A 139,553-nucleotide genomic window follows, 5' to 3' on the forward strand; every position below is an offset into this window, starting at 1 on the left:
TTACGAGTGCTTTCTTTAAGCTCAGTGACACTTGGCTTGGTCGTAATCAACTTGAAACATGACAGAGGATGATTGTTTTTATCAGTAACATCCTCAGCTTTAGGCTCAACATTGACAACATCTTGATACTGAGATATAATAAGACGTCACATGTTCATATGGTGTCTCGTCAGTTATTTCTTGTAGCTCAGTGTCACCTTTGTTAACAGGTGGATGTGGCTTGAATTGAGCCAGATGATCTGTGAGCGGGGCCGTACTGCAATATTTGGACCTAAACCGGTGCCTGGATGAAAAGGCTGTCCGAGAGGGGTTGAGAGGGGTCTGTGGTGGGTGTGGTGGGTGTGGCTTTGATTGGGTCTGAATATTCAGCATCTTTTCAACTTTTGATATGACTATAACTATAATGCTTCTGCGGGGAACAAAGGAAGACGGGAGGTATAAATAGAGAGGAACACAACAGGTGATTGAACTCAGGTGAACATAACGGGGACAGGTGAAACTCATGAACACAAATTACACATGAAGCTGCCAGAGACCAGAACGGGGGGAAAACAGGAAGTCAATACAAAATAAAGGTCCTCTGACAGGAAGTTCCAAGGGGACTCATGACACTTCCTGACTGAACGTCTGGTGGAGCAGATGTAAATTTATTGCTCTGTAGCACATTTCTGGGCTTAGTACTGAGCATAATATCAAGTTTGTACATAATGCTCTTGAAATATAAAGATGCTTTTTTACGAGTGCTTTCTTTAAGCTCAGTGACACTTGGCTTGGTCGTAATCAACTTGAAACATGACAGAGGATGATTGTTTTTATCAGTAACATCCTCAGCTTTAGGCTCAACATTGACAACATCTTGATACTGAGATATAATAAGACGTCACATGTTCATATGGTGTCTCATCAGTTATTTCTTGTAGCTCAGTGTCACCTTTGTTAACAGGTGGATGTGGCTTGAATTGAGCCAGATGATCTGTGAGCGGGGCCGTACTGCAATATTTGGACCTAAACCGGTGCCTGGATGAAAAGGCTGTCCGAGAGGGGTTGAGAGGGGTCTGTGGTGGGTGTGGTGGGTGTGGCTTTGATTGGGTCTGAATATTCAGCATCTTTTCAACTTTTGATATGACTATAACTATAATGCTTCTGCGGGGAACAAAGGAAGACGGGAGGTATAAATAGAGAGGAACACAACAGGTGATTGAACTCAGGTGAACATAACGGGGACAGGTGAAACTCATGAACACAAATTACACATGAAGCTGCCAGAGACCAGAACGGGGGGAAAACAGGAGTCAATAAATAATAAAGGTCCTCTGACAGGAAGTTCCAAGGGGACTCATGACACTTCCTGACTGAACGTCGTACTGCAATATTTGGACCTAAACCGGTGCCTGGATGAAAAGGCTGTCCGAGAGGGGTTGAGAGGGGTCTGTGGGTGTGTGACTTTGATTGGGTCTGAATATTCAGCATCTTTTCAACTTTTGATATGACTATAACTATAATGCTTCTGCGGGGAACAAAGGAAGACGGGAGGTATAAATAGAGAGGAACACAACAGGTGATTGAACTCAGGTGAACATAACGGGGACAGGTGAAACTCATGAACACAAATTACACATGAAGCTGCCAGAGACCAGAACGGGGGGAAAACAGGAAGTCAATACAAAATAAAGGTCCTCTGACAGGAAGTTCCAAGGGGACTCATGACACTTCCTGACTCAACGTCGTACTGCAATATTTGGACCTAAACCGGTTATATTTGTATGTATATGGTGTCTCATCAAGTCTGTCTTTCAGCTCATTGTCATATTCTTGTAGAATGGTCTGATGTGGCTGTAACTTCCATTCAGTCTGATCTGTGTGCTGGTCCTTTCCAGAGATGAGTGGAAATGTTGGAATTTCTCTAGCTTTCTGGGTCAGAATATTGGATAGAGGTTTATACCTGGACCTTAACCGGTCCCTGGTTGATGATGCTGTCCGAGGAGAGCCTTGCTTAATCTCAGTGGCACCTTTGTCGAGAGGGGTCTGAGGAGGCTTTGGCTGGGGCCACTGTTGAAGTTCCACAGACTGACTTTCCCATCCTTGGAAATTGCGATCAGTTTTCGCTGTGCCTCATCAAATGCTATGGCCATGCACCCTGTATAATGATCTGGTGTGACCTTAAACTACATGGTGGCCTGACCTGTTAGGCTGTCCCACACTTTCACCACACCACTCTGGCAAACAGAGACGACCTGTTTGAAAATGCTGTGGTAGAGTGCAGCACACAGGGGCTTGTTATGTGATATGTCAACATATTTTGAAAACAGTCTGTGCCTCTTCCCAAACAATGTCCTATGACTGAGTTAGCCAGGACCAGCACATTATTATTTCCACTGTAACACACACTGGAAACTGGGGCCTGTCTCATACAGTCCACTTGGAAGCTTTGCCGACACAGCCAGGAACAATCAGACCACACCCGCACATTCAGATCCTCAGACAGACTGATAAAAACTTTGTCGTAGTGATTATACATAATGTGGGTGACGGTTGTGACGTGTCCTTTTAAAACCTGCTCACGGGCTGTGGTTCTTCTATGAGGAAGCCACACCCGCAGTAATCCATCTCTACCTATTGTCCACAGGACTTTCAACTACTTCTCCATCAGAGCTACCAAATGTGATTTGTGTGTCACCATCAACAGCTATGTCAAACTGTGCACAACAAATACACTTATCTTGGTCGCCTGTCCCTGAAGCTCTGTGACTTGGACCAGATGGTGGGATGTGCGGAGAAGAACGGCACATCTTCGTCACCTTTGCAAAGGAACGAATGACATCATTACTATACCTTATTGAAAATCATATGAAACATTTTATTAGCATGATTAAGTCAGACTTGATCTAATGCTAAACATGAAAAAATGTTTATACATCCATTTAAATAATGTTAACGTACCAGGTTGGCTGGCATCTTCACACAACATGTTTTAATCTAGTGACATTCAAACAGACTACATGAACTCCATTGATCTAGCTACTATGCATTTTGACTTTAAGAAGTATTAAACAATAATGTGAAATACATGCCTGAATCCAGTTACAGTGACATCAGTGATTACAACTGAGGACTGTGAAATGTATTTAGTTTATAGCAGGACTATATGTAGTGGCACATACAATACTATCAAATTTATGCCAGAATCCATTTAAAGACACATCAGAGAAAAATTGAAAAAAAAACCATACTATTAGATACATGCCTGAATCCACTTTAAAAGACATCATTAATTAAAACTGAGGACTGTAACATGCCATTCTGTTAAAGCAGGGCTATGCATTTTGACCTTATGAACTGGTACACACAACACTAAGACAATACAAGGACTAAGCATTTTGGTGATTTTATAAACTGGATATATAATTTGATATATAATATTGGGAGATTCACAATATAAACAATAACGTGCGTGCGCGCACACACACACACACACACACCCAAAATAAATAATTGCTTTATTACTTTTCTATTAATTCATATAATTTCAATAATATTAAATTTAATAACTTTTCTAATACTGTCAAATACAGTAACTTACATGCCTAAATCCACAAAAGCACAAGTGACCTCTGCCCAGACAAAGACCACAAGTCCTGACCCCAACTCAAGACCACACACAGACTGTACAAAATGAAGAATAAGCTTGTAAGACACTAAACCAAAGATATACCAAATTTATATTCAAAAACAAACCAGAAAAGCAGTACTAAACCAGGTCTAAACCAGGACTGAACGAGGATTAACACTAGAACTATTGGACTGGAATGGCCACAGCTGTCATTATTTGCAAATAATCTCAATAAATTGATCTGTAACTTGTGAGGATTAGAAATAATAAACATCAGGGATTTAAAATCTAATGAACAGGAAAAAGTATTAGTAAATCCACAACCAAAGAAGTGCAGTATGATTTTGAATTAATTCAATACAATAAGTTATTCTATTAATTTCCTTGTAAATTAAAAAATATAATCTATTAAACATTAAAATGCATTCAAAATAATTTATGGAAACGTATCAAACTCAGATACAGCCCATTATAAGAAAATAACTTTTACATTCAATAATCTGTGGGGAAACTAATTTATAAAACAGGTCAGTTAGCAAATATATCATCTAAAATTCTTATCAGTATATCATGCTGTAACTACAGTAATAAAGTAGGGTACTGTCATTTAAATGGGAAAAGGAATCGGGCTGATGCGTCAGCGCATGAAAGACGCAGTGTAAGAAAAGTCTAGAAACAGCAGTTGCTAAGCAACGATGACGCGGGAAAATTACACGGACTGTAATGCATGAGGTCAATGACAGCTATGGCCAATGATAGAAATGCTCAGAGCTCTTTTATGCTTTGATATTGTAATAAAATAACAGTGTTAAAATAAATTATACATACACTTAGGACAATTTACGGGTAAATTATTACACTGCAAAATGTAAAAATGAGCAAAATGACTGTGTCCTTGGTAGTTCTAGTGTAAACACAACCGTTAGTTATAACACATCTAAACTCTAAACCAAACCAGAAAAAGCAGAACTAAATCAGGTCTAAATTTATATCAGCACTAAAATAAAGTTCAGAAGAAAATAATCCTACCTTCGTCCTGGGTTAGCGGGCTACGCCAAAGGCTCAAAGGTCCAAGGCAGAAGATGTCCCGAAACACAGATTTAACAGTAGACAAAAAACACCAAAAAAACAGTAAGTAATCCAAATGATCCGATGATCGCAGTCCAAGAAAAACCTCTGAAAATGCAGCTTGTAAACCCACAGAGTGAATATCAAACTCAAGAGTGTATCGCAGAGTGGCGGGGGGGGGGAGGGGTTTGTCTTCGCGCCGCTGTCTTTTATACAGGGAAAGAAAGGTCCACTCTGATAGGAACCATTTCAAATAAAGCCACGTCTCTCGACCAATCATCAATTTCAATTTGTCTTCGCGCCACTGCCAACCGGTGGGGGCGGGGGAATGATCTGAACAAAAGGCTTGCTAACATGCTAGTTAATAAATGCTAACGCCTTTAGCATATATTAGCTAACATGCTAGTTAATAAATTCTAAACGCCTTTAGCATATATCAGCTAACATGGTAGTTAATAAATGCTAACGTCTTTAGCATATATCAGCTAACATGGAAGTTAATAAATGCTAAGGTCTTTAGCATATATCAGCTAACATGGAAGTTATAAATGCTAACGTCTTTAGCATATATCAGCTAACATGGAAGTTAATAAATGCTAACGTCTTTAGCATATATCAGCTAACATGGAAGTTAATAAATGCTACACGCCTTTAGCATATATTAGCTAACATGCTAGTTAATAAATGCTAACGCCTTAGCATATATCAGCTAACATGGTAGTTAATAAATGCTAAAGTCTTTAGCATATATCAGCTAACATGGAAGTTAATAAATGCTAACGTCTTTAGCATATATCAGCTAACATGGAAGTAATAAATGCTAACGCCTTTAGCATATATCAGCTAACATATGGAGGGCATGATTCAGAGCAGAATTTAACATAATCAATCAGAGTCTTCCCAGTTGCTCAGCTCCTACTGGGCTGAGGCCGCTAATTCTACAGACATGCAAAGTAAATGCAAATAATCACTAACATAATCAGATAATTAAGTCTTTACTTCCCTGATTCTACTACAAGTTACTCTCTAATAGACTATACCCTCCGCCCCGGTCCATAAGGGAACGGTTTTGGAGCATTGAGAGGCTAGGATCTGCTGTGAGGGAGAGGAGTGACGCGATTGAACTTTGAAAAGAGAGACCAGAGACGGACTCCTGTAAGGTAAGAGAATTTTAATTTGGTTAAACTGAGTAGAGTCTCAGTGGGTCTAATTCGAACAAAACCATCCCCTGAGTGGAGTCTCAGGGAATTAGGGCCCAAACAAAACCGGTGCAGTGTCCCTGGGAGTTTCTGGCTCTCTGGAAGCCCCCGGGTGGTCCTGGGTCCTTCGGGTCACGCAAGCTGAGTAGAGTCTCACTGAATTGCGGTCTCATATCAGGCTGAGGGGTTGGTGATTACAAAACGGATCACTGACTAAAAATATCATTGACTTGACTTGAGTGCTGAAATTCAAACAAAAACCGAAAACTTGTGTGGCCTACGGGACACTGGGTCAAACATGTTCGGGTAAAACCGAGCAGGGCTTTCGGGAAATCAGAAACTTGGGATGAACCCGTGGTCTGTGGGAGACCCAAAGTAAACTAACCCCGTGGTCTGTGGGGGATCCGGAACAAAAAGGAGCCCCGGTGCGCGTCGATAGTGCTTTTGAGCATAACAAGAGAGAAATAATACGTGTAGGCCTACAATAATTATAATAACAATAAATAAATAATTAATAAATAAATGAGTAGCAGTGAGTAAAAACAAATAGTAACTGAATATATAAGAAAAAAAAAAAATAATAATAATAATAAAATGGGTAATAAGAACACTAAATTAGAAGAACTAGTCACCGGTGACAAAAAATTGATGCATCAAAAGGATCCTAAGAAATATAGAAAAACTAGAAAAATTGAAAAATAAATACGTTTTTTGGGGAAGTAACTGTGAGGACTGTAGAAACTTAGTGAAGGACATAAAAAGTAAGACTAAGGGAAATCAGAAGGATCAGAGAAAAGAAGGGCTGTTTGCAGCAGAAGATATGGTTGAAGTTTAACATGGTTAAAGAAAGTTTAGAGTGGACAGAGAGGGAGAGAGAGAAAGGAAAGAGAAATGAGACAGAAGCAAATAGAAAAACAGGTAAAAGCCTCTTCATCAACATTGTATTTAGGACAAACTGTTGAATTTACAGATGAACAAACTATGTCATGCTGTAGACCACCTCCTCATCCTAATAATCCACCACCGGCTTAGCTTCCTCCATACGCCCAGGGAGAAGAGGGTGCTGTCGGTGGGGCAACATCACCTCCCACAGCTCCTTCTGTTCCTGTGCCTCGGCCTCAACCTCCTTATGCAGAAGACAGTGAGGGAGTGCTGGCTTATTTTAACAGACTGAAAGATGTTTAACACTCACAGTGGAATACCAGTACCTGAAGGTGCTGCACAGAATGGGGATGGGCCTTATACACAGCAGTTAAAGAATGCCTTCTTTAATGGCTTCAAACCTGAAATTTCAGGATTTATTCGAAAGCATCAAATTGCCTGGTGAACTTGTGTCCTAACAGAGAGAAAGAATTATGCCGTGCATATGGCCACTGTTCTCCAACAAAGAGAAAAAGCACAAAAGAAAGTTAGAAAAACAGCTGAAGTGTTTTTCACTAACTATGATAATGAAATGGTTTCTGGGTGTTATTTCCAGGGGGACAAGCTTCGGCTTGATGGCCAGGGCAGGGGGCGGGGACGAGGTGGTGGCCGGAGACCTGGCAGACGGTAGTTAGTTGATCATGACTACTGCTACGTCTGTGGAAAAGCAGGACACTGGGCTAAGAGCTGCCCACAGAGAAAGACACGCCCTGAGCACCAGGAGGGAGGAGCAGGATACTCTGCATGACTAGACAGTTCTTAGTAATCCACCAGACAAACTCAGACTGACTACAAAAGAACACATTTCAGTGAAAGATGTAGGAGCAGCATGCAGACTACAACCTGAGGCTGCTGAAGGAATTAAACCAGTATTTGACTCATTACTAAAAGCAGGCATTATCAGAGATACCTAGAGCTCCACTGGTACCAGACCCACACACACCCTGCTGAATGACGTCAAGCCCAGCTCAAAGTGGTTCACTGTCATTGATGTGGCAAATGCATTTTTCTCTATTGAAGTTGACAAACAATGATAATTCTGATTTGCATTTGAGTTTTCGGGCAAAATATGGACTTGGACGTGGATTCCACAGGGTTATTGTGAGTCTCCTACCATCTTTTCCCAAGTAATGCCTGCTAACTTAGCTAAGTTTTAACCTCCTGCAAGAAGTCAAATACGTATTTGTATGTAAATGAAATTTTGATATGCTCTGAAACACAAGAACAATGCAAAACAAACACCATAGCTCTGCTTAAGTTTCTAGCAGAACAGGGACACAGAGTGAGTAAGAGCAAACTAGCTGTAAAAAAAACCAAAAAAAAAACCGGTTAGTTAGATACCTAGGTCATGACCTTTCACAGCAAGGGAGAGCTCTAGACTCAGGCAGAAAAGAAGCTATACTTAAAGCACCAAAACCACAAACTAAAAGACAGATGATGTTTTTCTTAAGTATGACAAACTTCTGCAGAGCATGGATACTAAACTATTCAGAGTTGTCTAGTGCATTGTTGAAATTGATTTATGACACACCTATGGCAATTTATGATAAAATAAAATGACTGAAATTGCAGAAAAAGCCTTTGATGGTCTTAAAAAGACCCTGACCAGCACCTCTGTTTTAGGACTGCCTAACTATGAAAACTGTTTTATGCAAACTGTAGATTGTAAAAATGGTCACATGACTTCAGTGCTGACAAAACAGGCCTATTGCTTATTATTCTGCCCAATTGGATCCAATAGCAATGCCTGTGTGTATTCAAGCTGTTATTGCAGCCTCCATGACAGTCCAAGCTTCAGCAAACATCATGTTCTTCCATCCTGACACTAAAGGTTCCACATGCAGTCTCTGTCCTGTTGTTGCAAAACAAGATTAGCATACATGTTACCAGCTAAACATCTATCCACTAGTGAGCGATGTACAACTTTTAATCCTGCTACATTAATGCCTATGGCTGAGGATGGTGGGCCATGACTGTATTGCTGAAACTGAGAATAGAGTGTTGCCCAGGGTTGACCAAACTGACACACCTTATAAAGATGCTGAAATGACAGTGTTTGTAGATGGATCTTGTAAAAAAAAAAAAAAAAAAAAAAACTCAGACTGATCTAATTCTACAGGAGATACTGTTGTAACCTTTAAAGATGCTTTTAAAGCTGAAATACTACCATCTCATTTATCATTGCAGGCTGAGGGACTTATTACCATAACAGAAACTTGTAAATTATGAGAAGTAAAAGTAGTTAATATCTACACTGACAGCAATTATGGATTTTCAACTGTACATGTGTTTGCTCAGCAGTGGAAGAACAGAGGAATGATTACATCATCTGGTAAGCCCATCACACACTAAGATCTTATTTTACAGCTGTTAGATGCTGTGCACCTACCTAAAAAGGTTGCTAATTGTAAGTGTGACACAAATGTGAGGAATAGACATGATTTCTTTTGGTAATTGTAAAGCTGACGAAGTTGCTAAATCAGTAGCACGGAAACCACTGCCTTTACAAGCTACAGTTTCAGTTGAACATCTTGATGAGCAGATACTTAAAGACATGCAGAACAATGAACCTTAGAAATGAAAAGACTCATGAGTAACAACAAAAACAAAAAGAAAAGAGTGTGAATTATGTGAAGATGAAAAGTAGTGTTACCTAAAAGTTTATTTAGATACGCAGCTGTACTGACGCATGCTAATGTGCATACGTCAGCAGGAGGGATGGTAGATTAGTAAACATAGTGTTTACAACATATGGTTTTACAAACTACCTAAAAAAATAATTAACAATGTGAAATATGTGTAAAAATAATCCACAGGGAGATATTGCGACAAGAAATAGTGGAAAGTTTCCACTACCTGAATATTCTTTCAACACATTTGCATGGATTTTATTGAACTAAATAACTATGAGGGAAAGAAATACTGTTTAGTGATCATTGATGCATTAACTAAATGGATTGAAGTGCTTCCAGCAAAGCATCCTGATGCACTAACAGCAGCTAAAACACTGACAACTACTATTATTCCCAGATTTGGAATTCCAGAGAAAATCTAATGGTACATATTTTGAAAACCAGGTAATTAAACATCTTACTGCAGTGTTATCATCCTCCTGAGCTAAAACCATTCATTAAGGATGATGCTCACATGACTGAGACCATTGTTGATTACATGGCAAAAATGTTGAATAATAAAAATGTTGTCAATGTATTAATGCACAACAGGAGGATCCTGAGCCTTTTGAGTCTTTGTAAAAATGATCAAGAGGAAGTATTGGTTTTCTCTGTGCTGGGAAGGACCTTACCAAGTACTGCAGTCTATACTCATGGTTGTGAGAATTGTTGAAAGACCTTCCTGGTACTGTCCTAAAGAGTACTGTCTGAGTAATTCTGTCAAACCAGCAGAGACTCACTCTAAACTCCAACTGAACCTGTGGTGAAGTCTGGCTACAAAGGGGGGTGGGACCAATAGGGACCACTCGTCTCAAACCAGTGAAGAAACCAACCACACCCAGGGGAATTAGGTGAGTGAGGAGTAGAGTGACCTGGGGAGAAGACTGCTCAGAGGTACATTTTGCCATGGAAGGTCCAATATATCGACCCTGGCACCCCTTTAAACTATTTTGTGGGGTGACACTGACAACAAGCATATTGACTGTCATATCACTTACCACAGTTATGTTGATTTTGTTTCTCTTTGAGAAGGGTTTGCAACAGCTGGAGAGCGCTACTAACTCCACTGAGATAAGACCTGGTATCTTTTCCTCCCTTGAGAAGGAATTGCTACAGCCAGGTAATGCCATGAACAACATCAAAACCAAACCTAGGACAAAGAGAGCTTCTGATGTGCCCACTTTTATCTTTTGGGCCAAAGAGACTCAAACGGCCCAGTTTGATTTTTGTAAAGTAGTAAACTGTGGTAATGTGTGACAGGAACAGCTAACATGAGCAGACAAGTATATTTATGTCACTAAAATATGGAGGTTACACTGATAAGACTTGATCCACACAATGATCCAACAGGCTTGAACTACACACTGCAGCTGTTTGCTTCCACCTGCCCTCCAGCCAGTAAACAATGTCTTTGCATTATTTGATGCCACCTATTCCTGCTCTTACTATACCTTTCTTTACACCTTATAGTACTAATTATACCTGATTTTGAGAAATTCCACTTCAGGGAGAAAGGTTGGTGATCTCCACTGGTGCAGCTCTACCACCAATGTGACCACTCCTGGGACAGGCTATGACCCTTCCTGGTTCACGGACCATGTTACTGCACGTGCTGACCTGTGGTGGTATTGTGGGGGAAACCAATTGAGACCAGTGCTCCCACCTGATTGGCAGGGAACCTGTGCTCTTATACAATTGGTGACGCCATTTTATGTGTTGCCACTGTCTGGTTCTTCCCTAGACAGCCCACACCGTGTGAAAAGAGACACTGCAGCAGCCGGCAGTTTTGATAACAGAGTATATATTGATGCCATCGGAGCACAGAGGAGTTCCCGACGAGTACAAAGCTAGAAACCAAGTTGCAGCAGGGTTGAATCTTTTCTGTTTTGGTGGTTAACCATTTATAAAATGTTGATTGGATAAATTATTTGTATTATAACCAGCAGAGATTCATTAATTACACTAGAGATGTTGTCAGAGGTTTAGCAGAGCAGTTAGGTAAAACTAGTCTTATGATCTGGCAGAACCGGATGGCATTGGACATGTTACTGGCTAAGGAGGGAGGTGTTTGTAAAATGTTTGGATCTGCCTGTTGTACCTTTATTCCTAACAACACTTCCCCAGATGGATCTGTCACTCGAGCTTTACAAGGACTCCAAGTCTTATCTGAGGAGCTCGCTGAGAATGCTGGTATTGACAACAACTTCACATCTTGGCTGGAGGGAATGTTTGGTAAATGGAGCTGGTCTGATCCAGTCCATACTCATCTCAATGGCTGTGATCACTGCTATTTTGGTTACCTGTGGTTGCTGCTGCATTCCATGTATTAGAGGCCTTTGTCAACGCCTTATTGATACAGCAATAACAAATAAATGTATCAGTCCATTTCACAGGATGACCAGGACCCTGAAACTCCTCCAGAGCCAGTGAAGGAAGACCTGACTGTGTCTTTTACCGACTATGATAAATTTGTCTTAACCTCTGAACTGTAAGGCACAAATGACTCCAACATTGGAAATTCCTACAGGAAGTGATGTTGTGATGACTGTTTGCCCATAAAGACAGAAAGTTATGACATTTATTTCTCACTTCTACAAGTTATATTTTAGCATGCTAATCATTTTAGATTTGTGATTGTGATCTTGTTTGATCATAGTTATGATTTATGATTTTACTGTTTTTCCTATAATAGTAATAATTCTCATCTTTCTGTGTGTTTTACCAGAATAATAATCATTAATGATCTGCTAAACATTTTCATATAGTAGTTATGCTAAGCATAAACAGGAGGGATGTGTTAGAGAAATTAAAATGTTTACCCTCCTGTGACCTGATCCACCTGACTTTAGTATAACTGAAACACTTCTGAATGGGGCCTATTGTGTATTGTGGAAATATAATTGTTGCTGGGGCCCAGATGTCTTTCTGTGAGAAATCCCCTCCCTTTTTGTTTCCATGAAAACTGATGTGTTAGGCTGCAAGCAGCCAGTGATCCTCATGCTGTACCAAGGTGCTGTGTGACTGTTACTCCTTGCAAGTAAAACTTCTATATAATCTTACCGAAGTTCGTCCTCTGAGTCTATTTGTTAAAAGAATTTACCTAACATCAAGGTTTTTGGATATGTTACATATTTTGTTTTTCCGTATCCATGTTCAGAAGTTGAAACTGTTATATATCCAACAGTAACAATGCAAATGTCGACATTGTTGAGGCTGGAAAAAAAAGAGATTTGCATTTTGTTAGACTAATGCTGTCTTGATTGTTTTTTGAGGAAACTCAGACTGAGTGTCCTCGTATGTGACATCATTTTTTTTTCAAGAAGTGCTTCATGTTCAAAGATAGTATCTCCTTATTATATTTATTTATTCACCTAAACCTAAATAGGTACAAGAAATCTAAAATGCAAACCAAAGCTCAGGTCTTAGGAGGATATTCTTAAACCCTTTATTCTCATTCAATAGTTAACCCTCCATCCTGGATGTGCTCGGTTATATTTCCTCACACCTAGTGTCCTAAGGAACCTTTCTCTCAGATACTCCTCACCAACATCCTTGAGAACCCTGTGTCCCTTTGTGCCAGACTATACTAGGTCAGGAATAACATAAACATCAGATATGATTTTGAAAACACATGAGCTCCTTGGTGAAGTCTGTGAACTAACCTAAAAATGAAAACCTATGAATACAAGTAAAAATCAAGAATACAGTAAGAGATAATAAAAATCACAATCAGTAAGAATAATCAATCTGACCACATCAATAGTACAAATACAGAAAGGTTTAAATGTAACTCGTCACAAATGGTCATCGAAATTTAGCAATGCTGTTCTTGCACAGACATCCCTGAGTTTAAAGCTAAGCAAAGTCAGAGGGAATAATACTCACATATTTGAAAAGTGAAAATCACTGGTAACTGTTTACATGTCAGACACACTGCGGACTCACAATAGAAACAGCTTCCCAATCAGAATCAGAACCATGAATTTTCTTGCTTCTGTCTGAACAGCTGCATGTTCAGAATAGACAGCGTAGCCAACATGAGCAGTACCAGTGTCAGAATCACTGAAAGCTGAACCATCTGTAAAAAGAATGAGGTCAGGATTGGTTAGTGGGGTTTCTATGAGGTCGGATTGTGGTGAGCAGACCTGTTGGAGGGAAGCAGCACAGTTTTGAGCCTCCCCACCATCTGGAGTTGGAAGGAGAGTTGCAGGATTCAAAACAGAACGTTTCACTGTGATGTTAGGCATGTCAAGAAGAACAGTGTTGTATCTTAGCCACCTAGCAGTGGACAGGTTCGAGGATTTCTGTTCTAACAGGATACGTGAAACTGCATGTGGAACTAAAAGAGTGAGATCAGAATATCCCACAATGTCATGTGATGCTCCAACTGCCTTTTCTGCTGCTGCTACAGCCCGAAGACGGCGAGGGAGACCAGCAGCAACAGGACCCAGTTGAGATGAAAATTAAGCCACAGGCCTGAGTTTTCCACTATGCTGCTGTAAAAGTACAGCAGCATAGAGACCTCCCCTGCAGAGACTTCCCCTCTACAGTAATCACATGACCAAGGAAAATCACTTCACGCTGCACAAACAAGTTTACACAAAGCTGTACAGCATCATTCACTACTTGTAGATCTTGTACAAAACGCCATTCAGAAGGCTTATCTGCATCTCTGACCTTTTCCACTGGAAAAAGGGGAGTGCAACAAGGACTGTTATCACATGGCACAATGATACCTGCTTGCTTGGTCTGAATGAAGACTTTGGTGTTATCATGACTGGTTCACAGTTCTTCATAAGGCCTACATCATATTTATGTTTTGCCCAGACTGTATCCAGCACTGTCTGCAGTGCAGGAGTTGAAGCAAACTCAGTATCAGACATTAGTTTGTGACAAGATGTGTGTCTGTGAGATTCAGGTACCAAAGCATCTGTGTGTGTGGTGTGCACAACAGAAGTATAAGAGTTTCTGTAAGCTTTCACTGGAAATGAATACATCACATCAAGATCTGTATCAACAGTTCTCCAATCATATACAGATAAACAGCATGTAACAAAAGGGCCCAAATCTCTCCACTCATCAGGTTTAGATTTGGATAGAGAGATGTGTGGAACTGAGTTAGAAGCTTCTGTTTTCTCTATCGCTCTGGGTGAAACGTTTCAACCTAAAAAACTAGAAGTCCAGTTGCCGTGACTCAGCTTCTAGGTAACATCACCTGGAAGACTGAGAATCTTCACAGATTTAAGATTGTAACCCAATCTTAAATCTTAATATCTGAGAGATTAATACCCTTTTTTCAAAGTGTACTTTTTGAAAAAATGCATTTTAAAGAGCAACTCTTGTCTTTTGAAAAGAAAATGCTTTAATTTGAAAATTATTTTCATATGGAATACCATATATAATTGTTGAAAGCGTGACAGTTGCCTTTATTTAAGGGGAAACAGGCTCAGGTAACCCTGAACAGACATGTGGGCTGTTTGCTGTAATCCCTCACCCAGGTAGTCATGTTTTATTGTGAAATAAGGGTTGAATTCATTTAGTCAGCCCTGATTTACACAGCATCAAATATTTCCTGAACTATTTACAGGTGCCCGTACATGATGCATGCGCTGTTGTGCTGGTTGCGTGTGTTCAAAAAAACTGAAGGATTTTGGGGTTTATTTGTTAATAGTCTACATGACGAGAGACAAAATCAGGACCATTATAAACCATCCTACTGGAAAGTGTCTTTATTTTATTTTACAACAATGCACATGATGGCGCTATAGCCTTACTAAAAATGTGTAGCCTTTGGTGAGTGACAGTGACTATTATGATTACAGTAGTGATAGAAGTACAAGAAAAAAGGTATATTGTTAAAAATATTACTTTTGTAATCCAAGTATGATGGTTGGGATTATGAAAGCTATTTGTTGTGCTCCACTATTTCTAATGTTGCTGTTCTGATGAAGTGGCTAATGCTTCACTGAACCAACAATCTGGGCCTCTATATGCACTCATTTCACAATTAAGTTTACAAAGCTGATGTGAATTTGTCAGTCATTTAGATGAATACTTTTGTTCTTCGCTGTTCTTGCTGCTTGCACAATAATAACGCAGTGGTGAAGTTGAACAGTTGCATTCTGGGATGCGGCAGATGCAGATTAGAGAGTCAATTTCCACTTAACTGTGAAGTGACTATAGTATCATTGCACATACATGTTATGTTTCCTTCTGATTTGTGGATTTCCTCCCCAAGGAGGAGGCAGACGTACCAGCAGAAACAGAAAATATTCAAAAACCACTCCCTGAACCAGAACCACTCCCTGAACCGTCAACATCACGTCTCTCATCACCGTCCTCATCACTATTTCCAATTGTTGGCGATGATGATTTTTTTGCGAGATCGTATCGTCGATGGAAGCCACCATGTTCACCAGACATTCGGCCAGGAACAAAGAGCTTTAAATCAATGTGTTTGCCATTACCCCCTATTTTAAGTAAGGACAAGTTCACAGATAATCAGAGTCGATGGAAGCCAAAGCCTCCTCAGATCCCTCTCGACAAAGGTGCCACTGAGATTAAACAACGTTCTCCTCGGACAGCATCATCAACCAGGGACCGGTTTAGGTCCAGGTATAAACCTCTACCCAGTATTCTGACCCAGAAGGCTAAAGAAATTCCACCATTCCACCAAGCCACATCCACCTGTTAACGAAGGTGACACTGAGCTACAAGAAATAACTGATGAGACACCATATGAACATGTGACGTCTATCATATCTCAATATCAAGATGTGGTCAATGCTGAGCCTAAAGATGAGGATGGTACTGATGAAAACAATCATCCTCTGTCATGTTTTAAGTTGATTAAGACCAAGCCAAGTGTCACTGAGCTTAAAGAAAGCACTCGTAACAAAGTATCTTTCGATTTCAAGTACATTATGTCCAAATATGTTACTATGCTCAGTACTAGCTAAGCCCAGAGATGTGCTACAGAGCAATAAATGAATGTTGGCCAGTGCCCTCCTGATTCAGGAGCGCCAAATATGGAACAAGTGTCTCATGAGTTTACTCCGGGTGCTCCGGTTTCCTCACATTAAAAATAAATAAACAAATAATAAAAATAAACATTCCCTGCTTGGCCGATGTATTTACCAATTTAATTACCAGGAAAGATTTGATTAAGCATTAAACATTTTGATTGTATTTATTTACTTTGCTTATTTTTACAGGTGCACAAGCACAGAGGTGCACACACGCACACACACACACACACACACACACACACACAAAATACCATGTACTGTATTTTCTTTCTCTTTCAGGCAGTGTTCAGATCCCCACATTTCACATAATGTCCCCCAGAGCAAACCATGCAGGTCATGTAAAGAAAACGTTTAAGCTAATCATGTAGCAGGCTAATATTAGCCACCAACTTACTGGGACAGTCGTTTGGAGGAAATAAGGCCTCGTCGTCCTGGCGCCATCACCATGGTAACTGTTGACAACTCTCCTGGGAGGTGTAGTTCACATACTTCCTGCTAAATTTGATCCGTCAAACCCACGAGAAATATACTTTTGAAGAATATATAAAAAACATAAATACGAAATAACAACAGAAATTAGAAACAGAATCGCGATTACTAGACACGTAGTAAATATAACTATAAGAACAACCAAATAACAGGCCATTAGAATAAGGAAATCAAAACAAGGATAAAATCTCATTACAATTCTTGGGCTGACGAGTCCTGGTTGCTGATTAACAGGGGAAATATGTGGAGGAGGCACCAACGACAATTGTGATCGAAATAAATTGTTTTAAAAGTCGTGATTGCTGTCACGAGAAAAGTGGAAAAATAATGTCTGCGTGCACGAAACAATCAATTACATTTCGTGACTATGTCAAATTCATCAAATCAAATTATATGAGGTCGGGTTGGTTTACAGACATTATTCCTGTGTCACGTTTTTAGCCACATAGAGCATAAATATCTTTTAAATGATAAACAACTGAACTAAACTCCTGATGATCTGTGATCATCTCTTGTTCCTCCTTTTTAAATTAAAATGGAAAAACAGTTTGCGCTCAATGAGTGAACATAAACGTCAGATATGTTAAATGTGAACGTATTCAACACGTTGCTAACAAACCTAATCAAAGACAAATTAGGTTTCGTATCAAAACGTACATGAGAATGCAGTTTAGTTGTATAGGAAGGTCATTTTTAGGAGACAGGGTCTGATTCAGAAAGAACTCTGTGTCCAAATCCTCTCAAGCTCGGACAGACTGGATGGGGCCCAGCACTGGACGCCATTTTCAGGTCTCTCCAGAGAAGTTGGACAGGGTTCAAGTCTCTGGCTGGGCCACTCTAGGACATTCACAGAGTTGTCCCTAAGCCACTGTCTTGGCTGTGTGCTTAAAGGTCATTGTCATTTAGGACAGTGAACCTTCAGCCCAGTCTGAGGTCCTGAGAGCTGGAGAACAGGTTTTCATTGAGGATACCTCTTGACTTTGCTCCATTCAGCTTTCCCTCAACCCCGACCAGGCTCCCAGTTCCTGCTGCTGAAAAACAGACCCACAGCCTGATGCTGCCATCACCATGCTTAACTGTTGGGATGGTACTGAACAGCTGATGAGAGATGACTGGTCCACAAGCACAGAGGTGCACACACACACACACGCACGCACACACAAAATACCATGTATTCTCTTTCTCTTTCAGGCAGTGTTCAGATCCCCGCTATAAAAACTAAAAACAGAGAGAGACAGAGGTGATGAATAAGAGCTTCATGTATGTCTTTATTCAATTCCTGCCAGGATATCAGCTTTGTGTCCATCTAAACAAGCCCAGGTTTCACACTGAGTATAAATAAACTGAAGAAATATACTGACACCTTTTGGTTGGTGGTGTGCTGCAAAGGTTTTTAAATGAAACAAACGTGCCATGCTTCAAAAAAGCTTTAAAACCACTGGTTCAGTGCACATTCTTCAGGTGCAGCTCCTGGATGTAGATCCCAAACAGGCTGTGCTGAGGTGACTATATGCAGCATTTGACTGTTGCAGATCTCAAATTGTTTCTGTTGTACTGTTTTACTCAGTTAATAAAACACATACGATGTAAGTACGCTGTGTGCTATTACACAGCCAGTTTCACAAGCCAAACATTTAACCATATTGAAAGTGCATTCAATTATGTAAAGCTTGTCTCTGTGCATATGCATTGGCTGTGCATTCTCAATATGGCCTGTTACATTTGAAATAGTAAAATACAATATTCTCCTTACTAAGAAGTGTTTCTCACAGATATGTTGATGCAGGAAACTGGGTTTCTGTCTCACATTTACTTCCATCCCGTGTTTAATATTTTAAAGATTATCTACCATCTACTACCTTTGCACCAGTATAGGAATCTGTAAAAACCCAGTATGACCAGTAAAATATTATAAATAGTATTTTCATTGCCCAAAAGTGATTATAACAGCTAAAACAGATTTTTTTTCTACCTTTACTGATCGTGATAAAGTCATATGCAAAAAAAACCAAACAAAAAACTGTACCACCATCACTTTTAGAAGGCTGTGTGCCCTCCCACAGAACATAATCACTTTTTCACAGAAACCTTTCTGCATAACACCTATTACAAGATTCCTGTTCTTTGGGAGCATGAAACCAACTTATATGTTTAGAGAAACTATCTATAGAGAAACTCCACAATCACAAGGCTCTCTCTGCCCTCATGTCCACTTTCACGAAGGACATAATTTATAAAGCAGAAGGATGTAAGGCGGCCGGACAAACTGGTAGAAAAAAGCTGGTTAAGTGACTGGAATGAGGCTGGATTCACTGGAGGCTGTGGTGGAGAGATGCAAACAGAAAAAGCTGGAGGCCATCCTGGAATAGTAGGGAATGGTGGAGGACTGTGCTGTCACTGAATGATACAGGAGATCTTCAACCCCACTGTCATCTGGCTCTACAACACCTTAGTCAATGGTAGATGACAAACCAACAAGAACTGGACTGTGAGTGACTTTCATTACTTAGCACTTATTACTTTTACAAAACTAAGTTTGCCTTTGGGGACTAATAAAGTTTAACTCATCTCATTTCTCAGAGAACAAATTAAAATAAAATACTGGAAACAAAAGATGCAGACAATGAGCTGTCTACATGAAGGCACATTAAACATTAACATTAAAGAAACCACTATATGGATCTGTGTTTTTTAGCATGGGGGGTGACCACGGCCACAGCAAGACGTCTTTGCCAGAGATTTACAAGGAGACTGATCTTTATAAGAGATTTTGGTATCCAGTATGATTCCTCACACTGATCCCTCTCCTCTCTCTGTCTCTCTCTCTGTCTCTCACTCTCTCTCTCTCTCTCTCTCTCTCCAGGAATGAGGCATGGAGATACGCTGGTGGCTTTGCTCGTCCTGTGACTCTGTCAGAAGTGCTGTTAAAAGGATTCAAGTGGGGATTTGCTGCTTTTACTGTTGCTCTGGCTATTGAATACACCTTTTTCCCCCCAAAGAAGGGCGGCCACTAATGTTCATCATTGCCAAGCACAAACCTCACCCAACAGTCTAATAATAAACTGTATTTTCTGTTTATTAAAGGTGTGTTTGATCACCACATGGCTTCACTTTTCCTTCTTTCACCCTGACACACGTTTCAACCATAACTTTACTCTGCATCTGTATTTTAGGGATAATGAGTGTTAAACTCCCATAATAGTGTTGTTGCTGAGATGAATGTGCACATGTAGTAGTTAGTTAGTCCTGCTTCCTCTTCCTGCCCAGTTTTTGGAGGCATATTTTGCAACACTTCACTGTGACTACTATAAAAACCAGCACTACAGTAGCCAACAGCGCTATGACGTCGAGGTTGAAGTACTGGAACCAGTTGAGGTCGTGGGCAACAGATTTAAGATGTTTTGCCCCTTTGTGGCGCATCACAAATTCTGTCCAGTACACTGAAAGGTCGAGTGGGTCAACTGGCCGGTCTCGATGGAGGACTGACAGCTTCTGAACACACTCTCTGTATCTGGACACACACAGGTGGACCAGATCAAAATCATAAGACTTAAGACAGTATTAAAATGCACATCCCAAAACAAACAACAACAATGTGAGAGACCACATGACCCCTCACCTGGTGTCATTGATGACTTCATTCAGTGCCCAAAGGAGGCTTTCTGTAGAGATGGAATAAATATCCAAGATGACTCCTGCTCCCCTGCTTGCCAGCTTCTGTGCGTTATCGGGCTGGTCCCCATCAAGTGGCACCATCACCATGGGAACAGCATTACACAGTCCCTCAAAGAGACCATGTGACCCAGCGTGAGTGATGAAAGCCCGAGCTCCAGGGTGTGCTAAGACACAAACATGCAAAATTAGTTGTACTGGCAAATACTGGTATTGTTGGATATTACAACACAGGGCATTCACAGACCTAGTAGGTCGTTCTGAGGCACCCATTTCATTATCTTCACATTGTTTGGGACATTGTTGGGTATCTGCCCAGTGTATCTCCAAATCACCTATCAAAGAAGGTGTCATTTATTGATGCTAGAATTAGTGCATTGTTGTATTATGTAAAAGGCATCTGTTTATGTCTTCACATACTTTCTGTGGAATCTGTCTGAAGGCCTCTAGGAAAACACAAGTGGTCTCTACTGGCATTTCTGACACCATGGAGCCCAGAGTGAACACCACAAACCCATGCTCTCCTGACACCCAGGACTCCAGATCCTGCAAAAACACAAACCCAGTGTAGTAGATCTGGTACGTCCATCTTCCTATTCATTCCTATGTTTTCCTACGTTCAAATTAATGAGATGAAGTAGGAACGATGTGAAGAAAATAAATACATTTTCCAGACCAGAAAACATTATGAAGCCTTACCTCAGGCAGGGGATTCCTCACGTTGCAGTTGATGCCACCAACTAGTACTATATTAGGCATGAGAGGTCGTGGGAACTCCAGTGTGAAGTCAATCCTGTTTAATCACAGTATCATAATATTTATCTGAACATGAGTCTTTTGACTGTTTCTCTCAATGTGATTCAGTAACTTAAAAATTCATTAAGAAATTCTGCAGTAAATGTTTTTTCTGACCTTTTTGTGTAATAGTATGTGTGTTCTTCAACACAGAACAATCCAATCTGTGTATTCTCCCAAACATCAACATATAACCTTTGTACATGTTACCTCAGTAGCCAAATGGCAGAGTCAGACAGCACGTGAGCTATGCCCACCTCCTCTCCCAGGAACTGATAGGCTATGTGGTCAAAGTGCCAGTACAGCAGTTGGCAAAGCAGCGGCTCCAGTAAAGCCACCTGTGGGTCAGAGGTATCACAGGACAATAAACAAATGCTCTACTGAAGAGTTTAGGTTATGTGTTCATGTGAGTTAAATATCAACAAAGTTCATTTAAACATGTGTTTTAGTGCCAGCACTGACTATTTCTAGAGAATTGTGTGTCTTATATCTAAAGAAATGAGAAATATGAAACACAGCAATGAGTTTGTTCAACACAGAAGCAAGTGGAGACAAATTCATTTCACTGAATAGAAAAAAGCCATCCTTCATCCATACACATGCCCGTCCAAGCATATCTGGCTACAATAGCTCACCAAAGTGTTGACAGCTCTCTCCTTAAAGCTCATTTTATCTGTGTATCCAGTGAAAAAGCGAGGCACGTATGAGGGCGGGGATGGGCAGCCTGAAGACTGCGTATCCAGGGTACATGGAATTCCCCTCAGCAAATTAATAGTGGGGATACCTGAAAGCAATTTAGCAAAGAGAGGTGAGCAGATTTACAGACACACAAACACAGATAATCCACGTGTTACAGAGCTCACCTAGTTTCCGTGCTATTAATGAGCCTGTGGGCACCACTGGGTCTGTCAAGACTGCATCAAATCTCTGCAGAATGAAAGACAGTAAAGTAGAATAGAGGGGTTAACATTCAGCAGTGTCACAGCTGAAATTAAAAACATTCACTTTTCCTTCTCTTCATTCACACGTGCATGGCTCATACAGAAGAGGCATGTCAGTGTTTGACTTTGACTAAAAATTTGTAATACCACCTAAGAGACCTTTAAACATGGACCTGACTCCAGAGACCCCTAAGCATGTCCTGTAGTTTCTTTGAAATAACAGAAATCCAAACAGATTCTCTTTATTATTTTGCAAAATATAAGATTAAATAGATAATAAATTCAAATGCCTCACAGTTTTATAGACTGCAGTGCTTTTGTATTAAACTCTATTGCATTGTACAGTTGATCTCAGTGTCGTGTTTGGCCCTGACCTGCTGTGCCAGATGGGAGATGAGACTGTCATTGAACAGGAGGCTCTCTGCAGTGGTGTGGATTAAACCCATGAATTTCTTTAATTGTGAGAAATGTGAACTTATCTTCTCCAGGAAATTCTTCGCGGATGTTTTCATTACTTCTTTATATGAGGCCAAAAAAGAGTCAACATAATCCTTGTCATAAGGAACAGGATAGGTCACAGTGTTGTAGTGTTTTCCTGGGCCCATTCACATCGTAATCTCTGGCATCACCACTGTAACTCCGTGTCCACGGCGACCCATTTCTTGGGCCATAGCCTTTATGCCGATCCAGTGACTCCCATCCATGGGCACCACCAGCAAGTTACCCAAGAAGGCTGGAGAAACGGTGCCACTTTTAGGATTGGTGTCATTGGCCTCAGCCTCTTCTGTCTTCATGTGCTCCTCTGTCCTGGAGCTCTTCTTATCTACAGCAGCATTTACCTGCTTTTCCATGTTTAGCAGCAGGAACACAAACACCGCTGATTTCCACATTGTGTCTACAGCTCACTGAGTCCTACACTGAGAAAAAGGTGGGCCACATGAGGTAAAACTGGACTAAGTTACCACCTCTACCCTGTGCTGTGAATGTCTCTATAAGTCGCCTCTTTCCTTCCAGCTCCTCTCTCTGACTCCTGGTTGTTGAAATGCCTCCGTGAATTAACAGAGTTGTGTGTGTGTTCAAAGTCCTCACAGTGTAGCAGTTGGAGCTGATAAGTTATTGTCAATGGTTGAATTACTCTGTAATTTAATATTTTAACATTTTTCACACTGCATGTGAGGGAGTGGGCAAAAGTTGAGCAGAAGAAAAGGCAGTGTTTATATGCACCGCACTGATCTTATCGTTCTTCACTGTTGGCAGTAATCAGGAATATCCATAAACATTGAAGATTTAGTTTTGCCCAATCACAGTATTCCCATTCAGTTCTATCTGAGCTTCTTAAAACAGGAATAATCCCTAACAAAAAAGTTTCTTGAGACACCTTATGGTTCTTGGGACTTTTATAGGGAGAAAACTTGTTCTAAGGTTTTGTAACGCTCATGATGACCAGTTCTGTTCCTCTACCTTTGTTGTGGTTTAATATTTCTGAGCAGACAAAGGTGGTGATGAGATCTACCTACATGCATGAATTATCAGACAATTGTTTTCTGGTAATTTGATCTGTTAATAATCACTGTGACAACCAGACTACAGTAAAGTACAACATGAACTGTATTAACTGGGCTATCTTATGTTTCTTACTCGTAAAAGGGGCCTCTGTCAAAATCTGGACTGAAAACATTATTTATTTTAGTCAATGTAGGCCTTTTTTCACAGCAGACATTTTAAATCAAAACAGTAGGAAAATTGTGTGTTAGCTGCTAATGATGAGAAAATGCTATTTATGAGTGACCCCCATATGTGTGTATTTGTGCGTACCGTTTTTTTTATTTTTTTACAACACGAAAACTTTTCTAATGTAAAACATTATATCTGTGTGGCCTTACACCGCCATGCCAATAGATGGCGCACTGAGCGCTTGTGAAAGACGCGAGAGAGTTACTTCCCCCTGGTAAGCGGGTTGAGTAATAAAGTGAATGCCGCTGTGTTAAGACGCAACTTTTTTTGTCCTCTCGTGTTTTTTCACAGTTTACTTACCGGTACACAGTGCCTAACGCCTGTGTATCCTTTGCTGCTGGCCCAGATATCCCCTAGCTCTGAGGCCGGTAACAATTGGGGGCTCATCCGGGATCCAGCACGTCCTGCCTTGGGAGATTGTCATTGCAATGGTGGGAGCCCGTGTCCAGTGTTTCAGGGAAGAATGCTGTGTCAAGTGTCTTAAATATGGACAGACACACTCACACACAACCCTTAAATACGGACAGACACTCTCACACACAACCCTTAAATATGGACAGAGACACTCACCGGCAGCCATTTCAGGGAAAAGGCACCTCCTTAGCGGCTGGTATGCCAAGCTGCATTGGTGCTGCTGCTTTGGGTAGATTAATTCATCATCTAACATTTCTGATCATGTTGTAAAATTGTCTGATGTTTCAGCTTTGTTACCACGCAGAGAATTTAAGTTACATGGTGGTCAAATCTCTGATGCAGGTTCTGATATCTCTTACAACAGTTTGAGTAAACAAATGGATGAGGGGTTGCAGGAAGGTTTTAGTGAGTCAGAAATAATCAGAACTGTCCTGAAGATAACCAAACCAGGTACTTGAAGGGAAATGCTGAGCAATAAAGAAGACCTTACTGTGGAAGGAAAAAATGTAACTGAACTCTTTCAAGAACTGAGTAACACTAGACAACAAGACAGAGAAAATCCATAACATGGGGTTATGGGGTTAAAGCAACAAATTCTTTTTGAGTCCCAACAACCAGGTGTTGATTTCAGTTATGAAAAAAAAATTGGTTCAGGGCACTTTCCTTCATACCATTTACCAGGGTTTGAATGAGAAAAATAGCTACGTACGACATGATCTTAAACCCTTCCTTTCAGACATGCAAGTTAGTGACAACTTCCTACTGGAACAGGTGACTAAGTCTACCTCCGAGGAAGAGGGACGTTTGAAATGGCTGAGTACAGTAGCTAAAACAAGATTAGTGACTGTGAATTCAGTTCGAAATGACTCAGGTGAGCTCACTGACCAGAGTAGACAGACAAAAGTTGACTCTGAATTACAGGCTAATCGTGATGCTATCAAGGAACTGACCGCCCAAGTATCCTCATTAACTAAGCATCTAGCTCAACTGACAACATCCACTGATACTAGGAAATCGATAGACAATGGCACAACTCCCATTCATCCCCAACCAACCACTGAGACAAAAGGAAAATGCCCCAACTGTGTCCAGGAGGAAAATATGAACTGTTCCCACTGTTTTATTTGTGGACAAGCTGGTCATAGGGCTATTGGCTGTCTTCAACGTAGGCTGTCGGAAAACGGGAAGAGGTCGCTGGAGAGGGGCAGCCTGTGACCTCAACCAGCTCTGAGCCCCAGAAAAAAGCCAAAACCCCAAGACATCCGCAAACAACACCACGGTGTCAGGTGGACCCAAATCGACGAGTAGCTCAGCTCATCGGCAAGCGTTGTATGGTTTCGGCTTCGATAAATGGTGTATCTCTTCCAATGTTGCTGGATTCCGGAGCTCAGGTGACAATGGTAGGAAAGGCATGGATGGAGAGAGAATTACCTACTGTCAAAATACAGCCTCTTGAATCTCTCTTTGCTAGTCAGTCTTTGGAAATAACTGCAGTTAATGGCACAGGGGTACCTCTTGAAGGTTGGGCTGAGGTTTCTCTCCAAATCTGTAGCCAGAATCATGGACACATGCCTATCAGAGTCCCACTTTTAATCAGTCGAAACTGTAGCTGTCCTGTTTTAGGTAGCAATGTCATAGCTGAGGTCATAAAAGAAAATGCCAGTCGGGATAACAAAATTGATGTTTCCACTATTCTAGAAGAAGCTTTAGGCATCAGTGCTTCCACTGTAGAAGCCTTAGTGCTGGCTCTCCAGCAGATAACCCTGGCTGAGACATCACAGCTCAGTGTCCGCTTTGGTAAGAAAGGTATAACAATACCTGCTGGACAGATTCGAGAAGTTAAGTGTCGGATTCGGGGTTGGTCAAGTGGCAGGACAATGCTGTTTCAGCCTATTGTAGAAAATGACTGCATTGATGGTTTGGAGCTGTTTCCAGCTTTAGTGGATGTTCATGGGGGATTGTCAAAATATATCAAAGTTCCAGTCCAGAACTTTACTAAACATGCTGTCTACCTGCCACAGAGGACAATTCTGGGCACGCTTGAAGATATTGTTGATCTTAAACCCCTCCAACAGTCCACTGCCATTTCTGAGTCCAGGCCCTATGATATTCCACAATTATGCTCAGTTCAGTTAAGGACTGATGATCTGAAAAATCTTGAAAACAATAGTAACCCTTCTGAGCATCCAAATAAAAATAAATGGCACCCCCCAGTTGACTTATCACATTTAGCAGAGGATGAACAAAAAATAGTCAAATAGATGCTTTATGAGCAGTCAGATGTATTTGCTAGGGATGACACAGATATTGGTTGCATCCCTGACCTACAACTTAAAATCTGCTTAAAAGATGATACACAAGTTCAAAAGCCCTACAATGCGGTCCCAAAGCCCTTGTACAGAGAGGTAAAGGACTATGTTCAAAAGCTGCTTGATCACGGGTGGATTCAGAAGTCCATGTCACCTTATTCCTCCCCCGTGGTCTGCGTAAGGAAAAAAGATATGAGCCTACGTCTGTGTGTAGACTTCCATGGACTAAATGGTAAAACCGTCCCAGACTGCCACCCCCTTCCACGTATTCAGGATCTATTGGATAATCTGGGAGGTTACTCGTGGTTCTCCATATTAGACCAAGGTAGTGCCTATCACCAGGGCTTTGTTGAGGAGAAGTCTAGGCACCTCACAGCTTTCAACACACCCTGGGGATTGTATGAGTGGATTCGCCTACCCTTCGGCCTGACCAATGCACCAGCAGCTTTCCAAAAGTGTATGGAGGGTGTGCTGAATGGTCTGAGGGAAGAGTGCTCTTTCCCATACTTAGACGATGTTCTCTGCTTTTCTGAAACCTTTCAGAACCATGTCAAAGACTTGAAGAGAGTTTTCTGCCGAAGAATGTTGGAGAAGTTCGTGCTCTTTTAGGCTTTCTGGGCTACAATCGATCCTTTATTCAGGATTTTTCCCGAATAGCTCGCCCACTGTACCAGCTTCAAGAGAGTCCTGGTGAGAATGGGGAGAAGCCTGTCAAAAGTTGGACAACCAAACTGGGTCTAAAAAAGGGCCAGTTATCATCCAAGGCACCAGTTCAGTGGACCACTGAACACAGCGCTGTGGTTGCCCGCCTCATCGACATGTTGACTTCCTCTCCTATCTTGGCCTACCCAGACTTTAATTTGCCTTTTGTCCTCCACACCGACGCAGCTAATGAGGGTCTGGGGCGGTACTCTATCAGGAACAGGGGGGTAAACTACATGTAATCGCCTATGGCTCCAGGTCGCTCTCACCTGCTGAGAAGAACTATCACCTCCATTCCAACAAGCTTGAGTTCCTCGCCTTAAAATGGGACATCTGCGATAAATTTCGTGATTACCTCTACTATGCCCCCACATTCACAGTATTCACGCATAATAACCCCCTTTCCTATATCTTGAGTACTGCCAAGCTGAGTGCTGTTGGGCATCGTTGGGTGGGTGAATTAGCTGACTTTCATTTCACTATAAAATACAGGCCAGGCAAAACCAACACAGATGACACCGTATCACGGTTCCCGCTGAAGCTTCAGGACCACATCAGAGAATACTCAGAGGCTTTACCTCCAGATGTTATTTCGGCCATATGGCAGGGAGATAGAAGAGGTGCCCTGGGCTGCGGCCCTTCAGCTGGGTTATAGTGATGATGATCCCCTTTCTGCCAGCACATCCATGTGTCCTTCTGAGGACATTCAATCTGCCCAAAAGGAAGATATGTCCATCAGTGAGGTCATTACTTTGAAAGAGAGAGGATGGAACCCCAGTGACAAAGACAAAAGACACATGGGACCATCCACACGACGACTGATACACGAATGGAACAAACTTCTACTGGATAAGGGAATCTTATACAGACAGACAGGACAACATAGACAACTGGTTCTCCCGAACTCTTTAAAGTCTCTTGCGCTTAAACACCTTCATGATGACATGGGGCATGTCGGGGCCCACAAAGTCATCCACCTGGCAAGGCAAAGGTTTTATTGGCCTTTCATGCAGCGCGACATAGAAGATTACGTCATCCGTCAATGCCCATGCATCAAGAAAAAGCGACCCACTGTTCCCGGAAAGGCACCAATGGGCTCAATCGCAACTAGTGTCCCATTTGAGCTACTGTCCATTGACTATCTCCATCTTGAACCAAGTAAGGGAGGCTACGAGTATATCTTAGTTCTTGTAGACCATTTCACCTGCTTTGCCCAGGCCTACCCCACACGGAACAAATCAGGAAAAACGGCAGCAGAAAAGATTTTTTATGACTTTATACCACGCTTTGGGTATCCACAAAAGCTCCACCATGATCAGGGCCGGGAGTTCGAGAATAACTTGTTCCAACGACTTCAGCAATTAGCTGGCATTAATCATTCTCGAACGACCCCCTATCACCCCCAGGGGAACCCCATTGAGCGTCTGAATAGAACACTGCTTCAAATGCTTCGAACACTATCAGAGGACACCACTATGATCGTGGTGTCAGAGGAATTGTGCTTCAGTCAGGTGATCGCGTGCTTGTCCGCAACCTCTCCGAGAGAGGCGGGCCTGGTAAACTTCGTCCTTACTGGGAAAACAAAGTTCACCGTGTTGTTGAGAGGATGGGAGACGGTCCTGTATATCAAATTCAAGCTGAAACTGGTGACCGCACCCTCCGAGTACTGCATCGTAATCTCCTTTTGCCTGTGAACGATCTTCCACTTGAACATGACGGTCAAGACAATCAGACATGGAATCAACCAAAACAGAAACAACACCACGTGAACAGTCAGCCTCAAATGTCTGATACTTTGGAGAACGAAGCCAGCTAGCCAGTTGCCATCTGTGGAAACACAGGAACAACTGGGTGACTGCACAGCTAGCAGTGATGAGGAAACTGACCTGGGTGCACAACAACACCCAGCGAACGGGGAAGATGTCATTCTGCGCAGGTCTACACGTGCAGTAAAACCAAAGGAAGTGTTCACATACAATCAGATGGGCCAACCTACATATCAAGCTTGGAGACTAGGAGCTAATGCGATGCATGCTTGTGTGCTTTATCCTGTCCAGACTTACCCTGTACTACCTGACATACACCACTACACAGTGCCCACAGTATGGGCGTTCTAAAGTATGGGCGTTCTAAAAATAAAAAATAGTCATGAAAGAATACAAGTCACTTGACGTTCTAAAACGTGCACATACCTACTATGAACAACAGCCTAATAGTTCACCTTCAGTGACAACTATACTTACCTAACTAGTTAGTTTTAGATGTACAGAGACATCTCTAAAAGCAGGGGAGAGTGTAATGGGGTGAGAAAATGCTATTTATGAGTGACCCCCATATGTGTGTATTTGTGCGTACCGTTTTTTTTATTTTTTTACAACACGAAAACTTTTCTAATGTAAAACATTATATCTGTGTGGCCTTACACCGCCATGCCAATAGATGGCGCACTGAGCGCTTGTGAAAGACGCGAGAGAGTTACTTCCCCCTGGTAAGCGGGTTGAGTAATAAAGTGAATGCCGCTGTGTTAAGACGCAACTTTTTTTGTCCTCTCGTGTTTTTTCACAGTTTACTTACCGGTACACAGTGCCTAACGCCTGTGTATCCTTTGCTGCTGGCCCAGATATCCCCTAGCTCTGAGGCCGGTAACACCTATGACACACAATAGGCCATATGACACCATGAGCCTAAAACCAGAACTGCTAAACGGACTTGAGCCTCTTTGTTTACACCAGGACTTTTCTCACTGTGACACACGTGTTTAATCACGAGTTACTCTGTACATTAGGTAGGTCTACGACATTCAACCTAAAATCAACTTAATTTTTTTTTTTATAGAATAACACAACAATAACAATAACAAGGGTTATTTTTGCCCTTGTAAAACAGCTCCAATAATTTGACCGAAAACAACAATAATATAAAAAACCTTTTTTAAAAAGGTAATATATAGGAATACTATTACTCACTGTTTTGTGCATAATGACTTATTTTCTCCATTTCAGTACATGTCTGTACTTCTAACTAGAGATAAGTAGTATAATTATGAATACAATACTTTTACTAGGTATTTTTAAGTATTGTTCGTGTGCACGTGGGTCTGGTTTAAAGGCAGTTTCGACCATTCAAGCTCCTCTCCAGGTGGAGGCAGCGCAGCGCCATTTTCTACTCACAGCTGTAGAAGAAGAGCCAACACGTGACCTGCCCCGCGGCGCGTGCAGCTCCCAGTTATCCTCGAGCTCATTAGGGACACGAGCGGCTGCGGTTAAAAGTAAGCGCCATGCTGTTTTGTAGTTTTAGCGAACTACACGTCGAATAAAACCGTAAGAACATGGCAAAACACAAAAACCGTGTACAGTCTGAGTCGAAGTAAGTTTGGGAGTCACTGCCGAGGGAGCGTCAACACCCAGTTAGCTTAGCTGGGCTGGTAAACATGAGCTAGATGAAACTAACTTAGTACTCGATATTTTACGGATTGTGAACAGTGCCGAGTTGATTTCCTGTTGAATTCTATGTGTGTATTTGAGTTTCCTTCATACAACAGTCCTGAAGAAATGTTACCTTGTATATACCCCCCCCCCCTCTTACTGTGAGAAAGACCTGTGTTTAAACTAAGTGATAGATTTTAGCTAAACTTTGACACAATAATGCATAATCGTATGCAGTATAGTGGTGTTTAAACAAGCCCATTACTGAGCTCTATTTTTCCCTTTCCACTGTTTGGGATTTCTGTCATTAAAGTGGTTTGTTGTCTTGAAATCTGCAGGCCTGCAGCTGACAACTGCTTTAAGGCAGATGGTACATCATCAGTTCATTCATTTTTCTTAACACTAGAATATCACAGGTAAGACCACATGAACTTTCAAAAGGTGTCCAGCCTGTGACATCTGGCTATTTAAATCCTTAAATTACAAAACTGTGCGCATCCATGTCCGACGTGTTTTTTTGTTTTTTTTTTAATCACATAGTCACTTTTGATCTCTGTCGCAGGTCAGTTGAGTACTGTCTGAAGTGGAAAAGACCCATGAGTCCCAAACGCTCCTCCAGACTATCAAGAGCCTCTAAGAAGAACCTCTGGAGAAACAGCAGCCCAAATGAAGAGACTGTCCAGTGCAGGGCGAGCCTGAGACAGAAGACAGGGCAGAGAAAGACCAAAGCTGTTGAGGGCCCAGCTGATACACCTGCAGGGAGGGGGCGAGACATCATCAATATCATCAACAGCAGTCATGAAGCAGAGCATGTGGAGGATGAAGAAACATTTGTACATGTAGCAGAAAAAGGACTGAACAATGAAGATGAAGACTCTGATGCCAGCAGTACAGTTTCTGGTCCCTCTCGCTTAAATCCAGTCATTCCCACACAGCACCTTTGCCCAGCCTGTCAGAAGCTCTACCAGAAAGCAAGGAAGATGAAAAAGCCAATCAAAAACAAACTTCTAAACAATGGCAAGTGCACTTGTTAATAGTATTTGTCGTGAGACGAAAATGTAATGACTCCATGCACACAAAAGTACAAAAAATTTCCTTCTCCTGTATATTCTCAATCTCTACCGTCATAACGAGTTGGTGATAATACAGCATAATAGTTGATGACATAATTAAAATATATGCATCAAAGAAGTTACTTAGAAAACAAATACATTTTGTAGATTGTTATTCAAATTTTCCATTACAGATAAGTTGAAGTCTGAAGTAAATTAGCTGCTATTTTTTGCCACTGCAGGCTGAGTTATGCTTTGAAATAATAGCTTTATACAATGTATTTGATTGCATCTGAAGGCCAGAGTGTTTATAGTTGGGTCAGCCTGAAAGAGACTCTGGGAGACCATAAATGTAAAAGATGCCCATCACAGAAAGGAGGAAGATGCATTAATTATTTAATTATACGGATAATGATGCACATTTACATAATATCTCCCAGGAGACATTTGTGTCTATGTTTGACACAGATTTTTGCATGGAAAGTGTCAGAAGTAGTTGTGACAAAATAAGAAAAGAGAAATTCATACAATGCTCCTTACTAACTGCACAGCTGTCGAGTAACAACATAGATGAAGTGGATTGGAAAGCTAGGGAAATTGTCCAGTGCAGGGCTTCGTTCCAATTTCAGTGTCGGAGGGGTTTGGGGGAAGGGGGATGCAGAAGCTTTTCAAATATCTGTGAAACAGTTCTGTTGAAGCATCCAGTCATCCTCATATATATGTGAAATGTTGGACTTTTTCACAGAAACAATATGACCAACTCATACATGCTGAATAATAGCAAAATGTCATTGAAGTAATCCATCCATCCATTTTCTTCCACTTTATCTGGGGCTGGGTCGTGGAGCCAGTGACCTAACCACTGATGCCCAGACTTCCTTCTCCTTAGTCACTTCCTTCAGCTCTTCGGGGGAATACCAGGGCTTTCCCAGGCCAGCCAAGAGACATAGTCCCTCCAGCGTGTCCTGGGTCCTCCCCGGGACAGGCCTGGAACACCTCCCCAGGAAGGCACCCAGGAGGCATCCAGAACAGATGCCTGAGCCACCCCAGCTGGCTCCTCTCAATGTGGAGGAGCAGCGGCTCTACTCTGAGCTCCTCCTGGGTGACCGAGCTTCTCACCCTATCTATAAGGAAGCACCCGGCCACCTGTGAAAAAGCTCATTTCAGCTGCTTGTGACCTTTCGGACGTGACCCAGAGCTCATGACTATAGGTGAGAGTAGGAACGTAGTTTGACCGGTAAATAGAGAGCTTCGCCTTTTGACTCAGCTACTTCTTCACCACAACAGACCAGTACACCGACTGCATTGCTGCTGCCGCCTGCATCGATCCGTCAGTCAATCTACCATTCTGTCTTTCCCTCACTCGTGAACAAGATCCCAAGATACTTACACCCCTCCACTTGAGGCAGGATCTCTCCCCTGACCTGGAGAGGGCAGCCATCTTTTTCCATTTGAGCACCATGGCCTCGGACTTGGAGCTGCTGATTCTCATCCCAGCCGCTTCACAAGGTCCTGGCTTGATGAAGCCAACAGGACTACATAATCTGCAAAAAGCAGAGATGGAATCTTGTCCTTGAACTGGACTCCCTCCAGCCCTCTGGCTGTGCCTAGAAATTCTGTCCATGGAAATAATGAATAGAACCGGTGACAAAGGGCAGCCAAAGCTGGAGTCCGACATGCACTGGGAACAAGTCTGACTTACTGCCGGCAATGTGAACTAAGCTCCTGCTCCAGTTATACAGAGACCGAACAGTCCTGAGCAGATAGCCCTGGACCCCCCACACGATGCCATGAGAGACGTGGCCAAATGCCTACTCCAAGTCCACAAAGCATATGTGAACTGGTTGGGCAAACTCCCATGAATCCTTGAGCACCCCGGAGAGGGTATAGAGCTGGTCCAGCGATCCACGACCACAACGAAAAGCGCATTGTTCCTCCTGGATCCAAGGTTCTATTATTGGCTGAATTCTCCCCTCCAGTACCCTGTCACAGGCCTTCCCAGGGAGGCTGAGGGGTGTGATCCTCCTATAGTTGGAACACATTATCTGGTCCCCCTTCTTACAGTGTTTACATTGGAGGCGGGGAGCTGTTGACCTCAACACGGGACATTGCTGGATGGTGGAAGGAATGCTATATTCAGAGTAAAGGTGCATCTTGACATATATGATCTCTCTCTGGTTTTTTCTTCAGATCCCAAGTCACTGACATGTGACCAATGGGCCCTGATCAAAAAGTGGAGACCGAGAATGCTTCATCATACAAGAGGGTAAGACTGCTGCAGGGCTTTAAGGTGGAACACCAGTAGTTGATCAAATTCACTTGTGCCTAGCTGATTATAACTACACCTCTGTTTTGTCAGGAAGCTTTTGAGCCATGTACAGCAGATTAAGAAAAGACTTAAGGTCAAGAAAGGTGGGAACAAAAGTGAGCAATATATAGCACAATCATCAGCCTGCTCAAGGCCACACATTTTCCTACTGAGGTAATGCATCTGTGCTAATAAGTCATATTCCCTACAACAGCAAAGCAAACCAAATATCCTGTTCACATTAAATGTGATGTGTTTTTGTGTCAGGAATCATAGACATTGTGTCAAAGTAGCAGTGAAACAGGAGAGGAAGAAGGCCAAGACAGGGAAGAGGGCAAGAGATGATTCTCAGGGTTCTCGCCTCGCTAAGCAGCAACGTCTCCACAGCACCAGCTGCCACCAACACATTCGTAGTAGTTATACAGATGACAGCCATCATCAGTCAACCAGCGGCCACAGCAGCAGAGCTGGTTTTGAGAGCTGTGGTGGTCAAGAAATCGGTAATCAAGCAGACACAGATCTGACTGTTGAGTTGGTTCCCCCCACTGTCGTCATGGAAACCACCAAACCTAGAGAGCCCCCGCCAAAAACACCAATGAAGAAAACACCAAAGAAGACAGGGTTCAGAGACATGCTTGCTAGGATGAGGGCAAATAGCAGCAAGATTGTCAGAGAAACGGTTACTGGGATGAATCTGACTTTTTTTTAAGCCACAGTATATAATTTGTGTTGTTTAGTTGCCTATTGATTTAAATGTGAGTTGCTTGTTGACTGAATACTGGTTTGTAAGTAGTTGTTGCTAGTCACTTTCCAAGAGTTTATTGACAGAGTTTAGGAGTTACGCATATCTGCATATTATTTATGTTCTCTTAAATATTAGAATGTCTTCTATTTAATGTTTCATGCAGCTGAATGACTCCAACTTTTTGTTTTGTTCTGTTTTTAGCACCTTCTTATGTTCCTACAATTATAGTCTTTTATGACACCTTTAATATTACCTTTTTTTAGTGTCATTGTTCTGAAGGCCCACATGGTGGCGCACCTTCTAATGATTGTAGTCTGTTGTGTACATTTACGCGCACAGGCTATTTGAAGCTGTTTTCCAGAAAATTCTCAGTGTACTTGCACTCAATGACAACAATAAACATACAGAACGCACGCACACCCTCAGCACATACACAGGGCTGCAATTGTGCTTGCGGAGTGTAAATCTGCTGGTTTAACTAGTGTATGGTTAATGTTAGCAGGGTAGGTATTGACACATAATGGGGAAAACTGAACTAGTTTGCACAATAACTGGCTCTGATATTTCTAGATGAAATGCACACTTAAAATTAATATAAATATGTAGAGCTGAGTGTTTCCTGTTACGAGATGTCAAAATATAAGCAAGATCGGTACAGGTATCTGGATACTTTTGCTGAGATCAAATAGGTCACAGATCTTTTACAACACTCCAGATTTGAGTTCTACACAGCAATGTTATTTCTGAGATTTTTGTGCTGATACCAGTGAATGTGGAGGAAGGGTGGGGAAACTGAGAAGAAGATAAGGAACTCAGTTATTGAAGGTTTGACAGTGTTTTTTGGGGGGTTGGTGGGTGTTGCTGTTTACTTATGGGATTAGTCTATGGGGATTAGAGGATGGGGACTTACGGTCAGAACTGCTAAGAACCAGGAAATGTGTCCGTTGACCAATTTGGCATCACACACATGTATATGCAGTTTAGTTATAAGCAATGAATGCATTGACTTTACATTGTGTTTAATTATTAAAATGAAATTGTTGTATGGCATGCTCCAGGCTCCATTTCATAACACTCCAGAGGGATGTGCTCCTGCTCACATCAGAGTTTTCCTACAATACAAAAAGGTGACTCACAAGCACTCATGGTCCACTGACAGTTAACGATCAGATGGAGACAAGTCCAACACAGCAGGCGAGAGCATCGTAATCATCCCACGTTCAGTTGCAGAATATCACACTCCTTGTCTCCCAGCATCTCTCTGTCTCCTTCCCATGCATGATGTGCATACATGCTTGTTTGAATTGTATAAAACAGTGACGCAAATAGGACAAATATGTTCACACACCAGCGAGAGCAGAAACTCCTGCTTGTTCCTATTTAACAGAGCATGGAGTTTTGGAGAGATACTGTTAAACACGTACACATTACGCATTCTTTGATTGTCAACCATGTTCTTCCCTATTGCCAATAGTTTCTTATTATTACAATCCAGAGGTCTTAGGGCCAAAACAATTCAAGCATTTCACACACAAACACACAGACAAAACAGTATCCTGTGATAGAACCACTATCAGCACCTGACACCTCGAAAACAGGAAAAGCATTTTCAGCAGGGACACAGATGTGTTAGAGTGTTTAGGGGAGGAGCATGAACACAACTATATAACCCCTCTGTACAGAAATCTCAACTTCACTCTGCTGAGAAAAGAGAGGGACTGCCTCCATCATGTCGTACTATGAGGTAAGGTTGATCTAGTCGAGCATAAATTCAGAAATGTGTTAAGAATATATTTTGACTGAACTTTATTCACTCTAACCTTCCCCATCTCTGTCTCCAGCATATCCTTTTGGATTATGACCTGAATGACACAGGTTCAGGTTCTGGTTCTGGCGAGTTAGGGGGGGATCTGGAGGAGCCTTGTGAGGTGGAGCATGTGATGACTACTGAGCTTCAGCAGGTCTTCTTGCCAGTGGTCTACGCTCTCATCTTCATTCTAGGCATCACTGGAAACGGCCTGGTTGTTGTAGTGCTGGGCTGCCAACGCCGGTGAGAGGACGCATGAAGCTTTGCCTTCAGTAAATTTCTTGGAATTTGTGGCTTTGAGATGTTGGAAATGGGCATAAATATAATTTGATTTTTTTACTCTTGTGTGTATCTGCAGGTCCAAATGCAGCCTCACAGATCGGTATCGCCTCCATCTGTCAGCTGCTGATCTCCTCTTTGTTCTGGCACTGCCATTCTGGGCTGTGGACGCAGCCCTGGTGGACTGGCGTTTTGGGTCGGCCACATGTGTCGGCGTGCATGTGATCTACACAGTCAACCTGTACGGCAGTGTGCTCATCTTGGCATTCATCAGCCTGGACCGCTACCTGGCAGTAGTCCGAGCCACAGACACCAACACCGGTGGGCTGAGGCAGCTGCTGGCACACAGACTGGTATATGTAGGTGAGTGTGAAAGACTGCTAAACATTGTCATTGTCACTAAACTCAGCATTTTCTCTTTCCTCTTCTCTACTCCTTCAGTCATCTCTCTCTCTTATGATCTTATATCTCTTCCTCCCTCAGGGGCCTGGTTGCCTGCTGCCCTGCTGGCAGTGCCAGACCTTATTTTTGCCAGGACTCAGGAAGGAGGAGAAGGTGCCACTGTGTGCCAGCGATTCTACCCAGCAGGCAATGCTCCTATCTGGGTTGCTGTCTTCCACCTCCAGCTGGTCCTGGTGGGCCTGGTGATCCCCGGCCTGGTCCTGCTGGTGTGTTACTGTGTCATTGTCACCAGGCTGACCCGGGGCCCTCTGGGGGGCCAGAGGCAGAAAAGACGAGCGGTCAGGACCACCATTGCTTTGGTGCTGTGCTTCTTCGTGTGCTGGCTGCCTTATGGAGCGGGCATCTCTGTGGATGCTCTGCTACGCCTGGATGTCTTGCCCCGCAGCTGCAACCTGGAGGCTGTTCTCAGTGTGTGGCTGGCAGTGGCTGAGCCCATGGCGTTCGCTCACTGCTGCTTGAACCCGTTGCTGTACGCCTTTCTGGGCGCAGGGTTCAAGAGTTCAGCCCGCAGAGCCCTCACTCTCAGCCGTGCGTCCAGTTTGAAGATTTTACCACGAAAACGACCAGGGGCCTCCACGACCACAGAGTCCGAGTCCTCCAGTTTACATTCCAGCTAGTGTTTTTTTGTGCTGTATATACATGTATATACTGTATATACATGTAATGTATGTATGTGTGTGTGTGAGGACATTTACACAAAGTTACTGAGCAGGAGCAGTCTGCTGGTCCATGACTTGTTTTCTGTCTCATTGTAAATACAGTTTGTAAAATTGTTTTCAGTGCTGCTGTGCTTTTTTGTCTTTTGTACATGTTTGTAATAAAATAAGCAAATAACCCATATTTGTGAAAGTGGATTTTATTCTCACCTATGTTTCTTGCTTCCTGAGTGAAACTGTGTTAATTGCATATTAACCATTCAACTGCAGCTATGGCTACTTTCACCATGTCTCATTCTCAGATACCAATAAAACAAAAATTACACTGATCACACAATTGAGTCTTTAATCAACCAAGCTGGTGAGGTATCAGATGAAAGCATTTAGCTTTATCACAGAAAACATGTTGAAATGGGACAGGAAAGGTGGATTCAGAAAAACAATAATCCCCAAATGTTTTTGGTCTCACATGGTTTAATTGCAAGTCAACAGCTGCAAACACTGGTCAAGTCCAAATAATGATTGTTTTGTGGAAATAGTACAGATCCAAAGGAAGTACTGAAACAGGTTTGTTAGTGTGATATGTGCACCTAGTCTTTCCTCTCACCAGTTTGTCTGCCTTTGTATTGATTCATAATCACTCAACCACCTGTGGTCTGAGTCCACTGATCATGAACACCACAAAGTTCCTCTGAAAAATGAAACTGCTTTTTGAAATGTGACGTGGGATAGCCAGGTGTATCTGAGTCAAACGTGGCAGTGTGTGTGTGTGTGTGTGTGTGTGTGTGTGTGTGTGTGTCTTACTGTACTGTAAAAAAGGACCTCCTGACCCTTACATGCTCTCTTCTCTCTCACGTAAGAGTGGCTAACTGTTTATATCATCAACATAAATCGGACATGCACCCCAAATGCATGGACATGAACACACAAGCATACACTGACAAACACACACACAAACAGAAGTCATTCCCACATACCTACTTCCACTTGGAAGTGAGAAACAGAAGCTGGAAGTTCACTGTGTCCCGTTTCCTGGATCAGAGAAGAGGAGGAAGAAGAGGAGCGTTGTGAAATAGACCAAAAGGAAAAATACAGTAAGTCACTGCTACAATAAAGAGTCGGCTGCGTGAATAACTGTGTGAAACTGTAACTGTATCCGATCATGTACTTATGTGTCTTTATATATAGAAACATGTAGAACTGGAACTTACCTGGTACCTATTCATATAGGGTTGACCCTCTCGCTCTCTCTTTCCTTCACGCATACACATTCACACACGGACACACATTTTGTGTCTATTCATAGTGCAATGAAAACAGGAAAGACTTCCTGCAGCTCATTTTAGGAAAAACAAGCAGCTAAAACAATCAAACACCCGAGCAGCTCTGCATTCAACACAGAGAGCTGCAATAAAGTCAATCAGTTTAACAACATGAAGGAGGCAGACGGTCATTCAAGGCTTTGACCCTACTTTATGAATGACCTGGGTAAATGATCAAACACAGTAGATCTGTACAGCATGAAAACTCAGGATTATCTTTTCAGCATAAGATTAACAGCACAAAATACAATGTAATCCTAACATTTTATTAATCCACAGTGGGAAAGTTTAGAAGCTACTGGCTGACTAAAGGCTAACAGCTATGTAACATACTTATACATGCATATAAACTAATTAAAATTAACTCCACGCTTACAAAGGAGATTATTCAAAAAGACGTCTTGAATAATAAGTATGTTTACTTTGGTATTTTTGTACTTTATGAAGTAATGCAGGACTTTATATTTGATACTACAATGCTGAAACAGAATGAAAAATCATTTCTACTAAATACTGGGATGTTAACATGTTGCCTTACAGCAGCTAGCATGGCTGGTTGTAGACTGTTACCTCATTTGATGTGTAGCCCATATCAGCGGTGCATTCAGAAAGATGTTAAACACACATTATCCCAGGTTAATTTGTGACTAAGATAAAGAAATAAGTAAGGATGTTTATAAGTTGTCTATTTTACAGGAGAATTTCGATTAGCCTGTAGGACAGTGGAGCAGTAAACCAAAGACAGTAGATTATTAAGATTATTTACACAGTGACACGTTGGTTTGGCTTTGGATATTAAAACGGCTGAAATAAAAGCCCAGTCCTGTTAAAGTAATAACTATCAGATTTGATTTGAGGGTGTTTTTTTTATCATTTGTTCTAATACTAATAGAGTTACTCCATGAAATCGATGACCCACAGACATCAGCAGATATTACGTCCTTGCCGATGTGACATGGTCAGGGTTTGTTGTAGTGGGCTTTTTGCCACTTTCAGGTGAGGGCCACCTATTGACTTGCTAGAATTGTGTGTCTGCATATCATGAAGATACATTCTGCTTTATTTCATACCTGAGCAGCCTTGAAAACACTTAACTCAGTCATTCACTTCAGGTCCAGCTTGCAGGAGTAGACCACCAAAACAATGAAAATGTGTCATCGTCTGAATACAAATAAACCAGAAAACAACTCTATTTAAATCATCTCTCCTCTCTTCTCTTTCATATCCTGCCACACATACAACTGTTTGTCTGCTTTTCACCTGTTACCACAATTCTGATACCATCGAAGTTTTCTTGTCTGTGCAAGCCGTGGTTTGGTGTTTGCTGCATGATCACACCACAACATGTCAGCGTATGTTATTACAGACTGTGTTTGATCTGTACCTACCTGCTGTATGCATGTCTGGATGTATGTATTTTTACTATAGAAGTGGCACTAATTGTACAAACAATGGTGGAACATAACTGTTCTTTAATACTGATGCTCTAGTGGCGGTATATACATATATATGTGTGTGTGTGTGTGTGGTGTTTTGTGTGTGTGTGTTTGCCTACAGATGGTCAAGTTCCCTCCTCATATTCAGGCAGGCTGAGCTTCCTGCTGCTGAACAATTGTGGGAAAACCAGAGGTCAAGACAAAAGGAGAAATAAAGAGGGAAAAAGAGACTGGGCTGTATCCAAATGGCCTGCAATAACTTCCTGCTTTGTTCCTGGTGGATTAATACAATGTGACAGGTGAAACCAATAGCTCGCTGACAGTGTTTGTATTGACCTCAGCAGGTGGAGACGTGAGAATGATGTGGGAACAGAAATAGAAGCTAATGGAATAATACAGCAGAAATCAGTGTTTAGACTCACAGATGTTCCTGGGATTTTTTTTTACTGTGTAGTTTGGACGTCACCTCAATATTCTGCATCAGCGTCCTTCTGATGTTAGAAATCCTCCTGCCTTTGCTGATCTCAGAACTAGACTAGGCTGCACACGGCTCAGCTGCTCCTAAACAATTTGGCCCAGTTTGGCAACACGTTAAACCCACTAGTACAGCAGTAATCAACAGTACATCATCATTTCATGTTTAGAAATGGTTAGATGTAGTTAAAAACAAATATAAGACGTGTTGGTCGCAGATTGTAACTTTTTGGTAAAATATCTATAATAAGTGTAAACAGTATAATGTGGCTGTAATCATATTTAAAAATACACATAAACAAATCTCTATGTTGAGCTATGTGAGGATGTTGAGCATTTAATAACTCTTACAGACATCAACAGATGTTAACAATACAGGTATTTCTAAAACTGTTTTCAACTCTGTTCACTCATGCAGACATGATGATGATGATGATGATGGTTCATCTTTAGCCTTGGAAGTAGCAGTTTCAGTTCAGTTTCAAGGCCTAGAAGTCATATTTGATAAAAACATTAAGAATTTTAAAACAATCATTTAATAATATTGATTTGTATTTTTGCTATGTGACTGACTGATTGTGATTGCTGAAACACATTACGAAGTATTGTGACACACTAATTCCCCTGATGGCAGCAGATAGTTTAGTTTTTCTCATTCAAACCTCTAGTGTACTGTTAGAGCAAGGTGCATGCATTACCCCGTTTCTTTGTCTGATTCCCCCCACTGGTCATTCAAGGTCATTGCACTGCATTACTCATATTGCCAGTTTGTGCTGCACAGCAAGTTATAAGGAAAATTGTGCAATATTCTGAAGCATTTCTGTCATAAAACCACCAGTGCAGTTCTGTTGTTTGGACTGAAGTTTGCCTTGTCTGGTCCCAGCAGTCCTTATCCTTAGATATGTGTCACACACTTGGTTTTTATCTAAATTTACACAATCTGTTCAGTTCCCTAAAGTCACACAATTGCAGCATGTACTGAGGACACTGATAACAGAAGTACATTATGTTCTACACACCACCGATTAGAGTGACTATCTACAAAACTGTCATCGACCCTCTCTAGCTGGTGGAGAAAACAAGTGTTCACTGCCCTCTAGTGGTCACAGTGACAAACTACACTACCACATTAAAAATACAGCATAAAAACAACGTGCTAGTATTAATATGTACATATATGTCCAATAGTGACATCAGTAAAACCTAATACATCTTTGTACTGCGTTAATAAAAGCTGGAGACCAGTGTTAAAATATGGATATATTCATATTCATGATAACCTGCTAGCTCTTGGTCAATGTCATGAAATGACAAAGGCAACACTTTATAAATCTGATGTTTTAACACGATATTGTTATTACCCAGAGCACAGTTCCTTGACTATTTATATATCAATCTAAAAACAAACTTGTATTTAAAGCGCTTTGTTTTTCTAACTTTATCATTTCAAAGCTAAGACTCTTATATAGCGTATCCAGGCCAAACCATTGTGCTGCACAGATGTTGGACAAATTAGCAGAAAAAGTTTTTTTTTTTTTCTTCTAAACTTTATTGACGTTTGAAGCAGGAAGCGCGCCGCGGGAAAGGAGAGACAAACTTGCGTCATCGTCCGTTCTCCAGCCCTGATTGGCTACAAGCCCCGCAGACACAAACCACCCCCCACCGATTGGTTGAGAGCGTCGCGCCAAATGTCACGTGGGTTCTCTTTTCGCGCGAAACGGCCGGTGTGTTGTGAGGCTTTGAGCGTGCTGTCTGCGTGTCCGGGAAGGAGCAGAGCAGCGCCGTGTTTAGCAGAAGGTCCGCTGTTTGGTCGCATTTCGAAGGTATTTCAGCATGGATGTTGCCACAGCAACAGCGGAGAATGTGCGGGAGATGGTGAAGGACGAGTTGGCGGAAAAATGCCAGAAGTTGTTTCAGGATTTCTTGGAGGAGTAAGTCGTCAGCAGCAGGCTGTATTGTCCTGTTCTCGGCCGGAGCGATCTGTGCACGATCTGACCTGTTCTCTTGTTCTCTCTCAGTATCTGTGACGATCCAGTGTTGTAGTATCCGTCTGCGGCTGGTGTGTTATGTCTCACTGTGTCTCCTGTGTGCAGGTTTCACACCGGGGACGGAGAGGTGAAGTATGTCCGGGAGGCCGAGGAGCTGATCAGGCCTGAGAGGAACACCCTGCTGGTGAGCTTTACCGACCTGGAGGGCTTCAACCAGGAGCTGGCTACCACCATCCAGGAGGAGTACTACAGGTGTTCTAGTCTATATAATACACAGCTATGATACTGAATGTACTGACCAATAAACAGTAAGCATGTGCAGAGTTCACCTGTGGATTAACATGGTTTCTCTGGTTTCAGGGTGTATCCCTTCCTGTGTCGGGCAGTGCGCAACTTTGCTCGGGATCATGGGAACGTTCCCCTCAACAAGGAGTTCTATGTGGCCATCGAAGACCTGCCCACCAGACACAAGTGAGACACATAACGAGTGCACATCTGCCACTGTGTTTTTGTGGATCACCAGTTCTCTTCAGATTGCTCTGGTGATTTTCATATTAATATCTGAACCCACATACTTTACTTCTCATATTTAACTTTTAGGATCCGTGAGCTCTCGTCCATGCGTATCGGCACCCTGGTGAGGATCAGTGGTCAGGTGGTGAGGACACATCCCGTCCATCCAGAACTGGTAAGAAATGCTGCAAGTGAACTGAAATATTTAGGGATGTAGTAAAGCAGAGTCACAGCTCTGATGCACAAATACAGTTGTTGAGTTTGAGTTTCCAGTCATGTCTTCTTTGTGGTTTCAGGTGAGTGGCACCTTCCTGTGCATGGACTGTCAGGCAGTGATCAAGGACGTCCCCCAGCAGTTTAAATACTCCCCACCGAGCATCTGCAGAAACCCTGTCTGCAACAACCGCTCGCGCTTTCACCTGGACACACACAAATCCAAGTTCATTGACTTCCAGAAGGTGTGTGTGTGTGTGTGTGTGTGTGTGTGTGTGTGTGTGTGTGTGTGTGTGTGTGTGTGTGTGTGTGTGTGTCTGTGTCTGTGTCTGTGCATGAATGGGAAGAAGGTGCTGGTGAAAGCCCAGGTCCTGATGTTTCTGACTGATTTAACTCTCATGTGTTCAGGTGCGCATTCAGGAGACGCAGGCCGAGCTGCCTCGTGGTTCAATCCCACGCTCACTTGAGATCATCCTGAGGGCTGAGGCCGTGGAGACGGCTCAGGCCGGAGACCGCTGTGACTTCACCGGGACCCTCATTGTCGTGCCAGACGTCTCTCAGCTAAGCACTCCAGGTATGCGCTCATTTAAAGCTTCTATCACCATTTGTATTATTTGTTGTTGTTTTTTCTCCCCACCTGATGACTGTATGGGTGTTGTTCTTCCAGGTGTGCGAGCAGAGTCCAGTGCCCGTGTACCTGGAGGACCCCAGGGCTTTGAATCTGAGGGTTTGAGAGGACTGAAAGCTCTGGGAGTCAGAGAGCTGTCATACAGACTGGCCTTTCTGGCCTGCAATGTGGCACCAACTAACCCTCGAGTAAGAGACGGGCGCACGGACAAATTAACACCTGCTGTTCCATAAAACCATAAAAACATTTAAGCATCACTGTGTGTTTTCTTGTTTTTGAAGTTTGGTGGTAAAGAGCTGCGGGAGGAAGATCAGACAGCAGAAAGCATCAAGAGCCAGATGACGGAGAAGGAGTGGGAGAAAGTGTTTGAGATGAGCCAAGACAAGAACCTGTACCACAACCTGTGCACCAGCCTCTTCCCAACCATCCATGGTCAGTGCTTGAACCAGAGTTAGACCTTTATCCAAAGTTAGCTGTGGATTTTTCATTTTAATGCTCAATGTGACTGTGCAGGCAATGATGAGGTGAAGCGCGGCATCCTGCTGATGTTGTTTGGAGGCGTTCCGAAGACGACCATGGAGGGAACCTCGCTGAGAGGAGACATCAACGTGTGCGTTGTTGGAGACCCGAGTACAGCCAAAAGCCAGTTCCTCAAGTATGTAAAACTGTGTTATCTGTTACAGACGGGGAGAGTGTTGATTCTCATGCCCAGGTCTATTACTAATATATAAATGTATGTATACAGGCATGTGGAGGAGTTCAGTCCCAGGGCAGTGTACACTAGCGGCAAAGCCAGCAGTGCTGCAGGTCTGACAGCTGCTGTGGTCCGGGATGAGGAGTCCCATGAGTTTGTGATCGAGGCCGGAGCTCTGATGCTGGCTGACAATGTGAGTGGGTTTTAATGGCCAGTGAAGGATGTTGTGTTGCTGATTGTCATTTGGAATCGCTGGTATTTACAGCCATATCTGCTTTCAGGGAGTATGTTGCATTGATGAGTTCGACAAGATGGATGTCAAGGATCAGGTGGCCATCCATGAAGCCATGGAGCAGCAGACCATCAGCATCACCAAGGCTGGAGTCAAGGTAACACACTCACCTCAACCTCCACAAACATGCTGCTTGGTTACAGCACAACAAAGCTCAATTCGCTGTTAAAATACTTGTATCCATATAGGCCCATATTTTTCTTTCTAGTAAAATTTTGATATTCTTATTTTAGGCGAAGAGAAATCTTGTAAGTAGAATAAATTTTAAAGCGTAGAAGAAGAGTAACAAGATTTTGCCTCTGTCTCCTCCAGGCGACCCTGAACGCTCGCACATCCATCCTGGCTGCGGCCAACCCCGTCGGCGGGCGCTACGACCGTAGCAAGAGTCTGAAGCAGAATGTCAACCTGACGGCCCCCATCATGAGTCGCTTTGACCTTTTCTTCATCCTGGTGGACGACTGCAACGAGGTACAGAGCGATTTCTGTGCATTCGTTCACGTATTCTTTGTTTCATCCTTGTATTTTTATTATTGCAGTGTTTTGTGTTCAGTTTTCTTTTTTTTTTTTTTATTGGTGTGTATGTTTGATGCCTATCTGCTCTATTCTTTAGTATACTTTTATTTTTTGCCTCTTAGTTTTTAATGCTGTAACGATCCGCCTTTTGACCTAATACTGTCTGTCGGTCTGTGTGTTTCCTAGGTGACAGACTACGCCATTGCCAGACGCATCGTGGACCTGCACTCCCGCATGGAGGAATCTGTGGACAGACTGTATTCCCTGGACGAGATACGCAGATACCTGCTCTTTGCCAGGCAGTTCAAACCTAAGGTGTGTGTGTGTGTGTGTGTGTGTGTGTGTGTGTGTGTGTGTGTGTGTGTGTGTGTGTGTGTGTGTGTGTGTGTATTTCGCTGGAGTGTCTAGTTGCGCTACTTCAAGTTTTACTCTCCTTCCACCTTTTCTTTACAATAACTGCTGTGCACCTGTTTTGCATGTAGATTTCCAGCGACTCAGAAGATTTCATTGTTGAGCAGTACAAGCGTCTCCGCCAGCGCGATGGCTCCGGCGGTGTGTCCAAGTCTGCATGGAGGATAACGGTGCGACAGCTGGAGAGCATGATCCGCCTGTCAGAGGCCATGGCACGTCTGCACTGCTGTGATGAGGTACGTACAGAAATAGTTTTCAACAAGCATAGAAGGCGCACAAGGACTTTGGTACTGATGGCTACAAAATAAAAGTAGGACACACTGGATACAGGACGAAGTGTAACGCACACAGTGACACAGTACTGCGTACACAGGTATACATTTAAAGCTGGAGAGCTGCAGGACTGATGTTGAGCCACCACATTCAGAATCAGCTACAATAACTTTATTATCATAAAATGATCATGCATTCTTAGATGTGATCAAACAATCCCAGATAAATATTTAAGAAAGAAATATTTTAAGTGTCAGTGAAGTAATGACTCCTTCAGAGCGTGTCACATGAGGACTATTGTCTGTGTGTGTGTCCAGGTGCAGCCCAAGCACGTGAAGGAAGCTTTCCGCCTTTTGAACAAATCAATCATCAGAGTGGAGACGCCTGACATCAACCTGGAGCAGGAGGATGAGCTGGAGGAGGAGGAGCAGCAGCAGCCAGAGGAAGGTACTGTCACACAGTAAAGACACACACACACACACACACACACCTCCAGGGAGATGTGATGATGCTGCGGTAAATGAAGAGTTTCTACCTTTTGTCAAACTAATCGTCCAGTGCAAACTTGTCTTTGCAGGAGTCAACGTCCCTAACGGGGTGAACGGTGTGAACGGCCATGTGGATGGTGTTAATGGTGATTTCCACGGCGTGAACGGCCACGCTGAGCCGGGCAGCCAGCCCAAAGCGTCTCTCCGCCTGTCTTTCACCGAGTACAGGCGTATTTCCAACCTGCTGGTCCTGCATCTGCGCAGAGCGGAGGAGGGTAAGAGAAGTTCCCCTGCCCACTGTCCCCTTCTTAGTTTATCTGCTGTGACTATTCTAGCAATATTTTTATTTCACCTTATCCCTGGTGCTCCCTGTGCAGCTGAGGAGGAGGAGGAGCTGAAGAAAAGCGCAGTGGTGAACTGGTATTTGAAGGAGATCGAGTCAGAGATCGACTCTGAGGAGGAGCTCGTCAACAAGAAGGGGCTGATTGAGAAGGTCATCCACAGGCTGGTGCACTATGTAAGCTCACTCTGCAGAAACACAACCACTGCTCTCAAAGCAGCACAGATATAAGATATGAATAAAGTATCTATCTATTTAAAACTTTTGTGTGGATGTAACCGGCAATGTGCACCTTTTTCTCCAGGATCACATCCTCATCGAGCTGTCTCAGGCGGGCCTGAAGGGCTCAGAGTCCACAAGCTCAGAAGAAACAGCTGTTCTGGTTGTTAACCCCAACTATATCCTGGAAGATTAAACTCCTCCCTTCATTCCTCTGTTTGTTCTCCACTCCCACATGGCTTCCATCAGTTCTGATGTTGAACTTCATCAGTAAAGTTGATGTTCGAGGTGTTTTTGAATGCTCCTATGTAACCCATACATAATAGAAGCATTGGAGATGTTGGTAGATTTGTTCTTTTGAGCTTATCATCTCTATGGTGCAAGAATGAGGCTCTTGGGCTCTTTTTAAAACAAAAACATGTTTCCTTTGTCAGACTGACTTATGTAAATATGCTGGTTTCTTTCTTCTGTTGTTTGCTGGCTTCTGTTTGACCTAAGTTAAAACAAGTGCCCTGAAATTCCTGTTTACCTGTAACTGTATATTAGAGAAGCTTACGTCCATGGTTGCCAGTCATTTTGTAAAATTATGTTTAAATAAATAAAATGTTGACAAACATCCGGTATTCTTTTATTGTATTTGTATGATTGATGTTGTCCACTAGGTGGCAGCACCCTCAGTTTTATGAGAGTGCTACTGCGCATGCCCAAACAAGTTTATTCAACAAACATGGCGGCGTCCTACCTGACTTCAACCAGGACAATATTGAAAGGTAAAACAGAAATATTGATGTTAACGCTACCTGTTTTATAGAAGGGGCCGTCTACGTGTGATGTAGTTAACGTCACAGTTACACGTGCCAGAGAGTTTGTGTCAATACCGTCATGTAGTGTTAGTAGTGCACGTGATTTTTCCTTGTTTTGGGGCAGAAGAAGTGACGTCACTGAACAATAAAGGTGTCCCCCCAGGTCTACACCTTGTCCCCGGCCGGTGGCTCCAGACCCCGGCAGCGTGTGAGTGTCTGCGGCGTCAAGCTGCGCGGTGTCGGTCTCTGCTCGTTTCCCCGGCGGCGTCCCTGTGCAGCTCCAGGACCGGTCCACGGAGCGGCCTGAACGAGCCCAGGACAGCCGGGGAAGAGCCGCAGGACCCGGAGTATATCCCCAGGAGGAAGGCGAAGAACCCCATGATGAAGATCGGCTATGCCTGGTACCTGTTGTTTTTACTAGATCTCCAGTCACACAAACTGCTCTAACCATAGAGTGAAAACGAGTAGCTGCTATGTTTTAGTCATAGGGTAGGTGCTCCCATCTCCTGCTGTCACCCAGAGGAGAAGAACAGACACTTGGCAGTGTGACCCAGCCTTAGGTCTGCGTTGTACTTGTCCATCTTACTCGTTATGCAGCTTCATCTGACTACCAGGCCTGCTCTCCAAGCACTACTCAGAAACACTTTTGAATTAATTATGGCCCTGTCAGAACAAATTTATGAGTCCACAGGGTCATGAGGACCACAGCCTTTCTGTGAAGCTGGGGTTTTGCAGAGGTGGGTCCATGACAAGGAGGAATCTCAAAAGTCACGTTCCTGTGGGTGTTTGATACCGAGCAAGCTCTGTCTCTGTCTTGTCTCTGTTCAGGATGATCGGCCTCCCCACAGGTGTCATCGGCTTCCTCCTGGCCAAGAGACAAGTGGACAAGAACCGACTGAAGCAGCTGAAGGTTCGACAGAGGATGAGACGGTCAAACGAGGGGGAATATGAAGGCAGCCGCTACCACCATTCTACAGAGGATTTTAAACTGGACCACTGATATGCATGTATGGCCGCAATGACTTTGCACTGTATTCTGTATGTCGCAACTAAGATGGTGAGACTGATTACACGACAGATGTCAAATGTATGAGCTTGAGGACAGAAGAGTTTTTTTTTTTTTGCAGACTTTATATTTCTTTCTTGATGAATGCTGTTTGACAGTTTGACAACTAAATTAAATCCAGAGAATGGCCTCAGTTATTGGCCACGATTTTCGTTAGAAATGAATGAGCAAATACATGAAATATATACAGAGTTGTCCTCATAACCAAGAATCATAACTGGTATATCTTAATATAAACCAACTCAGAAATAAAAGTCATTTATTTGATATGAAAAGCAAACTGAGTCTTTAGCACTGATATGTGTATTTACAAACCCCCACACCAACATACCAATGTATACATCCAAAAATCCAGCCACATTTATTTAGAGTTAAGGGTTATATCTAACTCTGACTTGGGTCTGTACTTACTATGACTGGTGGAGTGTGAAAGACCAGCTGTCTGGGCCCGATCATGTCAGGAGTGACTGCACACTGTGTCACCCTAATCAGTGCCATCATCATAGCTTTGATTAGGTTATCCTGTATGGTGAACCCACCCTGCTGGCACTCAGACCACTGTCTGACCCAAATCAGGCTCTTAAAACAGCATATATAAACAGACACATACAGAATGTAACAATATGTCAAAACTTCACTGAGTATAACCCTGTACATCTTAAAGTAAAAAATATCATATCAGTAACAATGTTATTGTGAAGGCACTAAAGGTATGTAGTCACGCTAATACAGCTTAGCAACACATATTACAGCCCATTAGCAGAGGCTTGCTAATTTAAACCCATGACATCAGAGCTGAGGCATTACTGAGCTGGGCATACCAATTTCCACAGTATTGATACTACAAACATTCAGAGTATCCATACTAATGTCATCCTGATCAACACCCAGTGATACATCATTTCACCTCATATTTTGGGTCACTTTTCTTAGAGTAACACTTAGATTTTCTACTAATTTCATCTTTATGGGCACAATGATCAACACATTAGTTTAGTGATTTACTATTAAACTCTATTTTGCCGTTAACATGCATATAATTGAAGCTAAATATTTTTTAAAATACTGATTTACTTTCTAGCTGAGAGTTAGATAAAACAATCACACCACAGATACAACATCTGTTTGAAGCTGTACAGCTGCTGTGGTTAGTTTGACTTAGCGGGGTGGGGAAGCAGGTAAGCTGCATCTCTCCAAAGGTAACGAAGTCCACGTCCATACAAAAGCCAGACTACAAATTACAAGCCCAACAAAGACTTCAGGAAGTTCAGCTGACATTTAAACTTAAATTTAAGTACAATAAGTACAACCTGATTGTACACTGTGTTTTATGGTTCAAAACAAAAACAAAACAAACAACCCCCCCCCCGCCAAAACAGCATGTTAATTAGTGAGCTTCAGAGGTGCTGGTCGGTAGATGTTTTATCTTTCAGACAGAGCTAGAATCCCGTCATGAGAGTTTTCAATCTTCTCATCTAACTCTCAGCAACTAAAGAACAATTTCCCTCAAAATGTTAAACTAGTTGTTAATTACTTAATTACTTTGAGTAATTTATATAGAATTGTAAAAATATTTGGTCAAATATTCTGTGGTATTTTAAATATGTTGTTGACTGTTTCACATAATATATTATGGGGCACATTTCGTCCTCCTACATAAGGGTACATTATCTGCTTTAAGTAATAAACAGTGTCAGTATGGGTATTGTGAGCTTGGCCATGGTATTACTTGATATTGGCTCAAACCAAATGTTTTGATAGTGCCCAACTTCAAATCCAGAGAGCTGGCTTCTGCTTCTGCTGTACAGTATAGCAGTACATCTATGGGCAGAGAAACTGCTTGGACACTGTGACTTCAGTCCAGCAAGATGGACTAAATGATGTAGCTGGGATTCCAGTGCCTATGATTATTTATATGTTTGTATTAGTTTACTTTGTTAGCCAATGGCAAGCTGCTTATTGCAGATATAGGCAAATTTTGATTTCAGAAAAAGTGCATTTTTGTGCATAGGACTAACTGATCCTATGACAAAATCGCAGATTCAGCCCTTAGATATGTTCCCTGGAGATCAACATGATTTTACAAATCTATTCTGATTCTGACTGAGAAAGGAAACGTTTGAAAAAGCATGGAAAAGTTCTGTAGCTGGGCACGTGTCTGCATGCTGCTGACTCATGTGGACTTATTTGGTCGACGCACCAATAATTTGCAGCAGGAAAAGGAAGATCTGGATGATGTCGACGTAAATGGAGAGCGCTGCAAACACGTACTCCTCTGGACTGATGGAGTGCTTCCTGTTCCCTATCAGCAGCTGGGTGTGGTATGCTAGGAACTACAAAAACAGAGAGCTTAAGAACCTGTGCTTAAGAACTTGTGTGTAAGAGAATAACACATCACCTTAAATGGAGATTTAATGCACAAATTGTTAAAACACAGTTTAAAGAAAATACCCACCATTGTGAATGCTATGGCTCCCAGAGCAGCATAAAGCATATGGAGCCACAGAATCTGCAACAACAAACATTATAATAAGCAAAACTTGAAAAGGTGTGTTTTCTGGAAAAGTTTTTTAAATAATAAACTTTAACTCACATATTTGAAGGACAGCACAATGGTTGTAATGATGCCAGTCACAAATATTACGATCCCAAGGACACAGAAGAGGCCCTGGCACTTGGTGAAGTCGACCTTTTGGAAGGAGAAACCACCAACAGTCACGTTAACACACGCCTGGCCGTTCGATGCCAACAAGCACTTGTGCACGCACACACACACACACAAACACGAACACACGCACACACCTCACCTTTGTCTGGAAGCAGAAGACTGTGACAGCGATGCAGACGACGGCAGTGATAAGCAGAGCGAGAAACACTGCTTTTGTGTCATAATAGCTAATAGGAAAAGCAACACACCATTAATAATGAAGGAAACCATTTGGATGCTTACATCACACTGCATGGACTGTACTGTAGTTTTTTTTTTTTTTTACCTAGATATGGATCCAGTCATGTAGGACAACGCCAGAGTCTGTAAAAAGTAAAGAAATGTTCATTTGTCTACCCAAAAATAACTGACCTAAACATAAGTCGTAATAGGAATAGACAAAAGAGATACAGTAAAAGTGATATGTCAATAGAAATATGCCACGGCCACATAAAGATTATTAATAGATTACTGAAATATATGAATGTAACAGTACCAGTCAAAAGAAGACACTTTTTCATTCAGTAGTTTTTCTTTTTTTTCATTGCACATTAACACTGGAGGCATCAAAACTCCAAAATCACATATGTGGAATTATGTATTAAGCATATTTCATAATAAATCCCTTAACCAGCTTCACCAGGTGGCTTCTCAATTAACTAAAGAGCCTTGTCAAAAGTTAGGTGGTTTTGGATGAGGTCAGTCAGTGATATCAATGCAAAAAGTTTAAAATTCGAAACAATGAATGAGAAGATGTGTTCAAACTTTACTGTATTTCACTGCTAATGTCTTCAGCACTGGAATACAGTACCGGTAGTATTTAAAATCGAAAACTCTTGTAGCGCTCTGGATACAGCCTTCAGGGCAAAATGTAACAGAAATTAATCACACACAGCTGAATAACAAAAATTCTGGCCTTCCACTTTGCTCTCTGAGCCGATTAAACATGGCCACTAAAACAACATATCAAAAGCATTATGCAAACAGGCTGAGATATGTGTGATGACTCAGTGTTTAGTTTTTATATCATAGTCAGACCTCTGGCACTGGGACAACACTACCATAGACTAATGAAATTATTCCATAAGAAAAAGTTACTGCAATTAAATCTAAAAATAGACATGATCCAAGCCCTGGAAAGTGATTCATCGGGCGGCCACGACTCATATGACTTACAAAGATGAAGAGCAGAATGAGGTTCCATGGGAACTTCCTCCTACAAAGACAGATTAGATGATTAAATACTGAATTTAAAATATTTGTGTACAAATATTCTTTGTAGGACTTTAGAAAACGGAACAATCCCACTCACCGGGGGCCCTTACAGCAGACCAGCACAAGGTGGGTGATGATATACACAGCACTAAAACAACAAAATGCAGAGATGTTACAAACATTCAGGACATTTAATTTAGACTTTTATCAAAACACATCACTTAAAGGCTCCTGCTGCTACTACAGAGTGAGACTTACTATGATGCCCAGTAGATAGCTTGGTTTCGCTGTACAAAATATCTGACAGGTTGCCTGTGAGAAACAGAGGCACAGTTACAGTGTGATACACACTGACACACACACAAACAGCCACACAATACACACACTCAGTATATACTCACACAAACGTGAATACAGCCACAATGGCTGTGGTGACGAGGAGCTGAGACGCCAAAATCAAATACACCTGCAAAACACACACAGATAAAAGGGACATTACACCTCATCGCTTGTCTTCTCAGCAGATGACATGGTGAAAGGAAATGAGTCAGGCTCAAGAAGAGCCTTCACAAATCTTTCCAACCCTACTACGTACAACAACAGCAATGTTGTAAAGATACCATTGTATTGGCAATACATGCCAGACACAAACTGGGGCTTAGCCAGCATGGTGTTTAACAAGTATGTTTTTACCTTCCTGATGAAGGTATGCCGAATGCTCAGACTGTCCCAGTCGCTCCCGCTCGCAGCGAACCCTGTGTCATCTGTGTCAGCAGTCGAGCAGAAACATCAGCACCAACCACGAAGAGCAATAAGAAACATGTCACAAGACAAGAAGCATCATACTGTAACTCCAACCTCAAATGAAGTTCAAAACTTAAAGTGAAGTTTGACATTTTGGGGAAAATGAACTCTTTCTTTTAGTGAGAGATGAGAAGATTGATACCACTTGTATGACGTGACTGACAAAATATCTCACTGTTAAAAAATGTCAGTTTTATTCTGATGGTCTGATCAGGCCGATACACATTTTGTTCCTCCTAATTTTTGTCAGAATCTCACACCTGAGGCATCACAGCTAAATGATACCAGCAAGTATACCATCAGCATTAGACCAGTCAGAGCCTAATTTCTGAACACTTAAAAAAACACGTCAGGAGTCAGGACACAGCATCGAATCTGTTATCTTTTCCGGTTTCATCAAAAACTGCCAGTACTGTTGAGGTTAATTACAGTATACAAATATTTATGTTCTTTACTCTCACAACACCACACCCTGCCTTACCAGAGCTCAGGACATCTGAAGGGATGGTGGGTGGGATAACAGGAGGCATGGGAGGGGGACTTGGGTAACCCGCTCCTGGAGGCCCAGAAGGGTAAGGCTGTCCTGGGTACGGGGCGGGATGGTAGCCTCCTGGCTGGCCTGGGTACAGGGGAGCGTTGTGACCTGGGGGGTATGGAGCAGAGGGCTGTCCTGGCTGGGGACCACCGTAAGCAGGGAAGCCGTATGCAGGAGGTGGTGGGTAATTCCCACCCTGAGGTGGGTACAGGGGGCCACGGGAGTCATCATACCCTGGAGGGTAGTCTGACCTGGACATCGTTTCTGTGAGGAGGGAGCAAGAAAATATCCAGTTCACAATTTTTAGTACACAACAGAACAGAAACAGGACACCACAGAGAGCAGCAAATAAACAAGGACTGATACATGGACATGTTCAATACTGTTTGCCCCTCTTTATTTTTTACACATACACAGGTATCAGCTCGTACTGGAGTCTTTACTGCTGCTCTAATAAATACTTTTATAATGTGGATGACCTAACTAAGTCAGTGTTAAAGGGGTTGCATCTCACTCAACTCTCTGAACATTGGTTAAGTTTTTAGGCCTGCAACTTGGCTAAGCCCCACTGCACTCACCAGTGTCAGTTTGAGCCACAGCCGGCAGCTGTTTTCAGTGAAATAGCTCTGATATAGGGTATGATATCTGCCCAGCAACAAATGGCAGACAGAGCGAGTGAGAGCCCTCAGGACTGGAAACCAGAATCACAGCTTTAAAAAAGGCATGAAGTGCACAAAGTGACATTCACCAGATGGCCACAAATTCATCTGTTATGTGTTCATATCAACATTACAAACTAGCAATAGATCAACATTGTGTTTACAGCCTATTTTGCTGCTACTAAGTAACCAAAAAGAGGAAATAATGACAAAAACCAGTATTAGATATATCTTTTTTAAACGCAACACTGAGATTAACCTCCGAAGTATACCATAAGTACCATGCAATATTTTATATACTTTTACATTATATAATATAATGTGACCGATTTTCAAATTCACAATTACCACAGCATAGTGCAGACAAAGATATTAGGAGTATACAGTGGCTGCCTCAGTGTGCCTGGTAAACATCACTATTTGAAGCTACAAAAAAATGCACAGTCCTCAGTGTATAGAAAAAAAGGCACAGACAGGCTTAAGGGCTGTGCACTGCATGCATGTATTTATCCAACACTTAGATCAGGGCTGGGCAACCATTACAATTTGGGGGCTGCATCGGGTGAACACATGGTTATACTTAGCAGTGTTAGCATAGATCTCTGAAGGAAAAGTCTAATAATAAACCCACACATACTCAAATGCAAACATGAAATGAGGTTGTAGGACTTTTACAAGACTTTTAACATCTGGATTATTAAGAATTTAAACACACTTCTTCAAAATGGACTAACACTCTTGATACTTTACAGACGATCTTGTTAGTTTATTCCTTGTTAGATTACAATACAGTCTAAACCACTGTGTTAAAGAGACAATGGCAAAGCTGGTGAAGAGACAAAGGAGAAAAAGGCAAAGTTTTTTTTCTTAGTATGTTCCTGTTTCCTTAGTTATTTAGAAAATGTCAAATGTCCTCCATGCTCCATTTTCTCTGGGGCTTTTAGGGGAATACGCACAGTAAAGGAATTCAAGAGCTGGCTCCACCTCGTGTTGCACTTACATCACATCCCAAGCACCAGGCAACAGGGAAAAAAACACTACATGGAAAAAGTACTTTAAGTATCTGCAGTCAAACAAGCCCAGAGCTGATCACGTCTTGGTCAGTGAGACACAGTTAGCATATGAGAGGGCTCAAGGCGTCTGTGTGTTTGAACAGGAGGGTGTAGCTCTGCTCCAGGAAAGATAACTTTTACAAAGAGTCACAGAAGTTGGCAGATGGGTCAAGGTGAAAAATAAGTTCAGGCCGGTAGCTGAAGTGGATTTCCCACATCAGGTTACTGTCTCTCATCACTATCACCACTAACACTCGAACCATCATGTGGTCCTGAGTCAGTGTTGTAAAATCTGCACCCTGATGTCACTGAAATATAGTTCTTCACCTCCAGTTACCATAACAAAAGCTACAAATCCTCAAATAGGACTTTTCTCTACACTGGCAGAGGAACTGTGCCCAAGTATTTCACCTGTGCTGACATGAAGTCATGTGGGTGGACAAAATAACAGTAGCACCTTACAAGACAATGACAGGCAGAACTGGTTTGACAAAGCCTATAATTTTTTGCATTTTGTTTACATGGTCCATGGTTTTGTTGTCACGTCATGACATAATATCAGGCTGAAAAAAAACCCAAAACAAAACAAAACAGTAAGTGCCTTTAGTTTGTTATGTTGGAGACTGGTGTTAGCAATGTTTAGCTCCATACACTGTCAGTCCAAACTTTGGACACACCTTCTCCTTCACTGTTTCTCTTCATCATTATTATTATTATCAACTTTGTACATTAATACTGAAAACATCCAAACTATGAAGAAACACGTGGATTTGTGCAGTAAATGAAAAGTGGTAAACAACCCTCAATATGTTTGATATTTTAGAGTGTCCAAAGTAGCTTTGATGAGAGCTTGGCACACTCATGGCTTTATCTCATCAGATCCACCAGGACGTCACCTGGAAAGGTCTTCACTTCACAGATGAGCCTTGTCAAGAGATAATTTGTGACATTTCTTGATTTGTTATTGTGCGTAGGCCATCAGGTGTCTTGTGCAGAGGAAGGTTGGGTACAGAGTCAATAGTACTGCACTGGTTTCCTGTCTCTCAGAGAATAGACTTTAAAACAGCGCTGCTTGTGTATAAGTCTCTTCATGGCACCACAGTACATCTCTGATATGATGGTGCCATGTGAACCATCTCGGACTCTGAGAAGATCAGGGACAGGCCTTCTGCTCATGTCCAGAGTCAGGACTAAACATGGAGAAGCAGCGTTTCAGTTTGATGCAGCTGAAACCTGGAATAGTCTTCCTGATGATGTTAGACAAGACACTTACTTCAAGAAATGAAGGTCAGTCAATCTGAAAAATCTCAATAACTTTGAATATATCACAAAGTGCAGTAGCTAAAACCATCAGACGCTATGATGAACTTGGCTCTCATGAAGACTGACCCAGAATGAGTTCATTAGAAAACAACCAGCCCCTCAGATTAAAGCCCACATATATACGCTTCTCAGAGTTCAACTGTGGCAAAGAAACCAGGAAGGTGTGATGGTGCAGCGTTGCTTTGCTGGTGACACTACTGGTGACTTACACACCTCTAGGTTCTTTAAGAGCCATTTGTCAAAGAGGGAGGGTGATGGAGTGCTGCAACAGATGGCCTGGCCTCCACAGTCACCCAATCAGTCGAGCTGGTTTAGGAGCCAACAAGGACTCAAAACCTCCTTCAAGATTGTTAGAAAACCATTTCAGGTGACGACCTGATGAGGCTGAGAAAGCCAAGAGTGTGCAAAGCTAAACCTGGATATTATGCAGAATCAATAATAGACTTAACACACTGACTACAAAATGAACGGAAATATCAAAGGTCAGGGGATTTAGATGAAACCGCCCTCCTCAGTCATTTGAATGAAGGGAGTGCTTTTATACAGGGGAATCTGCCAAACAATTCAATGTGTGGAAAAAACAATCGCTGCAGTTGATCTTTTTCTACAACACAACATGACAACACCTGCCAAGATGCTGTGATACCAATGACGTATTTTGAAGTGCACATCCTTGGCGGATTACTTCATAACGGGTCCTCTGTTGTTATTTCTGCTGTTTAGCTTGAGATCAAATGATAAAGTCACTGTGCTGTGTTTTAGTAGTCAATGTGATTTAAACACACAGAAGTCTGTTCCTCCGCCTGGACCACCCAGATTATAATCACTGTCGCACTGACACACACGCACACACACACTTGAACCAATGCAACCTCTTGCATTGTTTTAATTTAAACAAGTCTCTGTGAATCCAGCCTTACACACAAAATAGCATGAGGTAGAATAATCTGTATGTGTTTCATAATCAATTTGTTCATTTCTAAAGAAAAACCACAAAAACACAAAAAGTATAGACTTGACGTCCTCAAAGGTGAGACTGATACATTTTCTTGACCTTCATTATAAGAGATGGGATATTTTGGAGGATTTGATGTGCAGGTCAGAAAAACCAACACAAACATTTGAAGGTGTCTCCTGGGAGTCTCCAGGGGACATTTTTCCATAATGTCCAGTTTTTCTTTCCAAAAGTTGTGCATCAGGGTTTTATCCACTGGTGTACACCGGTGGTGGACATTACAAGTGACATCAAGTCATAAAGATCCAAGCCGAGGCACATACTTAAACAGGATGTACCTATTTATTATTCTGATAGGTGGCTGGGAGGATGCTGAAGGCTTTTTTTTAAAAGTCCAGAGAGGATAGTTTAGAGAAATAACCCTGGACACACCTCAGTGAAGGTCAAACCATTTCAGCCGAGTCTGAATATGAGAGTGTGGAGGTGGTGACTAACAGCTGGACCGAGGTGGACTTCACTGGCCTCTCGACACGATGCATGTCGGCTCATCGCTGCGCTGTTCCGCCCGCAGCAAATGAAAGCAAACTAGCAGTAAGACCAGTATAATGAAGAGCCACAGGTCAGAGGGGGTCTGAAGTGACGCCCAAGTGAAGCGGCGCAAACCAACAATAATGTTTGAGCTCTTCTTCTCAGCAGGCTAACAGGCTCAGAGCACACACCCAGGACCAAACCCCAGCTCACAAAAGGCCTTTTCAGGTGAGGCAGCCCGCAAATCCAAGGCCACCCCCGGGGCAGGGTCCCGTCCATGGACAGACATGGACTCCGCGCCGTGTTTGACGCTGTTTTAAAGCGTTTCGGAGTCGTTGTGCTGTAACATCGCAAAATGTACGTCAGCGCCACTTACCAAGTAACTTCCACCGCAAAGAAGCCTGCTCGTCTCAATTCGGCGAAACACTGTGGGAACAGGAAGGTGTTTCCGCTGCCACCACGTCCACGTCCACGTCCACTCTGAGGACAAAACGGTTCCGAAGTGCTGAGGAGATTTGGTGAAGGGGTAAGGTCAGCTTGTTGACTGTGTGTGTGTGTGTGTGTGTGTGAGTGAGCTGAGCAGCAGCAGCCAGATGTGAAGCAGAAGAACATTTCCTGGAAGGGTGAAGAGCAGGGTGGAGTCCAGAGGAATCTGCTACACCCATAGGACGTGTTTGTGTGCGAAACAGGGCCAGCCAGGCTCACTTTCTCACGTTACACAGTAAAGGTGCATTACACCCTAAATGCAATAAGAACAGCCCCGTAATAAGACGGTATATATATTTCCATTTCAAATGTAGTTTAGAGACTCCTTTGCAAAATGGTGAACTATGTTGCATTTCTAACTTGTAAACCATGTCCTACCACCAATAAAAGCAAAATTTAGAAAATCATGTGTGTTTTATGATATTTATTTGTGCTATATTAGTGTACCATGACAAAAAAAAAAGCTCATTATTTTTTTTTTCTGATTTTGAAATAAATGACATGGGGTCATAAGTATTTCAAAAAAACATTTTTTTTCTGAAAAACGGATTTCATTTAACATAAAGCATTTGTTCTCAAGTTCGACAGACTTCGCATTACCAAATATTGATCATGTTCATAAACATTAAAAACATTAAAAACTGGATCTGGGAATTTGGCACACTTGCACTTGGTCTGCTCTTGGTCCCAGTTAGTTCACAAACTTGAGGACAAGCTTCTTGGTCAGAGTGTATTTGGGCTCTGGCATCTGTTTGTGGTTCAGATACTCTCCTTTGCTGACCTCCCTGTTCACACGTGTCAAGACAGTGAGAATATCATCCCTCTCCGAACTGCACAGAAAAACATCAGAAACACAAAACATTACAAAAGATAAATCTCACAAAAAGTGTAGGTATGACTTAACACGGTGTCAGATCGTCCGCCATGTCACCTCAACAGCAGCGCAGATTCAGTTTATAACATGAAAAAGCCTCTGGCACCAACTGCTTTTAAAAGTGCACTGCAGCACGTTTGATCATTTTTTTAGCACAAAATGCAAAACAGTTGAAACAACAGCAGGTAACATGCACCTTCATACTTTGTTGATTTGCACATATATGGCAAGCTGTTTCATCAAGGTCATCCTTCTTTTATGATGACCTGGGGCCTCATTTATAAACGCCACACATGCACAAAACAGGGCCTGTAAGTGTTGTACGTCACTTCGCACAGGTTGTGATAAAAAAAACAAAAACAAAGAACAACTGCATGAAATTATGGGGATCAGACTTCATGAGGTGCTTCGCATTGACTTCTTGTAGTCAGAAATGAGCATGTACAGAAAGGGACATGAGGCTCATTCACAAGTGCACAACTCTAGGTGGTCTGTGATTTATAAATGGAATTTTGCTTGTGTGAAAATGTTGTGGTCTATGCTATTATTGGCTTTCAGATGCATGTACACTTTTAGTAAGGATCCTATACACAGTTTTAGAAATGAGACCTCTGGTCAGTCAAAACTCTACCTACCCTCTTCCCCTTTAACTGTAGAGGAGGGGACTCTCACCTTTCAGCCGATTTCTTCAGCTGCCTGCACAGCTCCTGGATGTAGATGGAGCCTGTGGTAACGTTTCGAAATGACCTGCACTCTGACACAGTGGCCATGCCCAGCAGAAAGTCTGCATCTGAAGGTATTGTCTCGCCTCCATCATGTTCCAGTATGTGTGATTTTTTTTTGTCATTCTCCTCACTGAAGGACCTGCTCTGAGGACACGGCTTTTGGAAATTCTTTCCCTGGCACGCCTGGATGAAGAACAATTTGGGCTTCCCTGCCAAGGTGCGGACATTATCGCTTGTGAAGGGCGATGTCAATTGTTGCAACGATACCATGTTCCCATCAATGCCAAAGACACATCCTTTTTCTCCATGGGAAAGCACACACACCACCTAAAAACCATAGGTACACACATTTTTTAAGTTTGTGCTGTGTCTCAACTTAACTTGGATTGTTGCTCTATTTCCAAATAATGCATAATAAAATGTAGCTAGAGTTAGACATGAAATAATTGTATATTCATGCAATTATGATTAAAACAAGGGTTATGTGCCTATTTGCAGCCAGGCTGATGGCTGCAGCTTCGTAATGCAACGACCTTTACTACTGTCTCTTTGTAGTAAAGCAAAACAGGTATTTCCAAAATGTCAAAATATTCCCTTAAAGTGTGAAGAATAAAGTATAAACACTTTTGACAGATGTTAAAGCTCTGACAATGTATAATACTGCTCACCAATGCATCATGACGTGAAAATTCCCCACAGCTCAGCTTGTGTAGTTCATGTCGCATGTTATTTGCAGTCAGGTTTTTATGTACATCCGTCATAAAGCCTAGTTTGGTGAACAGTGAGCACAGAGCCTCTGTGACACAAAAAAAAAGAAACAAATTGAAGCATATTTGTTTTAATTCAACCTAACGAGTGCAGTAGTACAGATGAAAAATATAAAAGTCAAATTACAAATCAAAGTTAAAATACAGAAATACATACTCTCATCTTCCTCAGTTCCTGCTCGATCTCTCATGTTTGTATCAGAAAATGTCTGATTGTTAATGACCACGCAGTAACCGCGCGGGATATGATTCAGAGCGTAGTACTCTGTCTACAGGACACAACAGACAATCATACAAATGAATCTTCTGATGAATCAAAGTTATTTGTGCCTGTGTGAACAGTTACCTCATCAGGAGGATGGCAGTTTGGGTTCTCATCAGAAAAAACACAGTCTCTGTCTAAAGAACAAAAAAAAAAAACATGGAAAATAATGTCTGGTATATGTATGATAAAAATAATAGCATCTATACCTGCGTCAAATGAGGGTCTGAAGTTGTGACTTAGCCATCAAGGGTCCTTATTTAACGGCTGTGTGTGAATAAATGTGAAGTCTGAGAATAACTGCAAATATAGTGAAAACAGAAACTTACAACTGGGCTGAGTCTCAGGTACTGACAGAGTAGGTTGTTGAAAGTTGTTGGTGCTCTGTATGAAGAAAAGACAGTCCCAGTGGTCAGTAAACTGACATGGAGGATTAACTATTTTTGAAAACACAGGCATTTACACACACCTGGCAATCCATAAGGTCAGGAGGTGGTGATCTCATTCTCTGTGGGGTTAGCTCTGCAAAGTATACAATCACACGGTGAATCCCATAGTAATACAACATTAAAATGTGTGTGTGTTTGTAAGAGATTGACTGGATCTCACCAATTATGTAGTTGTCTATTGTCTGTACCAGTTGTTGACTAAACTCCTGCAGCACTTTTCTTAGCTCGTGAACATTCGTACTTGACAACAAATTGGTCTTTTCCATTTCTACAAACAAATCCAGTGCTGTCTGTAATTAGGAGAGAAGACTTGGTTGAGCCTATGCAGAGTCTTTGTAGGTGGATCACAAATGACAGAAATCACTTCTGGGGCAACAGAAGTTACCAGTAAAAGCTTGTTTGTAAATAATAAATGGAGAACAAAATAACAACACAAAAAACAATGGTACTTCAATATTTTGTGGCTGTAGTTATACAATATGCACCATTATTTAGCCTTCACACCAACCTAGCACTTAAAAACAAAATTCAATTACATTTGCGTTTATACTTTTGATTACAGAAATGGTTCACTGTATATTTAGACAGATAGTTATCAAATATAAGCATCAACATGGCCACAAGTGTATCATAATCACTGGTGATTACAGTGAAAGAAAATGTAATTATTAACTGCATATTTAATTGCTATTGTTGTGTATAAGAATATACTCAAAAGGCCAAGGTGATTTTCAAAATGCTTGTAAAGTGGGTGGGTGTAACCTCACATTGCTGGCCTCAATTTGTCTTCTGTTCAACTTCTCCGTCAAAAGAAACTTCATGGTGTCAAGATGGTCCTGAGTTATGTCCTCATATATTTTGTAGAGCATCACCCTAACAAAAAATAAAATAAAAATGATAGAAGCTTTGGAATACAATTGACTGCTGTATTATTATTATGCTTCATAATTGTCTCTTCCCGTCACAGTAAATTTCTCGCTGTTTTTACCTGTATGCTGACAGAGTAGGACTGGCATCACTTTCCTCTGGTCGCCTGCTGTCCGTCTCCAGCAGGCTGAGGAGATCAGCTCTATGGATAGTGTGGAGCAGCTGAGAGAGGAAGAAACTGTTATCCAGCAGACTTTTTTCTTCCAGTCTCAAGAACAGCATTTTTGCATCGACGACCTGTATGAGAGCAATCGAGAAACAACAAATGACAAACACTGAAATGAGATAGCAGAAAACTTTATCAACTGAAGAAAAGTCCTCGCACACAAACACAAACTACACAGACAGTGTTTTTCATTTTGGAAATGCTTTATACAATATGTGTGGTGCTCACCCCCTCCAGGCGTTTCCTGTTGATAACATCACGACACAAGAAGCAAAGTGATGCCACATCAGTAGAGTCCAGCTGGTCATCTATTCGGGACAGCGTCAGCCGATCCATCGCAGACCCACTCCAACCAGAACAGTCCTGGTGCTCAGCTCACAGCTTTCCACAGGTAAGGATATGAGGTCTGTGTGACATCTTAGCGTTTGTCTTTTCCTTATATTATTATTTGTTTGGTATAGCTGATTGTGTTTATTTTGACCTTTTATTCAACTTTGAAGAGCAGTTTACAGTCATTTACTCTACGGCTAAATAAATAATAATAATTATTATTATTATTAGTAGTAGTAGTAGTAGTAGTAGTAGTATAAACTCTAAAGTGTTAACCACCTATACAAACTTAACTAGTAGTGTTTCTGTCCTACAACTGTTCAGAAAGTCTGGCTGCGACCAAACTAAAACTAAAACATCATCCAGGAAAACTTCAGTTCTCACTTCACAGTGGAAAACATAGCTACACTTACCGTAGCCTGTTGTACGGTACTCTATAGCCACGATACTGTAGTACAGTACAGTAGTATCGTGTACAATTCAGTACCTAAGGTACAGCAGGTACAGGGAGTGTATGTAGCTAATGTCGGCGCTAGCCTGAGGCCTGCTATTACATGAGGAAGATAAAACTTACCGCTGGTGACTCGCCTCAACAACACGGTGTGAGTGTACAAGTCGAAAAAACTCGCCTGAAATAATAAAGTGAAAATATTTCAGAGAGTGAAAACTTCACAAATTAGTTCGGTGTTTGACGTAACAAGTCCTACGAGCCGACTTGAACGTTTTACCGCAAATACGTTTCACTTTTCAGCAAAAAGCCAATCACTTCCGCTTAGCCCTTGGAAATAAAAGCCTTTTTATGGGCAATGGAAACGCAGAGGGAGTTGAAGTAGCTAGTGTTTATTTGTGATGAGTCATTGTTTACGTCGGATTGGCCTACGTGAAAAAGCAGACGGGCCTGCGTGACTGCCGTACATCTCCAGTTTTACCGATGTGGATAACACTGTGCCACTTCTTTTATTATGTAACGACACGTTTTGTTTTGTTGACTGTGAATTGACAAAGCCTAAAAGAACTGCAGGTGCTTTGCCCAGACAAGTTTAATAGGGTAGAAAAGCAACAGCAAATCACAAACACTGTTTGAAACAAGCCACTTTATTCAGATCACTTTAGTGTTTTGGCAAAATTACACCACCTGGGTAAAGCCTCAGAATTGATAAGAAAAAAAAAACAATTCTTACACATGCTGATTATGATGTGCTCTTGAGTGTTCTTTCAGTGTGGCTGGGCTTAGACACTGTTCTGGGGGATGGTGGGGAGGCAAAGGGTAGGAAATACTCCCTAGCAAACTGAAAGACATCCTCTGGTTTCCGCAGCAGCAAGAACTGCAGAAAGTCAGATATGAGGGCACGTATCTCTGGATGCTGCCTTAGGTATGAGGCATGGTCCGCCTTCAGTTCCTCCTGGCAAAATAAGACATTCACACACATAATCACACTCTGATTTAAAGAGAAGTGTCATTAGAAGAGACTGTGTGTTATTTTGTGAGTCTGAATAAATGAGTCAGCTTCACCTTTCTGCCCAGGAACTTGGATCTCATCTCCATGTCTTCTTCCCATACCAAGGGGATTTTCTCAGAACCTGACATGCACAAACATGCATACAAACATCACTGACTCTGTTTAATTAGAGAATCACTTCATGTGTGTGGGAATGGTTTACCTTTTTCTGAGATGTGATGTGAAGGCAGCTGGAGAAGTCTCATGGTGACTGGTGAACCCACCTGCACTCTGCTGGCTAAGTGCCTAGTAATATAATAAATAAACAGTTCTTATTTACTGGTGGCCAGGCAGGAGGGCATGCACAAACACATGAAAGGTGAACACTTGTATAATATTTTAAAAGAGCTTTATAAAACAATAACTATAATAGCATTAAGTCAACTGACATATCCTGTTTGAGCCACAGTTAAATTGTCTACGAAGTGTAAGAGGTACGGTCATTGAGCTTACCCATCATCCAGAAAGTAGCATTGCCAGGTAGTGGGGCCGTACTCCAGTGAGTGAACAGTCCTCTCCACCCCATATACCTCCACCGTCTCACCACCAACCACCAGCTGATGCAGACCCAGCTCACCCTGGCCACACACAGACAGATAATCAGAATTCCCATTTCAAACAAGCCACTGACTGATGAAGAAGACCTGCACAGATGTAATTACTTACAAATGTGGAGTGGATGATGTGTAATCCCTGGTCCAAGGAGATGAAGGTCGTGTGTTCTGGCACCTTCTTTCTCAGAGCGATCAGACGCATCAGGAGGAAGTTGGAACCCTCTGTAATCAACCCTTTTAGTGAAGACATGGGATAAGAAACGCTCTCCTTTGTCACCTCCTGCACACACACAATAGATGTGCACACACATTACCAGACTGGTTGATATCGCCAAGCAAGAATCTTATGGATGGTGGTGGAACACTGAGCTACACAAGGACACTGTAACAACATGCTTTGTTTAAGTCTGGTTTGTTGATTCAGCTCTGACACCAACAAAAGTCAAAAGTTATCATATATCTCACTTAAAATATTTACAAGACTTGTGGCTGATAGAACTTTTAGGCTGGTTTGTCATGATTTCAGAAAGTCGACACAGGATTGTTTCTCCTCTCACCTCTCCTACAGTAGTGACTTTATCAATCATCATCTGCCCCTCACATTGCACCATGTGACACCTCTTGTCCAAACTGTGGTCTTCCAGCTGAAGAAGTGTGTTTAGAAACAGGAAACACAAGATAAAAACTGGAAGATGTGACATACAATGTTTTCACATGGTGCAGCTGATATTTGTTTGTGTGATGCTTGAAATGACTCACCTTCACATACTCATGGTAATCTTCCTCCAGCACTTCCAGGTCAGTAGTGAGGTAGGCTTAAAAAGTCAGTGAAGACGAGGTAAGTAATACGGAGACAACGTACAGGGACACGTTTGTAAACATCATCCTGTCTGGACTGGCCCTGCCTCCCCTCACCTGTCACCGTGGTTCCACAGGGGCAGTCGTTAATGGCTCCTTGGCTCTGAGCATGCAGCAGCACACAGGGCCGCTGGACTCTCCGGGACAACTCCACGGTCACGCTGAACTTCCCCAGCTCTCTGCCGCCCTCTGACACGGTCACCAGCGAGTCTGGAAACACGCACCTCTGCAGCTCTGCGGGCTCTTAGAAAGTGGGAAGGAAAGTTACAGCATGCAGGTTTTTATTTTTTCTAAAGCTCCGAAATCTGTTTCTGCTCGCGTGAAATTAACAAGACGTGCCAAAACCAGGTGGTGTTAACTCCGGTGAACGCAGCTTAAGCCTCCTGATGACACTACACCAGTACGGGACTGGTGATCTGACACACCGGGCGTTTTTACTCGGTTGGCAGACTCACTTTGGGGGCCGATATAATTGAATTTATCGCTTTTTCCCTGGGAGTCGGTCAAGAATGAGTACACTGGTTCACTTGTCCACGGCATTATTACTGGGTTTGGGTGCTACCTGAGCGATTGTGGTGGCCACCTGAGATGACCAGGGCGAAATGAGCCAGTCCAGCCCTGCCCCAAAGTGTAATGACAACCCACTCACCAATGCTGGACATGAAGGCGAGAGCTTCGTCTGAGGCTTCAGACTCCTCTCCCTGCTCGGGTCCTCCAGTCCCCGCAGCTGGAGCCTCGTTTTCCAGTGGGGTTTCCATCATCAGCGCTGCCCTCACTGAAGGCAGACACACTCGGTAGTAAAATAAATCTCTGCGAAGTTGAACTGCGCTTTACAAGACAACTTTACTGCGTTATGAAGGTTGTATTTATCATTTTATAGCAGATCACGCAGTCTTCTGCTTTGCTGGATTTATGTAAGCTACGGGAAAGAAGACGCGTTGATATGGCAACAACGCAGCAGTACCGTAAAGATAGCTGTATGTGCGCCGGAGAATCTGGAAAAAAGCTGCTGTATTTTCCGAAAAAGAAACACCACTAGAAAACCAAGCGAATTACATGCTGTGTGGTAGTTCTTTAAAATGAGGAAAATAAGAAATGAAAAGATATTGACGATAAAAACAAAAACTTTGATGGAAATTTTGGGATAGAAAGTAAAATGTTTTAGGTAAAAACACAGTCAGATAAGTGAAAGTTTTGACTTGCTATATCAAAACTATGACAGTTAATCAAAATCACAGCAAAAAAAAAATTAAAACCATAACTTTCCCACCAGAATATATGCTGATGGAATATTAAATTTTATTTAAGGGACAGGTTTAAGGTTGGGTTTGATACATGACAATAGTTGGTTTAACCTAACAGTTTAATTTAGGCTTATACACAATTTGGGATTATTTGTAATAAATTCTTGTGCAGTGATATACAGTTAATATAGATCCTACCTCATTAAAACTTGGACCCAAGATCATCATACTTGGAACTTTATTCTTTGAAGTCTGTGACAGTACAAAGAGCAAAGATGCAAAGTGGTAATAAAAAATAAAAAGAATTTCAAGATTCAAAAAGAAAAATCAGATAAAAACAGATCAAAAACATTTTAATAAAACCCTTCCCCTGAATGAATGATAGGCTACATCCTAATATGCACGATTTCAAATAATTAAGCTTCAATTTTGATGTGGTGACAACACAAGCGTCTTCCTCAGGGTGAAACTAACTTCAGGCATCTGCTTCACTGCACCAGGGTAAATGGAGTTGCCCTCTTTCTCACCAACCTCATTGTTTACACGGTGTAGGATGGTGATGACGTCTTCACCTCTAAAACAATATATAAAAATCATGTTACCAGCACTATCATTGCAGAGATTGTAATGAAATAAAATGTTAAAGGAAATGTTGCTGGTGTGAGTCACCGTTTGATATTTAAAGCAACAAAAACTAGTCGATATACACTTTGTATAACATTTACCTCAGACAGCCCTTTTTTAGTTGGTGACAGACAGACTGGATGAACCAGCTCCCATCTTTTATGTGTCTAAATGACTTATGATCTTCAACAGTGGAAATAGCAAGCAGAACATCAGCTTCCTCCGGGATGGATGTTAGAGTATCATCAGCCTCCAGGTCTTTGAGCAGCACTCCACACTGGACGTTCTGTCCCTGACAGGCCTGGATCAGGAACACTTTAGGCTTATTGGTGAGGGCTGGTGTGTTGGTCGCCTTGAAAGTTCTAGTTATTTGTTTAATGTGGAGGGGCTTCCAGTCAGTCCCACACACTAGGCCCTTTGCACCATGACTCAGTACACAGCAGATGAAGGCATCGCCATGCTTTAGAGGCTGCTGAAGGTTGGTGAATCCAGTGGCAGACCACTCCTGCACTGAACTCCCACTAACACTGAACTCTTGCAGCTGCTCAGAGAGGTTGCTCAGAGAAGCAAAGCAGTTCAGTGCCTGATCCATCTGGTCCTGTTTTAGGTCTTTCAACATCAGTACTCTGAATCTGAGCCAGGTGAACACCTCTGCCAAATTTTCTGTAGAAAATTTTGTATTTAAAAAAAACAAAAAACAGTTAAGCTTTAAGCACCAATAAACAAGCTAAGAACAGTTTAAAATAGTGAAGCTGTCAGTTCTGTAACATACGAGCATCTTTGTTGGTTCCACATCTCACTGAGCCATCTGTGAAATTCTCATTGTTTATTATCACACAGAGGCCAACAGGGTGGCTGTTCAGTTGATACAGCTCATCCTAAAACAAATGGAAACAAATGGACACAAACACGCAAAGTCTTTAACTTAAGAGAAAACTCAATTGTCTTTACTAGTTTAAATGTTATGAGGTATGACAATGTGTGTGCATGTTTTGAGTTAAATGTCATGTGGTTTTGTGAACTTGTGTTCTCACCTGCTTGAACTTTCTGTAATTGTGTCTCTAACAAAACGTAATTAAAACATACTGACTCAAAAATGTCCTATTTGAACATTACCATCATCACCATTGACCTCACCATCTTTGGCCTCTTGCAATCTGATGACTGAACATCTGAAGAAATCAGAGCGAAACAGAATTATACCTCCAAACATAAAACATACTGTAGGCTGGCATGTGTTAAATACTTGCTACAGGCATTTCTATACCACATTGTGTATGTTACCAAAGATATATCACCTGAACACTCTTGGACAGGTTTAGGCAGGCAGGTGTTGTTAAAAAGTATATTTTTCAGCTCAGGGTAAGTTGTTTTAATGTCTTCATCAGTTTCCAGGAGGTTCAGGAAGTCCTTGCAGGTGTTCTCTCCTTTATCCATGATCTTATCCACCAACCCAACAACATGCCCCTCTACATCTTCTTTGTTGATGCTTTTAAGGTTGGTGTACTCACGTCGGGTTATTAGGTTTTCCTCATGAACTTTGTTGAGGATGTACCTGTAGTCTGCAGATAACGACATCATAAGGGCTGTTTTATTACGCCTCACTGTGTCTTTGGCTGACATGCTGAATCTGAGATTGAAAAAGAAGACATGAAGAAGAGACTAGAGATTAGAGTATTTTTGGAGATAAACTATAAAATCTGACTTAATTTTTGACAGTGGTATAGCATTTCACCGTATATATATATATATGGCATATATTAAACTGTAATTACAGAATTTTCTAATGCAACTTCTTTCATACTTTCATAATTTTCTACGTGTTTGTACGACCTGTCTTACAGACTGACAACACAGTCAAAACACAAAATATCAAACATGCACCATGAACCCTTGTCTCCAGTATTTCAAAACAATATCTAAGTGTTACACATACTAAGAAAAGTAGGGGGGGGGGGGGGGGGGGGGGGGCGATTTGGGGTTTTGTGCACAAAAATGGAGCTTATTAAAAATGGTCAAAATATTATTAGTGTGATTTCAAGCTAATGTTAACTTCTGTAACTTTCAATAGGTTATCACGTCCTACAGACGACACACACCCAGAATTTAACATAAAGATAAACCTAACATAAACCATTTTCTACGTTAATGCAAAGTATCTCAATTAAACTTATGTAACCTACTTAGAAATTATACGGTACATTAAAATGCTGTCTGACAAAACTTACTGTCAGATATTTGGCTACTTTAGGTGGAGGAGAGTCCTTCTTCCGTGTTTTTCCCTTGGCATTTGCAGCCAGGCTGCTTTTCGTTTTCAAACACTCAATCGCAGACAATCGCTTTGAAGCCGTCGGTTAATACCTGAGCAAAGCGTACACACACACACGCTATTCATTTACTATTACTATGCTCAGAGTTTAGCATCCAATTTTGTGAAGTTGTAGAAAGAGACAATGGAAATGCGTGGGAGTGATGCATTCACGGTCCCAGCTCCACCTAGTGGAGTGTCTATGTTTCTTGTTTTTTTTTCGTCACTGGAAAACAAAACTGGAGCTCGGTCCTTCCCAAATGTAAAACCAGGATAATTACATATTACCGCAGAGCCAGCGGCAGGCTACATAGCCTTTCTCAGTTAGGCAATTAATTAAATAACAACACCAAAAGACATGCACAGTTTTACTACAGTGTATAACACCAGTATATTATCGCATACAACATGTCACAATTCAGCGACAGTTAGATAAGGATTTTTTAACTTCACTCCAGCTAAAAATACCAAGGGTGCATTCTGAATAGTCTTCATTCATAAACATGGCTCGAGTAGGATGTAGTGATGCCTGACCACCACCTGGTGGAAGACGAGGTAAGCTGTTGACTAGCTCAAATAACAACTGCCAACAGACTTAGCAATGTGGAAGTTCAGGAGTGTGTTAAGAGGAAAAGGTTAGCTAAGAAGTGGGACACTGAGAGGACAGAAGAGAACAGACAGGAGTAGAGGGAGATGCAGCGTAAGGTGAAGGTAGAGGTGGCAAAGGCCAAACAAAGGGCATATGAGGATTTGTATGATAGGTTGGACTCTAAGGAGGGAGAGGTGGATTTGTACAGGTTGGCGAGGCAGAGAGACAGAGATGGGAAGGATGTGCAGCAGGTTAGGGTGATCAAGGACAGGGATGGAAATGTGTTGACAGGTGCCACAAGTGTGATGGAAAGATGGAAGGAATACTTTGAAGAGTTGATGAATGAGGAAAATATTAGAGAGCACAGAGTAGAAGAGGTGACTGTTGTGGAGCAGGAAGTAGCAAAGATCAGTAAGGATGAAGTGAGGAAGGCGTTGAAGAGGATGAAGAGTGGAAAGGCAGTGAGACCAGCCATGTTGTCTGGTTTAGAGACAGTGGCACTGAGACAAAGACAGGAGGCAGAGCTGGAGGTAGCAGAGCTGAAGATGTTGAGGTTCTCTCTGGGAGTCACGAGGATGGATAGGATCAGGAATGAGGACATCAGAGAGACCGCTCATGTTAGATGTTTTGGAGAAAAAGCCAGGGAAGCCAGATTGAGATGGTTTGGACATGTTCAGAGGAGGGACAGTGAATACATTGGTAAAAGGATGCTGAGGTTAGAGCTGCCACGAAGGAGGCCTAGAGGAAGACCAAAGAGGAGGTTCTTGGATGTAGTGAAGGAGGACATGAGGATAGTTGGTGTGGGTGAGGAGGATACAGAGGATAGGGTTAAACGGAGGCAGATGATTCACTGTGGCGACCCCTGAAGGGAGCAGCCGAAAGGAGAAGGAGAAGCACTCAATATTTTCACAAATTATTTATGTACAGTCTTTATCTTTATCTACTTTATCTTCTATAGTGTTTACTGAAGTAAAAACAAGACAGGACAGTTGAGTTACACAAATAATACCAACATTTTGTAACAGACTGAGTGTCGTGTGTTGAATAAGTGACTGTTATGATCATCCAAGTTCTGCTTTTTTCGTAGGATACGGCCTATAGACCCCTATAGTAGCCTGTGTTTTGTTGTCCTTAAAATAAAGTGCAAGAAGCTGTCAGACGGTATCTGCTTCTTTAGTCAGGGACGCCACAATATACTTCTTTTTCCTTTATCTTTTCCCTCTGCCAGTTTTACTCTTCATTTGCTGTTTTCTTCTCCTCTCCCTTGTATTACCCTTGTATCAGTCCTGCTCTTTTTTGACTATTTGCTTTCTCCTACTTGAATCTTTTTTCTCGTCTTACACTTTCTTCTGTCATCCCCATATTTTCATGTCTTTACTCCTTTTATCCACCCTTGTCACTGTATTCCTTCAGCTTTCATTCGTTCTCCCTGTTATTTCTTTCTCCTCCTCAAATGTTATTTTCATATCTTTCCTCATTTTCTCCTCTTTAGTTTCTGAAATATGTTACCTTTGAACGTTTTTGCTCCGTTTCATGGCTGTATCTGTGTCTCCCGCTCTTCGCGAGGCAAAACAAACTGTCGCGTTCGGCACTTGGAATAGTCCATTGTAGCATGTAAGGGGGGGTGGACTGTCTGCAACTCGTGTCTTGAATTGGCATTCTGTCGCAATTTTACAGTGTTCATCCAAAGAAATACATGGCCCGGCCAGAACAATCTCTGTGGTATATGTATGATCTGTGTAAATTGACGCTCTCCTGTTTTGTTCTTTGAGTGTTTAGGAATAGAAATATACTCACACCACTTTTACGCCACTTTAAGTGAACTCTGACATCAGTGAAGTCTCAATTAAAGTGACGTGAAACAGCTAGCTGTACGTGTCTCCCTGGTGGTCTAGTGGTTAGGATTCGGCGCTCTCACCGCCGCGGCCCGGGTTCGATTCCCGGTCAGGGAACTACGCTTTTCTGCAATGTGGTTAGATAGGCTAGACCATACTTCGTGTCTGCAAACGTCAATTACTCGTGGTAATAGTCATTTTCAGGAAAGGCAATATATGCGAACAATTCTCATTTGAACATATTTGAATCAGGTAATGTATTCCTGCCAGATCCTTAAAATAAAAGCTTACTATCTGCATTAAGAGCCTTCACAGTATGTTCATACATTGCACACAGGCTAATTGTGTACTGGAGCGTGAAGTATTACAGTTCAAATAAAACATATCAGGTCATCTTTAAATAGATCAATATTAGGAAACTTCAGTTGTTGGCTGCACTGGAATATCTGTTAATTTCCTCTTTAGTGAGTTTTGTCCATACCAATATCTCTGTATTATCATAATTGCTGATAATAATATTTCAGGAGACAACAATTGATATGTGGTTAGCAGTGGCATTTTACTTATAATACTAAAATGGGCACATTAGGAGATATTGGACTCTGGGCACAGACATGTAAAAGAACCCCACACTTTACAGAAAGAGGAATTGCATGATTTGTGGTCAGTTTGTGTTTTGTGTCAGTTTTATGTCATTTTACATCTATTTGTAGTCATTTTCTACTTATTTTCCTTTTTTGTGATTCATTTGTTTGTTTTGCATATTTCTGTAGTTGTTTTACTGTCTTTGGTGCTGTTTTCTGTTTCTTTTTTGCACAGTTTTGCATCAAATGTGTTTAATTTCATGATCTTTTGAAGTCAATTTGTAACCATATGTTTGACTTTCCAACACAACAGTTCGTTCATGGTGCTTTGGTCTATTGGCCTTCTGACCCTACTGGCCATCTTATTACAGAGACTGGAGCATGTGACTGGTATCAGAGGAACAGCGTTAAAATGGTTCCAATCCTATTTATCGGACAGATTCCAGTTTGTTCATGTCCATGATGAACCTTCCACACGAACAAAAGTTAGTTATGGAGTTCCACAAGGCTCTGTGCTAGGACCGATTCTGTTCCCTGTACATGCTTCCTTTAGGCTATGTCATTAGGAAGCACTCTATTAATTACCACAGCTATGCAGATGATACTCAGTTGTATCTATCTATTAAACCTGTTAACACAAACCAGTTAACCAGACTTCAAGTGTGTCTAACTGACATAAAGTCCTGGATGACCAGTAACTTTCTGCTTTTAAACTCAGAGAAAACAGAAGTTATTGTATTTGGGCCTAAAAATCTCAGAAATAACTTTTCATTACATTAAATAACATTGCCAAAATTAGGAACATCCTGTCTCAAAATGATGCAGAAGGGAGTTTTTCCTCTCCACTGTCTCCAAGTGCTTGCTCCTAAGGGATTTGTTGGGTTTTCAGTTTTAGTTTTTGTAAAGTGCCTCGAGATGATTTGTATTGTGATTTGGCGCTATACAAATAAAATTGAATTGAATTGAACTGAATTGACCCACTTGGCCCCTGTGCCTGTGCCCAGCAGGACGTCAGCGTCAAAATCCATCGTAAGTATCAAACATGTTACTCAAACATGGCTGATATTTAGGCTGGCACACAATAGACAATTTAAAAATCGTTATGTCAAGCACGTTAAAAAGACTCATGCTGTTGGCACGATTCAGCAAGCCTGTCCACGATGTGCCTTTTGGCGCTGGTTTTGTTTGATTTGCTATGTTTGTGAGACGTTAAGGTACACGACATCCGTTGCCTCCGACCATTTTTGATATTTACGACTGAGGCGATCAGGAGCAATAAAATAATAATTGACATCACACACTTCAGGATGATGTAGACAAATAATCGGTCGCGAGAAACCTGGAATCTCGCCATGCACCCACAATCACTGAAGGGGGCAAATCGGGCATGAAATCGTCCAGTGTGTGCCCAGCCTTACGATTCCTGTTCGGGGGAGGCGCCAACAGAATGCCCCTAATAGCCAATGAGAGAGAGCTGTCCGAAAAGCGTCACCAACCGGATGTCGTGTACCTTTACACAGTAATCATAGCACCTTTACACAGTCATCATAGCAAATCAAAACAAAAACATTGCACACATGCTTGTTGAATTATGCCAACAACACGAGTGTTTTTTTAACTTATTGTGCATGAGATAACGTTACTACTATAGGGCCGACAATGAAAAGGCGTGTGTTGTGACGTCACGTTTGATCCCGCGAGTGTTTGTGAAATCTCGTGTCTGTGGAATCGCCAACTACAACCGCCTGTGGTCTCCCAGTCTGGTTGATTCCTCTAGTGTGTGCGGTCTAAATATTGTAATATTAAAAATCGGCTGAAACTGTCCTTATGTCTGTGTCTTTAAAACCTCAAACGATGTCTCCCATCGTTTGAGGTTGTACATGTGGCAGAATTGACAATAAAGCAGACTTTAACTTTGAAAGTGAAAGAAACTCATGGTTTCCTGAAGCTCTATGACATCATCCTTGCTTTTTCCCCAGAAGTGTGTCAGATGTCCTCTACGATCACCGAGAAAAGCCACTTTCACTTAAAGCCAGAAGTGACAGCATCAGGTAACGAGTTTTCTCTGTGGTATATACAATAAGCCTGTTAAAACAGACTGAACACTGTAATGGCTTTTATTAAGCTTACACTTAAGGCAGATATAGTACTATTTCATGGGCACATCTGTTTTTTAGAGAGAGTATAGTAAGTGTGTAACTAAAACACTAAAACTTATTTGTTACTGGGTTTTTATGAAATGTTTTTTGTATGAAGTTGAAAATATGTGTTTTTAAATTTTACCTTAAAATGTAACTAAGAAGACGATCTACAAGGAAGATCTTTATACTTAATACCTTACATTAAAAAGGGGAAGTCTAAAAACTAGGAAATTACTAAGTGTGAACTGTTAGAACAGCTTCTCTGTACTTACTGTAAACAGCTTCACATTGTTGTACACCCACAGTGTCTTAATGTTTCTCTGTATTTCTCTCTTTGTTTCTGTGTTTTTGTGGGTGTACGACTCCTAGGTTTGATATGAAGCTGTTCCATATCCTTCCAGTAGTTTGGTCTAGTTTTCTGGTTTTGTGGGCTTCACAGAGTGGTGGGTGACTTTACAGACTATATACACTCACAGTGTGTGTTTTTTGGCTATGTTGTTTTCATCAGGGTGGTACTGTTCTTTAGGAAATGTCCTTCCGTCCTGCACCACCCAAAACAAGGATGATTTGAGCGTGGTGTACTGTAAAACAGTGACTTGCACATTTTCACTGTTAGAACCTGTGTTGACAATTTCTTTTAATTGTGTTTAACTTCATGCTTTAACTAGATGCCCTGCATGTTTTCTTTTGACAGAGGTGTTTGATGACAGTATAGGTTTATGTCAGGATGATGAGCTCAATCAGGCAAGAATCAAATGCTGCACAGACATGATAAACACACAACAAAAGCTTAAATCTAGACTTTTTGACTTTTTATATATACTATTTTTATGTTTATGAAACAATTTTAGCTCTGTGTGAAGAATTCTTCATCTTTTGTGGATTGTATGGACAAGAAAAACATAAAGGAAACCTTTACATGTCTCCTTTACCCAAAAATTAACTCCACCTCAAAAAATGAACTCAACTGCTCCTGGTCGTTCAACACGTTACAGATGGATGAACAGCTTCGTGTCTGTGTCAGGTATTCATGTTTTTAAAAGACACATTAAACATAGAACAGCTGTGCATTATATAATAAGTTTATGCTGTCATGTTAAAGTGTATCACTTGTTGAGTGTGTATCTCTTACTCTGTTCATTCAGTTTTTGTGATGAAACAGGACTGCCTCCCTACTGTTTCAATGCAGAAAACACTGGGTCTCGGATTCTGCCTTACCCAGAGAGCACAGAGTCTGAGGTAGAGATTCGATTTAAAAGGTCCCTGCGCAACAACTGGACAGTCTACTCCTGCACATACAACACAGAGTTGCTAGGTAATACTCTAAACTGTTGCTGACTAGCTCCAAGTGATAATGCCCTTTATATTGTAAAGGCCAGAGACTCATCATGATATTCTGGTTGCAACTTTTTGAAATAAATAACTTTTTGTCATATTTACTTCAGATTTCTTTTTACATTTGACCCAGAGAGGACTGTATACCAGTGGGCTGATTGTACATTGACTGGCACTTAACTCATGTGGAATGATTTTTTTTTTTTTTTTTTTTTTTTTTTTTTTTAGACAAATGATTTCTCCAGTTCTGTTTAGGTTTTATGCTTTAGAGTCCATAAAAGATTTTCAAAATGAATGAACAATTATATTACTAATTTTCTGGGTTTCTGTGCCACAGAGGTCCTGGCTCCGCCATCAAATCTTTCTGTTTTGGTCGATGATGGACACCTGTTGGTGACATGGGGTCTGCCTCAGAGTCGAAAAAATAGTGCCCCTCAATGCTTTAAATATGAGCTGGACCTTGGTGACCAGGTAGACTGTATTTGTATATCAGGATTACAATGAATATTGATTGTTACAGAAACAATACATACAGTGTATTGTAGTTAAACCTGCTGATTGTTTACTGATGAATCTTCTCAACAGGGAGGTGTTAAAAATCTGAGCCAATACCTCTTTTATACTGAGCTGAATATAGATCCCACCTACATCTACAAAGTGAGGATAAGGACAAAGAGAATAGACAATTGCTTTGAATCTCCTATGTGGAGTGAATGGAGTCCCATTGTCAGTGAGTGCTGTGTGTTGAAGTCATCTCAAATATTGGTCTGACTAAAGCCTGGTGGCTTATTGTCATCATCTCTGCCTGTTGGTTGATGTCAGAAAGCCTGAACACACATATATTTAATGAATGCAGTAACCTCAGTGCAATGATCTCCATGTTCACGTGTCTGTCTGTTTGTAGCGGTGGAACAGCCAGTTTCCAAACCCAACGTGGTGATGATCACTTTAATCTCATTTGGAATACCCATGATCCTCCTGACTGTGCTGCTGGTGGTGCGCCATCTTAGGTATTATTTATGTCTGTTGCTGAATGACTAACCTGTTAACTGGTGCGTGACTCACACAGACACATGTACTTGTAAATTCTTAAAATCTTTTCTGTCAAGTGTCAGTGTAAAAATGAGAAGTGAGAGGAGTGTATGGGTGGTGATAATGTCTTTTCTTTCCGAAAAGTCACCACAGAACACCTTAAACTTCCTTAGGGTGCAAAAATCCCCTGTATGAGTTCCTAAATAGCCAAAAATAAAGTGAAAGAAAATGGAAACAGATAATGGAAGGATGTACTACTCTTCCTCCTCCTTTCTCACTTTCTCAAAACAAATTAAATTATCCAAAGCAATTGGCAGCAGAACAAGTTTAAAATTTGCACTGACATTTTTACGGCTGATTTTGTTTGTTTGTGTGTGTTTCAGAGTATCTGAACTTCTCTTTCCTCCAATTCCTCACCCCCCTCGAAAATACATACATTTCCTGGAAAAAAGCGACGTATTCAATGTAAGCACATGCCCAGACGCTACACACATCTCCTCATATCATACACTTTACCGACCAAAATTAGCCAATTACAGGGGTTCAAAGTTTTGCTTCTTATATTGTGTTTTGCAGTTCTTTCAACCCGCCCTATCAGCCAAGGTTGAGGAGGAGATCACACAGGTGCAGGACACGGAGTAAAACCCTGGACCGACTTTTTAAAATGAATATAGGGACAATACAAATAGGTCTGATACAACAAGCCACTATATATATATATATATATATATATGTTAAATACATATAAAACATATGCATGAGAAAGTGAGTTCAAGTTGTACATTTTAATAGAACATGTATGAGTCCAACAATGTGACAGAAAAACATGTTAATTAAATAAAAACATCAGAGGATTTGGCCCTAGCATGCTCTGCTTGGTTGTGCAGCATAAAGCTCATGGACAGTTCTTAGTCCTAAATTCAAATAGTGTGTGCCCACTGATGCTTTTGATACAAGTGCTCTGCCTGACAGTCCGTCGATCCTTAAATGCAGAGCCAGTGCTCTTGCAAAATGTGTGTATCTTTAACAATAAAATAAAGCAGAGTGATTGTTAGGAAACTGTTTTATTCTGTTCAGTTGTTTATATATACTCTTACACTTATTTTCCTGTAAGTATTTGTTTTGTAATTCTGAGAGGTCTGATGTCTGAGAAAATTGCTGCAGATGACTTTTGCTAAAAATACTGCGTTCTTTGAGCCTGCAGCCATGTTGTTTATTTCCTTTATCACATGACACATTTATCATAAAATAGATTGAGTAAACAAAGATTTCAAATATTCTGTAAGTGCATGTTGACATACTATATGTGAAGAAATTCATGTTCAGAGTGCTGAAGTTACGAGGAACCCATTAGGAAGTAACTTTGTCAAACATGGTCTCTCAGACTGGCACAGTCTCTTCAACACTGGTTTAATAAAAACAATCTAAACCTGAAAATTAGGCTGACCAGTTGTTGCCATCCAATCCATATCCTGTATGTTGGGAACAGTGAGAACACAGCTACCTTTCATAAAAAACCCCAAACACTACAGAATAACTATTACTCTTCTGTTTTAACAATGACCTGTACCTCCGCTCAGATCATCAGATCATCAGAAGGTGCAATGTCCAGCAACATTTAAGACTGAGAAACTAGCAAACAGATGTAGATATTTAGTTATATGGCAAACCAAATACATGCCAGCATAATTTTCCAAAAGAACAAATGTAACAGTAATAGTACCTTAACATTCAGATTTGGGTTTTGCAGATATACTGATAATTAAGGAGTATGGTCAGTGTGAAAAGAGAGTCCACCCCTGATCCAAAGGACCCAAAATGAGACCCAAAGTATTCACTGTCACACAGCCTCCGACTACACACAGCTCACACAGCTGTCTTCACAAAATTCACAAATCAGCATGAGATAAAGTAGCATACCCAAAGTTTCCTCTAAACACAGGTTCACTATCCAACCAAACCAACAAAACAAAGTTACAACCAAGGTCACACAAAAAGTGCAACGAGTATGAGGAACTGTGTGCTGTATAAATTAATAAGATGGTCATGTGGCACACATAATAGATCCTGTGATCTGTCTTTCTCGCTGTACTCTATTTCCTGTGTTGTGTACAGTCAGCGAGGGCATTCTGCTACAGTGGTTTCAGATAACACGATATCTGCAGACATGATAAACCATGAAGGAAACCGCAGCAACAGATAGAGCATGTGATCTACATTATAAAAAAAAAAAAAAAAACACTTCGCAGACTCACTCAAAAACACTTTTCAAGGTCTCTTATATAGTTTGAACACTTGAAAACTTGATATTGTTGTGTTTCTTATACATGATGGACTCTTTTTCATAGTTTTCAAATTTTTTTTAAATAAAGCACTGCAAAAATATGATGTGCCGCACACTGTGTTGTGTCTGTTCAGTTTCTTCACCTGATTAACAGCGTTGGCCTTCTGGTTTTAAGCCATGACCTCAACAGACAGAGCTGTTGGTGCTGCTCATTTCCATGTAGACACATCCTGTGGAGCAGACAATTAAAAATGTGTTAGAGTTCAGAGAGCAGGTCATGAAGCAGGAAATTGTGCGTGTGAATATGTGTGTGTGTATGTGTGTCGTACCTTGTCCAAACCTGTTTTGTAGCTGTGTTTTGTCCAGCGGATCTGTGAGAGAGACTATGTTTGCACCAGAGGCGGTTCCATTTCTGTAGCTCTCTATCAGTGTTTCTAGTGTCCTAAAACTCTGCAGTCTCACTCCTGAATCCTGCTCAACACAGAACACACACACAAACCATGAATAGCCCCTCTGTGTGCAAGTGTGGACATGGCATCTGCATGCAGATGTTCACCCACCTGCAGAGACCAGCCATCAGTAGATTGTACAAGCCTGTAGGTGTGCACAAAAGGTGTTTTCCTGCAAAAACACAAAGCTCAGAAATGTGAATGATTTTCTGTGAAATGTGCAAAATCTATAATGGCACAAATATATATACACATATTAATATCTATCTATCTATCTATCTATCTATCTATCTATCTATCTATCTATCTATCTATCTATCTATCTATCCATCCATCCATCCATCCATCCATCCATCCATCCATCCATCCATCCATCCATCCATCCATCTATTTGCCTGCATAACTTGCCATGTAACCAAGGCATGCTAGGCTAGAACAAATTTGATATCTTGTATTTTGTAAGTGGTTATGGTCATATCTACAATTACATTTTCACTAGTCACCCTTCCATTTTGGATATACGAAATGACATCACTGCACCATTTCAGTATTTTTTAGACCAACAGGATTCTTATTACAGATATCTGCAAAGAATTAATGAATAGAACAATTAGTTATTTGAGCTGCATTTTCATTAGTAAAAATAATTAATTGATTTAAAAGAGAAAACTAATTTAAGATATCTACAATTCAATTTTGCCTGAAATGTGAATTCCAGATATCTGCAATTACATTTTGCGTAATCAAAAGTTAAAGATGCTGTAATTTTGACTAAGATATTGGCACATTTAAAACATATCTTAATTATAAATATATATATATTTAATGACTCAAACTAAAATATTACCAGTTCAATATCTGAAAGGGGAACTATGGCTAATTTAAATTTGAAATTTGAGGGTTAACTAGTCAGAAATAGCCTACATTGATACTGATACTCTAATAAATACTGAAACCATGTAAGAGTGTCTGTGATGTCATGTAAGATCTAAGATTTAAAACAACGTCATTTTATCCAAAAAGGAGTTCTGAGTAGTCGACTAGTTCAGTTTTATTAAAATCTGACATAAGACTAGTCAGATTCTGGCTGTCACCTTGTGGATAACCAAAACTGAATTGTAGATATCAGAAATTTGTTTTTCCATCAAGTTGGTGAACAATTCTTAAATTAAAGTTTTGACTAGTCCTAAATACAATACAGCTATCTTAAATGAAAATCCAGCCCTCCTATTTAATGTTATGGGCTAGGCCACAAGGTAGAGATTAATACACTAATTACCTAAATCAACAGGGAGACAAATGACTCTAGGAACATCCCTATAACTAAACACAGACCTGCATTCATATTTCTTCCTGTTGAGCCCTGGAATTTAACTGCGATATGACTTCTTCCCACGAGATAATAACTCGTGTGCACAAAATAACCAGCTCTAGGCTGTCTGTGGAAATGCCCACCCCCGCGGTCCGCACACTGGACCATTTTGAACCAGTTTGAATTCAGACAGCAAGAATGCATAATGCTGTTGGAAGGGCTGAGCTTTGTGTTTAATGTAGCCTAGATTTTATATCTGTGCGTGTCATCAGCCGTTTTAGCACACAGAATATAGGTGCAAGGTGCAAAGAGAACCTGTTTTTTTCTTTTTTTTTTTGTGCCGCTATAAACAGAGTTTCATTTACCTTTGGCATAGCCACAAACACCAACTACTTTTTTAAAAAAGGTTTCTACTAAGCATTCAAAGGCTTCTGAAAAAAATGAGACCACCACCGTGTCTCACATCTGCAGTGAGATTATCCAATAGTCTAAAAGCCTACTCTTCATTCTCTTCAAGTCACTTCTCGTGCAAGTGTAAATGTTTGGAAATATAGCTGAAATGAGGTAATGAGAAATGTCATTTACACGAAAGGGACTTCCACTTTCTGCAGAATGAGGATTCAGTTCGGCCCTAAAATGTCTTTGGTGTCCCAACCCCAAAATACATGTTTTGTCTTCTTGTGTCTAGGCACACATAAGATTGTCAGTGTTCTCCACATGTATGCTGCAAACTTTACCCCTGTAAGTCTAAGTTTGAATTTTGTCAATTTAAAAAATAATAAAACACTAGTAAAAAATGGTACTTAACATATGAAAATAACAATGAAAAAATAATATATTTAAAAAATAAGTAAAAAATATTATTCATTAAAGAACATCCCAAAGTTGTAAAAGTTTTATTTCTGTTATTTCTACACAAAAATAAAGAAAGCATAGAAATTAATAATATATAATTAATACTTACAAATAAAGTGGTTTTATTCAGATTTTTTATGCGGTTTTACTAAAAGCCCCTTTTTGTAAACCACTGAAGAGTTTTGAAAAAATCTTTAAGAAATATTTCATGGACTAGTGTCACAAACAAGATTTCGTGTGAAAGTCCCGCAACAGCACTTTCCACTGGTTTTCTTAGCGTGTCTGTACTGGTAAATACTGTTGTGTTACTGTAAATAAAACATGGGCAGTGCATTTGTTGATCAATACACAGCTCCAATGATCCATTATCCAATAAAGTCAAAATCGTGCACCATGAAAAGCGTCCCCAAGCTTGCTGCTCACCTCACACACAGACAGTAGGCCCCGCGCACTGTCTCGCTGTCTCTCAACAGAAAACTGCCATCATGTCCAAATCTTTCCAGCAGCCTCTCTGTGGCCTCCCTTCCAATTCTCCCATAGTAAATGGACTGGACCAGCATGCCCTCACTCTCCATGTTGCCAAAGAGGCAGAGAGCCGTCTGTGCCTAGGGGTGATATGTGCAGGAGGTTGTAGCAGCAGATGAGTGTGAAAAGCTATGAAGCAGGAAAAGCTTGTCTGGTTTTCACACTTTTTTGTCACGCAGCTGCACCTTACATAGTGCACTTTGTGTAACCAGAATAATGGCTTTTATCTACCCAAAAGTGAAAGCATATTTTTTTTTTGTTGTACCTTTTTTTTTTTTTTACCTCAGTTCCTGTTTTGCAAGTCAGAAAAAGAAAAATACTAGCTACAACCACCGTTCCACGTCAGCTTTATCATTTTCTGCTGAGCTGTCTCTCTAAATGTGAGTCTTTGTCAGTCCCGTTAAATTAAATTCAGCATTTAGGAACGGACTCATCTGATGATACTGTATTTCCGCTGTCTCACACACGTTCAGATCAGGTACAGCTAGACTCCATCAGTTGAACTCTGGCAGCCTTACGATGTGGTGCTGGGAATCAAAAGCTGTATGTCACAAAGCAAAGAACACTGGGTTTGAGTGTGCGGATAATGTGTGTGTATGCAGTAGCAGTGTCACACACATTAACCACCAGCTGGACCAAGCGCACACAGGCATGTTAACAAAGACATCAAATGTAATGGCTTGTGTTCCAAGAAGAAGGCCAAGAAGTATTTTAGAACAAATAAAGCAGAAAAGTCCTTATTTAGATTTCAACAAAATAAAACTGAGAAGATTTGGAGCAGAAAACAACAGTCGCAGTTTTATGACACTAAAAGGTGAATTTTCTGCATAAGCTATAACGATGTAAGTTAACTATTTTTATTTTCATGTATGCCAGCTTCTTTAACAGCGGTGGACTTTTCCACATTCAGCTACATATGGCGACCTATACAGAGCGTCCTGGGTACAGTATGTTGACCTGCCTGCACAACACAGATGTAAATGGGTCTTGTACATGACTGAAAAGTAAACATAGATTCACAGTTTGAATCCCATTCAACCCTGGGACTTTCCTCTGTGGGTTTCCTCCAGTTACAACGACTTTCTTCCACAGTCCAAACACATGTAGTTTGGGGTTATGTTAACTGGTGACTCTAACTAGACGACTGCCTGTGGGTGTGAATGTAAGTGTGTGTCAGCCCTGTGATAGACGGCTTATCTGTCCAGGGTGTACCCCACCTCACATCCAGTGTCAGCTGGTATTGGCTGCAGCCACAGTGACCCTGAATTGGATGAACCCATATAGAGAATGGATGAGTGGCTGCTGAAGCACAGCAAATGGGTCCCAATATGACAAACGGACCATTAGGAACAGAAACAACTACTACTAAATATCACTTAGTTATTTTTTATCAAGGGAAAAACAGACTGGAAGGAACATGACATCTTTCTATTTGTTTATTCTACTAAATCCCCCAGCAGGTGGTGCAGTAACAAAGCTTAACATCACGTCCACATGTGCGTATAAAAATACATATTCATGATCAAAATAGTTATGAGCTGGATATTTTTCTACTTTAACAATTTCTTTATCATCTTTGACTTTCTGTCTTATGTTTCTACCTGTCACCTACTATTGCCTGAATATCTTTACTTTTAACACAAGACAATTAACACAAGAAGAATGGGTACAACAGCTCAGGCAAAGAAACAAAGCACAAAACAGAAACATATATTGAATAACATGAATGTGCCTATTGGAGGAAGAAAGGCTTAAAACATGATGCTGCTGTTCATACAGATAGGTGAAATGATCTAAATGCAGGAAGAATGGGATGTAGATTCACCTCTAGAGCTGTGAATGCAGTTATTAAAAGAATAAAGTCAGATCACTTTGCTTGGAGCTGAGCTGGGTGCATACAAAAGGTAAAACTAGATGAGGTGTGTTCAGACTCAAGTTCAGCATTATTTGCTTCAGATGCATACAGCGCAAAAAAAAAAAAACAACAAAAAAACAAATCCTCACTTTGTCAAGTAGTCTAATCAAGTGAGTTTTGTTTGTTGTTGAGACCCAAAAATGTTATTTTCTTAGAACAAGAAAAAAAAATGCAATTGAGGTGCATTTTATCCAGGGCTAAGGGCTAACTCAGGCCCACACTCTAGCAAAAGTTTACAATTCATAAGTATTTAGTTTACTGTTACACATCACCCAGGTAAGTAACAAATCCTGCTGTCTAAGAAGCTGGAACATAGGAATCTGTAGAAACCCTTATTTTTGAAAATGTTATTATCAAAATAGCTGCGGATTTTCCTGTGGATGAACTTGTTGATTAATGGACTCATAGTTTCAGCTGTAATATAAATTGTAATTGTAAATTTTGCCACCACTGCATGTAACCAAGTACTTCGAGTACATTTCACTGTACTTTCTACTCCATTACATAAATTTATATTTAAACTGCACAGTAGCAGATTTTCAGTTGTAGTTACGAATTATTTAAAAATAAAGAATAAAGATCTATCAACCAACTGGGAACAAATTAGTGTATTTTGTCAAGATTTTATTAGTCTACATTTTAAATAAATTACTATATATATGAATATACAAATCCCTTGATTGTCAACTTAAAATCTGACATTTGCTTACTACGTAAAAAACAAATAGTACAAAACATGGTCCCTATTCTCCCTTTCACCTCTTCTTACTCTCTGACCTCCAGAGAGTTGATGGCTTGGAGCTCGGCAGAGAACCTCTCTCTCAGATCTTTGTTGGCCTGCAGGAAACCACCCATCATCTTCAACTGCTCCTTGTCCTGAAGAATAGACGGAGAGTAGGTTGAAATCATGTGACATCTTCTTATGCATTATGTTGAAGTGTACATCTGTATTTATTCTACGCACCTGTGTCTTTGCATCATTCTCGTCATCAGCTGCATGCAGTAACTCCTGCAGCCGCTCTTGTAACAGCTCAGTTTCCCACTGGCTGATCAAAACGGCACTGCTCTCTCCTTTGGAGACAACATCTGATTCTAATCCGTCCAAGTCCACAGAATCCATTTGGTCCACACCAGAGACGCATATAGACAGATCAACCGTCAGCATCTGGACAACAAACATACATACGCTCACAAACTGTGAGGTAAAATAACACTAATGCAAATCAATGTTTTTTTTTGTTCATTGAACACAGATACACAAACAGCCTCACCTCATCTATCTGTTGTCCAGCTGTTGCCATCTCTTGTACATGGCTGAACTGCCGCACAAAGTGTTTCAGAGTGGACTGGTAATGCCTCATCCATTCATCCTTCATACGCAGCTCACAAGAGTGCATCAGCTCATTCCTGTACTGGATCACCTGGAAATGCACAATAACAAAACAAACATCAGATTTCAAACAAAATTCATCTGAAAAGGATGCAAGGCAAAAACAGACATGTCAGTCTGCAGCAATGACGCATTTTAACAAATGCAAATCAAACAATGCACTTGTTGACCTTGGTAAGACTTAGTGCAGGTGGGAAGATTAATAATAGCCTACTCTCCCTGTGGTGCTGGCCACTGCACTGCTCCCATTTAAAAGACAAGAAAGACTATTTTTCCACACAGAATACGTGGCCTAACATGCACTTTTGTAGGTTAAAGATTTTACTGCCTGCAATTCTACCACACACACATTTCTCTCTCATTCTCTCACAGACTCAACTAATGCAACTGACCTTCACATTATAATTGTGTTTGCTTACTTATTTGGCATCTTAACCTGACTTGTGTGTTTCCTCCTTGTCACACACACTGAGCCTGTTTGTGTCTGTCAGCACAAAGACTGTAAACAGGGGGAAAAGACTAACCTGGATCTGTCCAAAGGTGTTAAAATGTGCCCAGTGGCACCTCTAAAACTCACTAAATAACATGTTATGAGTCTTGTCATATCCATGAAGTTGTCAGGCAGACAGCAGACACTCCAGGAGGCTACTGCATCCAGCCAAGAAACAGTCAGATGCAATGGTAATAACAGCCACACAGAACAACTTCAGGCTGTGCAGCCAGTTTGACCAGTATTAACAAAGTGCACTGTCACCAAGATGACAGAAGCTCCATTTGTCCCTCTGACCTTTCAGCTATTAAAACCTGGTGTAGTTCAAGTAGCTGTGTCACGTGGTCATTTTAGACCATATGAATATTTACCTCTCTCACAAATTTTAGATCCAGTGCCTGGAAACAATCGCAGTAGTTGATTAGATTGAGCAGAGCCGAGGCATCGCATTGATCCGCCGCCTTCACCCTCCCCTGACCTCGTGGCATGTAGGCCTACAGACACACATTCAGGTGAATCTTTGCAGACGGGAAAGAAACATCTGTCTAGTTTGACAAATGTTTAGTCTTAGAAGACAATAATATTAATGAGCATTTCTCACTATTTTGCTGACATTGTACAGGCAAAAAAGATTAAATTAAAAGATTACATTAAAGATCAGCATCACACTGATTTGTAATCTTTAGAGTTTATTTCCTCCTAAACGCAATACTTTTGTTTTTCTAATCCCACCGCTTTAAACAATGAAACTATTGACAGACTCATATCACATCCCAGTGGCATCGTTAGCTCTACATGTCTGTCAGCACTGGACCACATTTCCCATGAGCCTCTTGTCTCCTCGCTAACGCAATAGACAGGGTTACTTGTGTGCAGAGTGAAGCACCTTGGCCACCTCCCAGTGGTCTGTCCTCCAGGCGGGGGGGGAACAGTTGTCCCAGTTGACGGTGGCACTGGGCTGCCTGTGGTGGGCCAGGATCACCGTCTGCCACAGTCTGCACACTCTGCATGCTGAGGACAGCTAAACACAGACAGTATGGTGGACTTACATGACGTGTCAGTATGGTATCAGACACCACAGAAACAAGACTTGAATCTGTAAAACCCTAACCCAACATCAGACAGTATTCGCAGGCCCTTCTCACCTTGTTCCCTCTCGGTTTACACGAAGAAGTCTCACACGGTTTCCGTAGCAGAGCGTTTTGATTGAGCAGGTCTCTGTGGAAAGCTCTGATGTGCTGGCTGATGAAGGGGTGCAGGCCTTCCTTCAGTATGAGCAGACACCGTCCTGCTTTCAGCCAGTTCGTATACTCCCCGTCGTTGAGACGGACCACCAGCTGTTCCCGAACCATCTCGATCTCACTTCCTCTTGTAAAACACAACAATGAATCTGAGCAAGTCCAAACAAAGTCCGTCTATGTAGCTCCACCCAGTGCAAATTCAGTCTCCACAAGATGGAGCTGTCTACTCTAAAAACACCAGGATGTGGCTGTAGGTTTCAATAAATGAGTTCAGTTCTTACAGGTCAGAGAAGATTGGACACTGTTAGGTGTGGCTGTTCTGTTTGATGATCAGAGTGACCAGCTATCCTGTTTTTATAGGAGGATGAAGAAGCTGCATTTTTCTGAGAATCTCATGAATCCTACAGGGCTGAGATGGTTGGTGGGGTGGAGGAGATCTTTGAATACATCAGATCACAAATGAAACATCTTTTTAACTTCATCCTGCATCTGCATTTTTAAAGCCCTTATATGACAGTAGACAGGAAACCAGGCCAGAGACAGGGACAGGGGTATAACATGCAGCAAGGGTCAGGAATCGAGCTGCAGACGTTGCACTTCTGTGTTATGCACTTGTACCGTTAGGCCATCAGATAGGCTACCTCACTCTATGCATTATTAAGCTGTTTTCAATGTGGCTGTGACAACTAACTACTCCAGGGAGGTTTGTCTTGTGAATCCCACAGCTGATATATCAACACTGTTTTAAGATGAATACTAACAAAATTGTTAGTGAAAGCACATAGACGTATGGAGAGCAGCAGCAAACAGTGCAAACAGCGCCATTAGAAACTGCTGTCACGTGATTCATTTGCACAAAATACTTTGAGCGCAAGTGAAAAAGGTTTATAGTCTGATGCAGAGACAGTGACTAAGCCACTCACACTACAAATAAATACATAAATAATAAGGTCATATTTGTCCAGGTTTGGAAATGTTCGCTTCTGAGATTTATGCCTCCACCCTGATACAATGGAGGTGGTGGAATTTCATTAGTGGTGCTCCAGGTATCGAAATTACATTTAAAAACTCAACAGACAGTAACCATCACACTCTAGGAGTATTAAAAAATGAATATGGTGAAGTAGCAAACCACTTCAACATAAACGTTCAATGTTGCACCAGCATGTGCAATCTTAGCCTTCATCCTGAGTTGTTTTTATGTCCATATGATGAATGGATGTTTCATATTCACTCTTCTTGTACCAGAGGGAAATATCTCTCCCTGCTGTGTCATCTAACTTGTTTCTAACCTTCTCCGTGCTGTCGTTGTGTTGGTCATGCAGTTTATGGCTTATAGAGCTTCAGAGATGAAACTAGTTGCCTTGTGCAGCCGAAAATGACACTGATGAGAATAATAAGGGTGAACTAAAATTAAAAAAAACATGTGTCAAGAGACTTAACTAATATAGGACTGCTCTGATTCTGACCGCAACCGCTCTGATGTTTATTATCTGACAGTTCATCACAGCAAGCAACCTTCTTTACATTACAGATCTGTTGCCACCCTGCAGCAGCCCCTTATGAGAGATGGCATCATCAAGCTGCTATTGCTGCTGTCTGCTGGGAGGAGGTGGGTAGAAAAACCCAGAAGAGCCCAGCTAGCAGCTGCATGCACTGATGTCCCTGAGGCTGCTGCTGGAGGTGTTCATCAGGGAGGAGCTGGAGTTTCTGACAGATACCATGGATCAGCTGAGATATAGGGGCTGGCAACAGGAGAGAAGCTACTAACCCTTTGCTATTTCAAGCATCAGTATGGACAGACATGTTAAAGAAAATACATTTTAAAACAGTTCAACTCAGGCAACACTGCGACATCCATTTTAGGGCCTATTGTGCTGTTTGGTGGGGTAGTTTTCTCATTGCTGCACATAACTGTCCAAACTTAGACAACATCAAGATATTTTCAGCATAGCTACAGTTTCACAGCACATCATTATCCTTAGCTATTTACAGTAAATGTCAGGCTTCAGAATTAGAGGGAAAATAGCTTCTTTCCAGAGCTGCCAATTAATATGGAACTATAATAATACATTTTCTTCTATCTATCTATCTATCTATCTATCTATCTATCTATCTATCTATCTATCTATCTATCTATCTATCTATCTATCTATCTATCTATCTATCTATCTATCTATCTATCTATCTATCTATCTGTCTATCTATCTATCTATCTATCTATCTATCTATCTATCTATCTATCTATCTATCTATCTATCTATCTATCTGTCTGTCTATCTATCTATCTATCTATCTATCTATCTATCTATCTATCTATCTATCTATCTATCTATCTATCTATCTATCTATCTATCTATCTATCAATCTATCTGTCTATCTATCTATCTATCTATGTGTGGTTTTATGGATGGCAGTGTCTGGCTGAGGCCTACCACTTTTGTCCACACTGAAATATCTACTACAAACTGTAGCTTTGCTATGAAACAACATCACCTTGATTTTTCAGTCTTTTAAACCTGTTTTTGGAAACTCTTTCAAGGTTGCATAGATATCCAAAATGTGAGTGTCAGCTAACAAAAAGCAGTGCATTCATAATGTTGGCTCATCGAAACTGTGACAAACAATAAAACTCCTTGGCCACTCCAGAAATACTAAGATATATCTGTTACCTGAATTAAAAAAGGTGAATATAAAAGGTTTTAGTCTTTTCCAGCAGCATGTCCTTAGAAAACATGAACCTGCTGGTCAGTCCATCACTTTGGTCATCATCGGAGCAAATATTGAAAACCAAAAACATTACAAGATGACTGAAAACTTGTTTCCCAAGAGGTGTCCATCCCTTCTGTTGTACAAAGCACCACACCTAGAAGTGCAGCTGAAATAGGCAGAAATAGTCACATGACCTCCAATTAAAACATATTACGTTACAATTATGAAAATGAAAAGACAATTGTGTTGTCTCAAATAATTTCATTTTTACATGAAAATTTAATTAGTCTTTTAGGATGCACAGAGAAAAACAAATACCACTCTTTCTTTTTGTAATTGGATCTCTATGGATTTGACCATAGTTAAAGTAGATTAGATGCCCTGGGGTGTGTGTGTGTGTGTGTGTGTGTGTGTGTGAGTGTGTGTGCATAAATGAACGCTGTTCAACAGTCAGTCAAGGGGACACAACAATATTAATGTGGATGTGTTTTCTCATAGGTAGGTGTGTGCAAGTGCGAAAATAAATATATACATGCATTTGTGTGTATGTGATAAAGTGTGTGTGTGTGTGTGTGTGTGTGTGTGTGTGTGTGTGTGTGTGTGTGTGTGTGTGCGCGCGTGCGCTCATAATCCCAGCAGGGTGTTTTTTAAGCAGAGCAGATCAAAGAGACATTAGTATTCTGAAATAAATCACATGCTCAGGCCTCACTGTGTGGGTCCCCAAACACATACACAGGAGACACACACTCTGTGTCTCCTCCCTTCTCTCTCCCCTACCATCTCTCTCTTCAAAAGACACCACCACCACCACCCCTTTCCTTTCCTCTCCCCGGCCCCTAGCGGCCTTCAGAGCTATCTGCTTACCGACTCTGAATCCTTTGTTACATCCTTTCAGTTTCTCACGTTCTGACTTGAGCCCCATCTCCTCCTCTCCCGTCTGCAAATAAGCAGGAAAATGCTTTGTCAGAGAAAACTGTTGTTCATCACTGAAGAAGTCAGAAACGCAAAGTAGGGGTTTTTGACAAGTATATCCTTAGGGAGAGACCTCTCATTCCTGTTCGCTCTCTCTCCATCTACCTCCTTTTCATTCTTACACCTCCCTTTTTCACACCTCTCTTTCCCTCTACCTTTCTTTCTCCAGCTCTCTTCCAGGTTCAGCAGAAGAATGATTTCAGGTGGTAGTGATTATTATTTTTTTTATTTTTCAGTTTTTGGGCGTGAATATCTTATTTGGAGAAGTGTGAGCACTTCTAAGACTTCTGACAATGTTACAACTCCTTCACAAGTTTGCAGGTAATGAGTGCTGTTCTGCTGGGTTGTCAGCATCAGCCGGACTTTACTGTGTCCTGAAAGACGGTCACTGCTTTTGCCAGAGGGAGAAAGAGAAGAATAGAGGAAGAGAAGTGAAAGGAAAGGGAGAAAATGATTGACATGGTGTAGCTGGGAGAGGAAGAAGCTCATTTTTAGCCACAGAATTAGAATGAGTAGAACATAAATGCCCCCTGTGGCTCCCTGACAGTTACAATATCCATGAGATTCAGGGTTTTCGTGGTGCTTTGTTGTCTGTCGGTCTGTGTGTGTGTATGTGTGTGTGTGTGTATGTGTATATACATGCATTCCTGCATGTGTGTGGGATGGATAAGTTTAGGCCAATGTGTACACGCATGTCCTTATTTATGTGCGCGTATGTATCTGTACATGTCTACTTGTGTGTGTGTCATTTTGATAGCCACCCACATGAATATGCAGATCAGTTTTAGAGAGCGTATGTGCTCAGCATTAAAGCCCACTCTCCACTGCTGACCCAATTTCACACTGCAGTGTGTGTGTGTGTGTGTGTGTGTGCATGTGTACACTTGCTTATCAATGCATTTTGCCAAGCTTGGAAAAATCATGCGGTTAAGACGGAGAAGTGTGAGTAGGTGTGTGTGTGTGTGTGTGTGTGTAAGGTGGCCTATGCGTGTTGATAGTGTTTATGAAGCAAACAACACTTGCAATAAGTCTCATCTGACAACCACACATTCACAGTTGGCTGCGAATAACAACTCACACTGACCAAACCACATGTCTCACCAACCTGAGCCACATTATTGCTCAGTCTCTGTGTTGTTTGTAGAGCTAGACTGTGCAGTCACTTTTACCTCAGTCTTTTATATAATTTAGCTTTGTTCTTTTTGCACTTTAATTGGCTGAAATGAATAATAGCATAGTTGTACGTTTTGGGCAAAACAGTGCTAGATTTTGATTGGACAGAGGAAATCTAGCTGCAGTGTCATCTTTAATGGACATACCTGCTATTTATCCTCTCTAATCTATAATATTATAAGCATATTTGCCAAAACGCTGTCCTCTTCTGTTTCTAGGTAAAAATAACAATCTCTATAGAGTTGTTTACATGGACTAAACCTTTGAAACTGCACCTTTACCCATATTTTTATTTCTGTGTTTAGATATTACATCAACAGACTTCCTTGTTGTCAACTCAGCAGTGCCAGTCAGCAGAACAGGACAAACAAGCTTGTGGTTCATCAGATCCACAGTAGATGGAGATGTTGAGTAAAGGGAGGCCCAGTGGCAGAGCTGAGGTAATGGCTCTCAGCTCTATTGTTCCCTGTATTCATCCTCACACCCCGCCCTCTCCTTGTGCCTCCCAGTCTAAACTCCCCTTCATGGACTTCAAAGGAAAGGGACTAGGAAATAAGGTGAATTAATATGCCCCTCTATCCTGCGCTTACATGTTGCAGTGGATATGCTTTTTAATTGCTTGTGTTAAATACATAAGCTATTTTTGTATCCTTTACAGAAGCTGTAAATGATGAGCAAGGTGTAATCTATGCAAATGCCAGGAGCCTTCATAAAACATTAACATTACCTCATAAGCAAAGCACCTTGAAAACAAGTTGCTATGAGAGAAAGGACACTGTAAAACACAGCTCGGCCAACGTATAGCTTAACATATTCTGGAGCCCAGTGCTGGAAACTCTATCAGACATTCCTCAGCATCTTTAACCCTCAACCCAGTAGCCTCAGTGCAGACTGAACTCTGTGAAGTAGATCAATGGGAGGATTATCGCAGGACCAAGATGCCAGTTATAGAGCAGCTCTGTGCTGCCTCAGTGAGGGGAGAAGATTGAGAGGCTTTCCTTTGATCTTGTGCTGGCGCATCTGAGAGGGCTCGCTGCTGATGATAATGATGCTCAGGCCCATAGCAGTGAGCCAGGCTGGGGCTTGGCCCTGCTCTTGTTCCCATTCCTATACTGGTGATATAAAAGCCTGGTCTGTGGAGGGCTGAACGGGACAAACGGATTTAGGCTGACGGATTGTGGATTCATGTGAATTTATCCCAACAAATGTTTGTTTTTTTTTTTTTACTGGAGAGGAATGTTGTTGTTGATGCAACAGTGGTGTGTGCATGTCTGTGTGTGTACATGTGTGTGAGTGTGTGTGTGTGTGAGTGTGTGTGCTCCAGTTGTTTCCTCCATCACATTAGATCCAACTGAACACCTCTGTCCTCTTTCAAGGACACCCCTCCCTCCTGCATGTCTCTATCCCTCAGCTTCTCTCTTGGTCTCTATATCACAGACACACACACACACACACGCACACTCTTCACATACACACACCAACTTCACACACGCTTGCTCTTTCTCTCTCTCACTCTGTGTGACAGGCCGTGGTGCTCGAGATGGCTGCTGACATTCTGGACAGTAAAAGGCGGATGGAGAGTGTGTATGTGTGTGTGGTTGTGTGTGTGTGTGTGTGTGTGTGTGTGTGTGTGTGTGTGCGCGCGCGCGTGCGTGTGCATGTGTGTGCATGTGAGTCTCAGAGGCAGATAGAGGAACCTCACAATTCTTCCTTCAGTTTATCTCTGCACCTTATCTGAGTGAGCACAGTTGTCACACATGAAATCTCCAACAGTACACTGACATCTGGTTCTTGACCGCTGCTGCCGTCCAGTTGACGCCTTTTTATTTCTGTTGGGCAATTTGCCAATGCCTGATGATTATGATAATTGGATCTGAGGGCAATAATCTCTTAATTAGTGCTAAGTGGGTATTAGGTTAGGCTTTTGTTAATTTCAGAAACAGTTCTAGTTAACCAGATTAGTGCAGTGTGGATTAGAGGTTAGAGAGGGAAAGGCTGGTGTGTCGGCCTCAGGTCACATCCGCAGTGACCAGGTCTGCATTATCTGATTGGCTGTCAGTCAGGTTCAGTGAAGAGCGTTGGGATGGCCTATTGGCTACTGGGCAGCAGCAACAGAGTGCTAGTGGCTGGAGACATGGCAGTTCAACAATAACTGATAAAAAATGAAATCTTGTTTCGCCAGGACAAGTTTTCATTGCTCCTCTAACTCACCGGCTCCTCAGCAACGCAGTCTAACACCTCTCTCACGCACCTCTCCCCTCTCCTCCAGTGTTTTTTTACTTTCCTCCCTCTCCCAAAGAGCTTTTCTTTTCAACTGACCTCCTATCCACTACATTTGATGGGCCCCTGCTAAGAGGACTTCATTCCCTCTCTCTTAATGACTTTCCCTCACCTTCCTCCCTCTCACTCCCTCTTTTCTCATCATCATCCTCCCCGCCTTCCTTCCCTCACTACCCCACGCTTATTCTGTGGACCAGTGTGGGTGGCTGAGTTTAATGAATTCTCTTTTCTCTCAGCAGCCAGGCGCTGATTTCTGATTGTGAAGAGGAGTGTGTGTGTGTGTGTGTGTGTATGAGTGAGTGAAGCACACACACGCACTTTCACTGACATCACTGTGATCATTTCATAAGCCTAAATAAACCTTAGCCTTTGTCTCGATCAAGCCTTCAGGTTGTGCTTCCTCTTCCTTAAAGGAGAAATCCACAGACTGCCTGCTTTAAAATAGACCTGATCCATGATGTGTCTGTTGTGAACACTACCAGCTGTCTCCTGCAGCCAGAAACAAGAGTCAGGAGCCTGTGATGTCTTACCAATGCACAGGAAAATAGACAACAGCAAATAATTGCAGAAAGTGTCTGATAGGACCTGAGCTATTTTTTACTTAACCAGATTCTTGATGTAATAAAAACAGTCTAAGGTAAAGGTTATCTGGTTGACAGAATTTCAAAGTGTCTCCCAAGTACATGAAGCTGATGTGCCACTTTGTGCCAGTGAAGCATCCAGAGCAGGCTTTATGTCTGTGTGAGAGTACTGGAGGAGAGTTCAGACAGTGCAGGATTTGGAAATATGAAGTAGCCTCATGCTGCAGTGAGCTGCCATACCTGAGCTGGTGCTACTGTCTGTAACAGGATGACTGATATTAGTTTGCCTGGGTTTATCTGCAGTGTGAACCTATTCTGGCTTATTCTAGATGTCAAATTAGAGGTGTAAATAGAGGATCACTTTGTTGCTTCAAATCATTTCAGTAGTTCAGTCTGTTGGTGGATCAGGCACAGTGCTACACATACATTGTATTTATGTGACATCTCAGCAGCCTATTTGCAGCCGATCTATCAGGTCAAGGTTGTTTCTGTAATTACTTAGCAATTACAGCAGGTCACATTTTTTAACCCTTTACTTTAAGGCTTCTTGTTTTTCTATAGCTTTCTGTACCAGGTAATTGTTTTGTGGCTGTGGCTGCTGCTCAATTATTAACAGACACAACCTTGAATGAAATGTGATAAAATATTGATTTGTCAGTCCAGTACAGAATGTCCTGTTGTTAATCTGCAGGTCAAAGTGACCTTATAGCTAAATGGTTGCTGGTTCAGTTTTTGAGACAATGTGAAAAAAAAAAAAAAACAAAACATTTTTGCAGGAACAGTAGGACACCAAAAAGTGACTCCACTGTGTGAAAATGAAGCTGAAGCCTTGTGTGGAAAGTCTGCAGAGCTCTATTAATTTTCCAAATAAATATGAAAAGTAGAATTTTTGTCAAGTGGGTTGTATTCTCCTTTCTATGCCAAAAATTAGACTTCAAAAGGCTAAAACAATCCCCCCTCGAATGTGAAAGTGGATCATCTCCACATCTCCACATCTGTCTAAGGTCACCCAGGAAGCAGGTGTTGCAGCCGCTGTCCTGCCTGCTGATTGGACAGATGGATTATCTGCTTAATGATGTGAATTTGTTTAATCTGATAATTGTCTCGCAGATGAAAACATATTCAGTAATTCTCTGTGGCCTCTGTTTTTCTGTCCTGATTAAAGACACTTTCATTCTGGCACACACAGACACAGACACACGCAGACACACACACGCACACGCACGCACTCACACACAGACACACACACACACACACACACATTTACACAAATAATGTAACAGTTGTTATGACCAGAAGACAATACTCTGAGGTGGACTGGCACACTCATGAACACACACACACACCCACACACATACACATATGTAGAGAAAAACACAGTCCCATGTGTGTAGCCCCCCCTGTGGTATGCTAATGAGCTGTTAATCTCTCTGGTTTACACAGCCAGAATGTGTGTGTGCGTGCTTGCGTATGTGTGCATTAAGGTGCAGTGTGGAAGAGCCTGAGGAATTCTCTTAGGCTGTCAACCTTCTGCTCTCACTTGGGCATAGGCTGTCAACACATTAAACAGTGGAATCTATGTGTGTGTGTGTGTGTGTGTGTGTGTTTGTCAGACAGAGGGACCGAACAATAACACACTCTAAAGGCAAAAAAGAGAGAAAAGTAAGAAATTAGTGTAGAGACAGAGCAGCAAGAGTGTGGATCAGGGAGCACCAGCACATTTGTTTACTTCCCTTGTTAAATATATACTTTTTTCATCTGATCTGTAAATTCTAACTCTCTCTTCTGTATTCTTTTTTTTTTTCGTTTTGATGCTGCATTGGAGAGCGTGTGAGTGTTATTATGCCGAAGTCACATCACTAATTAGTCCCTGGGAGAAGCCCGAGGCCATTTGCAAAATCCCACTGATTAAAAACAAGTCCAAATCCAACCTTGTGTCGCATATGTGCATGCTCACGCACAAACCTACACACTCAGACACACAGCGAGGCACATATACAATTTGCAGTCACACATCTCCACACAGGCATGCATGCTGAGGAAAGCTACTTACTGTCAAGGCTGGAACACGTGTGGGCGAGTGTTTGTGAAACGAAGCCTGTGCATGCATGTTGAACGGCTGTTGAACGGCTGTTACAGAGCTGTCAGTTGTTAAGGCCAGTTTAATATTTAAACTTGCCGTCTAAAGTTATCATACCCCAGGGTGGCTCCTGTCATACACCATACACACACACACACACACACACACACACACACACACACACACACACAGGGATGCACATGCTCAAAGCCTTCAGGAGCTTCAGCTTGTCACAAATCACACTCAAGATGTCAAGGGCATTGTGCATTAGCCAGTGTGACAGACAGAGGCAGAGAGACAGACACATACAAAACAGAATCTGAAACAGTGAGAGTGTCTCCAAAAAAAGTTTAGTCTTAATTTTGAATTTTATTTACATTTTGCACCTTGCACAGCCTGCTTTAGTTAACAAATTAAAGCCATGCTGATTAATCCTATTTGAATTTTAATACACGCAGGAAGGAGAGCGGATGGATGTGATGGATGGAGACAGAGGAGTAGAAGGAGGAGAGGAGAAGGCGGAGATAGTGACAGCATGGGGAGAAGCAGGAGGGAGTGAGGGATGATGGGAGATGTGGCGAGGAGGAGGCGGGAGATGGTGATAAATTGCTTTGAACTTTAATGGACGTCTCAGATGCTCCTCTAGTGATGTGTTCGGACAATACACTGCGTTACTGGCACACATGAGGGCTGATTGTAGCTGACAGTCAAAGAGGCCTGTCCCCATCGACCTAGGACACACATACACACATGCTGTATGATAGCTTTACAAAAGTCAGCTAAAGGAAGAAGGCAGGGACGCAACAGTGTAGCTGAAAGTCCAGACAGGCAGGAAAAGGCAGGGAGGAGAAGTGCAAAGTCCAAAGGGAGAATCAGAGAAGGTGGAGAGGAAAGTGGAGGGCAGGAAGAGGAGCGAGCAGGGAACGATGCTGCCATATGGTCAGGGTTTGGTTCAGACAAATAAAATGTTGCCTCCTCTCCACAATGGTTAACTACACACAAATGAATCACTAATGGGGCACTCATTCACAGTGACAAACCCATAGACACACACACACACACATACACACACAATGGCCGACATGTGAATGAAACTTGAAGACATTCACACAGAAGGAGCAATAAATGTCGATGGAGGTGGGCGGGCAGGCGGGGAGGAAAGTATGGATGGTTGTTTGTGAGGTTGGATCATTTTGCGTGTGTGTGTGCGAGTGTGCGCAACAGTGTATCGTTGGAACCGCCCCACTTCCCTTCCACCCGGCTGCCTCTCTTTGAGTATGTTAGTGTGTGTGTGCAGGCCCATCTTTGTGTGCGCTTGAATGGGGGGTTTGTCCCTCAATCTGTGCCCCTCTACTTCGCCAGATTTCTAATGATTTTCCAATGATGATTTAGGTTGTGTGTGTGTGTGTGTGTTTGTGCTACTGTTTGTGAGTGTGTGTCCAGGGGCTTACTCCACCTCTCTCTCTCCACTCTCCACCCAGTTATTCTTCAGGGTGCTGTTTTGTGGTTCTTTTTTGAGTGTGACTGCCTACAGCTCTGATACTACCAGGATCATGTGACTTAGCAACAGTGGACAAAGGCATATCTATCTATCTCTCTCTCTCTCTCTCTCTCTCTCTCTATCTATGTATCTATCCACATATATTTACACACATATAAATGAATGCAACAAAAGATGTCAGATTAATTTCCCACCTTTCTCACAGTTGTTCATTTAAAATGGAATTAAGCTTGAAGAGGCTTACAAAGTTGAAATAGGTTAATGTTCACCAAGAACATTTTGTTACCTTTATTTCAGATCATCATTTTGAAAACTTTGGTAGATCTTGGTCCAACATCCATAATGTGAGCCTTGCAGCTGTCCAACCTTTAGAAATTGCTAAAATTAATTGGCACAAATCTTAAGTGTTAAAGGTGAAGACAACAACATTGATTGTTTTTAGCAATGTGAGCTGTATGTATGGCAATGACCATATGTTGGCACCCTAGACAGACATATCTTCATATCTACTGGATTGATAGACCTTAATTTTTAAAACAACATCATCATGGTGAGTCAGGGAAGTTTTCTACAGATATTTGCAGTTCTCAGATGACTTTGGAGATCTCCTGACTTTTAATCTAGTGTCTCCATGAGGTTGGGATTTGTGGTTTCCACTGAAACATCACAACACATTGGATAGGCAGTCATGAAATTTAATACAGCCTTTCATTTCCCAGTCAGCCTTAGCCATACTTTGTGTTTAGTGCCAATTAGCAATTGTTAGCCCAATAATACATGAACCTAAAACCATGAACAAGGTAAACATTATATCTGCTTGCATGGCAGGAGACTCTTGTAGGCTTTTTTTATTCTCTAGTGGTCTGGAAAGATCAGAAAACCCCACCAGAAGAACACATTTGCAGCTCTGTTTAGACACTGGGCAGCAGTAATAAAGGGTTTGTAGTTAACAGTATAAAACATGCAAAACCACTGGTATGGTTCTTTATTATGATGCATGAATTGACAATGGACATGTTTGTGACTCTATTATATAGGTCAGAACTCCAAAGGTTTTCAAAGAAACAGCAGATAAGGGAAATTCAGAAGTCAGCAAGACACTTGTCGAAGCAGAGGTGGCAACCATGAAAGGAATGTTTAGTCTATGTGAATAGAGGATGAGCGCAGAGAGCGTGTATCAGTCTGAACAAACACCTGAATGTTTCATTGTAAGACAATGGGGATATATTTGTGTTAATGTTTCATAACTGTACATTTATCAAGACGTAAAGTCCACCATGTGTGTTTTGTGCACGCAGGTGTGTGCACACACGGCCCGGTTTTAATGTTTGATAAAGGTTTGAGGTCTGAGGAGGGAGGTGTTGTATGGTCGTTTATGCCTCAATGCATCCTCTTTGGGTTTATTCACAGGAGGGTGACCTGTGGGCTCCAACGTGTGGCGGGCATTTCTCCGTGTGTCTTAAAGTGTGTCAGAATGTGTGTGTGTGTTGGGGGGGGGGGTTTAGGCGGCCAAGGGAGCCATAAAAGATTCAGCTCCTCTGGCTGTATTGTTGTGGAGATAACAAATGTTTCCATTTAGTGATCATGCATGAGTTATAACTCCCAGGACATAGCTTATGCTGTTTGGGTGTGTGCATCTGGACTTGTGTGTCCTCACGCTTTCCCAGCCTTCATAATGCTAATGAATGGTCAGATCCTGGTGAAAAGAACAGAGAAGGGTTTGAGCTCTGTGTAGTCCAAGTACAAAAGAACTCTGCCTGCTGTGATGAGGCTCTTTTATGCCTCCGGTGAGCACAAAGACACATTTCTTGCCTGGCGTATCAGATAGTTCTGTCTGATTCTTCACATTCACCTCTGTTCTTCACAAACAGATGGACAGACACAGGCAGGTAGATAAAACAGATACACACCTATAGACACACACATACGCTGGGAGCTCTATTATGCAGTAGACCTCTCTGTCCAATTGATCACAGGCATGAATTTCAGAACAAAAGGGAAATATTCCACCTCAAAGAGCAGTGAATTTCTAACAGAATGCCTAAACGTGGTGCACCGTCCTCACCGTATACTTCTGAAGCCTTTGTAACGCTGAATGAGTTATAAAGACAGTGTGAAACAATGTGTGTGCATGTGTATATGTGAGTGTGTGCACATCCACAAGGGTAAACTGCTGAGCACTTCAAATCAAGGGCCTCACCGGCACCTCCTAGCCCACCCACACAACCTCGCTCTGTATCTCTCCAACTTCTGCTCATCTTATTTTCAGTCCCTGTCTCCCTCCAACCGACTTGCCTCTGTGTTCTTCTGCTCTCCCCCTTCTCTGAGCCCTCTCATTCTCCCCTTCCGCTCTTCCTCCTCTCCCCTTGAGATGGCAGCGGCAGCGGTCATAGTGAGGATAACATCGGGGGGGGACTCCTGGGAATGCTGGGCATGGTGCAAGCTCAGCTCCGAGGTCAGCTGAGTGCTTTCCCCTTCCTGGTGGTGATGTTGTAGGGTGAGGACAAGCTGGGCTGATCTAGGATCTGTGTCCCTTGGGAGCAGGCGGTGACAAGCCTGCAAGCAAATGCTAGGACGCTGCTGAAATATTAAAGCTAATGGGATTGTGACACTGCGTGCACACAAATGTGTGTGTGTGTGGCAGTGTGAGTGCGTGTTGGTCATAAGTTGCTACTTGAGGTAAAGTGGAGTGAACAAAGTGGAATGGAGATGGATAATGCATTACACTTTAAACATTTGCACAGAAGGGAGAGTTTGGGCTGTAATAGAACAAAACCTACGTCTGAGTGTGAACAACTGTGGAGGAGAGGAGAGGACCCAAGAAGACATGAGGTGAGAAAAGGAGAGAAGAGGGTAGCGAATAGGAAGAGAGAAGAGGAGATAGGAAAAAAAGAGGAGAGAGGAGAGAAGCATATAAAAATTAGAAAAAAATGAGAGACTGTTAAGATCCCTCAGCTGCCAATAAGTAGGCACACACACACACACACACACACACACGCACACACACATGCAGCGGCTTCAAGCTATCATACACATCGCCTGGAGCACAATACAGCTCGTTAGTGGGTACATGCTCAAAATGAGTCCCTCTCCCTCTCTCAACCCCTCCATCTCTCAAGCAGTTGTCAATGTTATTATTTCCAAATGAATACACACAAATGCGCTACATTGTCTGACAGAATATGCTATAAATACACTGTGTGCTGTATGACAAACACAGAGCGAAAGAAAAGAACGCTGCAAAACACTGAACTCAATGGTGCTATATGTTTCGGGGAGGAGAGAACATGAACAACAATTAAAAATACAGGAGTAGGTTGAGTGTGTGTGCATGAGAGCGTGCACGTGTTAGAAAACACCCACAGTAACACTTCTTGTTCATGTGAGACCTGAGTGAGGCGGGTTGAAATCAGTGTTGTTTTGTGCAGCTCGTGGGCATTCAGTTAAATTATGGATTTCAGCTCACTGTCACTCCCTCACACACACACACACACACACACACACACACACACACACAGAAGGCGGATGTGGGATCTCGTTGCTGTAAGATATAGACAGAGTGCTGTTTTATCACAATGACTGTGATGTTAATTAAAATCAGGCAGACGTTTCGCAAAGAAATAAGTTGAGCTCATTTCCATTCTGTGTGAGAGCAAAAAAAGTAGGCCACGCTTTGGAGGCGCGCCACTTTCGCTGTCCTACGGATGAGAAATGACTGACAAGTCGGGAGAGGAGAGGACAGGAGAGGAGAAGGAGACAGCCCCCCTTGTTTGTTATCCCCCTGACAATCCACACAAACAGCAGACTGCCATGCCAATGTCACACACTCTGGTTGTCACCTATCGAGTCAAGGCCAGGAGTCAGCCACAGATTTGACTGTTACTAATTTTTCCCGTTACACCTCATCCTCAGGCTCAGCAGGGCGCTCTGTGTCGCCTCTCATAAAGCCTGCTGACTTGTCTAATGGCTGTGAACGCTGCTGCTCAGCCCTCATGGTGCACTGTGCCCTGTTAGTCTTGGGTAAAACACTGGAAGAGCTGCACGTTAAAACTCTGCGTGAGCCACCGTCATCGTCCCTCGAGTTGGTCACACAAGCTCATTTGCATAAGCTGCCTTTTATTTCACAAGTAACCACCTACAGCAAGCACACATGTGCACACACAAACCTCCCATGAGCCCTTGGGGAGATGTGCACACAGGCACATACACACATATACCTAATTTTGTAAAACCTACCCCTACGTGCCTGCTGAGATGCAAGGATTTATGGGAATTTGCCTGCCAAATAGAATCGTGCTAGATTTCATCATTCAAATATGTTATTCTTACGCCTTAGGACAATTTGCCATGTATTAGTGAACATCCACGACTGGTTTCCATTGCCAGAAACAAAGACACAAAGAGACAAAGAAAAGTTTTCTGCTCCCATACATCTGCAAATTCACACTGGTGAAGGGAAATAAAGTGGAAAAGGTCACTGTTGCAATATGGCAGCTTTTTTCTGCAGATAACAGTGTATTTTCTGATGATGATGCAAATTTCATTAAGATGAGACGATATCCCATTATTCCACAGAGTTACTATCACTTTATCAAAGGAGTGCCACTCTACTATTATACAGCAGAAGAACAATTTGTGTAGTCACTAGATTTGGCAGAGAGGCGTACAAAAAGTACCTATTATTGATCAGTAAACCAATGAAGACCATTGTGAAGAGGATATTAAGGTGAATCCATGTTCTAAACGGACTGTATAGCTACAACCATGATGGAAATAACAAATGACATTTTGCCTATTCAATATACAGTTTTGAGGTCCATCCATCCATCCATCCATCCATCCATCCATCATCTATAACCACTTATTCCTTAACCAGGGTCACAGGGACCTGCTGGAGCCTATCCCAGCTCTCTTTGGGTGAAAGGCAGGGGTCCACCCTGGACAGGTCACCAGTCCATCACAGGGCCACATAGAGACAAACAACCTCACACACTCACACTCACTCTTATGGGCAATTTAGAGTCACCAATCAACCTGACATACATGTTTTTGGACTGTGGGAGGAAACCAGAGTACCTGGAGAAAACCCACACAAGCACAGGGAGAACATGCAAACTCCACACAGAAAGGCCTCTGATGGGTTTCAAACCAGGAACCTTCTTGCTGTGAGGCAACAGGGCTAACCACTAATCCACTGCATTGCCTTAGGAGGTACCTTACTTGATTATTTCCATTTTATGACACTTTCTCATTCATGAGAGTTATAATAATTGCACTTTTTATTCCACTGTAATTATCAGGCTATTCTTGTTTTGTAAATAAATATTTTCCATACAAATCAAACACATACTAAATATCATTGAGGAGGAATTTTGAACAATTCTTGTGTCTCAGCTGTATTCTTAGGATGTCTGGTGTGAACTGCTGTCTTGGGGTCATTTCACAGTTTTGAGGTCTGGGCTCTGACTGGGCCACTCCATAAGGATATTCTTTGTTTGAAGTCAGTCTCTATACTTTGATGTTAGAGTAGTTGTCCTGCGGCATGACCAAATTCTTCTGACCTTCAGGGGCAGAGAGTCACCTCTGGTGTTATTCTGACATCATGATACTTTGATAAAGCTGTGAATTCAGAGGCAGCAAAGCAGACTCAACTCCCTCCACTGTATTTCACCTCTGGGATGATGTTTTCATCATTTGCCATCTTTACACTAGACCCAGTGCTACGTGTTCCTCTAAAACAATTCAAACTTGGATTCATCAGTCCACAAAACATTTTCACAGTAGCCTTGAGAGAGTGTCACATTGCTCATTGGAAAACTTCAGGCATATATTGATGTGTTTTTTTTCTTTTTTTTTTTTTTTTTTTGGAAAATGGCAGACTCTGCGGTATCCTGCAACCATGCACACCATGATTTGTGTATGGTCGACTCATGAACAGATTGCTCCAGTAATTCCTATGAGCCTTTAGTTTGTACTCTGGGCTCCTTTTTTATTGCTCTGAGCATTCTGCACTGCGCCTCATCTCAGCTGGACGCCCACCTCTCCCCAGAAGTGGGCGTCCAGCTATACGAACCATTTGTCAGACTGTTGTCAGGTTCCCTGAGCTCTTTATGCAAACCAACAGTTCTTGATTGTAAGTCTTGTTTATGAGATCTCTTTTTTGAAAGTCATGTTTCACATCAGCAGATGCTTCTTGTGAAGAGCAAACTCAAAATGTCTGAGTTGTTTATGAGTCATAGTATATTTCTAACCCACATCTCTGATCTTGTTTTATTTGTTGGATTAGCGTTTGCCGATGTCATTAGCAGAGGGATTCATACACAACACCAGGCACGGTGCGTGTGCTCAGTGTGAACAGGAACACAGTGATCTGTGTTATATACTTCAGACTTTAATATTGTATAATCGGACAGTTTTTGAACATTTGTGTGCACACAAATGAAGGTACTGCCTCCTGCCCTTACTGCAAGTCTTTAGAGGATTCAATTGTAAATTGTATTGAAACATATAATGATTACTCAGCACTTATAAATATCTCCACATCTTTTACTAAGTTCTGTTTCGTGGAAGAAAGCAGTTCTTCATCACTTGTTAATAAATTTGCCACATAACTTTTATTTCAACAGTGACTGTTTTCCTATTATTTATGACTTTGCTTCTCATGGGATATATATGGTCATAATTGTGAAATAGTGGCTCTAGATAAGTAATAACTGTGAGATGGTCTTATTACCTCGACCCTTTGGTTGATGATTGATTTCTATCACTCCTTCTTTAACTGTTTATTTCCCTCCACACCAAATATGCTCGCGTCTCCATAAGAAGCAAACCCTTGAATGCACTCCGGCCAATAATAGTCGTTTCATCTGTCTCGTTAGAGTCTAAACTCATAAGACTTGGCTGGTTAGCCTGGTGCAGTCCGCAGGGGTTTGCGGCTACAATATAACTCCCGCTGCTCGGACCCATTCTGCACCGTTTAGTGAGGAAAAGTCTCTGATGGCTTTTTGTCTCGTATGGACTAATGGTAGAAAAAGGCTCAGCACGACGCGTCTTTGATGCTTTTGATGCGCCTCATTAACAGTTTAAATTTACACCTGCCTCATGCATTCCTGCGGGATCCCTCCTCACATGTGAGTGGGAATGTTTGTTCTGTATAACGAGCCTCCTGAACGATCCTGTCTCTGATGTCTTAATGCAGTCACAGGCTATTGGTTTTTAACCTTCTTTTTTTTTTTTGCATATGTGACTCCTGGTTGTCCATTTAGCACATGATTTTCAATAAAGCAGATAGACTATAATATTCCCATTGTGGCATCTGACATTGATATTTAACGAGCTGCCTTAAAGCATTTTCTGTCTTCTTTATTATTATTGATCTGCAGCGCTACTCTCATACTGTAGGTTTATTTTTGGAGGTTCGTTAATTAGACCTGATTGATGGAGATATAGACTGGCCTATAGCCCATACTATCAGACAAAAGTGAAGGTAATTTCAGATGCACTTAAGAATTCAGCCCAGAGGGAAACCCCAGGCTGTGGGTTCACTCCTTAGTTAATACATGCAAACATTTGTTCCTGATGGCTCACTTAACCCCTTAATTTATGTATGACCACCAGAGCCCTATTCAGGCGAGAGCCATCGGTCAAACAGGCCTTCACACAGAGGCACCGCATGGTCTCTTTCCCTCTTTCATCTCCGCTGTAATCACTGCGTGTTTCACGCAGCAGCGAGCGCCGCTGCGCAGCCAGAACTGGCGCTCAAACGCGTCCAATTGTCCCGACTATTGACAAGTCTGTTCCGGTGTATTACTGATTTTCCACTGCGTCGTGACGGTGCTCCGGCTGGGTTTGGGACATCTGTAGGGGGTCAGGGGTGAGGGCAGCTCCGGAGCTGCGTCCATCTGCCCAAGAAATACCCACGTCTTCAGACAGAAGCCTGCTGAACACCTCCTCTAATAGCCTGTATAACAGTGGCATTATTAGGCCCTAATGAGCCAGCCAACGTGAATAGAGACTAAGCCTATTAAGTTATCAATGAAATACCTCCTAAATTAAACGATGGCCACAGAATAAGATGAAAATAATGACAGAGTGCAAATTTCAGCCTATTATCTTGGCCCAGAGCACCAAAGCCCGAGTGGCTTTCTTTGTGCAATCAAAGGATATCAAGCTGAATCTAGGACACAGACATGAAACAGCAACTTCGAGATGGTTTTCTAATCTTCTAATCTTTTTTAGGAGGACAATTCTGAGCTGTGTCCTTAAAGTCAGTCTGTGGATTTTTAAAATATTCAGTGTTACTGCCTTCTGGACGAAGTGCTACTTCTAAAAATATAAATGCATATGAAAATAAACAATATATGTAGATGGCTCCACTCTATCTAAATCCAACAAATCACGTTGTCACAGCTCTGTGGATGCTACTGGCCCACAGAGTTTAAGGCTGGTTTTGAAGTGATGAGTGACTATGAGTAAGTAACTCAGGTGCTTTATTTCAAATACATGACATGCCAGCAAGCTGGGTTTGTGTTGCATCATAGAAATTTTAAAATGCTCTTCAAATTAAGACCATTTTAGGAAACACACGCACACACACGCACGCACACACACACACACACACACACACACACACACACACACACACACACACACGCACACACAAGCAGGATCCAACTTACTGGGAAAAGAAAATGAAGACACTGTAAACATCAGTTTAAAGACTGACTTTCAGGTTCAGCATAAACCTGCTATAATGACTTAGGCAGGCATTTACAGTGTGGTGTCTGGTCTGTGCAGTGAGGGATTATTATTATTATTATAACTTTGGGAGTGTTTTGTCTCCAAATGTGGAAGACCTGGTTTGGATTGCTTACAATCTGCCTAATCAGCTGACTGCTCCTCTTTCTTGCCAGCATAACCAAGAGAACTGACAGCAACGACTAGGAAAATAAAACCCAAGATGAAATAAGTTGTAATATTTCATGAAAATACTGGGCTGGTGGTGAGTCGTATGAAACCTGAGGAGGCGACATTATGTGATTCAGTCACTGTATTTGATCAGTAGCAGCTGAAGTGTTTTGGGTTGTTTTGTGCTGCAGTGTGGGAAAACAGTGTGATGTGTGCACCTGCAGTACATTTCACTTCATAATAGATATCAGTCTGGCTCACTGCAGTGATGTAACTAACCGGATTAGATCATTTGAGGACAAGCTCTGGAACTTGAAATCATACAGGGTTTCTTATATAGACTATAACTCTTTCATAACATTTCCGATTGTAGTCTGCTCAGCTGTGGTGAAATCCAGGTTTTGGAGGGCCCGCCTGGCCCCTGTACCCCAGCCAGCCCCACCCACCAAACAGACAAAAAGGCCCTTGCTCTGGCGGAACGAACCAAGTTTGGCCCACTCATTGCGTTTGTTAGCCCCACAGAGACCCTGAATATAGAACAGCTATTCTGTCTAATGAGGCAGAACTTCATGGCTGCCTCTATAAAACTTTGTCAACCTTCTGTTCTCTGGCAACAAAGCCTGAATTTTTTAAAGTTTCGCCCATTTTTTTCCCAGTGACACACAAACTGTTAAGATAAATCGAGCGCGGGCTTTTTCCTCTCAGTGACGCGAGACGAGTGTTGCAAACAAAGATGACTATGTGGAGAAATAGGGCGCTTAGACGAGAGGAGTGATCAAGAATAACGCCTCCGCAGGGAGAGCTTTGATAACATGGGGTTGTAGTTTTATGAAATAGCCTACATTTGGCTTTGTGTCGAGGGTCTGTGAGGAATTGTGAGTGAGGATGTTTTCCTCTGCTTTTATACTCTAATTTATGAAGATACTTCTTACACCCAATACTAATTCGACTATTTCTCATTTATCGTGAGCAAAGATAATAGGATGTTGCCTGCTGTGTGTGTTGGTGTGCCTGCAAGGATCTCTCTGTTTACATAGTATGTTTTCTCTTTGATGGCAATGGAGACCCAAAATGTGGTATGGGAACAGGGTTTTCTAACTTTATAGTCCTGCACTTTTTATTTCAGCATTTCATAACTCAAAAATGTGGAGTTAAAAGGTTCTTTCTGAGTAAAGTGCAGTTCTGGGATCAAAGATTTAACATCATATTTAGGAGCTGTACAAAAATGATTTTGGTAGTAAGAGGGGCTGTTAGGGTTTTGTTTGCACTTAGAAAGAACTGTGATGTCTTCATATGTCAAAATTCTATAACAGTAATAAACGGGCACACTTCATTTTATCGTGTACACCAACCAAATGTCTCAATAGCTTTGGCTCCCTTCTTCAAACGTCACTATCATTGTCAATGCTTTATATGCATTTGTCAAAATAGTTTATACATACAGCTTTAGTTCATCAGCAAAAGGATATGCCCCTACCAAAACCTTCAGCCCATGTTTCAAAAATAAATCTTTATGTCGATGAATAAGTCAGCCATGTCAAGATAAAGTGTTCCATTTGCATTGGTGTGTGAATGAGTGTGTGCGCGACTGGGTGAATGGAAAATAGTATAAAGTGTGTTGAGTGCACTTGAGTGTAGAAAAGCACTATAGAAGTGTAAGACCATTTACCATTGTGTAAATCAAGGTTGTCAGAATGTGTAACTGTTTTGTCAGTAGGCAATGGAGCACATACATTTGCAGAAATATGTGGAAATAATTTCCCATAATGGGTAGATTCAACACAGCACAATTCAGTTATACTGGAAAACAGAGGGTAAACACAGAGCACTGGCACAGCACCGTTTACGTGCATGAGATGATGTGAATCTTAAATGTTTTGGGAATGTAATATAACCTATTTTGATCAAAAGAAAATATACAATTTTTATTGGCAGACTAGTGTACTGAATCATTTGTTAAATTAAAAGACTGAGACATGCTGTTATGTTGGTGGAGAACTAACAACATGTTCTGGAGAATAACTTAACTTAAAAAAAAAACAAAAAACAAAACAAATAAATACTTTTCTCTTTTTTGGTGCATTAATAATTTTTATGTAGTATATTGTCTTTTTACACGTTCAAACACTCAAAGGGCTGCTAAGAAGCCTCATAACTCCAAACTCTTTATTTATTGTCAGGTTGTCAACTGTCATTTATTTGCATATCACGTTTCCCACATAAAGTGCAATTCAAAGGGCACTGACAACAAACAGCATATGACGTGTGAGGACTTTGACAAACCAGATCAGAGGAAACCACATCTGTGCTCTCTCAGACAGATATGGCTACTCATCAGCTGTCATGCTGTGGAAGGTCTCGGGTGGTTCACTTCAGTAGCATCTCGTCCTGGGCAGAGAGTGAGTGATATAGGAGATCTGAAAGATCATTTTGTCATTTACTAGATAGCCTACTTTAGTGAGCACATTGTCTTTGCAGCTTTGCCTCATTACCCTCCCATGGCCTGCATGAACAATCAAGGCTGGGCTGCTGAAATATTGATTACCTCTATAGTAGGCAGAAAGATATTCCTTCTTTTTGTGTGTGTGAGGGGCATTTCGGTGCATGTGGACTATCTGGGGAATATAGTTATTTGTCCTCGGTAGTTTACTCCCAAGGGAAAACAGTGCCTTCCCTTCAAAGTCTTGCTGGCACATGCGGCGAGGACACACTGATCACATAATGTGTGGCTGTGTGCACGTGCACTGCAGCCTGCCTTGTGTGTGTGTGTATATGTATGTGTGAGGAGCCTGTGTGCTGCGTGTGTGGGTAAGTGTGGCGTCTCCTCGTATTTTGCGTTGTTTTATATCAGGCATGTGCTGCGACGTTCAAAAAGAATTATATAGCAATGTTTATGGAGGGTGACTCCATAAACAGAGGGAGTGTTAATGCTCTGTGAGTAAAGAACCGCACCACTGAGTTTACAGCCAGCTGGACTTGTGTTACCTGTACAGTCCTCTTTAGTCACATTAATATAGCTCTGTGCCATGCTCTAAATAGCTCTACGGGGACTTGGAACAGCACGAAAAAGTAGAAATAGAGAGTGAAATAGGAAAAAGTAAGATGGAAGAGGAGTGGGAGAGGAGATAAGAGAAAGGAATTACAAAGTGAGAGTGGGAGTTATGTTGCCTATCAAATAGGCAAGTTTAAGAAGCGTTTCCACCTTGGCTGCTAATGCACTTGGAGATTGTCTTGTGTGACTCATAGAGTCTATAAAGTAGGTTAGTGGGTTATTGCTTAAAGTTAAAAAGCTAATAAGCCTCAAAATGTTTTTTCCATGATGGGAATTATTTGGCAGTAGTCTACTGCAAGTTCGTAAATGATAGTGGACTGTATTATTGAAATAAAATGTCATCAGCCCACCTTGTAAAAACTGACTTGTTTGTTTGTTAGACTGCAAATGAAACTCTTTGATCACATCAGAAGTAAGCAATAATTTTCGGATTTTATGTCTCGGAGTGCAGATGTTTGAGAAAAGCAATACCTTGTGTTTTGAAATATTTGGCAGGTCAAAGCTTGTAATCTGGACGACCTCACACAAGATGTTCAACAGTGTGAACAGAAATCCTCATACTGTTCTCAGACAGTTCAAACACAGGCAGGTTAGGTGAAGTGGTGACTCTGAATTGCCTGTATGTGTGAATGTGATAGTGAATGTCTGCCTCTACATATGTGTCAGCCCTGTGACAGACTGGTGATCTGTCCAGGGTGTACTCCACCTCTCACCTAATGTCAGCTGGGATTGGTACCAGTGCCCCCGTTGACCGGCTGTAGGATAAGTGGTAGTTAATGGACAGATGGAAACTGTCATACTGTACTGTTACAGCTCTATGAGGCTGTTCTAATGCACAGTAGTGTTGCAAGTATTATGTTTATGTATGTTTAATGCAGAATATTACCATGCTAACAGCTGCTATTTGCACTAAACAAAAAGAAGTGCTGAGGCTGATCCAAGGGGGACATTTCCGTCCTATAGGCAAATGTGAACCACACTAGGGTGCTAGAGGAAACGTCTCAATGTCAGATCATCAAAATCAGACGGATTCAACCTCTTGGGGCCATGAATGTCCATGTTTGTGTCAAGCCATGTAGTAGATATTACACTGGCTCAGTAACAACTGTAACATGTTGGTGACTGGAAAAAAAAAAATCAGCAAATGATCAAATTAGAAATAGAGAGTGAAATAGGAAAAAGTAAGATGGAGAGAAGGGTGTATCTTCTGTTCAGCATAGATATCTAAACCCATGGGAAAATGTCCAAATGTGTGCATGTACATATGCAAGCTTGGACTAAAGTAGTGTACCGGCACAATGACAATTTGTGGTTCACGCAATTAAAAAAAGCTGGGTGAACATTCAGTCTTGTTTTCCTGTGACTGTCTCACACTTGTCACCTCTAAATAACTGTGTGATATAGCTGATCAGTCTCTGGAGCAGCTGTGGAAAAGTTACAACTTGTTAATATAATTCTGTTCTACAAACTTCACCTCAAATCTCAAACTTTACCCCAAATCTCACAATAACAGTATCTTCTTTATGGAAGCTGTGCACTAGTGTGCACAATTACTAATTTCTCATCACAGGGATATTAAGTGAATCATTTGGGCCATAAAGGCTTCCCTATAGATCCCCATAAGCCTCAGACAATGCCCCATTGATTGATGGATTAACACAGGCCCTTATGGCTATCGGGCTGCTTTTGGCTACATCAACACCATATCTCAAATACAGATCATCTCCATGCTGGTGCCTATTTTCTGAATGCACGTGGAGGCCCGTGCAATGATAGAGGAGAAGACAGGGACACATAACTTCACATGAGTGATATCCAGACGTCTGCCATTCCCTCCCTCCGTGCTTCTCTTAACTCATCCACCCCCATCTGTTCACCCAAAGCATGGCGCAATCTGGCTTAGTGCAACCATCAGGTGCGCACACACACACACACAAACACACACAACCCCAGAACCGCCCGTCAACTTTAAGTTCCCGTATGTATTAAAAACAAATAAATGAGGCATTTGGAGAAATTTGTATTCACAGAACATCCTCGAACCAGACACATGCCTCTAATTCTTTCCCCCAGACTCTCCCAGTATTAGACTAAAACTGGGGCCAAAGTTGGTCCCATGTACCTCCCTGTAGATCGCTCCTTTATTCAGGCCTGATGTGTGAATCTTTATGTGCGCTCCTCCTGACCTCCCCTGAATCCCGCCCCAGAGTGCGGGGTGATGGAAACAGCTCTGGACAAAAGCAAATGAGATTCAAAAGCAGTGAAAGGAAGAATGAGAGGGGAGGTGGGAGAGGTTTGGAGGGAAAAGGACCTTACGAGCCTTTAAATCATCATTGGAAACTCATTAGAAAGCTGGCGGGGCCGGGCGGAGACGGCCGCACAGATTGCGCGCTCCCGAGCACAATACCGGTAATGAAGTGGAAGCAAAGAAGGAGTGTCTCCGGACAGATTTCTTTGCACTAGTTACTCTGCTGGCCCTAAAGTTTCCCCACAGTCTGTGAGAGGGGTGTTAAAAGTTGTATTCATGAGATGTTAACCGTTTTGTTTGTCGGGAGGAATTCACTCGGAGTGTTGCAGCTTTCAGCGACAGATGGGCTGGAAGGTGATGGATCGAAGTGGAAGTTAACTGAGAACAAGGAAAGATGGCGCTTGGAGAATAATTGTTTAATGTAACTGGACGTCACCAGTGTGGTGTCGTTCTGGTGCCAGTCCATGGCTGCTGAGCCATTCAGATCACTCAGGTCTCTGACGACTGCAAGCTGACAAATGCAAAATGGTCAAGCATGTCTGTTTATCGTATCATTGTCAATTAAACTGGATTTTTTAATCTTCAAATACTGTGCAGTTTGGTGCTCGCATTCATTTTATTAGGGACTGTATGAAAAGTACAAGGGGGAGATTTGCAAAATTTCTTTTAGTTAAAGTTGGAGTCTAACTTTTTTTTTGGAGGAGTAGGGGAGCGTCTTATTGTTTTCCCTCATCTTAAAGTTATATTTTATTTCAAACTTCCCTTTGTAGCAAATAGCTTCATAAATACTTTGATCAGTAAGATTCACTTCTGCCATAGTTTATAAATGGGGGTTAAGTCTCTAAAAACATCCCAGATCTCAAGATAATGGCCTCAAATGTCTTGAGCAAAACCCAAAGAGATGAACTCTTGAAGGCTATAGGACAAAGAAAGTATAGACATTCTTCCACAGAAGGTGGAAGGAGCAAATATTTGGCCTTTCAATCTTAAAGAATGGCTCAGAATATAAACCATTTATCAAAACAGTAGATCAACTAATCAGTATATAATTTTTCCTTGAGGGGTCTTACATTTTTTAAAAGTGAAACACACTCTCAATAGCTTCATAATTTTCACACAGTGCCTTAAATGAAGTTATAGAAACACATTTTCTTATCACTTTTATCCTCTAACAGAGGATACACTCTGTCACTGTGACACACTGTGAACTGCTGTGACCTCACAGTCTCAACCTATTCAGCCTTCATTTATTATCATGTACGGCCCGACACATAAAGGACCCAATTAACCAGCATTCCCCTCTATGGTGTTTTCACTATCAGGAATAATACAGTTTGATTGAGCGCGTAGTCTCAGTAAGTGAAGTGCGATCCTCTCTTTAAGACCCCTAAACAGGGGGTGCGACACAAGTTTCTTAAGTGTTGCACTCTGGAGCTGATGGGCGCATTCACTCCTAATCATGTTCACCAATAGTGAGGTGGATGGGGCCATTACACAGCAGTGCCCTGGAGTGAGCTTCTCTGGTGGAGACGCGATAATTGGATAATTAGTGCTGGGAACCAATTAGGACTGTGTGCTGGTGATGGCACGCGAGTTAAGCAAAGGTTAGCTGAGAGGGGGCTCAGAGCTCTGATCGATTATCTTAGATACCCCTCCCAACACGCGCGCGCGCACACACACACACACACACACACACACACACACACACACACACACACACACACTCACACACACAAGCATCCCTCTTTTCTCACCCTCCTGCTCTCTCTCCCCACTTTCTCCTTCAGTCGCTTATCTGGTGGACAAAAGAGTCCAAACCGCCTATTTCCATCTCAATGAGTTAAGCCCCAACAAGAGGCAGGGATCGGGCGACCGGCTTCAGACCCCAGATACCCAGAGATCACTTGAGCAAATGGGGGCACAATACAGAAGAGAAGGAATAAAGGGGGAGAGGGAGGGAGAGAAGGGGGGTCCTCTAAAGACATATTTATATATGTTAAAGAAAATGCTAATATGTCCCGTGAAGAATAGAGGGGATTTTGGAGACTCTCTCTAATTCTGCTATTGTTGAACTCGCGTGCAGACGGGAGAGACTGACACGGTGGTCACGTGAGAGAATTTTTTTTTTTAGGTGTGTGTGTCCTTCAAATGACAGCTTTGCTTGGCTCAGGGGGGGTTAGGAGGCAAAAGACTGTCTAACGTCGTAAAACAAAAGCGCCCCCCCCCCCCCCCCGCCCCTTTGCAGCGCACACGCACGTGCACGGAGTTTAATCCGCGAGGCGAGACTCAACATAGTGTAATTTGCTTTTGATTGCTGTGCCTTTCAGTGTGTGTGAGAAAATGCTGAGCGGCAGTATTAGACTAGGATCGGAGTCCTGTGTGCTCTAAACACACGAAGAGACGAGAACAAACAGGAGGATCCTCATACAGGAATCAAAACAGCCCCGCAGTGAGCACATCATTACTGGGCTCTGTGCTTCCATACACCCGCTCCGCCTTCAATTTGGACGGAATGGGCTCTTCTCCGCGCTGTAGTGTCTTTTGGATCAGGCTTAATGATGCTGCTGCAACAAATTTATCAGTTACCTCATCTTCATATCGGCGCTCGTTTGATAACATTGATGGCAGCACATTTTGGGTTGTTGCTGTGAAAATGCCTTTGGCTGCTGTTACCGTTATACATTTGGCAATAATGCGGTCATAAATGTTGCTGAGACGTTATCAAGCGCTCAAGTTGTTAACAGAGTTTTGTCCTGATTGTTTGCAAGAAAAGGGACCGTACAGAAATGATGACAAGGGCTGTTCCTATCAATGGATCATAGCTGGTCCATAAAGCTGCAGTAAAATAGTTATTAACCATTAATAACTCAATTAGTCACAACTTTATAAAGTGGCTGATTGGAAGGTGCTCCCAGTATTTCCACAACACCACAAAGAGGTGATAGTTGTTGCTGTAATGTCCTTAATTAATCACAGCGCTGTGTCCTTATCGTTTGGGACAGGCCTGACTGTGTCTAACTATGCAAGCTGTTTGACTAAATGTTGTCCATTCAGGTGTCTCCTATTTGACTTTCTGTGGCAGATGGGTTCTTTATAGAAGATGCCAAGTGATATTAGCTTCTCCTGCGAGGCAAGTGTTGCCCCTGAAAAAGCTGCGCGTGAAGGGGGGGGATAGGGGAATGGAGGGGGGGACAGGGAGAGAAAGTCCGAGTCCAATAGAAAGAATGAGAAAATCTCTTAAAGAGCCGTGACGGGGCCCCGATCGCTCTCTAAGTGTATTTTAATAGGAGGGACCCTGATGTCCAGAGCAATTCATCTCCCATCTCCCTGTAATGAAAGGAGTCGTGGCCTGGACCGGGGCAGATCTGGGGACGGGGGCATTAGAGGGAGGATACAAAGGATGCATGTGGCTTTGCTTCATTATGCTGCAGTTAGGCGGAAGGCTGCATGGAGGCAGCGGGGGTTAGGGTCCCTCCACACCGGCCCAGGGGCCACAATACCGGCATGGACGTCTGCAAAGGGAGACCCTGCCACGCCATTATCCAGCCGCTCCTAACGAGGTTTTCATGTGCCTTTGATATAATCTCACTATTGAAATCCTGATAAATCCCCCCTGCGTTTACAGTCAAATCCCATTTGTAACGGGTTCGTGGAAGGCTGTGTGAGCGCGTGAATAGCTGCGTCTGTCTCTGTGTGCGTGTGTGCGTGCGTGCGTGTGTGTGTGTGTGTGCCGCCTTCACCTGCGCCTCTCTGTTTTGTCAGCCGAGGCCAAGTAGAGTCGCCTGTAAAACCGGACCTTTACAGGGGTTTCACAAAAACCCTCTCTCTCGATCAGACATGTCGTGATCCGATCTGAGCTGAGACGGAATTAGAATAAAATCAATGTTTAAGTGGATATGGTCCTTTTCTTGCCTCAGATATGATCTGATAGGCAAACAATTACAGGATTACAACACGCTAGGGAGATGAATAATAGAAGGCAGAGCGAATGTAGGGAATTTATTAATGAGAATAAAATGAGCAATAAAACGATGTTATTATCACCGGTTATACCACATGCCATTATTCAGCACTGGAGCAGCGCATTGTATGAAATCTGCATGAATGTGTCAGGACAGGCTGAGGCTGGAGAAAAGGCGAGTCATGTCACAGTCTTCAGTGAAGTTATGTCTCTGTCAGAGGTGAAGAGGTCACTTGGACAGTCGAGCCCGCCAGTGTCTGATTTTAATCCGGCGGGTTACACAGGACACGCGCGTGGGGATCCAGCCGACCAGCGTGTGAACATAAATCTCATTACACTGAAAATACGCCTATAGGGCATAGCTTTCTGAACAGGCACTCCTATTCTAATGCTTTGTCCTCTAGCTCAGGGACACTGCGCATCTCTGGGCTCCCCCCATGTGTCGGTGCGCAGACTCATTTAACAGCCCGAGGAACATAAACAAGCAACGGAAACTATAGCTGTATTAAATCAAGCCCCGCGTTTATCCCACATATTGGGTGCCAAGTTTCTCCGCACAGTCCAGGAATCTCTAAACAGGCTTTAGAGGTCTTTCAGAAGTCCCCCTTTTCCCCCTCTCAAAGCCCGGATTGGTCACAGTGCGGCTCATTTGCATGCCTCGCCGTATAAATCCTCCTGCAGACACTGCAGCCCTCTTGCGCTGAGAGAGCAGCACACCTCCAGTACTGAGAGCGGAGCGCATCCAGAGTGCGCACTGAAAGACATATGGAATATTCATCACAGGCTTTATACTAAAAACCAGCCCCAGTGTGTCGACAAAAGCGGGGTAGGGTTAGCGTCTTACAGGTGCGTTTTGTTCTCACTTTATTTTGGACTCATTTCGGAGACTTTGCTGAATTACCACTTTATTTTGGAGTGAAGGTGTCAAGATGGGAGAGATAGGGTGGAACGGGCTACTGGTGCTCGTGTGCGTCTCTTTGGTGAGCCTGGCTGTTGTCACACATGGAAAGACGATGAAATATCAGACATTTGAGGAAGACGCACCAGGGACGGTGATTGGAAACTTAGCCAAGGACATCTCTTCCACTTCTTCGTCGGGAGGCTCCAGGACCAATTTCAGGATGATGAAACAGTTCAACTCCTCTTTCATCCGTCTGAGGGAGAGCGACGGGCAGCTGACCATAGGAGAGAGGATAGACAGGGAGCGCATCTGCAAACACACCCTGCACTGCCTCATCGCTTTCGACGTGGTCAGCTTCTCCAAGGAGCAGTTTAAACTCATCCACGTCGAGGTGGAGGTCAAGGACATCAACGACAACTCCCCCGAGTTCCCCCGGAAAGAGTCGAGTCTGGAGATCTCCGAGAACACAGCGGTGGGCACTCGGATCCCGCTGGACTTTGCCGTGGACGAGGATGTCGGGCTGAACTACATCCAGAGCTACCAGATCTCGGTCAACAGCCACTTTTCAATCGACGTGCTCAGCAGGGCCGACGGGGTTAAATATGCGGAGCTGGTCCTCATGAAGGAGCTGGATCGGGAGACGCAGGCTTCTTACGCCCTGGAGCTGGTCGCTATGGACGGCGGCAACCCGTCCCGCACCGGAACAACGCGCATCAACATCAAGGTGAAAGACTACAACGACAACAGCCCGGTGTTCGACAGGAACAGCTTCTCCGTGGACCTGCCTGAGGACGCACCGGTGGGCTCCCTCCTGCTGGACCTGAACGCCGAGGACCCGGACGAGGGACTGAACGGCGAGGTGGTGTACGGCTTCGGTAACCAGGTGCCCGCAGAAATACGACAACTCTTTAGAGTGGACAGGAAGACTGGAAGGCTCACCCTGGAGAGCCCGATTGACTTTGAAAGTAAGAACACTTACGAGTTTGACGTCCAGGCCACCGACCTGGGTCCGAACCCGAGCCCGGCCATTTGCAAAATTGTAGTGCAGGTGCAGGACGTTAACGACAACGCACCGGAGATCTCCATCACCCCCATGACGTCCATCACGGCGGGGATAGCGTACATCACCGAGGCGGCGGCCAGAGAGAGTTTCGTGGCTCTGGTCAGCACCTCGGACAGAGACTCGGGCGCAAACGGGCAGGTGCACTGCACCCTGTACGGACACGATCACTTCAGACTGCAGCAGGCGTACGAGGACAGCTTCATGATTGTGAGTACCAGCCCGTTAGACCGGGAGAAAATCCCTGAATATAACCTCACTGTAGTGGCGGAGGATCTGGGCTCCCCTCCCTTCAGGACCATCACTCAGTACACCATCAGGCTGACCGATGAGAACGACAACGCTCCGGTGTTCAGTAAACCGGTATATGAGGTGGCCGTGGTGGAAAACAACGCACCTGGCGCATACATCACTACAGTGGTGGCGCGGGACATGGACATGGGGTCAAACGGGAAGGTCAGCTACAAACTGGCGGACACCTACTTCATGGGCTCTCCTATTTCCACCTTCGTGTCACTGGACCCGGCCAGCGGGTCTCTTTACGCACTCCGGAGCTTCAACTACGAGGTGATGAAGCAACTGGAGCTCCGCATCACGGCCAGCGACGGCGGCTCCCCTCCCCTCTCCGGCAGCGCCAATGTCTATGTGAGGATAGTGGACCAGAATGATAACGCGCCCATCATCACCCAGCCGGCCCTCAATAACGGATCAGCTGAAGTCCTCTTGCCCCGGGACTCACCGAGCGGTTACGTCATCACCCGGGTGGAGGCGAGGGATGCGGACGAGGGCGTGAACTCGGAGCTGTCCTATGGACTGGCCACCGGAGAACCCTCCGTGTTCTCTGTCAACAAAGCCACCGGAGAGATCTACCTCAACCAGGTGCTCAGCCACGACGTGGACGAAACCCTGAGCGTGACCGTGACGGTGAGCGACAACGGGAGGCCCGCGCTCACCTCCACCGCCACGCTCCACTTCCTCATTATCGCGGGCTCCCCGCCGAGCGACAGGACAGTGTACCAGTCAGGCGGCGGGGACGAGGCGCACCCGCAGTGGGACCTGTCCGTGGTGATTATCGTTGTCCTCGCGGGGAGCTGCACGCTCCTGCTGCTCGCAATCATCCTCATCGCCACCACCTGCAACCGGCGCAAGCGGGACAAAAGCGAAGAAGACAGCGATTCGTACGGGGACAAGGGCACGCTGGAGCGGGGCAGGAACCACGTGGCGGACAACCCGCTCTTGCCTCTCCATGGAGCCGGTGGAGCAGCGGGCTTTGACGGACACTCCTACAGCAGCCAGCCAGGGGAGTTCACCTCGACTCACCCCGGGGGAAGCGACATGTGCTCGGCCTCAGAGGACGGCAGCGAGGTGCCCTGTGTGTATGACTCAGACAGCAACAGCAAGCTCCGAGGGAATAAACACGAGGTGAGATGCCCTTGTGGGACGCGGTGTCGTGTAGGGGAGGGGAGGTGTAGCGTGATACAATCTGTGGCGTGTTCTTCCAGCTGATTTCAACCTGTTTCTTTCTCCTCTCCTCCTCCTCCTTCAGGGCTACTCCACGCTGCCTGGGTATGGGAACGGTAAGGAGGCTGTGAGGCCCATCACCATCTGGAAGGGCAACTCTTACACCACCATCTCTGCCAGGGACCCAGCCTTCAGTGGCAAAGACAGTGGCAAGGGGGACAGTGACTTCAATGACAGTGACAGTGATGTGAGTGGAGACACGGGCCTGAAGAAAGACGGAGTAGTGGTGCCTCCCATGGCCAGCCAAAACGGTGAGCACAGAAGAAATGGCCAGTTTAAACGAGTGCACACAATGATGTCACTTCGTTGATACTCTCTGGTCCTGAAACTGACTTTTCCTTCTTTCCTGTCTCTCTTTTAGGTCTGTGGGCTTGCACCAGTGAATGTAAGGTCCTAGGGCACTCTGATCGCTGCTGGAGCCCCTCGGCAGTAAGAGCCAACGCAGCTCCCTCTCCCGCCCCGACCCTCTCCTCCTTCAGCAGCCTCTCCAAGACGGCTTCCCTGCCCCGGGACCCCCACCGCAGAGACAACTACTACCAGGCCCACATTCCCAAAACAGTGGGGCTGCAGAGCGTGTACGAGAAAGTGCTGCACAGAGAGTACGACTACGTTCTGGTCACCCCACCCAGGCCTGTGAGGGTCCAGGAGATCAGTGACATAACCATTCCTGTCTACACCCCCACCCCCACACACTGCCCCAACAACGATGTCTAAAACTGCACACCCAAGCTCACCCTCAAAGAAATGTACAGTGTCTTCAGATTTTTAATTTATGACTGACTGACAATGAGAATAATGCGACTATTTGAAGTCATTTGTTGCTGCGGAGAGAGTGAATATACAAGTTTATATGCGGATATTTCTGCTTTTTTTTTCTTGTTTTAATGTAAAGGTCACTTTTGACGTCCATTCAATCACTGACCAAACGTTGGACATTAGTGTATTATATGCAGGTTTTGTACATAGAGAGATTTTATTTTTATAAAAGTAAAACTGAATCAAAAATATGTAAATACGAGGTGTAATTATTAATCTTTAAGCATGCTGACTATTTAAACTGGCCCCAGAAACTGTGCAATCTGAAGGCCGATGACCCCCAATGTACCAGGCTGATGTTTGAAATTATTTGAATGCAATAATAAATAATTGTACAGATTTTTTTATTATCACTATTCTGAGAGAAAATAAACTTTGAAATACTGTTCTGAACATGAGAGTCATGTGTTTGCTGAGGACAGTGCGCCACAGGTGAGGTTGAGGGTGGGTGGTGGTGGTGGTGGTGGTGGGGGGGGGGGGGGCTGTTTGTGAATGTCTGGCAGGGTATTGAGTCAGGCCAGTCACTACAGGAAAAACCAACAGGCGTCGCTGTTATTGCAGGAGCCAGCCTCTGTCCTTGCAGTCCACCGAGGAAGGTCAGCTGAGTTTTTTTTTTTCTTTGGTGAATACGAGTTTTGCTGGTGAGATGCCAGAGCAGTCGCCAAGGTTTTCTTAGCAAATCACTCTCAAGTCACCTCATGCATAACAAGAGCGAAAAAACCTTCCCAGGTATTTATTTTTAAGGATTTGAGTAGCTGCATTTTACTGCCTAAGACCTGGCATCTTCATCTGAGAATGAAAAGATACGATCGGGTTTTCATTACATTAATCATTACCACCTATAGTGAGGGCACTTACTGTTTGTCTCCAAAAACCGAATAAATTAAAATGAAAACGAGAGTCTAAGTCTGTTTAATGGGTAAACAACACGTGTGGTTTATTCCTTAAAGTTTTAAGAAATTCTCCTGCTATTCTGACATTTTTGTCTATCTGCCAAATGCGCACGGTGCCCCCCTTACGTAACCCCCCTCCCCCACCCCCCCATTATCATTCATAGCTTCAGGATCTTTATAAAAACAGCAGCGGTAGTTCTGTCCAGAGTCGAGAGCATATAGGGAAGAAAGAGTGAGGTCTTTGGTTTTCGCACACGTCCGTCTCTGGGATTTATAGAAAACATGCAACATTCTGCCAGAATGACCTCTGACCTGGCAACACACAGTGAGGCAGCACAGAGGGAGGGGGGTGGGGGGAGGTGATTTGAGGAGACAACCTCACCCCTCCTTCATCATCTCCCTATTTGCCTACCGGATCTGAGTCTACACAGCGACGCTGTCATGAAGCTTAATGATAATAAGAAGTTCTGAGCATCAAACTCATGTAAGTTACATGAGCTGCCTATATGATCTTCAAAGGGAAAAACTGATGAACGCTGCTCAGAGAGAAAGCACAAGTTTGGGAATAAATTAGTGATTGCTCATTATGAGGCGATCATCTAGTGGAGGTTAGATTTTACCTTTTTATTTAAAGTCGGAAAAGGGTATGTGCACAGTTTCAGGAGGAGAGCACAACACCTCCCCCTCCCCAAAGAGAGGGAGGGAGGAGAGAGAGAGAGGGGAAGGGAGGGAGGGGGAGGAGAGAGAGAAGTTAGTGGACTGAGGTTTCCTCAGGTGTTTGGCTCCAGTCATGGCCGGGAGCTCAGAGAAAGTACCGATCGCCTCGGCGGGCCCAGAGGACCTGCAGCAGTTCATGCCTCCGGTGAGTGTTTATAGAGGGATCTGGGGGCTGGGATTTGTCTGCGGTGAGTCTTTGGGGGCCAGTCAGGGGCCAAGCCGACAAACTGTCCATTCTTGACATGCAAAAGCTGAAGAGGATACAAATAACACTACTCTGTGTAAACTCTATCGTTACATTGACATCACGACAGGTTCACGCTTTCATATAACATGGTTATTACCCGTATATGTTGCCATCTCACGTCACCTTAGGCCTACTCCGCCGTCGCGGTCAAACCCACCGCAACCGGCCGCCTCCTGAAGGCCGGGATCGCGGTGCTCCTCGCCGGAGTCCTTCTGCTACTGCTGGGGGCCGTCGGAGCTTTCTACTTCTGGGACAACACTGAGAAACAAGTAAGAGTGGTATTTTAGTAAATCTCTTAACTCTAGAGGTGGTCTGCGAGTTGGTGTATGATACACTGTGAAAAAATGTGGTTTTACAAGGGACTATACAAAGTGATCGGATGGTTGTGTGTGTGTGTGTGTGTGTGTGTGTCCCAGGCTTGCTCAGACTTGCACCACAGACCACAGTTCTTAAAGGTGCTCTCCCTCTGTATCCAACCTATGGCTAATTATATTATATCACATATATTATTATGTTATATTATTTTTACTGGTTGTGAGGGTGAGGCCATGTTTCTCAGTGAAGAGGATGGCTCAAAGTAAACACTAATCCTGGTGAGGACCTTTATTTTCTAGAAGATGAAACACAATAAGATTCAGCCCGTCACCACCTCAATAACTTCCAGTCTCTAAAGACGTTCAATCAAAAAGGACAGTAAAGTCTGTCTGATCTGTTAGTTCCATTTTGTTCCTGTGCAGTTTCCCCTTTTCAGAACTTTTCTAAATGAAAAGGACAAAACAGCTTGTCATGCCCAAACTTTACCGAGGAGAAGCTGTTCTAAATAGGAAACAAATGTAGTTTGACCATCAGGGGTTTATTATTAGTTTTTGTGACTAGTTTGAATTAAAATGAAGAGATCTAATCCAGAGTAATTTTTCCAATATAAACTTTTTTGCTGTGTAGGTAAACAGTGCAAAATAAAATAAATACTCCATTTTCATGGTAGAGTCTGAGTACAGTAAAGCTTTGTGAATAGAGTCCTTGTGTGTATATGGTGTGTGTTGGAGGACTGTGGCAGGATGGGGTGGGGGCTCTCTGGTCCGGCTGATGCTCCAGGGGCAAGAGGTGTAAGAGATGAGAGGGAAAAGTGCAGATTTCTGAGTGTTCAGTATGAAGTTAGAAAATGCCATTAAGACAAAACGAAAAGGTTCTATGGAAAACGTCATTGTTACCCAGAGCTGTGCTCCCTCCAACCAGGTTTGAACAGACGTGTGTGTCTGAAAGGGGAAATCAAGAAAAGAGAGGTTGAGTGTGTGAGGAAAATTCATGGGGTAAGACCTGAGGAGGCTGAGGGAGAGGGACAGAGACAGGGTTGGGGGTGGGGTGACTCTCATACCTTACATGCCAGTCTGAAATCTTGTTTGTGTGCGTGTGTGTGTGTGTGTGCAGGTCTACAATGTCCATTACAGCATGAGCATCAATGGCAAAGTGGAGGAGGGTTCAATGGAGATTGATACAGCCAATAACATGGAGAGATTCAGCACCGGCAGCGGGCCAGATGAAGCTGTGGAGGTCCATGACTTTGAGATTGTGAGTTTGATAGACATATCTATCTATCTATCTATCTATATGCTCTGAAAGCAAAACACACTGATCAGTTAATCTGAAGTAATTCAGAGCATCGCAGAAGTGGATCAGATTTGTTGAAATATTGAGGACCCTTTGGGGGTGATTGGTTCACTGCAGCAGCAGAGATTTTAAGAACAAGAATACATGCTGTCCCCCTTTGGGACAATCAGTGTCAAGATGCCTCGTCCCTCCAATTTTCATTTAATTTGGACGGGTGGTTTTTGACCTTTAATTAAAGCAACCCCAATCAGGCCAATCAGACTAGTGGAGCAGCAGTTTTGACCTTTTAATTATTAAAATTTTGACCTTTAATCATACTGTCCCCATGAGTGCAATTTTTAAATCTTGAATATAGTGTTTAAATGTATCATCTCCCCCCAAGTTTAATGAAAATCAGACAGATGTTAGCTGTGATGTTGCATTAAAGGTGCAGATGTACAAGGACAACACACCATCTAGATGAGTTATGAGTTCTAACTTCCCGCTTTTCCGCTTGCCCCCTTTTCTTCCTCACCTCGGCAGGGGATCACAGGGATCCGGTTTTCAGGAGGAGAGAAGTGCTACATCAAAACCCAGGTGAAGGCTCGTCTACCTGATGTAGAGGCTCTCAACAAGGACTCGATGACATTTGACCTGGTGGGTTGGTTCTGCTTGTCTTACGTGTCCTGAGAAAGCATGTATTACAATACAAATGGTGGCATGTCCTGCAGGAATCTGAATTGTAACCTGGTGCTTTTTTACATAGTCTGAGCTTTTAGAAACATCATGAGGTTTTGGCAGTAGATCAGTGTGCTATTTTCATCTTATTTCATATTGCAACATTAAAACAGTGTTTGCATAGGTAATGCTCTGATAGTTCCTATAAACATGAAAGTAATCTGGGCGTGTCTTGTGTAAATCATTAGCTGAAGGGCTCCATGTTCATGAGAGAACAATGTTCATAGACAAACTAGCATTGTGCAAATTTAGAAGACTGACCTCTTGGTGCCACTTTCTAATAAGAAAGAATTGTATCACTGAACTGTTTATTCTCTGTAAAGCTTCAGAGATACAGCTCAAAGTTCTCACTAGTGACTGAAAGCTCAGTGTTATTATGAGTCAGCCAAGCCAATGAAGGTAGTTTTCATGTGTGGCTTTCCATCATTGTAAAGACAAGCAAAAAAAAAAAAAAAAAATCTGCAATGAACAAACAGACCATATGAGTGTGTCTGGATTGTTATGACAACTCGCCAACACCACCGCCTGTGATTGTTCAACTGAGGCTGTCTGATAATTAAAATCATTTAGTTCTGCATAAGCTTCACATCCACATAAATCTGCATCACCAGAAATGCCCTCATGAATGTGTATGTGTATAAACACACACGCATGCACAATTAATTATCGCACAGGGTTGCTCTTATTGCCTCTGTCTGCCTCATAAACGATCATTTATTTCACATTTGTGCTTTTGTGTGCGTTTGTGTTATTGCCTCTCTTTGCCTCATAAATGGCTGTTTGCTTCAAATTTGTGCTCTTTGTGTGTGTGTGCGCGTGGAGACAGGGAGATGTTATAATGGTTGCTGCAGGCTGGTCATTTGCTATAATTTAGAGTGATGGCAAATATGGGTTAGATAAGCGCACACACACACACACAGACGCACAGATACACACACAGATACACATGCGTGCGTCCCTATCCAGAGAGAGAGTGGGTCAGATAAACTCTTATCAGTGGAGCAGTGGAAAAGGACCCCCACTTTTATTGTCCCTCCAGCAAATCATTTCAGCTGGGGAAAAAAAAAAAACAAACAAAAAAAAAACAGCAGCATTTCTGAAAGGTTGGAGGATAACACTCCCTAAACATGTGTGTGGCTAGTGCAGTGCAGCCCACAGGAAAAAAAAAAAAAGCTTCTGGGGAAACCGTCCCCACAGAATTCTTTTTTTTACCTGCCGGCGGCGGATAGCATGTTTACACAGTCTCTCCTCTGGAAAGCTCATTAATTTATCTGAGGAAAACCTGTACATGTAGGCCGTCTAATCTGCCCCTGGCTTAGAGATGTTGATGAGACCTGACACAGTGTACACAACTAAATGTTAGCACAAAGGGAACCTGTACACTAGAAGCTTGAAGGCTTCCTTTTTACTATATGATTTCACGTTGTTATAAAGGAGTGTTAACATGGTATTAATGTGGATTAGACTTGGACAGAATGCAGAGTGGGCTATTTAAAGGGGAAGCCTAGTAACAAGACAGAAAAACAAGTGTGACATCAGGCCTTCAGCAACCAGATGTTTGCTTCTTTTTTTTTTTTTGCCTCTCTCACCTTCTTTGCTCCTGAAGGAGGACGAGGTAATGCCAGCCAAGTTTGAGGACGATCTGATCTGGGTGGCGGCTGAAACCCCCCTCTCCGACGACGCCTTCCTCAGCAACAAGATCAAGGACTTGTGCGGAGACCTGCCAATCTTCTGGCTCCGCCCGACCTACTCAAGCAGTAAGCAAAGAGACAGCTCAAGGTAGACTTTTGAAAATGTAAATCTGAAAGGATAATCATTCAATTCTTAAGGCTTTGAGTTTTTTTTTAGAAACCAAAGAAAATGTGGGTTAAATGGTCTCAAGTGTTTCGTTTGACATCAGAGTTGCTGGAAAAACAGCCAAAAAAAGAAAAGTCCTTTTGAAGTTCCCAAGCTGCCACGTATAGAGTTTTTAGCATGCTGGGAGGTCAAAAGTTCTCCAAACACCATTTTATTCTACTTCATCTGAAGACATCAAAATGCTGCCAGAGAAATGGCTGTGCAATCAGGAGCCAAGTCCCATTAGTGCCACTCTGCTCCTAAATTTGGTCTGCTGTCAGATACTGAGATTGGGATGTGTGCAGGCGGACAGAGGAAGCGGAGGGCCGCCTCCCGTGGTCGCCGCCAGGCACCGGGGCCCAGGAGGGGGGAGAAGCAGGAGGAGGAGGAGGAGGAGGATGTGGAGGCAGCGTTAAACCCAGAGAACCCCTATCAGGTGAGTCACACAAGCAAACTCGCACATTTCGTCTTTTTCTGTTGTGTTATGTCCTGCTACAGCCTCCACAACTGTCTGTTCAGATCTAAGGGCTACCTGAGAGGGCTTTTGCTGAGGAGAGTTTCTCACAGCTGTGCAAGCGGCAGCAGATGCCGGGGTCATGGCAAAGGGCCTGGATTGTCACTGCAAATCTGAGCGTATACGTGGGCGTGTTTTCTGTGCATGCGTTGTCTGTGTGAGGCTGTCCAAAGCTTTCCTTTCAGCATTGAGGCTCTATGAATAATTCCAACCCCCCCCTTTGCCCTGCTGAGCACACACAGACTCCCATACATGCACACGCACACCCCTTACACCCATCCTCTCCCTTTATGTTGGACCCCATTTTCCCTAAATCTCTCTCCCTTCCCACTCTGAACATCCCCCAAACCCTGCTACACACTCTTGACAACCACAGAGGGGGGTAAACAGCAAGCTCTGCTCTGAAAAAGAAAATATTTGACAACAAAAACCCACATCTGACAACATCCCCTCCTCCCCATCCCGCCTGTCAGAAATCCATTTTTAATTGGTTTGAAACAGACATTCTCCACCGCTCCAGACGTACACTATCACACAGCAGAATGCCACACAAACACTGGGAGTGCTACACTCTGACCTCTGTCCTCTCCGTCTCCTCTCAGAGAGGCATTGAGGACGACCAGAGCAACACGAAGATCTACACCATGCTGGACCACCAGGGCCTGTGCTGCGCTGAGTGCCGTCGCAGCTACACCCATTGCCAGAGGATCTGCGAGCCCCTGGGAGGCTACAACCCATACCCGTACCACTACAGAGGCTGCAGGGTGGCCTGTAGAGTTATCATGCCCTGCAACTGGTGGGTGGCACGCATTCTAGGTCTGGTGTAGACGCCCACCTAGAAGACACTAAGGTCCTACAAAGTAAGGATGGAAGGAGGGAAGGAAGGAAGGAGGGATGGGGTTCAGAGGAAGGGGAAATAAAGGGTGGCTTCTTATTTACTGCAGGTAACTGTTGGCCTGAGCAGATTTGTACAAAATGAACAACATCAGTAAACATGTCCACACATTATAAATGCATGGTACACCACACACTTGTCTTATTAAAAAAACATACCTGCTATTGATTAAATGCTTCTGAACTACACCACACCTCGGTGCTATGAAGCATCCAACAGACCTGCTTTCACCAGGCCTGAATTCAAATATATATATAACGCCACCATTTATCTATAGGAAAATCAACAGAGCTGGCATTTAGCTTTATTCTTTGCTTTTTGATGTAAATAAATGTATAGGATGCAGGGGTTTTCAACTGCACACGGCTCGCTTAAGGGGCCTAGACTGTTTGCTTTTATCACTATATGAAGAAATTCTCTTGACTCCTGCATTTTTAAACTTTCGCTATTGTCTTCTTGAGTAGCTCTCATTAGATCCATGTACTGTAACACTTCCTCTGTGAAACTTTCACCTAAATGTATGTTTATCTGCACCAAAGAAGCTGTCTTAAAGTGCAATATCACTGAATAAACTTTTTTTAATAACTTTAAAGCTTCTCTTTTTCATGTAATTAGTCAAATAACTTTGCAGCCTATTTGTAAACATATATTGGCTATAACTTATCACTGGGTTCATTTGATAACAGCCCCTCTCTCTTTCAGACTCAGACACTTTGCAGTTTTGAAAAGTGTCACATCTGGTAGCTGCTCCAAAGACATGAGCAGAAAGAAGTTTCCAGAGTTCTTTAATGTGAGAGTTGCAGTTCCAGAACTCTTTAATGAGACTAAAGACTCTGTAGCCGTCACGCTCCCAGATCTTACCCACGATGCAAAGCGCTTAGCTCCTTTTGATGTCACAGAGTTGCCTCGGGCAGGGGTAGGGGGTAAGGATGGGGGCGGTGTGTTTGCATCTGTGTGTTTGTGCGTGTGTGTGTGTGTGTGTGTGTGAGTGTTATGAAGCTAAGAGCTCCATCCAGCGCCACAAATGGGCGTTTGATCGTCACGAGAGATGAAACGATGTGTGATGAATTTAACACTTAACTCGGTGTGAGAGGCTTGATGATGCGGTTAGGAAGCTGATCCATATTAATGCTCTCCTGCCTCGACAGGACGCCCCCTCACACTTACAGCTCCCGCACATATGTAGTTGGAGAACAGGGCAGGTGGCTGCCCTCCCAAATCTGCAACTCTAAATCACTGCACCTCAAGGCTGCACACTTGCCTGCTGGCCAGCAACTGCAGGCCCTCCAACCTGATCCCAATCGAGCTGCAATAGGTAAACCATGTCCTCGAGCTGTCAGCCATCTCTGAACTGCATGCACTCACTAATGCCACATTTCATCCCTCCCTGCACATAATCACAGCGCATGGCTCCCTGTCATAATATATTGCTGTTTTTGAGTCTGATGGATCCTTTCTGAGACTTTCCAACCTGTCGAAAACAGTTTCCAGAGACAACCAAACCATAAAACACGAGACAGAGTTTGTGAGCCAAACAACAAATCTTTTATTTACACTGAAGCTTGAATCACACTGTGGGAACGACCAGTGCTAAGCCACTGCCTGACATGTCAAACAGATTCCAGACAAGTCAGTTTGCTGTTAGAGTATTGCTGTTGACTTTCTACTGTGTGTACAGAAAAAAAAAAAGAAAAAAAGAACGCAGCAAGAGCCAAAAAGGTATTATTTAAATGCCTCAAATGTTTTTCTTTCTTTTACAATTTTACACAACTGCTGATAAAAGAGAGTCATAAAAGGCTCTCAAACAGAAAGGCTGTGGGTGTTTTGAGTAAACTAAGACAGGCTGAGGAGAAAAGAAGGTTAAATTGGAGCATTTTAGGTCTGCAAACATCACTCACATTTAATGCAGACCTCAGGTCCCTTTTAAATCCACAGTCCTTTAAAAATTTGTTAATGTAAATCAATCCATTTAACAGATTCTTCAAATGAACTGACACCGGGTAGGAGACTATTGCTGAGAGTAGGCCATACGTGGTTGGGTTGAGTGTAGGTGAGAATACTGAGGCTCCCTGTACTAAGGCGGAGTGAAGCAACACAACGGAGGAGTGGGGTGATGGGAAAGTGGACAGGCCGTTCAGACTGCAGAGCAACAAGGACTCCTGCTGGAGCTGAGTTGGACAAATATGAAGATATGATAGGGGGAAAAATGAGAGAGGTGCGTGCTCAGTACTTCTTGAACTCTACGTCATCTGGTGGGCTCATTTCTACTGTTCTCTTGCCCACATCTTTCCAGTTGGTGCTGAGGACCGTACCACCTGACTCCATCTGCACAGGGAGGAGAGACAGGAGAACAGCAGAATGAGCCGTAATTACAACTGCAGTTATGCAACACCTTGCATAACTATAAATGTCACTGCTTAAAATTGCCTGGGGATTAGGGAAGTCCTCTACATCTTTAACAAGTATAGATGAAGAAGGTGGATTTTGCACCAATGTTTCTTCTTTTTCATAATAAGCTGAAAAGATAAACAATTCCACTCTTGATATCAACCTGCACTAAAGCTGACATTTGGTTTCCTGGAGGTCATCTGCTCTGGGTTGTTTAAATGAAATGTAGACATGACTACTTCACATGAAAGGTTAAACACAAATCAGTTTTTGTTAACGCATAATGCTGATTCACCCCAATCATTAATCAATGCTTAGCTGCAATCATACAACCTTACACACATACATCCACACACATAAACACACTGTTACGGAAGCTCATTAGGTAGACAATCTGTTACTGCTGTATTAGTGCACCCTGCATGTACTACATTACTTTCACTTTAAGTGATGTGCAGCTCAGGGGGTGTAAATAAATAGCTCTGTTTATGCCATAAGGAAAACACAGCATGTTTCTTATAGACGTGACTGTGACCAGTCCACTTTACACTCAGTACTTCTGCTGAAGACTGTGAGGACACATGTTGATGTCCGAATAACGTATATATAATATAAATGAATGGTGTTAATGTGTGATGGCATGCTGGAGAAATAGTGAACAAAGAGGGTTATACTCCATATTTTCTTTTATATAAATTTAAGAAAAGTAAAGTTGAATGATCACAGCTATAGATACCAGAGCAAACAGACACGCAGCTAATTCAAATAGAGAAGAAAAGGTGAGGAATGGAGGCAGAGGCTAGAAGGCAGAAAACAACCCTCCTGCAGGACAACACAGCTCAGGAAACTGGAGGTGTTGCCACAGTCACTGCTCTGTAAAATATTGAGTTGCCTTTGCCAGCAGCTTATAGCTAACACCTGGTTTGTTGGAACCTTTGCTGTTTGAGACAAATAAACACAAGTGGTCCTGCAGTCAAATTCACCGAGAAAGTTTGTTTGGCTTTCTGTCTGACCACACCTTTAATATTAATGACAGATTTGGAAATTCCAGGACTGTGTTTCACTTTATCATAATCCAGTGGCTACAAAGTCCAACCATGCAATAAATTAAACATCAAATGTTTGCTATTACTGCTGGCAAATATGTAGTTTGCTAGCTGATTAAAACACCTAGCTTGGTTAGCAAGCTGTTACCATGCAGACACCAATGAAGTTAGCAAAAACAGCCAATGACTTTCTTTCAGAGGGCTAATTTCTGTGTGGTTTAATAGTGATTTACAAATAAATGTAGCTTTTTGTTTGCTGGAGTCATGTTTTTTGATTGGTGCAAAGTTCAGATCCACAGTTATGAAACAACCAGGACTTCACAAAAGAACACAGTTATGCTAAAATTGATATATTGTCAAATTAATTTCACTGCTTCCCTGCGTCCCTTTCTGGTTTCTATGGTTACATGAATACTGGCCAAAAAAGTTGTTAGACGCTTAAGAATAAAACTTACAAAGGACTTGTTCATGGCTCGTTTGACCTCGTCCGAGCCATCTGAGTAGATCTGCTGGAAGAGCTTGTTGAGCGCCGCGTCTCCCTCCAGCTTCTCATTTTTCTCCTCCTCGCTGATGTCCACCACCATCTTGTCCCATTTGCAAGTGTAGTGGGAAGATGTTGGGTACTGATCTGATGGTCAGGAGAAGCATTGTTAGAAAGGCTACAGTTCAGAGGTTTTATATAGATACAGTATTTAACTTTAGCAAAGACGCAGATTTTAAACCAGTGGAAAGATATTTGGCAAGGAGCGCTCCTTTGAACTTGGAAAAACATGGCTTATTGCATTTATAAACAATGAGGTGTGTTCAGTAATTTTACAGATCGAGACATACAACTGGCAGGTCTGAACTCATTTTGCATGGATGATACTTCAATGCTGAGGGATCGCATCATGATTTGATTTCTATATTTTTGAGAGCAATAGGCCCACCATAATCCCAAGAAGAGATGGAGAGGGAGAGTGGGACATGTAATCCAGACACAGATTTACATAAACACAGCACCAGACCCACAGTAGACATATTCAGGCCAAGTGTGGACATAAGGCAGTGTGATCCCAGAAAATCAGATGTCACATCATGTTCGTATATAACACTAGTCTCACTTATAAGCAGGCACTTATAAACAAGGCGAGGCTGAGCTGGTTGCAAGAAAAGCATGGTCTGAATGCCCGCTTAACTTTTACTCCCCCTTCCACACAGGCACAGGCACAGGCACAGGCACAGGCACAGGCACAGGCACAGGCACAGGCACAGGCACAGGCACAGGCACAGGCATTTACATAAGCAATTAATCCTGTCAGCAATAGGAATGTGTGGGCTAAAATACTGAGTCATATTTTGCTGTCATACCTTTCCTTCTCCCTGCCTACTTTCACCATCAGACAAATGAAAGACTAGCAGGGCTTGACTGCCCACTCTTACTTTATTGCCGAACAGACAAACACAGGCGCTTATATTGATCTTTGCAGAGAAAGGGAAAAATAAGAAAAGGTTGGGGGAGAAACACAGAGGCAGAATGATGAGAGCAGAGACAGGAGGGGAAAGGAGCGTAAATGCTGAAGCTCTGGACTGACTGGGATTGAAGTGTTTGATATTGGAGTCCTGTCCCTCTCCCTCGAGCTTCTCCCATCTGGTGGTATCTGTCTTCTTCATCTTGATCTCCACCTGACAGAGGAGAAGAGGAAGAAAAGAACAGGAGAGAACAAGTGAGATAACAGTGTTTAACAAAATGGCCCTCTTTGTTGCAGGGGACAAAAATAACACTTCCATCAGAGTGACATCTTAAAAGTACAGGTCATCAGATCATTAGTGAGGCTGGAGAGTGTCTGTTCAGAGCCATCCTCAGCTCAGCCTGCGAATGTGCGTTTGTGTGTGAGGGAGAAAGACATCAGGGATATGTGGGGGCACAGCTCAATCTCAAACCTCACTGACAGACATACTGCACTAACGAGATGCCTGTCAGCCAGAGGGCCAGCGTGAGAGACGGCGCGGGATGGGGAAGGAGAGAGAGATCCTAATTCCACACAGCAGCGTCTGATCATTACACCAGGAGAACATGGGAGAGGAGGAAAACAACGGACACATGCTTTTAACACTGAGCTGCATTGACAGGGCACATACCAGCGAGACATGCAAGCTCCAGTACTATGTGGCTCCCCCATCCCCCCACAGCCCCTACCACCTATTAACAGTGTGTGTGTTTCATATGAAAGACAGTGCTAGTTATGTTGGTGCAATTAAGGAACATTTCTGCTCTACTGGGCGATGTGATGATTAATTTATGAGAGTGCCAGCAGAGAAGAGAGGAACTGAGAGGTAGGCAAGGTTAGAGAGGAGGAGGCAGAGAGGCTGACTGGCACTAAGTGAAGCGTGAGTGACTGAAGCAGGTTGGGGGAAATAAGACAGCACGATCGCTGCTACTTTCCCCACCGAGGTGATGAGCCGGTGCAAGTAGCGGGTACGCTGATAGATCACTTTGGTATGTGTCAGCGTTTTCTGGTCCACAAAGGGCCTTGTGTGCAGCGAGGCATCTGTGCAGTGTCCGAAATTAACTTTTTGGCTCACCTGCGAGGGGATGAGCAACTAAATAAAGAAGAGCTCTGCTGAGAATACAGGTTACTGCCCAAATAATTCATATTCAGCTTTCCGACACCTTTTTTCAAATAAAAATTAGATCACATTCTGCGATCATTCAAATTTAGCATGCTTGATTATATAAGAGGAAGTGTAAAGTGAATTCTCTTCAGTCCACATGCTTGCATACACCTATAGGGCCAGCATGCTTCAGTAGAAGTGCTTGTTGTGCAATTAAACAACCCTGAAAACACAATTAAGAGCTCAAACAGACTTTGGGTTAATTTCTCATAAACTAGCAGTCATGACATGCTTAGTTCACACCTTATTAAGGCTGCTATAGTGCAGAGCTGCAAATAATTGAAGCAATTAGTCAAAGAAAATTGATCAGCAAATAATTTACTGTTTTAATTATTAAATAAGAAAAAACAAAAACAAAAAGAACAGCACGACTAGTTTCTCAAATGTGAGCATCTGATGTTTTCCTTGTCATATATGTAAATAAAATGAGCATCTTTGTGTTTTTGAAGCGTTGGTTGAATAAGCCAAGCAATTTGAGTACATCACCTTGTTCATTTTTCAGTTTTCTGACACTTGTACACACGACAAAAAGCAGCTCTGGTACTGAGGCGTTAAGAGTACTATGCTACATGATCAGGGATGTGGTCACATGTACTACAAATCTCTCTGTTGGGTGTGGGCTGAGACTCATCTGTCTAAATTTTTAACTCAAAGAGGCTAGTGCAGCAGTGATTCTTCTCCATCTGAGATCTAGTGTGGACTTTCTTCTAAACCTTACTAAAGCCAATGGGTAACAGTATTTACAGCATTGTTGAAAAAATGTGTTTTCTCTGAAATAAAACTGAAATGATAACAGATGGCCATAACCTAAACCCATATTATTCCAGGAGACATCAGTGCTTCTAGTGGTGATTGGTTAAACCCAGCTCATCAGTTGTCAGGGTGGTCCCTCTTTGTTAGAGCAGTTTGTGTTTGATAAACTGACTTCAACTGACTTCTGGCACTTAGGTGTAAGGTTCCTGCTGCCATATCAAATATATTTTTAGTTTTTTGACAGGTGCAAATGCAACCTGGGCACAGATGCTCTTTTGAGCTCTGTTGGGGGTCTTGTGGTGCTTTGAAGGCTTCAGTAGGTATCAAAGTGTTGATTTGCCAGACCTGCTCTAAAGGCTGACAAACACTGCTAATTGGGTTTCAGCCTAGTCTAGTTTAAATTTATTTATTTTTTTTGTATTTTTAGCAGTGCTTGTATTTTGTTAAGTTACATTGGAATATCTCTAGATCATTTTTATTATGCGCGTAAATTTTTGAGTTACCCTTGTGGATACAGTTTTATATTCTGATATTAATTCTAAAATAATCTAAGTCACGTAATCTAGTGAGCTTCTAACTAGGCACCAAATCATAAGCCTGTCTGACTATTTTAATTGGATTTGCTCATAATCACAGTAAGTTTATGGCTGAGACAAAGTATGAGATCGGAGAAGACTCACCATGGCAGACTAAGCAAATTAAATGTTATCATCTTAAAACTTTACAGCCGGTGTACCAGGTGCCATTTATTGTCTTGAATGTTTCTGCAGTGTGAAGTGCAGCAGAACTTATGCTGAGACTCCGTGTGTGTGCGCGTATGCTTCTATGCGTGCTCCCGGGCCATACAACATTAATCTGCTGCCACATCTGTGTTTCCTGGCTTTTAGGAGACATGGCAGGCCAGACGCCATGTGTGTGTCTCTCTGTATGTGTTTCTGTAAGTGTGACAAACAAAGCGATAGCTCATAAAGGGATGTGACAGCAGAACCACATACAGGGGCCACCACCCACAGGACCCCAGAGGCTGGACTATATCTCTCTCACTCTCACACACACACACACACACACACACACACACACACACACACACACACACACACACACACACACACACACACACACACACACACACACACACACACACACACACACACACACACACACACACACACACACACACACACACACACACACACACACACACACACACACACAATTTACAGAGGGACACTGGGGTGTTACTTGTCACCCTTGGCACGTGAGTTTCTATACCCCCTCATCCCCCCTCCATGCCCCCAGCATCTTCTTCCTCTCTACTCAGATCCCTGCAGTTTTCAAAACAAACTGGACTGAAAAGACGCATAAATGAAATAAATAAAAACATCCTTAGACATTGACAGGCATGCAAATTAAAGAGGGGAGACACCACTTTAGCCATTTGCCGAAAAGAGATGAGTTTTGGACTGAATGAATGTGCAAGCCTGGATTTGAAAATTGAGGAGTGTGTGTTTGCGTGCATGAATTTGAGTGTGCGTGCCTCGGCCGTCTGTTCTGATCAAACACACTGGTGCATAATTGGCTCCCCGTTGTCGTGGTGACCCCTGCGGTTGGAATGCCTGTCGTTGTGGCGGACAGGAGGAGGTCGCACTGACGATAATGTGCCACAGACGACACTCATGCACATACACTGCAAATACTCTGTGTAGATGGCACAAGTGTGTTGAAAGATT

At 42.5% G+C, this 139,553-nt stretch overlaps 13 protein-coding genes, 1 long non-coding RNA gene, 1 other non-coding gene and 1 pseudogene across 32 annotated transcripts in view; 8 read left to right on the top strand and 8 right to left on the bottom strand.

Annotated features, from left to right (window-relative positions):
* Window positions 1-19,206: 19,206 nt before the first annotated feature.
* On the top strand, window positions 19,207-20,087 carry LOC113134792 (uncharacterized). The gene is made up of 2 exons (XR_003296094.2): window positions 19,207-19,475; window positions 19,851-20,087. It is a non-coding gene; the product is annotated as an uncharacterized LOC113134792 (long non-coding RNA).
* On the bottom strand, window positions 20,046-23,285 carry LOC113134791 (UDP-glucuronosyltransferase 1-1-like; annotated as a pseudogene).
* Window positions 23,286-30,740: 7,455 nt separating this feature from the next.
* Window positions 30,741-35,076, top strand: LOC113134712 (uncharacterized). 4 transcript variants are annotated; one of them, XM_026314198.2, is made up of 6 exons: window positions 30,741-30,920; window positions 31,318-31,395; window positions 31,542-31,996; window positions 34,222-34,297; window positions 34,391-34,513; window positions 34,607-35,076. In XM_026314198.2, the coding sequence occupies exons 1-6, from the start codon at window positions 30,883-30,885 to the stop codon at window positions 35,046-35,048; spliced, it is 1,212 nt and encodes a 403-aa protein (XP_026169983.1). In that variant the 5' UTR covers window positions 30,741-30,882; the 3' UTR covers window positions 35,049-35,076. The 4 variants fall into 4 exon arrangements, with proteins under 4 accessions (XP_026169983.1, XP_026169985.1, XP_026169984.1 ...); XM_026314200.2 differs by having other exon boundaries at window positions 30,743-30,822; XM_026314199.2 differs by having other exon boundaries at window positions 30,744-30,822; window positions 31,318-31,996.
* Window positions 35,077-36,149: 1,073 nt separating this feature from the next.
* LOC113134713 (C-X-C chemokine receptor type 4-like) lies at window positions 36,150-38,458 on the top strand. Its single transcript, XM_026314202.1, has 5 exons — window positions 36,150-36,278; window positions 36,767-36,828; window positions 36,926-37,134; window positions 37,250-37,533; window positions 37,654-38,458. The coding sequence occupies exons 2-5, from the start codon at window positions 36,814-36,816 to the stop codon at window positions 38,247-38,249; spliced, it is 1,104 nt and encodes a 367-aa protein (XP_026169987.1). The 5' UTR covers window positions 36,150-36,278; window positions 36,767-36,813; the 3' UTR covers window positions 38,250-38,458.
* Window positions 38,459-43,247: 4,789 nt separating this feature from the next.
* mcm6 (minichromosome maintenance complex component 6) lies at window positions 43,248-48,708 on the top strand. Its single transcript, XM_026313082.1, has 18 exons — window positions 43,248-43,451; window positions 43,614-43,760; window positions 43,869-43,979; window positions 44,109-44,196; window positions 44,318-44,479; window positions 44,643-44,808; window positions 44,902-45,050; window positions 45,144-45,294; window positions 45,376-45,517; window positions 45,608-45,749; window positions 45,838-45,945; window positions 46,161-46,316; window positions 46,548-46,676; window positions 46,844-47,008; window positions 47,363-47,492; window positions 47,623-47,808; window positions 47,911-48,050; window positions 48,178-48,708. Exons 1-18 carry the CDS (start codon window positions 43,354-43,356, stop codon window positions 48,286-48,288), a joined length of 2,481 nt encoding a protein of 826 aa, XP_026168867.1. The 5' UTR covers window positions 43,248-43,353; the 3' UTR covers window positions 48,289-48,708.
* Window positions 48,709-50,203: 1,495 nt separating this feature from the next.
* tmbim1a (transmembrane BAX inhibitor motif containing 1a) lies at window positions 50,204-60,374 on the bottom strand. Its single transcript, XM_026313083.1, has 12 exons — window positions 60,116-60,374; window positions 55,169-55,486; window positions 54,577-54,647; window positions 54,285-54,349; window positions 54,142-54,195; window positions 53,981-54,031; window positions 53,845-53,884; window positions 52,955-52,992; window positions 52,769-52,856; window positions 52,555-52,650; window positions 52,417-52,470; window positions 50,204-52,294 (listed from the first exon to the last, which is right to left on the bottom strand). Exons 2-12 carry the CDS (start codon window positions 55,479-55,481, stop codon window positions 52,145-52,147), a joined length of 1,020 nt encoding a protein of 339 aa, XP_026168868.1. The 5' UTR covers window positions 55,482-55,486; window positions 60,116-60,374; the 3' UTR covers window positions 50,204-52,144.
* A 323-nt stretch (window positions 60,375-60,697) lies between these two features.
* Window positions 60,698-65,489, bottom strand: casp8 (caspase 8, apoptosis-related cysteine peptidase). 2 transcript variants are annotated; one of them, XM_026314611.2, is made up of 12 exons: window positions 65,300-65,489; window positions 64,624-64,801; window positions 64,291-64,466; window positions 64,070-64,175; window positions 63,463-63,592; window positions 63,323-63,375; window positions 63,183-63,237; window positions 62,938-62,990; window positions 62,749-62,860; window positions 62,493-62,620; window positions 61,772-62,151; window positions 60,698-61,055 (listed from the first exon to the last, which is right to left on the bottom strand). In XM_026314611.2, the coding sequence occupies exons 2-12, from the start codon at window positions 64,729-64,731 to the stop codon at window positions 60,917-60,919; spliced, it is 1,440 nt and encodes a 479-aa protein (XP_026170396.1). In that variant the 5' UTR covers window positions 64,732-64,801; window positions 65,300-65,489; the 3' UTR covers window positions 60,698-60,916. The 2 variants fall into 2 exon arrangements, with proteins under 2 accessions (XP_026170396.1, XP_026170395.1); XM_026314610.2 differs by having other exon boundaries at window positions 60,699-61,055; window positions 64,624-64,776.
* Window positions 65,490-65,821: 332 nt separating this feature from the next.
* Window positions 65,822-68,607, bottom strand: catip (ciliogenesis associated TTC17 interacting protein). Its single transcript, XM_026313930.2, has 9 exons — window positions 68,286-68,607; window positions 67,694-67,879; window positions 67,538-67,593; window positions 67,336-67,422; window positions 66,891-67,058; window positions 66,678-66,802; window positions 66,388-66,470; window positions 66,239-66,306; window positions 65,822-66,128 (listed from the first exon to the last, which is right to left on the bottom strand). The coding sequence occupies exons 1-9, from the start codon at window positions 68,395-68,397 to the stop codon at window positions 65,916-65,918; spliced, it is 1,098 nt and encodes a 365-aa protein (XP_026169715.1). The 5' UTR covers window positions 68,398-68,607; the 3' UTR covers window positions 65,822-65,915.
* A 478-nt stretch (window positions 68,608-69,085) lies between these two features.
* On the bottom strand, window positions 69,086-74,022 carry LOC113135025 (caspase-8-like). 4 transcript variants are annotated; one of them, XM_026314665.2, is made up of 7 exons: window positions 73,911-73,982; window positions 71,733-71,865; window positions 70,803-71,134; window positions 70,621-70,676; window positions 70,277-70,382; window positions 69,606-70,167; window positions 69,086-69,454 (listed from the first exon to the last, which is right to left on the bottom strand). In XM_026314665.2, exons 3-7 carry the CDS (start codon window positions 71,125-71,127, stop codon window positions 69,304-69,306), a joined length of 1,200 nt encoding a protein of 399 aa, XP_026170450.1. In that variant the 5' UTR covers window positions 71,128-71,134; window positions 71,733-71,865; window positions 73,911-73,982; the 3' UTR covers window positions 69,086-69,303. The 4 variants fall into 4 exon arrangements, with proteins under 4 accessions (XP_026170450.1, XP_026170448.1, XP_026170447.1 ...); XM_026314663.1 differs by lacking the exon at window positions 71,733-71,865 and having other exon boundaries at window positions 70,642-70,676; window positions 73,911-74,022; XM_026314662.1 differs by lacking the exon at window positions 71,733-71,865 and having other exon boundaries at window positions 73,911-74,022.
* A 259-nt stretch (window positions 74,023-74,281) lies between these two features.
* trnae-cuc (transfer RNA glutamic acid (anticodon CUC)) lies at window positions 74,282-74,353 on the top strand. Its single transcript has one exon. It is a non-coding gene; the product is annotated as a tRNA-Glu (tRNA).
* A 2,254-nt stretch (window positions 74,354-76,607) lies between these two features.
* On the top strand, window positions 76,608-80,185 carry LOC113134781 (granulocyte-macrophage colony-stimulating factor receptor subunit alpha-like). Of its 7 annotated transcripts, XM_026314294.2 has the most exons (10): window positions 76,608-76,871; window positions 77,331-77,404; window positions 77,656-77,705; window positions 77,813-77,985; window positions 78,107-78,276; window positions 78,634-78,767; window positions 78,882-79,026; window positions 79,201-79,306; window positions 79,712-79,793; window positions 79,905-80,185. In XM_026314294.2, the coding sequence occupies exons 2-10, from the start codon at window positions 77,338-77,340 to the stop codon at window positions 79,968-79,970; spliced, it is 993 nt and encodes a 330-aa protein (XP_026170079.1). In that variant the 5' UTR covers window positions 76,608-76,871; window positions 77,331-77,337; the 3' UTR covers window positions 79,971-80,185. The 7 variants fall into 7 exon arrangements, with proteins under 7 accessions (XP_026170079.1, XP_026170085.1, XP_026170082.1 ...); XM_026314300.2 differs by lacking the exon at window positions 77,656-77,705 and having other exon boundaries at window positions 76,808-76,871; window positions 77,331-77,350; window positions 77,906-77,985; window positions 78,151-78,276; XM_026314297.2 differs by lacking the exon at window positions 77,656-77,705 and having other exon boundaries at window positions 76,813-76,871; window positions 77,331-77,350; window positions 77,906-77,985; window positions 78,124-78,276.
* Window positions 80,125-84,933, bottom strand: LOC113134782 (SH2 domain-containing protein 1A-like). 3 transcript variants are annotated; one of them, XM_026314301.2, is made up of 5 exons: window positions 84,652-84,933; window positions 82,173-82,233; window positions 81,953-82,083; window positions 81,756-81,842; window positions 80,125-81,541 (listed from the first exon to the last, which is right to left on the bottom strand). In XM_026314301.2, the coding sequence occupies exons 1-5, from the start codon at window positions 84,801-84,803 to the stop codon at window positions 81,472-81,474; spliced, it is 501 nt and encodes a 166-aa protein (XP_026170086.1). In that variant the 5' UTR covers window positions 84,804-84,933; the 3' UTR covers window positions 80,125-81,471. The 3 variants fall into 3 exon arrangements, with proteins under 3 accessions (XP_026170086.1, XP_026170088.1, XP_026170087.1); XM_026314303.2 differs by having other exon boundaries at window positions 81,942-82,083; XM_026314302.2 differs by having other exon boundaries at window positions 80,125-81,842; window positions 81,942-82,083.
* Window positions 84,934-86,399: 1,466 nt separating this feature from the next.
* Window positions 86,400-89,986, bottom strand: LOC113133755 (uncharacterized protein CXorf38 homolog). Its single transcript, XM_026312623.2, has 6 exons — window positions 89,694-89,986; window positions 89,435-89,569; window positions 88,920-89,042; window positions 87,940-88,089; window positions 87,633-87,833; window positions 86,400-87,544 (listed from the first exon to the last, which is right to left on the bottom strand). The coding sequence occupies exons 1-6, from the start codon at window positions 89,898-89,900 to the stop codon at window positions 87,434-87,436; spliced, it is 927 nt and encodes a 308-aa protein (XP_026168408.1). The 5' UTR covers window positions 89,901-89,986; the 3' UTR covers window positions 86,400-87,433.
* A 30,048-nt stretch (window positions 89,987-120,034) lies between these two features.
* On the top strand, window positions 120,035-123,452 carry LOC113134705 (protocadherin-8). Its single transcript, XM_026314191.1, has 3 exons — window positions 120,035-122,639; window positions 122,764-122,989; window positions 123,100-123,452. The coding sequence occupies exons 1-3, from the start codon at window positions 120,186-120,188 to the stop codon at window positions 123,450-123,452; spliced, it is 3,033 nt and encodes a 1,010-aa protein (XP_026169976.1). The 5' UTR covers window positions 120,035-120,185.
* A 1,741-nt stretch (window positions 123,453-125,193) lies between these two features.
* On the top strand, window positions 125,194-131,548 carry LOC113134338 (leukocyte cell-derived chemotaxin 1). The gene is made up of 7 exons (XM_026313662.1): window positions 125,194-125,309; window positions 125,540-125,680; window positions 126,840-126,980; window positions 127,542-127,655; window positions 129,343-129,493; window positions 129,878-130,008; window positions 130,689-131,548. Exons 1-7 carry the CDS (start codon window positions 125,238-125,240, stop codon window positions 130,911-130,913), a joined length of 975 nt encoding a protein of 324 aa, XP_026169447.1. The 5' UTR covers window positions 125,194-125,237; the 3' UTR covers window positions 130,914-131,548.
* Window positions 131,549-132,503: 955 nt separating this feature from the next.
* sugt1 (SGT1 homolog, MIS12 kinetochore complex assembly cochaperone) overlaps window positions 132,504-139,553 on the bottom strand; it is a 19,170-nt gene continuing 12,120 nt past the window's right edge. For all 3 annotated transcript variants that reach the window (XM_026314097.1, XM_026314096.1, XM_026314098.1), the window contains exons 11-13: window positions 135,990-136,080; window positions 134,871-135,043; window positions 132,504-133,306 (exon numbers count right to left, since the gene is read on the bottom strand). In XM_026314097.1, the coding sequence (XP_026169882.1) occupies window positions 133,205-133,306; window positions 134,871-135,043; window positions 135,990-136,080 (366 nt within the window). In that variant the 3' untranslated portion in view covers window positions 132,504-133,204. The remainder of the gene's footprint in view (window positions 133,307-134,870; window positions 135,044-135,989; window positions 136,081-139,553) is intronic.

Source organism: Mastacembelus armatus, chromosome 17 (genome assembly GCF_900324485.2).
Source record: "Mastacembelus armatus chromosome 17, fMasArm1.2, whole genome shotgun sequence".
Lineage (NCBI taxonomy): Eukaryota > Metazoa > Chordata > Actinopteri > Synbranchiformes > Mastacembelidae > Mastacembelus > Mastacembelus armatus.

Bases quoted from the DNA above. Each gene is read 5' to 3' on its own strand.
- LOC113134713 (XM_026314202.1), top strand. The intron at 37,135-37,249 runs GTGAGAGGACGC...GTGTATCTGCAG, and splicing joins GTGCTGGGCTGCCAACGCCG to GTCCAAATGCAGCCTCACAG. The intron at 37,534-37,653 runs GTGAGTGTGAAA...TTCCTCCCTCAG, and splicing joins ACACAGACTGGTATATGTAG to GGGCCTGGTTGCCTGCTGCC.
- catip (XM_026313930.2), bottom strand. From the start codon at position 68,397: ATGATGGAAACCCCACTGGAAAACGAGGCTCCAGCTGCGGGGACTGGA. The intron at 67,880-68,285 runs GTGAGTGGGTTG...CCACTTTCTAAG, and splicing joins CGCCTTCATGTCCAGCATTG to AGCCCGCAGAGCTGCAGAGG. The intron at 66,307-66,387 runs GTAAACCATTCC...TGTGCATGTCAG, and splicing joins ACATCACATCTCAGAAAAAG to GTTCTGAGAAAATCCCCTTG.
- tmbim1a (XM_026313083.1), bottom strand. From the start codon at position 55,481: ATGTCCAGGTCAGACTACCCTCCAGGGTATGATGACTCCCGTGGCCCC. The intron at 54,196-54,284 runs GTGAGTATATAC...TGTTTCTCACAG, and splicing joins GTGGCTGTATTCACGTTTGT to GCAACCTGTCAGATATTTTG. The intron at 52,651-52,768 runs GTGAGGTGTGTG...TCCTTCCAAAAG, and splicing joins TCTTCTGCTTCCAGACAAAG to GTCGACTTCACCAAGTGCCA.
- LOC113134705 (XM_026314191.1), top strand. From the start codon at position 120,186: ATGGGAGAGATAGGGTGGAACGGGCTACTGGTGCTCGTGTGCGTCTCT. The intron at 122,640-122,763 runs GTGAGATGCCCT...CTCCTCCTTCAG, and splicing joins TCCGAGGGAATAAACACGAG to GGCTACTCCACGCTGCCTGG. The intron at 122,990-123,099 runs GTGAGCACAGAA...TCTCTCTTTTAG, and splicing joins TCCCATGGCCAGCCAAAACG to GTCTGTGGGCTTGCACCAGT.
- LOC113134782 (XM_026314301.2), bottom strand. From the start codon at position 84,803: ATGGAGAGTGAGGGCATGCTGGTCCAGTCCATTTACTATGGGAGAATT. The intron at 82,084-82,172 runs GTGGGTGAACAT...TGTGTTGAGCAG, and splicing joins CTGATGGCTGGTCTCTGCAG to GATTCAGGAGTGAGACTGCA. The intron at 81,843-81,952 runs GTTTGGACAAGG...TCTGCTCCACAG, and splicing joins AAAACACAGCTACAAAACAG to GATGTGTCTACATGGAAATG.
- casp8 (XM_026314611.2), bottom strand. From the start codon at position 64,731: ATGGATCGGCTGACGCTGTCCCGAATAGATGACCAGCTGGACTCTACT. The intron at 63,376-63,462 runs GTGAGATCCAGT...TATACTTTGCAG, and splicing joins AATAGACAACTACATAATTG to AGCTAACCCCACAGAGAATG. The intron at 63,238-63,322 runs GTGTGTGTAAAT...TTCTTCATACAG, and splicing joins CTGACCTTATGGATTGCCAG to AGCACCAACAACTTTCAACA.
- LOC113135025 (XM_026314662.1), bottom strand. From the start codon at position 73,936: ATGAAACGGAGCAAAAACGTTCAAAG. The intron at 70,168-70,276 runs GTATGTTACAGA...AATTTTCTACAG, and splicing joins TGGAACCAACAAAGATGCTC to AAAATTTGGCAGAGGTGTTC. The intron at 69,455-69,605 runs GTAAATGTTATA...ATATTGTTTTAG, and splicing joins CTAAAAAAGGGCTGTCTGAG to AGGTGAAGACGTCATCACCA.
- LOC113134338 (XM_026313662.1), top strand. From the start codon at position 125,238: ATGGCCGGGAGCTCAGAGAAAGTACCGATCGCCTCGGCGGGCCCAGAG. The intron at 127,656-129,342 runs GTGGGTTGGTTC...TTGCTCCTGAAG, and splicing joins ACTCGATGACATTTGACCTG to GAGGACGAGGTAATGCCAGC. The intron at 130,009-130,688 runs GTGAGTCACACA...GTCTCCTCTCAG, and splicing joins ACCCAGAGAACCCCTATCAG to AGAGGCATTGAGGACGACCA.
- LOC113134781 (XM_026314294.2), top strand. From the start codon at position 77,338: ATGAAGCTGTTCCATATCCTTCCAGTAGTTTGGTCTAGTTTTCTGGTT. The intron at 78,768-78,881 runs GTAGACTGTATT...TCTTCTCAACAG, and splicing joins AGCTGGACCTTGGTGACCAG to GGAGGTGTTAAAAATCTGAG. The intron at 79,794-79,904 runs GTAAGCACATGC...TGTGTTTTGCAG, and splicing joins AAAAAAGCGACGTATTCAAT to TTCTTTCAACCCGCCCTATC.
- LOC113134712 (XM_026314198.2), top strand. From the start codon at position 30,883: ATGGCAAAACACAAAAACCGTGTACAGTCTGAGTCGAA. The intron at 30,921-31,317 runs GTAAGTTTGGGA...TGAAATCTGCAG, and splicing joins CGTGTACAGTCTGAGTCGAA to GCCTGCAGCTGACAACTGCT. The intron at 31,396-31,541 runs GTAAGACCACAT...TCTCTGTCGCAG, and splicing joins TTAACACTAGAATATCACAG to GTCAGTTGAGTACTGTCTGA.
- LOC113133755 (XM_026312623.2), bottom strand. From the start codon at position 89,900: ATGGTTCGGGAACAGCTGGTGGTCCGTCTCAACGACGGGGAGTATACG. The intron at 88,090-88,919 runs GTAAATATTCAT...GTGCATTTCCAG, and splicing joins ATCTAAAATTTGTGAGAGAG to GTGATCCAGTACAGGAATGA. The intron at 87,834-87,939 runs GTGAGGCTGTTT...TTTGTTGTCCAG, and splicing joins CTGGACAACAGATAGATGAG to ATGCTGACGGTTGATCTGTC.
- mcm6 (XM_026313082.1), top strand. From the start codon at position 43,354: ATGGATGTTGCCACAGCAACAGCGGAGAATGTGCGGGAGATGGTGAAG. The intron at 43,761-43,868 runs GTGTTCTAGTCT...CTCTGGTTTCAG, and splicing joins ATCCAGGAGGAGTACTACAG to GGTGTATCCCTTCCTGTGTC. The intron at 46,317-46,547 runs GTACAGAGCGAT...TGTGTTTCCTAG, and splicing joins TGGTGGACGACTGCAACGAG to GTGACAGACTACGCCATTGC.